This window comes from Phyllostomus hastatus, unplaced genomic scaffold (assembly GCF_019186645.2).
Source record: "Phyllostomus hastatus isolate PE091 unplaced genomic scaffold, TTU_PhHast_1.1 phas_contig_173, whole genome shotgun sequence".
Classification (NCBI taxonomy): Eukaryota; Metazoa; Chordata; class Mammalia; order Chiroptera; family Phyllostomidae; genus Phyllostomus; species Phyllostomus hastatus.
In genome coordinates, this window is record NW_025333668.1 from 1,397,473 (window position 1) to 1,537,940 (window position 140,468).

General features: G+C 37.9%; 1 protein-coding gene and 1 non-coding gene across 3 annotated transcripts; both read left to right on the top strand.

Annotated features, from left to right (window-relative positions):
• Positions 1-31,369: 31,369 nt before the first annotated feature.
• On the top strand, positions 31,370-31,476 carry LOC123815480. The gene has a single exon (XR_006785122.1). It is a non-coding gene; the product is annotated as a U6 spliceosomal RNA (small nuclear RNA).
• Positions 31,477-57,824: 26,348 nt separating this feature from the next.
• Positions 57,825-109,806, top strand: ATF7IP2 (activating transcription factor 7 interacting protein 2). Of its 2 annotated transcripts, XM_045833747.1 has the most exons (11): positions 57,825-58,653; positions 59,828-59,952; positions 63,858-63,992; positions 64,986-65,084; positions 71,341-71,501; positions 73,771-73,773; positions 96,607-96,677; positions 99,002-99,057; positions 99,509-99,578; positions 108,175-108,260; positions 109,429-109,806. In XM_045833747.1, the coding sequence occupies exons 1-11, from the start codon at positions 57,825-57,827 to the stop codon at positions 109,804-109,806; spliced, it is 2,013 nt and encodes a 670-aa protein (XP_045689703.1). The 2 variants fall into 2 exon arrangements, 1 of the variants encoding a protein (XP_045689703.1); XR_006785121.1 differs by lacking the exon at positions 99,509-99,578 and having other exon boundaries at positions 109,429-109,482.
• Positions 109,807-140,468: the final 30,662 nt, after the last annotated feature.

Genomic DNA, 140,468 nt, shown 5'->3' on the forward strand with positions numbered 1-140,468 from the left:
CCATATTTTGCCATGTATAAACATGTTCCCATGTATAATGTGCACCCACATTTTTGAGCACATTATACATGGGATTGATTATTGTACCCATTATTATACTGATGGTATATAATCATTATACCAATGTATAATGCACATCCTTAGTTTTTCCCAAAAATTTTGGGCAAAAAAGTATGCATTATATACATGACAAGATATGGGTATTCACTTTTCATCACTTTTCACAATTTGCTTTAAAAACAGAATGTTTTTGTTACATGTAAGTAGAGAATCACATAGGGAAATATGGTCTGGAAGGTTTTTTTCACTTAACTTATGTGGACCCCAAACATCAAAGCAATTAACATAACCAAGCTCATGCAAGTGATTTTCATCATTTGATTTGGATATTTTGAGTATGTTGGCTATCTGCTGCATGATGTAACATTGACTGGTCTCAATTAATGTCTTGATTTGATCACTATCAACTTCAAGTAGTCTGACTGTGAAGCATTATCCAGCAAGAAATCTCCAGCACAAAACTTCACAAACCACTTTTGACACATTCAATCAGTCACAGCATCTTCTTCACACACTGTACAAATCTTTTCTTTCATTTCTGTTGCATTTTTACCTCTCTTGAAATAATAAAGCATAATATGCCAAAAATGTTGCTTACTTTCTTCCATCTTCAATATTAAAATGGCTACACAAAAATTCACCAATTTTGATGTTTTTTTTAAATGCCTGCTGATATGACACAACACAGTCTAACAAAATAGTTTTGTATGAAGTTCAAGATAACTAAGCACTACTAGAGCCATCTTATGGAAAAACTAAATAATTGTTTTGGCCAACCCAATATAAATACACTGGCACAGAACTCTTTGCATTTGCTTCTCTTCTTTCCTCCCCCAAACCGGGGCACAAACACCATGTGTACTCAAAGAAGTTGTTTGTCTATTCTGAAACTAACAATTTCTTATAAATTTAAATAAAAAGATATTTACAAAATGTGTTATTTTGCTACCTCTACTTTGAGTATGTTATCAGGTACTTCAGAATATCTAAAAAGAATACATATTTCCAAAAAGTACTCAGCATTGTCAACTATATATAGTGAAGAATAAAATGCATATATGAAACAATGGTTTTAATATGAAAATTTATTCTAAATATGACCAGTCTGGCATAGAAACTTCTTTTCTTCTCCCCAGCGACCTTCCACTCCATGTTCTTTAACCCACAGAACATACATAGACAAGTGTCCAACTGGTGTTGTTTCTAGAGATAATTTAAAAATTCCATATCAAAAGTCATTTCTAGAATGAGTTTTCCATGATTCTATCTTTTCTATATCTTTTCCATAATTTTTTTCAAATGTTCATTTACAAGTCATGCAATTTTCTAACTCTACTTTATCACAAGTGGGCAACATTTTCAAAAAGTCTTAGATGTAGCAGATGTTTTCTTTTAAAAGGTTCTTGCAAATGGAGAGCAGCTCTTCCATATTATATTCACAGGCCTTCTAAAACATGACCACAAAATCTTCCCCAGGGGTTGTAGGCACTTCCTATTGACCCACTGCAATATGATCATTATTCTGCCATTTCTAGCTTCCAGAGTTCCAGGGACCTGTCTTGCCTGAGGGATGCCAACAGTTCCAAAAATCGTTGTCTCAGGATTCTTTTCATTTTGGGGCCCTGAAGGTCCCTCTCCATTTGTCTAGATGAAGGGTTGCTCCATTTTATTGAGACGCAGTGGTCACCCCAGGTCCTAGATTCACACATCTCCATGACCTAATGCTATGGTGACCAACTTCACAACCTGCCTGCTCCACCCTCAGTGACCCTCCTGTGGCCCCATTGTTCTCATGTCACCATGCTCTCTGCCCAAACAGGCTCTATCCTCCATGACCTGGCAGGGGTTTCACTGTAGCCCAACCCAGACTGGATGACCTGTGGGGCCCAGTCTGGGGCTCACAGAGGTGACCATGCCCATCAGGTTTTGGGGGTGGAAAGTTTGCTGCTACCTCAGGGCCTGGGCCAGGTGGTGGGCTGTAGCCATCTAAGGCCCTGTGGCCTGGCTGCAGGATCATTAGGGTAGCTAAGCAAAGGACACACTTTTTACTGCTCTGTCTGCCAGAAACCAGTAACATTTGTTTTCTTTTTTTAATTGCAGCAAACTGATCCTCAAACAGGATCAGTTTAAGTTGTTAACACTAAATAACCTTGCGTTACTACCTCTCATTTTGCAGTTACTCCGAATCCACAAGATCTTAGTCATTGCACTAGGTAGGTTAAAGGAAACAATATTTTACAATTGCTAATTTAAATACTACTTAATTTAAGTTTTAATCTATTTAATCTGGTCTTTCTTGGGAATCTCTTTTCCCCATGAAATTAAAATTATTAATTTTAACCATCAATCCTGATGTTTTAAAAAGAGTAGAAGGATACGTCCTGGCAATGGGAGGTGCCATGTTTGTACTTCAGGACCATTCCCCAACTTCTGTTCACCAGACCCTCTCTGAGTCGAGGTTTCTCTCTCTCTCTCTCTCTCTCTCTCTCTCTCTCTCTCTCTCTCTCGACTCTGGAGTTCCAGTTAGTTTAAGTGAGTCTCTTGGACAGGAGTATAAATATGGAAGCTTCGAAGTAGTCATCCTCTGCCTGCTATAAGGATGGGAAAGCAGAGAAAATTGGACTATAGAGAAGAGCACAGATAGAAAATAATCCTGATGGCTTTTCAATTCCAAATTCCCTTATGTCACCAAAGCCTGGCTGTATTTTTTCCTCTCTTTAAAAATTTTTTTCATTTATGGATTTTAGGGAGAGAGGGAAAGATCGATTTATTTTTTCACATATTTATGCATTCATTGGTTGATTTCTGTATTTGCCCCAACTGGGGATTGAACCTGCAATCTTGGTGTCCCAGGACAACACTCTAAACAACTGAGCTACCTGGCCAGGGCTACTTTTTCTCTCTTAATAAATACCTTTCCCTTTTCTATGAACTAATTTGGGTTGTTTTCTGTTCCTTGCAAAACATCCTAATTGATAAATGTCTATCCTTTCTTCCTGAAACAACTTCCCTTTCATAGCAACTTCCCCATCATCCCATCATTTGGCAATTACTGGCAAAATTCAATACACAGATACCATTTAATTAAGCATTTTTTTCAGTCCTAGGTCTTTAATTTATAGAACTATGGGAACAATATTAAGAAGATATCCATTACAACAATGTTTATAATAGAAAAAAGGAAGGGACATCATCCCATGTCCTTCAGTTAAACTTGTTGTCCAGTAATAATTTTTGTACATCAACCCAATGTAATATAGTGCAGTTTTTAAGAAGAATGAGCTAGCTCTATGCTGGTGGGAAGAGCTTCAAGACATGTCATGTTCTGATTGATAAACAGTATAGTAGGATGAGCCCATTCATGAGACAATTAAAACTCTAACTTTGTATGTGTATATGTGTAGGTGATGTGTACATGTGTGTAAATATGAAAAAGTCTAAAATCATTCCAGAAAGGTTAGACTGGAGATGTGGTAAGTTTAGTTGTGAAGAGGGGATTTCAACTTTTACTGTATAAAATATACTTCTATATGGTTTGTGTTTCATAAAGATGCATACAGAAAATAATTATTATGCATACATAATAATAATTATGTTTTTAAAAATCAAAATCTTAATGGATTTGTGGTGGGCTTAAAATATGTCCACAAATTCTAGAATATTCTTCCATTTAAGAGGCAAAATTTAATTCTCCTCCTCAAGAATATGGGGTGTTTTCTGCTCAGACCTGGAATCAATTATTTCTCTAAGAAACCAGAGCTTCTGAAAAACAATACATAGACTGAACACTGAGGGAATCTATGGCTATTAGATTGGTCATCGTTTCTTGCTTTTTTTCAGTGGAAAAAATTAGAAATATATATTTTTGTTATAAAAAAACCAGATTATGAATTCACAATGAACAAAAAAGAATGTTTGGTTAAAAGTGTTCTCATGATAGAGATGAAGATGCAGATTCATATTCTTCTCTCTCTAATTACCTTTATAAAACTCAACTGTTAAGGACACACTATGAAATAGTTTTTTCTTGTGATAATGAATTTTTTAGTTGGAATGACAGAAACAATTATCCCCTTTTTCTAATATAGCTACTTGTCTCTGAATCATTCAAATTAAATTGGCCCAGTTCTTTCATAACTGAAATTAGTGTCTTTTTTGGTCTAGCTACATATTTTTAAAATATTTTTGAGGCAGAGTAGGGGAGGAAAACTTTTTCCTTCTAGGTTCTTTGGCTGGCCTGATAATTAAATTGACATCAGACAGATTAAAAGGAGAAAAGCAAATTTAATTTCATATGTATGGGAGCACACAAAGACATGAGAGACTCCTGAACAGTCAGGCGATAGAGTTTATATGCCATCCTGAGTTAAAATGTGGGACTTCAAAGGGGAGAAAGACAATTTATAGGAAGACAGGAAGAGCAAATGTTTGGTATAAGTTTACCATGCCATGCAGACATTCTGATTTAAAAATTTATGTCATAATAATAGCTCTCTTCCTGGTATAGGCCCCCTCTATAATTATTCTTAGGCAGTTAAGGAGGAAGTAAAAAGCTCTTCTTTAGTCTTTGGGCCTTGATTGTCTTCAGCTCAAAATAATCCCCCAGCTGAAGTGGTATATTCTGGGGTGGCCTGCTCTGAAGCCCATCAATATACACATGATAAAAACATAATACATGTCAGTGTGTTAATTAGTCATGGATTGGAAGACTCAGTATTGTTAGGATATCAGTTCTCACAATATTTATCTATATAGTCAATACAATCAAATAAAAATCACTACTTTTTAAAATATAAAGTGGCAAGTGAATTCTTTATATGAAAATGAGAAGGACCTAGAATAGGCAAAATAATTTTTAAAAAGAAGAAGATTTTAAATCCTCTGATTTATACACTATAAATTTCAGGCCTACTATAAATCCCAAGTAAGTGGAACTATGGGATAGTGGCATGAGGATAAATACATAAATCAACACAAACAAATAGGGAGTCCAGAAATAGATCCATATGTATACATTGTCAACTGCTTTTTGATAAAGATGTTAAAAGTAGTTCAAAGAGGGAAAGTAATTCTTTTCAACAAATGTTACTAAAACAAGAAGAGAAACAGTATGAACAAAAAAATGAATCTTGATCCAAACTTCACATCATCTATAAAAATTAACTCAAAATTAACCTGGATCTAAATATAAAAGCTATAGTTATAAAACTCCTAAAGGGAAACAAAGAAGTGAATTTTTGCAACCCTGGTTGCCAGAGTTCAGCATACTATGGACTGTGGATTAAATCTGACCTGTTTTTGCAAATAAAATTGTATTGGGACACAGTCATGCTCATTCAATTATATATTGCCATAGCTGCTTTCACACTACAATAGCTGATTTGAGTAGTTGTAACAGACATCACCATCTGGCCTACAAAACATAAAATATTTACTTGCTGGTCCTTACTGAAAACTTTCACAGGCCCTTGAAGTTAAAAATATACTCATAATATGACCTATCAATTCCACTCCCAGGTGGAAAAGAAACATATGTTCCCTTGAAAGACTTGTATACAGATGTTTAGAGCAATTTTTTCATAACAAACAAGACTGGAAACAACCTAAAATGCCCATCAGCAGGTGAATGGATAAACAAAGTATGGTTCATCTGCACAATAAAATGCCAATCCCCATTAAAATTAGAAAAAAAAAAAGAAATACCCTACTAAACATACAGCAACATGGATGAATCTCAAAATATTATATTGAATAAGATATGAAAGAGTAAACACTGTATAATTTCATTTATATGAAATACTAGAATGGGTACAACTAATGTAATTTGATTGAAAGCAGATCAGGAGGTCCTTGGGGCAGGACACCAGGGGGTGACTGCAAAGGGCACAGGAAATTTTGAGGGGCGATCTTGTCTATGGTGTTGTTTACATTTCTCAGAACCCATTGTACCTTTAAAATGTTCACATTTTGCCCTGGTCAGGTAGCTCAGCTGGTTGAAGTGTCATCCACAGGCAAAAAAGAAGGTTGTGGGTTTGATCTTCAGTCAAGGTACACACCTAGGTTGAGGGTTCAGTCCCCAGTTGGGCCTTATACAGGAGGCAACTGATTGACATCTGTCTCTCACATCGATGTTTCTCTCTCTCTCCCCACCAACCTCTCTCTCTAAAATCAATTTCAAAAACACATAGTTGGGTAAGGATTTAAAAACAAATGATGTGCATATTTCATTTAATTTTTACATCCATGCAGTTAATTTTAAAAGTAAAAAAAAAAGATTTGGAATGAATCAAACTTGAACTATTACAATGAAAACAAATATAAAAGCAAAGTCTCACTTTAGTACAAACTTTGAAATAATCTATGCAGAAATGGACCTTAGGTCTGAAGTATATTTCTGATATAAGTGCCTTGGAGACTAACTTTGGATCTCTTTAAGTAAATGGTCAGAAGTGTGCTGAGTTGGTTTGTGCTGGTTACCAACTGATAAGCATAAAGAAATGTAAATGTTTTGGGTTGTACTGTATTGATTTTCCATCAACATATTGGAAACCAGTGAGTTATAACAGCACATGGTAAACACTAAGGCTTATAACCTAAGTCTTCTCTCTAGGGAGAGGACATAAATTTATAAAGACTCTCAAATCAGGAAGGAGAGAAGCATCTGTAGCATGGCAGAATCCTCACTCTAGCTGAGTCTTCTGATCAATAGCCATGCAACCACCGAGGAAGTCCAGGGAGCCAGAATTTGGTACCTTTACCTGTTTACATAGTTATCACCCTATGGATGTTCCCATTAAGTTGGCCATCAAAGACACCTTATATTCTGTAACCACATCACTATTCCTAACTGTGATACCCACATCTTGTGAATCCTCAATAAACTAAACCTTTGATAAGAATGGAATAATTTCAGAGTTGGCAGGGTGAGTTTATTCTAAATGTACACAAGCTGTTTTCATTTTAGTTGCTACACAGATCATCTTTTATCAAGATTAGACTTGAAATACGTATGCTTTATAGCCTGAAGATTTGGCTGGAAAATATTAAGGAAGACAATCTCATGTTTCCTAACAGCTTTCATCAGCTTCTATTTCCTCACAATTCTGGATAGTGTAAAGTCCAAGATCAAGGCGCTGGCAGATTTGGTGTCTGGTAAAGGCCTGGTATCTGGTTAATAGATGGCTATCTTCTTGCTGTGTCCTTACATGGCAGAAAAAGTGAGAGAGATCTCTCTGGGGATTAGTTTATAAATACCCTTTTTTCATATTGAGGATGTTCCTTCCATTCCTATAGTATTTAATGGTTTTGAAGATGAGAGGGTGATGGATTTTGTCAAAAGCCTTTTCTATATCAAGGTAATGATGTAGTTGTTTGTTTTTTTCTTCACTCCTTTAAATGTGATGTATTATAGTCATTGATTTTCTTATGTTGAACCATATGTGCATTCCTGAGATAAATGCCAATTGATTATGGTGTATATGCCTTTCATATGCTGCTAGATTTGGTTTGCTTTCATTTTGTTGAGGATTTTTGCACTTATATTAATAAGGAAAATTGGCCTGTAGTTTTCTTTTCTTGTCATATTTTTATCTGACTTTAGTATCAGAGTAATTCTGGCTTAGAATGAGTTAGGACATATTCCAATAAACTCATAAGAAATCAATACAGCACAACCCAAAACATTTACATTTCTTTACGCTTATCAGTTGGTGATCAGCACAAACCAACTCAGCACATTCTTAACCATTTACTTAAAGGGATCAAGGGTTAGTCTTCAAGGCACTAATATAATTTTCTATTCTTTGAATAGTTTAAGAAGAATAGGTGGTACTTCTTTAAATAACTGGTAGACTTCAACATTGAAGCTATCTGGCCCTAGTCTTTTCTCTGTTGAGTAGTTTTTGATTACTGATTTTTTTTAACATCTTATACTTATAGGCTTGTTCAAATTTTCTATTTCTTCTTGAGTTAGTTTTGGTAGTTTGTGGGCTTCTATTAAGTTGTCTATTTCATCTAGGTTACCTAATTTGTTGGCATACAATTTTTCATAGTGTCCTCTAATAATCCTTTTTATTTCTGTAAGAGCAATAGTAACATCACCACACTCTTTCTTGATTTTAGTAATGTCAATCTTTACTTTTCCCTTGGCCATTCTAGCCAAAGATTTGTCAATATTGTTGATCCTTCCAAATAACTACTTTTTTTGTTTTGTTGATTTTCTGTTCTCTATTTCATCAATCTCTCTTCAATTTTTATTATTTTCTTCCTTCTTTTGGCTTTTGGTTTGGTTCAGGAACTTCTCTAGTTCCTTAACATATAAATTTTGGTTATTTATTTGAGATCTTTCTTGTCTTTTAAGTAGGCATTTACATTACAGACTTCCCTTGGAGTGCTGTTTTTGTTGCATCCCATAGTTTTGATATATTGTTTTCATTTTCATCTGTCTCAAAGTATTTTTGCATTTTCCTTGTGCTTTCTTCTTTGGCCCACTGACTTGTCCAGAACATGTTGTTTAACTTTCACATATGTGGAATTTTCCAGTTTTGTTTCTATTATTGATTTCTAATTTTATTCCATTGTGGCCAGAGTAGATACTTTATGTGATTTCAATCTCTCAAAATGTTCTGAAACTTGTATTGTAGCCTAATATATGGTCTATCACAAAGAATTGTTCCATATACACTTGAGAAAAATGCTTGTTTATGATGTTTTGGTATGGAATGTCCTGTATACATCTATTAGGACTGCTTTATTTTTACTGTTGTTCAGGTTCTTCCTTATTGATCTTCTCTTTAGTTGTTCTCTCTATTGTTGAAGATGGGGTATTAAAGTCTCTGATGATTGTTGTAGAATTGTCTGTTTCTCCCCTTAATACTGTCCATTTTTTTCTTTGTATATTTTTTAGCCCTGTTGTTAGGTGTGAGCATGTCACTGAACAGTGATTGGAGACTTGCTGCCTGTGCCACCCTCTAGGCAAAATTTCAGAGGCTAAGATTTGGTGATAAGGGAAAGAAGTCTTTATTCAAAAGCTTCACAATTTTTTAATAACAGCTTTCCACATGTATTAGTCAATTAAGCTTATCATTAAGGCTAAACTCTTTAGTTATAGCTTTAATCACTTAGAATTCTAACAACTGAGTTCTATCATTCCCCCTGTTAGTTTTAATTATCCTATTTCTAAAACAATATAAGATACAAAAGCTACACAATTTTGGAAGAATGGCAGGCTTCTGCCTCAGAGCTCCTCCCCTCTAGAACACCCAAAGAATAACCAGGCCAGCCCACCCCTAGTCTGTACCTGAAGTTTCTTCCCATCCAAAATACCATCCATTGGAAAATGCAGGCAGCTGCAGCATGATCATCCAGGCATCCTCAAGGAAGAGAGCTGAAGAGAGACAGAGAGAGCCAGAGAGCCAGCCTCTACCATCTTTTTATTCCATCCAGTTCAGAGCATTCAGCTTCTCAGCCAATCCTGTCTTAGACTGCTTACATTACCTTTGGCAACCTCCTTCCATGGCCACTCCTTATTCCTCCCCAGTGATCTGACCAGATCTCTCTGTACAATTACACCTTCTTAATGAATTGAACCTTTTATCAATATACAATGCCCTTCTTTGACTTTTGCAACTTTTTTTGACTAAAAATCTATTTTGCCTGATGTCTATTTTTATCTGTTTATTTTCAACCTATTTGTGTTTATAGCACATGGGGGTATCATTTTTTAAATCTATTCTGTCATTCTGTCTCCACTTTTAGTAGCAGAGTTTAATCCATTCACAGTTAAAGTAGTTACTAATGAGATAGGCCTTATTTTTGTTATTTTGCTATTTTTCTCTTTTTATCCCTTATTCCTCAATTTTCCATTACTTCTTTTGTGTTTATGTGATTTTTTAAATATACACCATTTTTTATTCTTTTTCATGTCCTTTTCTGTGAAAAGTTTAAGTTATTAGTGGTTACCCTCGGGGATTATAATTAGACTCTTAAACTTACAACACTCTATTTTGTATTAATGCCATCTTAACTTCAATAGTATACTGAAACTTCTCTTATATAGCTCCTTCCCTCTCCCTGCATGCTGTTGGTATCATAAATTTCATGTTTACACACTGCCTTTACTTAAAGTCAACTGATTTGTAACTGTTAATCACATATACAAAACCTTTACAGAAGCATCTAGAAGAGTATATGACCAAACAACTGGGCATTATAGACTTGCCAAATTGATTCATAAAGTTTAACCAGCACAGAATTCCAACCAAGGTGGAGGCATAGGTAGAAACCCTTTGCTTCCTCGCACAACTAAAAGGAGGATAACAACCAATCTAAAATCAATAAATAACCAGAAGTGCCAGAAAATCAAGCTGCTTGGAACTCCAACAACCAAGGAATTAAAGAAACAGTCAACTAGAACAACCACACTGGTAAGATGGCGGACAGAGAGAACCCATGACAAGGTGGTGGACCACACAGGCAGGGCTGACTGAACAGGAAACTGAGACTCAGAGCTGACTGTGGACTACGGTGGTTGCTGAGGTGGGAGAAACTCCCAGTCTTACATGAGAGTTCATTGGAAAGTGGGCTAGAACCAAGCAGGCAAGCTTCATTGTTCTCTCTCTGGCCCCTCCCCCACAGCGCAGCAAGGAGGGTTGCTCTGCCCTGGTGAATACCTAAGCCACCCCCTTACAGCTTAACAGGTGCCCCAAGAGAAAGAAATTGGGCCCAAATGAAAGAACAGAGCAAAACTTCAGAAAAAGAGCTAAGCAATGAGGAGACAGCCAACCTATCTGATAGAGAATTTAAACCCTGGTAATCAAAATGCTCACAGAACCAATTGAGCCTGGTTGAAAAATGAAAGATCAACTGAAAAATACACAAAATGAAATAAAGCAAAATATTCAGGGAACCAACAGTGACAGGAAGAAAACCAGGACTCAAATCAATGATTTGGAACAAAAGGAAGAAATAAGCATCCAAACAGACAGAATGAAGAAACAAGAATTCAAAAAAAAAAATGAAGAGAGACTTAGGAACCTCTGGCACAACTTGAAGCATTCCAATATCCAAATTATAGGGGTGCCAGAAGAACAACAGCAAAAAAATTGAAAACTTATTTAAACAAATAATGAAGGAAAACTTCCCCAATCTGGCAAAGGAAATAGACTTCCAGGAAGCCCAGAAAGCTCAGAGAGTCTCAAAGAAGTTGGACCCAAAGAGCAATGCACCAAGACACACCATAATTACATTACTTAAGATGAAAGATGAGAGAATCTTAAAAGCAGTGAGAGAAAAGAAGAGAGTTACCTACAAAGGAGTATCTACAAGACTATCAGCTGATTTCTCAAAAGAAACCTTGCAGTCAAGAAGGGGCTGGAAAGAAGTATTTGAAGTCATGAAAGGCAAGGACCTACATCCAAGATGACTCTATCCAGCAAAGCTATCATTTAGAATGAAAGGGCAGGTAAAGTGCTTTCCAGATAAGGTCAAGTTAAAGGAGTTCATCATCACCAAGCCCTTATTATATGAAATATTAAAGGGACTTATCTAAGAAAAAGAAGATAAAAATATGAACAGTAAAATGACAACAAACTCACAACTGTCAACAAATGAACCTAAAAAAGAAGAAAAACAATGAAAACAAAAACTAAGCAAACAGCCAGAACAGGAACAGAATCAGAGAAATGGACATCACATGGAGTGATTTCAGTGGGGGGCAGGGGGAGGGAGGAACAGGGAGGAAGAGGTTCAGGGAAGAAGAAGCATAATTGGTAGGCATAAACTAGACAGGGAGAGATCAAAAATGGTATAGGAAGCCCTGGCTGGCATAGCTCAGTGGATTGAGCGTGGGCTGGGAACCAAAGTGTCCCAGGTTCGATTCCTATGCCCCCCACTGAAATCACTCCATGTGATGTCCATTTCTCTGATTCTGTTCCTGTTCTGGCTGTTTGCTTAGAATGTACCCAGCTAGGGTACATTCCTGGGTTGCAGGCCATAACCCCCAGCAACCGCACATTGATGTTTCTTTCTTTCTTTCTCTCTCTCTCTCTCTCTCTCTCTCTCTCCCCCTCCCTTCCCTCCCTAAAAATAAATAAATAAAATCTTAAAAAAAAACCACTGTAAAAAATGGTATAGGAAACAGAGAACTCAAAGAACTTATATGTACAACCCATGAACATGAACTGAGGGGGGATGCTGGAAGATTGGGAGCTGCAGGGGGGAAGGGAGATAAAAGGGGAAAATTTGGAAAACCATAATAGCATAATCAATAAAATATACTTAAAAAAATTTAACCAGCACAATAATCATACCCCCCAAAATTCTTCAAGATAATACTTTTATTCTATAATTTAATCTGCATGCATAATCAACAATTATGTTGTTGTCTGTAATTATCCCTTAAATAAAATTTAGTTGTCCTATTTTGATGTATGCTAGTGGAAATGATATAATAAGTGATATGATGAAGAACTCTTTCTGAATGAATCCACTGACTTTCATTTTATGAATTTTTATTGAGCACCTATTTTACATCGGATAATGGAAATGGGAATATATAATAATAATAATGAGAGGGTGGCAATGATTATTTTATTAAAATAGTACTTATAAACTTTTATAAAACACTTATTTTGAATCAGGGACACTTTATTTCACATAATATATAAAAGAAAAGTCACTGCTCTCAAGATGTTCATAATCAGTGGGAAGAGACATGAGAAAAAAAACACGTGGTATAATATAATAAGCATTATGTTATGGGTAAAGGTGAAACCACTTGACTTAAAGTGTGAATAAACATTACCAGGTAAAAAAAGGAAAAAAGGCTTTTCCACATAGTTGGAAAAACAAATGCAAATTCCAAAATTTTGATGTAATTTCAATAATAATATAGCCTCTGGAGAAGTTGGAGATGGGGGAACTACAAGGGAGAGTGGTAAGCCAGGCAGGGGTAAGTTTTCCAGAAAGTTATCAAAAAAATGTTTTTGTTCTCTACATTTGCTATATTTCCAAATTTCTCATATGGCTTCTGAAAAAGATTCAGTAACAAATGGTATAAAATAAACATATTATATTGAATTCTTATGTGTAATACAGGAGGTTGAGCCTGGAGATCTCGACTGCTCATTCAGATAAGCTAAGAAAACCACAAGGAAGACCTGATGCAGCAGACAGTCTTTATCACACACATTACAGGGAGCATCAATGGTGGCAGATTGGCAAAACAGGACCACATCTCCTCCAGTCTGAGGTTCCTTACTAGGAGTCCCAGACAAAGGTGGCATGAATCCAAGTTACACAAACTTACATGTGGCCCGAAGCTATATCACATCAGTGTGTATGTGCAGAAGGAAAGAGTCAAGAAGCAGTCACCACACAAGAAATGGATCCCCAGGGGAGACAAGGAGGGAGCCACATTTCATTTCCAGGACAATACACGTTCTTTCTGGCCAGTGGCCAACTGGCCAGCCTTCTGGCATGGGTGGTAGAGGGGCCATGTCCAGCATTAACCCCACATTGTGTTATAAAATACTCTGTGGCTGCTAAAATTTCCCAATTAACAGTGACATTTCTTTTTTTTTAATTATTTCATTGTTGTTCAAATGTGTATGTTTTCAAGGTACAAATGTTAATGATAGGTTAGGGTAAGGCAGCATAAAATGGCTTTTTGGTAATCATATGAATAGCTCTATAGAAAAAAACAGTAACAAACATTTATTGACCACTTACTGTGTGTTACATAGTCTATAAAGCACTTTACATAGATTTTACCCCTGTAATTTAATCCACACAATAATTCTAAGAGATTGCTTTTTACTATATGTTATGCCAAACTAATTTTGAAAAAGTCACTAAATGTTCTGCTACCTGCTCTGTCAGCATATTTTCTAGTAAATGATTGGGCTCCTAGACAACCCCTGCAGAAACCACTACAGGAAGCCAAAAAGGAAACTGGCTCAAACTGGTTAAGGCAGCCATTATGAACTTAAGGTGGCTGAGAGTTCATTATAATAGTAAAATCCTTGCCTCTGGGAGCAATGTGGACATTATTTGCTGAACATTTGACACATGAAGAAGCATGACCTGCTTCTGTACCTGCACCAACCCAACACCACTCCTTACATACTATACAGGCTATGGCAAAAATTTCCATCATGAATATGTATTAATTTGACAGGATAAGAGCACAGAGGCATCCCAGTTTGGGAGATCCATGGCTTTGGAAATTATTACTCATGGGCTACTTACTTTGTGTGGTGTAGACCCTGAGAAAGAAGATACCTACCAAAAAGGGCTCTTGGTGGCTAACTGGCCTCAAATTTAAAAAGAGATCCTAGCAGCCATTTATAAACAGGGGTCTCTCACCCAAGCTGTGCTTCAGGGAGAAGTGTGCACTAGGCCGCCTAGTCCTGCACTGAACTGCCTTCCTGCACTGTGTTCCTGTCATCTGAGCCAGCCCTTTTAAAGGATTTCCTGAAATTGTATTTCAACCAATAGAACTGAGGCTTTCTCCATCAAATTGGAGCTATGCAGCTATATCCCCCATCCGCATCTTCACCAACTGATCAGAGTAACTCTACTCTGACTGTGAGGGTGTGGAGTCCTCATTTGCATGAAGACAGACCAATCAGGGACTAAGGGCAGGGACTTCTCTCTATATACAAGGCAGTTTCCCCCTGGTTTGTAGAGTGTGCTTTTCCACTGAAGGATACCTGACTGGAACTGAAAAACCCAAAGGTGTCTTGCAAGAGCAGAGCAGTCTAGCATGCTGTGCTGCTTTTTCTTAAGATTTTACTTATTTATTTGAGAAACATTGATTGGTTGCCTCTTACACACCCCCAACCAGGAACCTGGCCCACAACCCAGGCATGTGTCCTGACCAGGAATCAAACCAGTGACATTTTGGTTCCCAGGCCAGCACTCAATCCCCTGAGCCACACCAGCCAGGGCTGTGCTGCTTCTTAATTGAGTTGTAACACGATTGAGTTGTTCTGCAGCGGTGTTGTATTACAATTGAGCTATTTGCACTGAATAAAGTTTCCTTCTTGACTGCACCCAAAATTGAAAATTCCTATTGATGTTGGAATGGCACCAATGATCTCTCTTGACAGTAGTAACTACCTTTGGTGTGCTCTCCAATTCTTTTTTTTTAAGTTTTTATTTTATTTACTTTTAGAGAGAGAGGAAGGGCAGGAGAAAGAGATGAAGAAAAACATTGAAAGGTTGCCTCTCACATGCCCCCAAACTGAGACTGGACCTGCAACCCAGGCATATGCCCTGAACTGGGAATTGAACCAGCAACCCTTCACTTTGCTGGACAACACTCAACCAACTGTGCCATGCCTGTGAGGGCTATAGTCTCCCATTCTTGACTCAACAAGAAGCTAACCCATTCTAGGTTTGATAACATGTATCACTCATTATTGGTAATTTTACTTTACAAATCGGGGAACTGAAGCATGGGCATCTATCACTTAGGGTGCAATCATGAAGAATAGAAACGACTCCTGATATTTCAAGCATTAATATTTAGTACAAAGAATTAGGTGCCTAAAAGTCTTTGGAAGGACTGGAGCAACTATTGCATTACTTTTCATTTGTACCACTGCTTCTGTGCTCCAGAGAATAAGAAATTGCTGTTGCTGCTGCTACTACTGCCACTCAGAGGCCATAAAAGTTCAGAAAACTGCTGATGATTATCACAGCTGTCTTAGATTACTGAGGCAGAGACTAGTAGGAAAGCAAGTCAAAACTCAAGCAAAAAATCCCACAAAACAATAATTTATGTCTTTCTTCCATTTTCCAAATCTTCTAATAGACATCCCATTTGGCAAAATGTAAATGAATCCAGAACACTGGCCATAAGGGACTCTCGGAAATGTAGTTCCCCGGATTCCAGCACTGCCTTAGGGAGAGCTAAGAGTATGAGAAGAATGCTTGTATTAGTTTTCTATTGTTGCAGTAAACACTTATCAACAAAATGACTTAAAACAACACCCACTATTATCTGACAGTAATTCTATTAATCAGAAGCCCAGTGGACTCAGCTGGGGATTCTGTTTAGGGTGTCACAAAGCTGGAGTCAAGGTGTCAGCCAGCAAAAACACTTGGTAAGAATATGCTTCCAGGCTTGCTCAGGTTGTGAGCTGAATTCATTTCATTAATGTGGTTTCTGTGTGGGTACTTCTGTCCTTAAGCCAGTACCCATGGTCTGAGTCCTTCTCATGCTTCAAATCTCTATGAAGTTCCTTTCTGCTGCATCTGTATGACTTAAATTTTACCTTTAGGGGTTCATGTGATTACATTGAATTCACCTAGAAAATCTGGACTAAGCCCTCTATCTTAAAGTCAGCTAGTTAGTGACCTTAATTACATCTGCCAAGTCTTTTTGCCATGTAATGCAACATAGCAGTAAGAGGAATACCAGGGGACAAATCACGGGAGTCAAAATTCTGCCTAGCACAATCCTCATTTGAAGAAAGCAATAAACAAGAAATATTCCAACATAAGAAACTAGATTTGCTCAAGATCATTCATGTTACTTATCTTCATCAACTTTAATAATAATAGTGTCTACCATAAGCCTGAAAACGTGTACGTAAGATGTTATCTATGTTAGACATGTATTTCTTTAAGAAAAATCAAATAGCAAATTGACTTTGTGGTACTTCATGTAGTGTGTTTCAAAATTAGTTTAAATGAAGTGCTCAGTGCAATGCTAAGAACGCAATAAATCCCATATTGTTGTTATTCCCATTTTCAAGATAAGGCACTGTGCCTCTCAGGGGTGACCTAATTTGCTTAAGACCACATGACTCAGTGACCTAGCATGGCTTCCATAAATACTGTTCAACTTCAAATGTGAGAATAAATTTAAAATATTGCATGCAATGAACTCGGTTAACACAATGCCCAGTAAATTTTAACTATTACTGTTATTAATGACACAAGATATCCTATTATCCTAAATAGACATGAGATTTCTAAAAGCTACTTACTATTGAATTAATTTAGTTCAAACTCCTAGCTCCAATTTACAGTTGACCCTTGCACAACTCAGGGGTTGGGGCACCTACCTCCTGTGCAGTAGAAAATTCTAATATGACTATAATTAGCCCTCAGCACATGTGGCTTATCAACAAGGGAGTTTACCCTTGAACAATTCCAGTTTGAACCTTGTGGGTCAACTGAACTGTAGTCAATTGAAAACCCCTGTTGCTCAAGGGTCAAATTGTAATAGGGAATAAAAACTTTATACTACTCTAAAATGGAAGACTTACCATAAAATGGAATTAAAATAAGATGTACTAACAAATTGATAAAAAGAACTCACACACTGACAGTTTCTTTGTAAGCATACTGCAAATGCCAGCAGAGTTCCAATCCCTGCCTGTACAAGAAATGGCCCTGACCACAGCTCCAGGTGACGCAGGTTGCCCAACTGCAGGAATTTGGCTGACACTGACCAGTTCCAGGATGCTGACGTTAAAGATTCATGTCCAGACCACCAAGGACACTGCCCGCACGTCCACAGCTTCTCCTCCTGATTTCTTTGTTCTCCTTGTTCCTCTCCCTTCTTATAAAAACCCCTGCCTGCACTGAGATGTTAAGATGGGCTTTGAGATGAGAGTCCCTCATCTTCCAGATGACCAGCACCTAAATAAAACCACTTTCCTTTACATTGGCACCTGCCTCTCCGGTATTCGCTTTCAAAGTAGCACGTAGCAGGACCTTGGTTTGTGTTATAAAACGTACTTGCCTCCTACATCCTCCCACAACACCTCTTTCTCAGCAACCCTATGTATCCCCTTCAAATATATTCAAGATTGTTATTTTCCTAAACGAACAAAAAAAATTGTGTGATGATTGGCATTGTCTTACATTTTCTCCAATTTCCTCAGTGTTTGATATGAGACACCTAGATTCTCACATTCTGGAAAGTTCTATTGAACAAGCCTGAAACTCTAAGAATGAAAAAGGCAAGTATCTTCCTCCATTTACGAAAATTGTATTGAGCTTGCAGACCCCCAGACCATATTTTGGCAACCCACTGGGTTAGAGTATGTTATTCTCTTCATGATCAAGACTTCTAGATTGCCTGGTACCATCTCATTTTTTTCTGTAGCCAGTAATTACTAGTAGAGTGCCAGTAGCTCTACCTTCCAGGATGATAAGGGCTTTTGACGGTTATAATTCCTGCACCTACTTGAAGCGCAATAATCACCAAGAGAGCGATGAACCTGGCAGCAGGGCAGGTCTCACAAAATCTGATGCGGCCTAGAGCGGCAGGTCTCTGGGGCAACTGAGGAAACTGAAGAAAACACAACTAGGCCAGGACCACTCGACTGAGTCTCAAAGTTTAATAAGTTGTCTAAAAACTCTTTAATCAACATAAGTGATATTTAAAGGCAATACTTTAAAAATTAGAAAATTCGAATTGGTAAGCTTCAGACTGCTGGCAGTTTTGTAAATAAAATTTTACGAATGATTTTCGGAAAATTTTACAAATCGTTGCTCAAATCACTCAAAGGGCTAGCTCTGGCACTAGGTCGCGTGACTGGGCAGTTAGGACCGAAGACTGACGGGAAAAATCCTCAGGTACCAGAACTCCTCTAGCCCCTCAGCCAACTTTCACCTCGCAGTAGTCCTTCTCTCTACCCACTCCACCCGGTCGTCTCTGATTGGCTAGACTGTCGCAAGTTCTTGTTGCCATTGGCCTGGAGACCATAGGGGTGGAGTCAGAGAGACTTACCTCTGCCCAGCCCCCTTGGGAGCGTTACTGAGCACGGCGTTGGAACTTGGGAACAGTTGTGAGGAGGCGGCTGGCGGGGTGTGGCACCGCTGTAGGTACGTTGGGGGCGGACGCGAGCCCTGGGGGTGCAGCGTTTGGACGACTCAGCTGTTTCTCCGAGGCCGGGAGCATCTCTGAGGCCCGGCCGAGGACCCCCTCGGCGGCGCGCCGCGCCAGCTGAGGTAGTTTGTGGCGGGGCTGGCTGAGGCGTCTGTGGAGGTGCTGGGGCTCGGAGCTGGTCGGGAAGACGCCCGCGAAGGGCGAAAGGATGCTTCTACTTGGCTTTTCGGGAGAGTTGCGGGTTACATGGTAGTGGTTTGTGGCTCTGGTGTGTGTAGCGGTCCGTCGTGGCAGTGGGGGCTGTGTAGGGACATCGACCTAGGGTTTTTTTTTTTACTCGCCGAGTCAGTAAAGCTTTGGGCTGCAACGGCTTATGCCGCACTACACCGGACTACTTTTTCGCGCTAATGGATGAAATGTAGTCCCCAGCCCCAGTTTTTGTAATCGCTTACCCAGTTTACTTGAGGTGCTTTACTCAGTCGGGTGAATAATCTGGTGCCGGAACAATTGGCTGGACTTCACCAGGTGGCAAGGAGGCGTTCCTTGATATATGCTGTTAAGAACCAGGCACTAACATATCAGGAGTAATATAAAATTATGAGCAATATGCCAAAATGCCTTTGTTAATGAAGGAACTTGGAGCACAACCATGTAATCTGCACCTGTTCATTCGCCCAGTGTAGGGATGCTATAATTTAATGATGAAAGCTGAGTACAAGGATGGTCTTTATCCTAGAAGTTCATATTTGTAAATTAGGGGGAATATCAGAGACTATTTACTTACCGTCCCTTTCCCACCTACTTTCCCCAATTTTGGCAAGTTCAAGAATGTGTCCAGTACAAAGGAAACTATTCTTTTGCTTTGTTGAAAATCTTGCTATGCATGGAAAACTGACTTCCACTTTTCTATGTTAGTATGTTGAGGATGAAGTTTCTAATGTAAGCTTGCACAGCTGGCTTGTTTTAGAATAAGCTAGTTTTTTGTTACTGTTGTTTGGTTGGGTTTCTTTTTTGTGGGGTGTGGGGAGCTTATACACAACAAATCTCTCGTAGTTCTTGGAGGCTGGCAAGTCCAAGATAAGGCGCCAGCAGATTGGGTGCCTGGCGAGAGCCTGTGTTCTAGTTCCTGACAAGCTAGTTTTCACTGCTGAAAACTTAGATGTGATCAAGATGTAGAAAAAGATCATTGTACTGAATGATTCATTGGAAGATTTACATCATACTCACTTAAACAGACTGATTTTTCTGTATTGGGATTTAATACTCTTTTCATTATGATTCTGTCATGTATTCACTTGTAGCCAATAAATGACCTGCAATGTAACTATTTGCAAAACAAAAAGGGGAAGGACATTCAAAATAGATAATTTATATCACAGGAAAGCTATTGAAATGCAAACATTAAGCATCTGAATGAAGGACTGATTACACTGAATTCAGCTTTTTGTGATTAATGCCACCTTAGTTTATCCTTCATTTTTTACAAATGCTGAATCAGACCCTTATCAAATTAATGTACTTAACACTTAGTCTTACCTTATTGACTGCTGTACTAAACCTCAACCTTCAATTCCATTGTACTTCCCTGCTATTTAATATGTTTAATTCTGGTATAAAAATATTGCACCATCCCTGCACCTTTGCCTGTTCATATCAGGTAGTTCTCTTACAGTGGGTGTGTACAGACGTATTTCATTTGATGTAAACAAATTTTAAGTAATATGTTTTATAGTTGTTAAAAATAAATTGTGTACCTTTAAATGCACAAGAGTATTAGTTCTCATTAAATTGAGATTATATTGGGTTGGCCAAAATTCTGTTATGTTTTCTCTGTACAATGGCTGTAGTAGTGCTTAGTTGTCTTTAACTTCATTTGGAACAATTTTATTAGGTTGTATTGTTACAGCTGGCATATCAGTGTATATTTTTTAAAAAATCAAAATTGGTGAATTTTTGTACAACCATTTTCATATTGAAGATGGAAGCAAATATGCAACTTTTAATGTATTTATTATTTCAAGAAAGGTAAAAATGAAACTGAAATGCAAAGAAAAGATTTGTGCAGTGTATGGAGGTGGTGCTGTTGACTGATCAACTGTATCAAAAGTGGTTGGTTAATTTTCTTGGTACTATTGACATTTCGGCCAAATAATTCTTTGCTGTGGGGCTGTCTTACACATTGGAAGATGTTTAGTAGCACACCTAGACTCTATCCACTAGAAGCCAATAACAGGAGAAAGCTGACATACTCAAAATATCCAAATCAATAAAGTTATTAGTGAAAATGAAAAATGTGTCTTTATTTTATGGAAAAAAATGTAATAGACTTTTGACTAACCCAAAATTAAATATAAAATACAAAACCCATGCCCTGGCTGGTGTGGCTCAGTTGGTTGGAGCATCATCCTGAAGCTCCAAGGGTCACAGGTTTGATTCCCGGACAATGCACATGCCCAGGTTGCAGGCTGCCAACAGTCTCACTCTTCCCCTCTCTCTAAAATTGGTGAAAAAAAATGTCCTCAGGTGAGGAGAAAAAAAATACAAAGGGCCATGTTCTTCTAATTCTCTCACATTCTTACATCATTTAAATCATTCTGTTCTCTTTTTTAAAGATTTATTTATTTATTTACTTATTTATTTGAGAGAGGTGGAAGGAGGGAGAAAGAGAGAGGAATATCAATGTGTGATTGCCTTTTGTGTACCCCCGACTGGGAACCTGGCCCACAACCCAGGCATGTGCCCTAACTGGGAATCAAACTGGCGACCCTTTGGTTCATAGGCCAGCACTCAATCCACTGAGCCACACCAACCAGGGCTGTTCTTGAGGCTTTATTAAACTTTAACCTCTACCTTTAAAAATGCATCCCTATAGACTCAGGCAACTTATCCCTCTTTAGCTTTACCAATTTAAGTAGGACAGAAAGACTGTAGTCAGGCAATAGCTAGGAGTAATAACCAGCATTCTCTAGGTAGGGCAGATCATTGCATATATTGAATTTTTGAACTCCTTTTGAATTTTTGAAATTTTTTGAAATTTGAATTTTTTAAATTTGTAAGGATTATGGGATGCTTATATACAGATCTTTTTAAACTTAATCATTAATTATGAGGTATGTCCAGAAAAAGTCCAGCCATTGTTAATATGACAACAGTTTGTGCAACATCAATGTAACCTGGCAGCCAAGGACAGTGCCCTGGAATGTGTATGCATGAACAATGACAACTTCATTGTACTAGTTGATGGGGGCAGTAGATGCCATTGAGGGAGCATGTGTACTGTGTGGCCATTACAGTCAAAATAACTAAGCAAGTAGAGCAACAAATCTGCATCAAATTTTGTTACGCTTGAACATGCCTCCATGGAAACTATTTGGATGATTCAGAAGCCTTCTGGGGATGATGCAGTGAGTGTAGCACAAATAAAAGTGTGGCTTAGATGCTTCAAAGATGGTCAAGAATCTGTCAAAAGTGATCCACATTCTGGAAGGTCTGCAACAAGCAAAACACCTGAGAATATTGAAAGTGTACAGGCTGCAATCAACAAAGATTGGCAACTGAAAGTGTGATAACTAGAAACTGGTCTGGGGATTCCAAAAACTATTGTGTCCTAGATTTTGATGCAGTTCTTTGCATGAAACATGTCATGGCAAAGTTTGTCCTGTGGCTTCTGCTACCAGAGCAGAAGGAATATCGTGCAGCAGTTGCTAATGATCCTGGAAGAATTGTGTGAGGCCTACTTTGAAGGGGACTGAGGCATCATTGGCCAATGCACAACACTTCTTGTATCTTGTATCTTCTTCGATAAATGTCTCTCTTTTTCATATTATAGGGCTGCATACTTTCTGGATAGACTTCATATATGTATCTACTAAATGTGGTACCATAAGTATACCCTTGAGTTTCTACTGTGTATAGTGCAGCTGATATCAAATAGCTTATGGGATGGCTACAGCAAAAAGTTGTTGAGGCCTTTTTTTGGTTCTCTTTAATAAGGAAAGAATAAACCTTGGATGGCTTTCCAGAGGTTCATTTTTTATGTTGAGTCTTCATTTAAGCAACATTCAATAAAACTATATGAAGGACATTTCACTTAGTATATAAAAATAAGCACATCTCTTTTTGTATGTATACTTGTGATGGGAAATTCAGATAAGGGAGTAGTTCTCTTGAAGGAAGCCTTTCTTGAAGAAGTGATCTTTAAACCTGATGTTGAAGGTTGGGGGAAAATGGGCAGATGTTGATATATGGCAGTTCTGATGAATTTGAAAAGTGAAGAACAGATTTATAGGAAATTAGGAGATAAATTTTGATAGCTTCAAGAAAAACAAAATATCTTTTTAGGAAAGATAATGCAATCATGATAATTTGGTTATATAGAGAATTTTTGCCAATAACAACTTAAGTATTGATTTAACTACACAAATGTGGAAAGGAGTACAGGGTGTAGAAAAAAGCTAAATCCTCAACTCTGTAGGAACTTGATAATGACTAAAATGTGTAACTCAAGAAATATAAGTATGAACGTTAGTTAAAACAACAAGTTATTTTAATTATTTACATGTGATTGCAACTAGGCATTAAGGAATGCTGGCACGCAACTACTTTATTTCATTAGGAGCATTTTATACTGCTTTATTTTATGCTGTTACATTGATAAAAAATTTTAAAGACAATAGTCCACTGGTTTATAGACCACTGTAAGGATAAGATTGTGTTCATTATGAGATTGTCTCCTGGCTCATATTGGTCAAGTTTTGTCACTTTCTTGACCACTATATACCCTTTAAGGTAAACCTTTTCTCTCAATACCTTATCTGATTTGTACTTGTGTTATGAGATTTGAGTGTTCAGATCATGGGTTCAAATACTGGCTCTCAGCTGTTTCCTTGAAGATATTAATATAACCTACCTTAGGCTCAAGATTTATTTTGTGAAGTTTTTACTTTTTAGAAAAAATAATGGTAAAAAATAAATGGGTTCAGTGGATTTTTAAAAAAATCTAATAAGAATTGCCCTTTATTGTGTTTATAATTAGAGATACAGACATCTCATAATGAGGAAAACCCATGCACCACCAATCATGTATCAATAATAAGAAAAATCTTAAAAGGTCTTTTATTCTCCAAAAAGTACTTATTCCATTTTGCTGACATGGCAATTTTGCAATTCAGTGGGTCATCTTGCAAGAGGAGCTGGGTCATCCATGACTCCTTATTGCTCCTGTCACACCCTGGCAGTATGTTCTTACTGATATGCCAGAAGACCTGGGATTCTCACTGGCAGTACATAAAGGGTTTAAATTTGTAGCACGCAGCATTGTCCCTAGGCAAATCTGTTTTTCCAATCCTTAAAAGCCTTGAAATTTGACATTGAGTTGGGCTCCCTGTGGATGACAATCCTTTCAGGCATCCATTTCCAGAATAGGGAGGTTTCATCTATACTGAATATTTGCTGTGGCAAGTGATTTTCCTTCATGATCAGCTTATCTAAAATTTCCAAAAATTTTTCAGCTGCTTTCACATCAGCACTTACAAACTCAGTACTCATTTCCACATTATGTAATGAATAATGATTCTTGAATTGTTTAAACCACACAAAGATAGCAGTAAATTCAGCATCGTAGATAGGTCCAGCCTTTTCTTGCAACATTGCAGACTTTTTGCTTTAGCCATGATTGTTGTGGTGCTAAGAGTGATATACTTCTGTGTCTCATCTAGTGATAGGTCACTAGAAGTTTCTCCATGCCTTATATAGGCCCTTCTGAAATTTTTGTTTCATTGCCTTCAATGAAGCAGATCCTTTAACAGCTTCCATCACTGTTCTTATTGTTAAAGATCGTATCTTTGGTGGAATGGGACATACCCAAAAGGCAAGCAATAACCATGACCAATTTTCCACCTTCTTAGTCCTTACTTTAAATTTTGTTTCCAGACCAGACACAGGATTTTGTATGCTTTTAGGGATGAACGAAACAACAAAAGATTAAATGAAGCACAAGAGAAATAATGCAATGAAGAGATGCAGTAACCACTAGATATATGAGGTTGCTGCCAGTGTACCACACCATACTATTTTATATCAACCTTTTTTTGAAAAAAGTAGAAAGATTAAACTCTAAAATAATGTTTAAAAATATAGTATAGTAAATACAAACACTGCTAACATAGTCATTTAGTAGCATTATCAAGTACTATATGCTGTACATAATTGTATGTGTTATACTTTTATATGACTGGCAGCACAGAAGGGTTGTTTACAGCAGCATCACCACAGACACATGAGTAATGTCTTGGGCTATGATGTTATGACAACTACATTGTTGTTAAGTGATAGAAATTTTTTAGCTCCATTATAATCTTATGAGACCAGAATCATATTTGCAGTCTGCTATCCGCAATGTCATTACGCAGAGTATGACTGTATATGATCATATAAATATACAAGGTCTGTCCTGAAAAAGTCCAACCATTGTTAATATAATGAGAACAGTTTGTGCCATAGCAATGTAACCTGGCAGCCAATGAGAGTGAACTGGAATGTACATGCATGAACAATGATAACTGTACTAATCACTGAGAGTGGTAGACACCATTGAGTGAGCCTGTGTACTATGTGGCCATCACCTTCCAAATGACTGAATAAGTATAGCCACAGGTCTGCATCAGATTTTTTGTTAAGCTTGTACATTCCTCCATGGGAACTATTTTGGTGATTCAGAAAGCCACAGCTATGGGCAACTGATGATTGGCAGCTTCATCACGACAATGTGTCCACTCAGGCATCAGATCTCCTGCAGAGTTTTTTTGTGAAGCATCAGATCACCCTGGTGACTCAGCCCCTGCTATAGCCCAGATTTGGTGCCCTGAGACTTCTGGCCTTTCCCAGGACTAAAATCACCTTTGAAAGGGAAGAGATTTCAGACCATCAGTGAGATTCAGGAAAACACAGTGGGGCAACTGATGGCGACTGGGAGAACTATGTGAGGTCCCAAAGTGCCTACTTTGAAAGGGACTAAGACATCATTTTCCTATGTACATTGTCTTAATCTTGTATCTTCTTCAATAAATGTCTCTATATTTCGTCTTGTGTAGCTGGGTGCCTTTTGGACAGACCTTATATGTGAAAAGGCATTTGATAAAATTAAAAACAGATTCATGATAAAATCTTAGCTAGGAGTAGAAGAGAAATTTATTAATTCAATAAAGAGGGTTTTTAAAAAAAATTTTAGAGAGAGGGAAGGAAGGGAGAAAGAGAGGAAGATAAACATCAACGTGAGAGAGAAACATCATTTGGCTGCCTTCTAAACACACCCTGACTGAGGATCAAACCTGCAACCCAGGCATGTACCCCAATCAGGAATTGAGCCAGCCACCTTTTGGTTTGTGAGACAACACCCAACCAACTGAGCCACACCAGCTGTGACAAGAGTGTCTATTTTAAAAGTATAGCAAAAATCATATTTAGTGGTAAAGCAGTGGAACCCCACACCCTATCCAAGATTGTTAGTGAGAGAAGGATTTCCACTAACAGCATACCTATGTATATTGACTGGAGGTTCTAACCAATGCAATAAGACAAGAAAAAGAAATGAGGATTAGTGAGAGAAAAAATCATGGCATCTGCATAGAAAGGTCAAAAGAATCTGTATTTGACTTAATAAGTGAATTTAATGAAGTGGTTTAGATGTGATCAATAAAAAAGCACTGACTATATATCTGTATAATAGGCAAAAAAGCCCTAAATTTTAAAATGACAGAACTTACAAAGCATTTAAAGAAACTAATACATAAGGCAAGAACGGAATAGTGGTGCAAAATACATGAGACATAAAACAAAGACTGAAACGCCAACAATTACAACTGTGTCAATATGAATGTCAAATGTGAGTGGAAAACAATTTAGTCACATAGCAAACATTGTCAGGCTAGAAGTAAAAAAACCTCCAAATATATGCTGTCTACAGGAGCTGTACATTAGCTTGAAAGTTATAAATATGTTGAAAGTAAGAGGATTGAAAAAGATACAGAATGAAAATAACAACCATAAGAAAACTAGGATGGCTCTACTGATTTCAGGCAAAATAAGCAAAACAAAAATATTCCAACAGGTAAAGAGGGAGATTTTATAATAAAAGGGTCAGTTCCTTGGTAAGTTATAACAATTACAAACATAGTTTCACCTAACGACAGTACCAATATATATGAAGCAAAATGTATTGACAAGAATTGAAGGGAGAACTACACATGTCAATAGTTGGAGACTTCAATACAGCTTTGCTCATGTACAAAAAATTTTATATTCTTACGTTTAAACTTAAGTCACCTTTAAAGTACTCACCATTTGATGCTATACAACTATCAAGACATTTTTCCACTGTTCAGAAGAATTTTGAACTTGCCAATTTTTATACCTTTTAGTGCTACTGCCTTTTTTGTTGTTGTTTGTTTGTTTGTTTGTTTCACCTTTTCCACATCATCAAAACTTTTCCCTTTGAGGACTTTTTGCATTTGGAGGGAAAAAAATCACTCGGGTCAAGATTGGATGAATATAATGAGGGGGAGCATAAGAGTCATGCTGATTTTGGTAAAAAAACTGCTGAACACTCATCGTGGTCTGGGCAGGTGTGTTCATAAATCACCAATCATGAAATGGACAAATGCATTGAAAGAATGTTTAAAAAAATCACTGAACCCAAACACAGCCTCTCACAATGCCAGCTCATACACTGATCCAGATGGGTTACTATGTAGTAGCAGGGTAAGCCTGTACTACAAGCTCTCCAGAAGATAATTCTGGGTTTTGGGGGGTCCCCCCTTGTAGATAGCAAACTAGGCAAAAGATCACTAAGAAAAGACTTGAGTAACACTATTAACTACATAGACCTAAGAAAACAAACAGCACAGTACAACATTTTTATCAAATGTACTTAGAACACTCTGTAATACAGACCTTATGCTAAGCCATAAAACAAACCAACAAATCTAAAAGGATTGAAGTCATAACAAAGTACATTCTCTGGCTACAATGGAGTGAAATTAGAATTCAATACCAGGATAAAGTGGAGAAACTCACAACTATGTGGAAATTAGCACAATCTTAAATAACCAGTCATTCAAAGAAGAAATCCAAAGGGAAGTTACAGAATACTTTGAGATGAATGAAAATAGGGCGTAACAAAATTTCACGGTGCATTAAATAGTTTTTAGAAGGAAATTGTAGTCATCAGTCCTACATTTAAAAATATCTCAAATCAGTAATCAAGCCTTTAACCTTATACAAAAAGAAGAATAAACTAAACCAAAGTCAGAATGAAGGAAATAATAAAGATTAGAGTGGAAATTAATAAAATCAAGAAAGAAAAAATAGTCAAACTAAAATGTTTTTTTAAAAAGGTAAACAAAATTGAGAAAGAAACCTCTACTTAGACTGATCATTAAAAACGCTTGTATTAGTCAAATCAGGAATGAAAGAGGGAGCATTACTACTGACCTTCGAGAAGTTAAAAAGATTGTGAGAGAATACTGTAGAATAACTGTAGAACAATTCACTTGTATAATAAGTTAAATAGAGGAGATAGACAAATCCCTAAAGACCCAAATGTAGAAAAGTGAACGAGAAACAGAAAATCTGAACAGTCCCATAACAAGTAGAGAGACTGGATTAGAACACAAAGAAAAGCCCCATGTCAGATGACTTTATTGCCGAATGCTACCATACATTTAAAAGTATCAGCTCCACAAATTTGCCCGAGAAAATGAAGAATAGGAAGGAACACTTTTCTAATCATTGTGAGGCCAGTATTATTGTGATAAAATCAGGCAATGACATAACAAGAAAGAAAACTAGAGAATAATACCTCATCAAAGCAGATAAAAAATCATCAACAAAATATTAGCAAATCCAATCCAGCAACATAAAGAATTATACATTGTGATCAAGTGGGATTGATCCCAGGAATGTAAGGTTGGTTTTACATCCAAAAATACTTCACTATAATGGACCATATCAATACAACAGAGAACAAGGCCATATGGTCATGTTAGTAGATGGTGAAAAAGCATTTTCTGTTAAAATTCAGTGTTTCTTCATAATAAAAACATTCAAGAAAGCAGGTACAATTTGGAAATTTATTAAGCTGATAAAGGGCATTTGTAAAAATTTCACAGCTAATACCATACATAATAGTTCAAGACTGAAAATTTTCCCCTAAACCAAGAATAAGACAAGGACTTATTGTCTTATTGAACTACTCTTCCCATTTAAATTCTGCATTAAAAAATACATTTATTTCAAGCATTTCAAATAGAAAGCACCAAGATTGGAAAGGGAAAAATAAGACTATTGACAGATAAAATTATTTTGTATGTAGAAAATCCTAAGGAATCTACAAAAAAAAACCCTATTTACAGATTAGAAACAAGGTCAATAATACTGCAGGACACAAGATCAATATTCAGCATCCTACTGTATTTTCATATAGTTGTGATGAACAGACCAAAAATGAAATTAAGTTTTATTTATAAAATCATCAGAAAGCTCAAAATTTAAATTCTAAAAACTACAAAATATTATTAAAAGAAAGTAAATATCTCAATAAATGGAAAGACATCCCATATTCATGAATCAGAATGCTTGGTTCAATTAAGGTAGCAGTGCTCCTTAAATTGATCTACAGATTCAGCACAATCCCTTTCAAAGTTCCATCTGGCTTTTTTGAAGAAATTGTTAATCTGATCTTAAAATTTACATCGATATTCAAGAAACTCAGAATAGCAAAACAATCCTCAAAAAGAACAAAGCTGGAGAGTTTATACATCCTGAATTAAAAACTTACCAGAAAATTATAGTAATCAAGAATGTGGTACTGTAACCAGGCAGCATGGGGTCTGGTTGCTTATTGCCATGTATATGCATAACATGAAGATTTGTGCAGAGGGGAAATGATTTTTATTAATAGGGTTTTTAATTTGAGGGACCTGGGAATATTTCTGCTTCATGTCAACTGAGCTGACCTTTTTTGCAAAGCACAGGAAAAAAGTTACCCCCAGGAAGATTAATGTCCAAATCCATGTTTAGAAGTTTCCCATTAATTATTTGTAGTCTAAGGTTGTTATTTAAATGGGACTACATTTCTTTAGCTTTAGGCCCTCTCTCTTTCTGGTGTCAGAGTTGCCATTGCTTCACAGCAGTTCTTTCTCTCTCAGGGTCTGGGGTGTGCTGCCATATCACTTCCATGGTCGTGTAGGAGGAGCTTCATTTGTGAGGAACTTCTCAGCTAATGCCTTTGTGTGCTGTTTTTAGGACAAGAGAGTTGAAGCCATCTCTGACCCATGTGCCAGGCTGCAGTGGGTCATAGTGTTCTGAGGTCTGGAGCCCGGTGAGGCACATGTCCCAGCATAGGGCCTACCTCTAGGGGTTGGCTTTCAACCACGCAGGGTCTAAGACCCAAGCAGTCCCTGCCATCTGCCACTCCCACCCATGGGAGGCAATACAAGAAAGAACCCAAGAAACCAAAAGGCCAAGAGACCAAGAGAGTGAGCTTCTGTCCATCTGTTGTTTAAAAGCCCTCTCCCAGAATCCCATGTGCTCCAGAAGCCAATGGGAGTGTCTAGCTTTTTAACTGAGGGCCAGTATTGGCCATGTTTGCCTTTGCCTCTTCTGTCCATCATGTTCTATAAGGAGGCAAAGTCTCCAGTCATGAATGCTTTGTACAAGCTCCCTTCTGCAGTCACAAGCTTCCCTGCTGCCTTGGGCAATGTCTCTCCTTTGGTGGCTCCTCCCTTTACAGGGAGGGCAAGCCGCTTTCAATTTTCAACCCCACCTTGGTGTTTTCTTCCTGTTCCCTGCCCTCCAGCAATTTGGCCTGACCACTCTGTAACAGTACTGGTGTAAGAACAGATCTGTGTATCAGTGGGATGAAATTGAGAGTGCAGAAATAAACCTTCACATTTATAGTGGTTTTTAACAAGGCTTCCAAAAACAATTCAGTGGGAGGGAAGGAATGTCCTTTTTAAATGGTGCTGGGAAAATTGTATGTCCACATGCAAAAGAGTACCATCAAGAAATCAAAAAGACACCCACCAAATGGGATTAAAAATGTACAAACCATATCAGATTAGGGATTTAAATTCCGAATATACTCAAACCTTGGCTCAAACATCTCAGTTCTGGAACAATTCAATTTTCAACCAAGTTGTTATGGAAAAAAAGTCTTGGTTGTCCAACAAAACTTCAGTTTTTGATTCTCCACCCAGCACTCCTTTGATGGTGAAACTTGTGTGACCAGGCACACATCTCTCAGGTGACAAAGGAGATTAGATTTTTGAATAAATTGCTTCTCCAACAATTTTTTTAGAAAACTTAAGTTTGAAAACTGAGGTTCCACTGTATATATATATATTTTTAAAACCCGTATAAGGCAATTAAACCCCCCCCCCCAATTTTAAACTGGGCAAATGAGTGCTAACTTCAACAGTACATATACTAATATTGGAACGATATAGAGAAGATTAACATGGCCCCTACACAAGGATGTCACACAAATTCATGAAGTGCTCCATATTTAAATAAGTGAGTAAATAAGTAAATAAAGTGGGCAAATGATTTGTGTAGATGTTTGTCCAAAGAAGATATACAAGTGGCCAATAAGCACATGTAAAGATACCCAACGTTGTTAGCCATGAGTTACATGCAAATCAAAGTGACAATAAAGTACCACATCACTTGCACCAAGATGGCGATACTAAAGAAGATAATGAGTGTTGATGAAGAGGTGTTAAAAATGGATTCCTTATACACTCCTGGTGTGAGTGTAAATTGGTCCAGACTCTTTAGAAAACAATCTGACTGTTCCTCCAAAGGTTAAATATTGGGTTACCATATGACTCAGCAATTCCACACTTAAGCATATATTCAAGGGAAATAAAAACAGGTCCACTCAAAAATATATACATCAATGTTAATAGTAGCATTATTAATAGTAGCTGTATTTGGTTTTATAGCAGAGTGTATTATAAATACCCAAAGTTGTTTTTGAGAGTAAATATAATGTAAAAGTAAGCTAAAATCTGGGGTACAAAATTCTAAATTCAATGAAAAAAACACACTAAAAGGGGTAATGATGAGAGGAAGGAAATTTTTTTTAGATAAGGAATACTCAAAGAATATTTTCATTCTGATCTCAATGGTTAATGAAATGTTGGCTGAAGAATGCTTTTAGAAAATCTTTAAATATAATGGAATCCATGGGATTGTAAAGCATATGTAGACCTTATAAAATAAAAGGATGTTTTAATATTAAAGTAATATGAAATAACATAAGTAACAAAAAATAAAGCAAAAAGCAACAAGTTGTAAAAGTCAGAGGGCATAAAACCAAATGTAAATTAAAGCTTTAATATGCCATTTACAATAAATGTAATTGGTTTGAATTCCATTAAAAGACAGATTCCTTAAGTTGTTTTCAAGAAGTTTTAAAAGAGATATCTAAAACTAAATTTTGGGATGGATAGTAATATATTCAGCAGGAGTTATATCATCAAACAAAATACAATGAAAAGGACAAATTAGATTATATTTTAATATTAACAGGATACTATCAATTATATATCTGAGGGAAAATGAAATTAGATTCCTTTCAATATATGGTAAAATCAATTTAGATGAATTAAGTACTTGAATTATAAATGGCAAATCTTTAAAATTTGAGAAAACACAGATGGCTTATCTTTCCAAATTTGTGTTACAGGACAGTACTATGATTTAATACAATTTCTGTGAAATATGGTTTATTTGGCAGCAGAGGGTTCAAGCTGATTGAAGAGGAGTTCTAATGATGCCAAGGATCCCACAATAGACTAAGTTGTTGCTTTTTTTTCTCCTAGTAATTACATTTTATTCAGTCTCTCTCCAACATGTAAACTATCCCTTCACCTTTTAGGCAGTTACCAATAAGACACCAGAGCCTTTTACTGGTAGTTTTACTTGTTTTCCCCAAATATTTTAATATAGAGGTTTTCCAGGTGAAGTACCTCTCCTCAGTATGCTTTTATCAACTAGCAAGTCGCAAACTGTTCTGACCAATTATCTCATACTGTTTATAACCTTTAGGAATAATTCACTTGGAGCAAGTATTCCTATTACAGGCATCCCTCATTTTGTTGTGCTTTGCTTTGTTGTGAAGGTTTGTGGAAACTCTCCATCAAAGAACTCTATCAGCACCATTTTCCAACAACATTTGCTTACTTTGTGTCTATCATATTTTGGTAGTTCTCATCATACTTCAAACTTTTTCATTATTATATTTTTTATAGTGATCTGTGACCTTTGATGTTGCTATTGTAATTGTTTTGGGGCACCATGAACTGCAGCCATGTAAGATGGAAAACTTTATTGATAAATGTATGTCCTTACAGTGAGTATTTACAATCCATTCCACCTTCTTCTGACATTGCTTCTCTAAATACTAACTCTGGCTGATATGTAGTTTGTAGATAAACAGCATGTTCCTAGCAACTAACTTAAAAAGATACAGACTCTGACCTTCAGTCGTCCTAGCTCTGGAAGATGAGCTGACCTTCAACCATAAAACCAGGATGACGAAAACCAGACCATTGCTTGACCAATTTTGAGATCCTTATCAGAGTGGACTGTGCTAGTCAGCACGTGGAGAAGTTTTCAACCCCTCCCTTCAGTCTCTTTGTTCTGCTCCCCCGCCCCTTCTAAAAACCTCTGTTGGCACCGAGATGTTGGAATGGGCTTTGAGACATGAATCCCCCCAGATTCTCAGATTGCTTGCATCTGAAAAACCACTTTCCTCTTCACCAGCACCTGTGTCATGAATTTGGCTTTCATTCTGGCGGGCAGTTGGACCTGTGTTCAGTTACATTGTGATTTCTCCACTGACTAGCCCTTCTCTTGTCTCTCTCCCTGTGTTCAGTCTTCCCTATTTTCTGAGACACAACAATACTGAAATTAGGCCAGTTAATAACACTGCAATGGCCTCAAAGTGCTCTAGTGAAAGAAAAGTTGTGTGGCTCTCACTTTAAATCAAAACCTAGAAATGATTAAGCTTAGTGAAGAAGGCATATCAAAAGCCAAGATATGCTGAAAGCCAGGTCTCTTGCTTGAAGGAAATTAAATGCTACTCCAGTGAACACATGAATGATAAGAAAGCAAAACAGCATTATTGGTGATACAGAGAAAGTTTTAGTAGTCTGCATAGAAGATTGACAACATTCCCTCAAGCCAAAGAGAAATTTAGAGCAAGACTCTAACTCTCTTCAATTCTCGGAAAGCTGAGAGGTAAGGAGGCTGTGGAAGAAAAGCTTGAAGCTACCAGAGGTTGGTTTTGAAATATAAGGAAAGAAGCCATCTCCATAACATAAAAGTATAAGGTGGAACAGCAGGTACTGATGTTGAAGGTACAGCAAGCTATCCAGAAGATCTAGCTATGATAATTAATGAAAGTTAGTACACTAAACAACAGATTTTCAGTATAGATGTAACCATGTTATATTGGAAAAAGATGCCATCTGAGACTATAGCTAGAGAAAAGTCAATGCCTGGATTTCAAGGCTTCAAAGGACAGGCTTATTCTTTTGTTAGGAGCTAATGCTGCTTGTGAATTTGAAGTTGAAGGCAGTGCTTACTTGCCATTTTGAAAATCCTAAGCATTATGCTAAATATAGCTTGCCTGTGCTTTATATGTGGAACAACAAAGCCTGGATGACAACATATCTGATTACAACACGGTTTACTAAATATTTTAAACCCACTGTTGAGACCCACTTGGAAAAAAAAGATTCCTTTGAAAACATTTCTGCTTATTGATAATGCACTAGGTTAGCCAAGAGCTCTGATAGACATGTTCAGCAAGATTAATGTTGTTTTCATGTGGCCAATACAGTATTCATTCTTTAGCCCACGGATTAAGAATAATTTAGGCTTTCAGGCCTTATTATTTAAGAAATACCTTTCATAAAACTATAACTGCCATAGGTAATGATTCCTGTAATGGATCTAGACAAAGTAAATTGAAAACCTTCTGGGAAGTATTTACCATTTAGGATGCCATTATGAACATTTATAATTAATGGGAAGAAATCAAATTATAAACATTAACAGGAGTTTGGAAGTGTTTATTCTAACCCTCATGGATGACTTTGAGGGGCTCAAGACTTCAGTTGAAGAAGTAACTGTAGATATGGTGGAAATAGAAGGGAACTAGGATTAGAAATGGAGCCTGAACATATGACTGGATTGCTATAATCTCATGATTAAACCTTAATGGATGAAGCGTTGTTTCTTTTAGATTAGCAAAAAAGTGGTTTCTTGAGATGGAATCTATTCCTTATAACTATACTGTGAAGATTGTTGAAGTCACAATAAAGGATTTAGAATAATACATGAACTTAGTTAATAAAGCAGCAGTGGGTTATCCTCCCTCTCCCTTTTCTGTTTCACTTTGTCTTGTTCTAAAATCAAACATACCTTCAGGTGAGGATTTTTTTTTTAATGTATGCATTTCACCCTGGCCAAGTGGTCCATTTGCTTGGAGAAGCATCCCATACACTAAAAGGTTGTGGGCTTGATTCCCAGTTGGGGTTCATACAGGAGGCAACTGGTCAATGTTTTTCTCTCACATCCATGTTTTTTCTTCTCTCCCCCTTCCTCTCTCTAAAATCAATAAAGATATCCTTGACTGAGGATTTTTAAAAAATGAGGAACAAAGTCAAACCACATAACCAAAGAAGGTACTTTTAACTCATATAACAAAGGATTGACCAAGGCTAGTTAAATACAATATATTAAGTCCTATAAAAACTAATTGAGAAGAGACCACCCAATAGAAAAAATGAGCAAGATACAATGAGGAATTTTGCAGACAAGGAAACCTGTATAGCCAGTAAATTTTAAAAGATGGTGGTAATTAGGGAAATTCAAATTATGACAGTGAGATAAACATCTATATCCAAGTAGATTGGTAAAAATTAACTCTGACAATACTAAGGACTAAGGAGAATGTAGCTAGGATAGTGGTCTCTCTTATGCATTGTCAATAGGTGTGTAAATTGGTACAACTGTTTTGGCAAATAATTTGGCTATCTTGAAAATTTGAATACTTGTATACCTTTTTGCTACCCAACAAATCCACTCAAGAAATGCTTACAATCAGGAACAAGACTAGTATGCCTATTCTCAGCACTGTTATTCACTATAGTAATGAATGTCCTAGCCAGAGTAATCAGGCAAGAAAAATAACAGGCATCCATCCTGGAAGTGAAGAAGAAAAAATATTGGTTGGTGATATGATTCTATTTATAGAAAACCTACAGACTCCACTAAAAGACTTAGAAATAGTAAACAGATAAGTTAAAGTTTCAGGAGACAAAGTCAATGTACAAAACTCCATTATTTTCCTAACAAACAATGGAATATCAGAAAGTGAAATGAAGAAAAATCCCATTTATAATTTCAACAAAAAGGATAAAATGCCTAGAAATAAACTCAACAAATAGGTGAAACCCTATACTCTGAATACTATATGACATTATTGAAAGAAATTAAAGATACAAAGAAATGGAAAGATATTCATGGATTAAAGAATTTACATTGCTAAATGGTCATACTACCTAAAACAATATACAGATTTAATACACTTCCCATCAAAATCCCAATGGAATTTTCCACAGAAATAAAACAAAAAATCTCCAAATTTCAATGAAATGACAAAGATCTGAAATAATCAAAGCAATTCTGAGGAAAAAGAACAAAGCCAGAAATACCACATCCCCAACTTCAAACCATGTTACAAAGCTACAGTAATCAAAACACTGTGGTATTGGCAAAAAACACACCAGTGGAACAGAATTTAGAGCCCCATACATGGGCAACTAATTTTCAACAAAGGAGCCAAAAACACAATGGAGAGAAAATAGTCTTTTTGATAAATGGTGTTGGGAAATCTGGAAAACCACATGCAAAAGAATGAAATGAGACTGGTGTCTGATACCATGCAAAAAATAACTCAAAATGGACTAAAGACTTGGATATAAGGCATGAAACAATAAAATACTTGGAAGAAAACACAGGCACTAAACTTACAGAGTTTGGTCTCATAGGGGTTTTTGTGAACTTGACCCCAACAGCAAAGGAAATAAAAGAAAAAGTAATTGAATGGGACTTCATCAAACTAAAAAGCTTCTACACAAAATAAGAAACCAATAACAGAAGAAAAAGTCATAATGGGAGAAGATATTTACAAATGATAACTCTAACAAGGGGCAAATATCCAAAATATATAAAGAATACATATAGCACAACAAAAATACAAACAGTCTGATTAAAAAATAGAGACCTTGAATAGACATTTTTCCAAAGAAGACATACAGATAGGCAACAGGTATGTAAGAAGATGTTCGACATCAGTAGTTGTAAGGGAATTGCAAATCAAAACCAGTTGAGATACCACTACACACCTGTTAGAATGGCTATTATCAATAAGACAGGAAATAACAAGCATTGGAGATATGGAGAAGAGGGAACCCTTATACACCACTGGTGTGAATTTAAATTGGTGTAGCCACTATGGAAAATAGTTGGAGATTCCTCAAAAAATTAACAATAGAGCCACCATATGACCTAGTAATCCCTTTTCGGAGTATATGCCCCCAAAATTTGAAAACACTTGTATCTTAGAGATATAAGTAGCCTTATGTTCATCTCAGCATTATTCACAATAGCCAAGAGAGGGAAACAACCTAAGTGTCCTTTGACAGATGATTGGATTACAAATATGCAACGAAATATTACTCAGCCACAGAAAAGATGAAATAGTGTCATTTGTAACAATGTTACAGAACAAACAAGGGAGGCCTGGGACGATATACTATTACTGAAAGAAGCCCCCTGGTCCGTCATGTCCGCTGCCAGAGGAAAGACGTCTCTCAATGCCAGAGATTCATGAAAAGGAAAGGAAATGTTTATTTAATGCTATACAAACTTAAAGTAGTGACCTAATGTCTTTATCAAAAATCCTAAAGTCCCTTAAAACACCCACAAACAGACACAGTCCTTCCTTCCTTCCCCCTTTGCCCAGTCCAGAGTACCGTATCTCAGGAAAGGAAATAGAAGTCCATGGCTCAGGCAGTCTTCTGGTTCTTAGTACTCGATCTCAACTGGGAGACCTCCCTGGGTTCCCGGCACCCTCAGCTGCGTCGCCAGGATCTCTGCTAAAACCAGGCGGCGGTTCCCCCTTCCAAAGCTGCGGGGGTCCCCACTCTGGCAAAGGCACGTGGTCCTCTCTCCCCGGGGGCCAAGGGAGTCCCAATTCTGCCAAGGCCACGTGGTTCTCTCCTTCAGGGCTGTGGGATTCTTAACTCTGCTAAAGCTGCATGGTTCTCTCTCAATGGCTGTGATCTTCTCTGCACTTCCACAGCTGCATGGTTCTCCCCTTGCACAATGGCTGCAAGGCCGGGGGGTGGGGGGGGCGCCACTCTGCCAAAGCCGAGTGGCGGTTCTCTGCTAAAGCCGCATGGTGAGTCTCTCAGGGCTGCTGCATCTCCGTTTAAATCCCCATGCCAATCTTCCTCTGCAGCCCCATTTCCGACTCCTCCCACACTCGGCCTCACATGCCAGAACTCATATCCTTCCAGCTTTACTGGGCTGCCATCATGAGTCTGGGCAGGTGTGGCCCCAAGTCCTGGAGCCAATCATCTCCAAGCTCCCACGCAGGCGCTATAACTTGGGGCAGGGCGGGGGCGGGGGCGGGGACGGGGGGGCCGCTGCGGAACAGTGATCTGCCCCCCCAGTTACGTCTTGGTGGGGAAGTTACTTCCATTCCCTTGGCTCTGAGCGGGGCCACAGCTATTTAACATATCTAAGCGACCAGCCAAAGGCTATAGATATGTTAAATGACCACGCCAGAGGTTAGCTGCAAGGCTGTTGCTATGAGAAACAGCTCTCAAAGGCCCTGCTCCATTTGTCCCTTCCCCCAACCCATACCCTGGGTGGGGGGCGGGGCGCGGTTTAGGACATCCTAAAATCTGGACACCTTGAGTTCTGGACCCCATTTCAAATGCCCATTTGGGGTCCCCCCTCTTGGCTGCACCCTGTAACAACAACATAGGCGGCTCTTGAGAGTAAAACCTTGCTTATCAAACACCTCCCATCTTGAACAATTCAGCTCTCAACCTGATAACCCATTTCATGCTGATACAGTGGAACCTTGGTTCTCAAACTTAATTTGTTTGATTTATAATTGAAGAGGTAGAAAAAGAGGAAGGGGAGGTTATTCCTATTTCATTAATCAAGGGAATTGCTTGGGAAATGGGAGAAATGCAAAGCCTTATTGAGAAATATCACCTTGACAAAGAAGCGACAAACCATGTGATTATTTGTTCAATGACAGTGCAGTTTCACTTCAGACAAGTGTTAAAAAAAAACAGACAAAAACAAATATCATTGGACAGGATGGTAGTGAGACAGAGGCCCAATGATCCTGAAGCAAATTCTAAAGGAGCAAAGAGACAGAGAAATAATCCCAAAACAGCTCCCTGATGTTTTTTATGGATGGGACTCCCTTTCCAAACAATAACATTCCCTCTTCTCCATATTCACTTAACAGTAGCACTCAAAATCAAAGGAAAGTTCTAGTGTGTACACAAATTTCTATTTCTCTACTGTATATTTCATTTACTTTTTGTTAAATTTTACATTTCATTTTTTAAAGTGTGTTCATTAAGCAATATATTGAACAGGTACTGTGTATAAGAAAGTTTAAAGCAGGGAACAGATTTATTCAATTTACATTATTTCTAATAAAAATAAAGATTGGGTTTTCAAACAAAAGTCTTCTCACAAACAGCACTCCAGAATGAATTAAAGTTGAGAACTGAGGTTCCACTGTCTTACTATACCATGAAAGTAAAAGAATTTTTACTATACACAATGAAGTGAATGAATTCTGTATGAGTGACAAAACAAGTATTGAAAAACTATAGTTTGCCAAAAAACAAGTTAAGCTGTGTATAGTTTACCTGGCATTTATAGTTAAACTCTAATTTATAAACAGCAATGAAACTAAACTCAATTTAAAAATACAATTATGATGGTGAACAGAGGGGTTGGGGGCATGGAGTGGGGAAATAGGCATATAAGGGGGGACCCAAGAAAGCCCGGAATTTATTTGTAAAAAATAGTGTTTATTCTTACATGTTTAAACTTCAGTCACCTTCAAAGTACTTGCAATTTGATGCAATACACCCATCGAGACTTTTTTCCACTGCTTAAAACAGTTTTTGAACTTGTTTTTGTTGCATTTTAGTGTTTCTGCCATTTTTTGTTTCACCTCTTCCACATTAGCAAAACGTTTCCACTTGATGACCTTTTTCTTTTGGGGAAACAAAAGTCTCTCAGATGAGATTGGGTGAATAGGGAGGGTAGGGCACAGAAGTCATGTCATTTCTGGTCAAAAACTGCTGAATACTCAGGGTGGTGTGGGCAGGTGCACTCATAAATCACCCATCATGAAATAGGCAACTGTGTTGTCTTCAAAAATAATGAACCGAACTTGAACACAGCTTCTCTCAACAATGTCAGCTGGTATACCAATCCCGATGGGTTCCTAGAACACTGACCTAGCAGCCCAAGCCTGTAACAGAAGGGCCCCGCCCCCCAGGAGATATTTCTGGGATTTTGGGGGACCTCATAAACGCAAATTACTGGTAGTATTTGATTAAATGGTAGGTTGTTCAAAAATAGTATTTTCTTTAAGATATACTTTGATTAATGGATTTTGCATGCTTTTATATGCATCAAATGTAAAGGCATATTTACCTCAATGTTTTAGGATTTTTCAGTAGTTTGGGTTTTTTCCCAAAAGCCCTGAGAAGGACCATAGCAATGTGTTCATATGGTTAGTTGTTTCTGTAAGATTTTTAAAAGTAAGATATTTTAACTATAGTTAATTTAAGACTACTTTCTCTTCATCTTGGTTTTTCTCCACTTGTCTCTTGGCAGCACAGTGGCTTCAGGCATTTTTTGATTGGAGATCTACTTAGTACAGGTTTAATAGGATACATTCATGGTCATAGTCATAGGTAATATTTGCCTGTTAGCCTGATTGTGATAGGAATGTAGTCTACACTGTGTGGCACCTTAAATATGTGAGTGGTGAAGAAGTCAAGGATTGATGTTAATGTCACCAGAAAATAGGAGGGAAATCCAATTATCTGATATTTAAAATTAAAGGATTTAGTTCCCATAGATTTCCAGTGAAAAGAGAATTTTCCTCTTATTAGAAATATATTCAATAAGAAATTCACCATATTTGTTTTCTTTTTGTTAGGAATTCTGCCCTTAAAATAATTTTTATGCTTATAGGGCACAGAGCTGTAGCATTACAAACAAGAAGTATGTCCTTACATGAAGCAGATTTTTTTATACATCATGATTATCAATTTTAAAAAATTAACCATACTAGAGGAAAGACTTAGTTTATTCATTTTTCCCTGTGGCAAATACTACAAAAGTTGTATTCATGAAGAGGCCATCAAATATGCAGTCATATAATAAAAAAATAGAATTCTGTATTGGATTGTGTGATGTTTATGTATACGTGACATTTTTAAATTTTGAATTTGTTGTGATTTCTTGTTCCAAAATAGTCACCTCAAACATTCAGGTCTCAAAATCCTGAAAGCGTTCCCAATCAAATGATATATTAAATAAAAAGAACATAGTAAACAAAAGCTTGAAGTAACAAAGTATATAATGATAAATGAAAAATATTTATGTAGTTTTGATTGTATTATTTGTGTCTTAAAAGATCCTAGATACCATCTTTGACTTTGAGTTTAATAAGTGTTTTACTGTGTTAGGTAACTGGTCTGTCATGTTTCATTATACTTCTTTTTGTTTTGTTTATGTAATTCCTTTGATTGCCTTGTAATTTGGCAGTATAAGTTTGTTCATTTTTATTTTTCAGTTATAGTGGAACAATATTATACTTGTGTCAGGTATACAACATAGTGATTAAACAGTTACATAACTTAAAGTGATCACCTGATAAGTCCAGTACCCATCTGACTTTATATAGTGTTTAATAACACTATATAAACACTTTAATAACACTATATAAACACTATATTAAACACTTCCAGTACCCATCTGACTTTACACACCCATCTGACACAGTGTTTCCTGTGCCTCTTTCTATAACTGGCAATATATACTTTTTAATACTTTTACCTTTTTTACCTAACTTCCCAAGGCCTACCATCTGCCAACCATCAATTTGTTCTTTGTATCTATGAGTTTGTTGCTGTTTTGTTTATTCATATATTTTTTTTAGATTTCCATATGTGAGTGAACTTATACAGTATTTATTTTTTACTTATTTCACTTAGCAAAGTACCCTCTAGGTTCATCCATGTTGTCAGATATGGGAAGACTTTTTTGTTGTTGTTGTTGAGTAATATTCTATTATATACATGTAGCACATCTTTATCCATTTGTCTGTCAGTGGGCACCTAGGTTGATTCCATATCTTGGCTGTTATAAACAATGCTTCAGTGAAAATAGGGGTTGCATATATGTTTTAGAATTAGTCTTCTCAAATTAATGAAGTTGAGCATTTTTCATGTCTTTTGACAATATGTATGTCCTTGTTGGAAAAAACTCTTATTTAGGCGCTCTGCCAAAATTTTAATCAGTGTGTTTGATTTTTTTTTTTTTTGGTGTTAGGTTGATTGAATTCAGTATATATTTTGGGTATTAGCCCCTTATTTAATATATCATGGGCAGATATCTTATATTTAGTAGGTTGTCTTTTAATTTTGTTGATAGGTTCATTCACTGTGTAACACCTCTTTGATGTAGTCCTGTTGGTTTATCTTTTCTTTTGTTTATCTTGTCCAAGGAGACATACTCAAAAACATATTACTAAGAGCAATGTCAAAGAGTTTTTTTGCCTATGTTTCTTCTAGGAGTCTTATGTATTTATGCCTTACATTTAAGTTTTTAATCTATTTTGTGTTTATTCTTTGTATATGGTATACAAAGGTGATTCAGTTTCATTCTTTTGTATGTGTCCAGTTTTTCTAACATTATTTATTGAAGAAACTGTCTTTACCCCATTGTGATATATATTTTACCTCCTTTGTCATAGACTGATTGGTCATAGAAGTATGGGTTTATTTCTGAACTCTATTTTGTTGCATTGATCTCTGATTTTATGCTAGTACCATGCTGTTTTGATGACTGTAGTCTTACAGTGGTAGTATGATACCTCCAACTTTGTTCTTTCTAAAGATTACTTTGACTATTCAAGGTCTTTTGTGGTTTCTTACAGACATTAGGATTATATATTCTAGTTCTGTGAAAAAGGGCCGTGGGAATTTTGATAGGGATTACAATGACCCTGTAGATTTCTTTGGGTAATATGGCCATTTTAACTTTGCTAATTCTTCCTAGCTATGAGCATGGCATATCCTTGTATTTATTATTGTCTTTAGTTTTTTCCCTTCAATGTCTTTAACAGTTTTTGAAGTACAGTTCTTTACCTCCTTGGTTAAATATATACTTAGGTATTTTATTCTTTTTGATGCAGTTGTAAATGGAATTACTTTTCTTAATTTTTGTTTCTGATGGTTCTTTATTGGTATACAAAAGTGCAAATGATTTCTGAGTATTAATTTTGTGTCTTTCTACTTTACTGAATTCAGTTATTTTTTGGGTGGAGTCTTTAGGGTTCTAGCTATATAGTATCATGGTAATCTACACATTACAGTTTATTTTTCTTTCCAATTTGGATGCCTTTTCTCATCTGATTGCTGTGACAAGAAATTCCAAGACCATGTTAAAAGTGATAAAAGTGGACATCTTTTGTGGTTTCTGATAAAGAAAAAGCTTTTAGCTTTTCACTGTTGAGTATGATGTTTGCTGTGGTTTGCTGTGTATGGCCTTTATTATATTGGGTTATATTTCCTCTTTGCTGAAAGCTTTTATCATAAATGAATGCTGGACTTTGTCAAATGCTTTTTCTACATCTGTTGATATGATCATATGATTTCTATCCTTCATTTTGCTTATTACATTACATTACATTAGTTGATTTGTAGACATTGAATCAGCTTTGCATCCCAGAAATAAATCCCACTTGATCATGATGTATGATCTTGTTAATGTATGTGTTGCTGAATTCAGTTTGCTAATATTCTGTATAGGATTTTTGCATCTATCTTCATGAGGGATATTAGCCTGTAATTTTTTTTGTAATATCATTGTCTGGTTTTGGAATCAGGGAAATGCTTGCATCATAAAATAAGCTTGAGAGCCTTTCCCTCCTCTTCAGGTTTTTTGAAATAGTTTGAGAAGGATAGGTGTTAATTCTTTGAATGTTTGGTAAAATTCACCTATGAAGCCATTAGGGTCAGCAGTTTTGTTTGTGGGGGATTTTTTGATTGCTGATTTAGTTTCTTTAATAGTTATGGATTTCAGATTTTCTCTTGATTCAGTTCTTAGAAGATTTTATTTTTCTAGGAATTTACTCATTTCTTTCATTTTTTAAATTTTTGTTGGCATATAATTGGTCATAGTATTTTCTTATAATCCTTTGTATTTTTGTAGTGGCAGTCATCACCTCCTTCTTGTTTCTGATTTTATTTATTAGGTCCTCTTTTTTTCTTGATGAATCTGGTTAAAGATTATATATTTTGTTTACTTTTCAGAGAATCAGCTCTTGGTATTGAACTTTTGTTGTTTTCTTACACCTTACTTGGTTAGTTTTCACTCTCATCTATTTTATTTCCTTCCTTTCTAATTCCTGTAGATGTAAGGTTAGGTTGTTTATTTGATATTTTTATTGTTTTTTGAGGTAGGCCTGTACTATTATGAATTTTGCTCTAGTACCTCTTTTGCTGTTTCCCATAGATTTCTGGGTTGTTGTATTTTTATTGTCATTTGTCTCAAGGATCTTTTGATTTTTTTCTTGATCTTGTTATTAACTCATTTATTGCTTAGCATCAAATTATTTAGCCTCCATGTGTTTGTGTGTTTTTGTTTTTTTCATGTAATTGATTTCTAGTTTCATAACATTGTGGTCAGAGGAGATGCTTGATACAATTTTAGCCTTAAATTTATCAAAACTCTCGTTTTGTGGCCTCATGTGGTTTATCCTAGAAAATTGTTTGCGTACACTTGAAAACAATGTATATTCTGCTGCTTTGTGATGAGTGGCCCTAATAACATCAATTAAGTCCTTTTGGTCTGATGTGTCATTTAAAGCTACTGTTTCCTTGCTGAGTTTTCTGTCTGCATCATCTATCCATTGATGGTAATCTCATTTAAAAAAATATTTTTATTTATTTTTAGAGAGAAGGGAAAGGAGGGAGAAAGGGGGAGAGGCATGTGCAAGAAAAACATCGATCAGTTGCCTTTCACACACGCCCAGCTGGGGACCTGGCCCACAAATCTAGGCATGTGCCCTGACTGGGAATTGAATCTGCAACCTCACAATTCACAGGCTGGCACTCAGCCCACTGAACCATACCAGCCAGGGCGGCAATCTCTTTTTATACCTGTCAGTATTTGCTTTATTTACTTAGGTGCTCGTGTGTTAGATGCATAGATGTTTGAGAGTTATGTCCTGTTCTTGAATTGATCCCTTTCTCATTATGAAATGCCCTTATTTGACTCTTATTACAACCATTCTTTTAATAGTGTATCTCATCGAAGTATGCCACCCAATTTTTTTGGTTGTTCGTTTTTTCATTTGCACAAAGTACCATTTTTTACCCCTTTATTTTCAGTCTGTGTGTCTTTTGATCTAAAGTGGGCCTCTTGTGGATAGCATATGTATGGGTCTTGTGTTTTTATCCATATAGCCACTGTGTGTTTCTTAATTGGAGCATTTAGTCCATTTACATTTGAAGTAATTATTTATAGGTCTGTATTTATTGCCGTTTTTATTAATTGCCTCTAAATGTTTTTATACCTCTCAGTTTCTTTGTTCATTCTCTTGTATGTTGATGACGTTAAGGGTACTGCATTTGGATTCTTCTCTCTTTATTACTTGTACGTCCCTTGTAGATTTTTGGTTTGTGGCTACCATATAGTTTGTATATAACAAGCTGTTAATAGCCATTTATTTTAAGCTGCTTGTCACTTAAGTTTGAACACATTCTAAAATCACTATAATTTTTACTCACCCCTTCCCTTTGTATGTTTTAGTCATTTTTTTACTTCTTTTGTACATGTCTTTGTGTATAGACCTTAATTTATTGTAATTTTCATGAACCTCCTACTTTTTTTGCCTTTTAAACTTTGTATTAGCTTTATAGTTGGGTGATCCACTGCATTTACTACATGTTTGTCAGTGAGAACTCTTTCTTTGCTATATTTTGACATTCATACTTTTGATCTTTCCTTATTTATTTAAAGAAATCCCTTTAACATTTCTTGTAATACTTGTTTATTGGTGATGAACTTCTTTAGCTTATTCTTGTCTGGGCAACTTTATTCTTCATTTCTAAATGATAGTTTTATTGGGTAGAGTTATATTGTTGGTAGGTCTTTGTTTTTATCACTGTTAATATTCTGTGCTATTCCCTTATTGCCTACATAGTTTCTTTTGAAAAATTAGCTGACTATATTATGGTAGCTCCACTGTATATAACTAATTTATTTACTTTTTGCTACTTTTACAATTATGATTTTGTACTCTTTTATTTTTTTTAAATATATTTTATTGACTATGCTATTACAGGTCTCCCAGTTTTTTCTCCCTTTGTCCTCTTCCACTGGGTACCCTCCTGTTCCCTCCAGCAATCTAGCAATCTGCTCCAGCAGTCCACCCCTTATATCCATGGGCATGCATATAAGTTCCTTGGCTACTCCATTTCCTATACTGTTTTTAACATTTCCCCGTCTATTCTGTGCCTACCAATTTGTACTTCATAATCCCTGCAGCTTTTACCCAAAACTCACCCTTCCCACTCCCAACTGATGAACTTCCAAAATAGCTCCCAACTGATGAACTTCCAAAATAGCTCTATATCAGTTATTCTGTTTCTGTTATGGTTTGCTTAGTTTGGTTTTTTAGATTCAACTGTTGATAGTTGTGAACTTATTACCATTTTAATGTTCATAGTTTTTACCTTCTTTTTCTTAAATAAGTCCCTTTAACATTATATATAATAATGGCTTGGTGATAATGAACTCCTTGAGTTTTACCTTGTCTGGAAAGCACTGTATTTGCCCTTAAATTGTAAATGATAGCTTTCCTGGGTAGACTAATTTAGGATACAGGTCCTTGCTTTTCATCACTTTTAATACTTGCCAGTCCATCCTAGCCTGCAAAGTTTCTTTTGGGAAATCAGCTAACAGTCTTACGAGGTCTCCCTATAGGTAATTATCTGGTTTTCTCTAGCTGTTTTTAAGATTCTCTCTTTATCTTGAATCTTTGACATTTTAATTATGATGTGTCTTGGAGTGGGCCTCTTTGCATCCATCATAATTGAGAGACTCTGTGCTTCCTGGACATGTATGTCTATTTCCTTCAGCAAATTGGGGGAGTCTGCTTTCATTGTTTTTTTCATGTAAGTGTTCAGTTTCTTGCTTTCTCTTCTCCTGACACCCCTATGATGATTTGAGTGTTGGTATGTTTGAAGTTGTCCCAGAGGCTCCTTAGCCTATCCTTGGGTGTTTTTTTCTTGGATTCTCTTTCTTCTTGCTATTCCAATTAAAACTTTTTTTTCTTCCTTATGTTCCAAGTCATTGATTTGATTCTTGGCTTCATCCACTCCACTGTTGGTTCCCTATAAGTTTTTTTTTTATCTTGTTTAGTGTAACCTTCATTTCTGCCTTGTTCCTTTTTATGTTGTTGAGGCCCTCACTAAGTTCCTTGAGTATCCTAATAACCAGTGTTTTGAACTCTGCATCAGATAGATTGCTCATCTCCATTTTGTTCAGTTCTTTTTCTGCATTTTTGTTCTGTTCTTTCATTTGGGCCATATTTTTCTGTCTTCTCATTTTTGTAACCTTCCTGTGTTTGTCTCTATATATTAGCTAGAGCTGCTTTGACTCCCTGTCTTAGTAGCTTGGACTAATGTAAAACAGTGCACTGGTAAGTGAGATGGGCCAGAGCTATAAGTAACCATCAGGACATGGCAACCCTTGTAACCCAGGTGGATGGAATCTCCAGAATGGCATCACTGCACGCGGTGGCTCTATTTGGGGCAGGGTTTAGAAAGGGGACAGTGCCATTGCCTGGCCTTTGGAGTTTGGTCTGGGAGGATGCTATCCACTGGTGCTCTCCCTGAGGCCAGAGACTTCAGTTTTTTCCTGTATACTGCTGATAGGCTTCCAGCTGCTGTCCTGGTGCTGAGCCCAGAAGAAGTGAGTCTGCATAAGTCTTAAGTTCCTTGCAGGCCCTTTAAGAGGAGACTCCTTAGAATCCCTCAGTTTCTTTCGTCACCACAATGCCCACTGGTTTTTATAGCCAGAAGTTGTGGGAACTTATCTTCCTGGCACTGGTTCCCAGGGCTGGGTGTTCTGGTGTGAGACTGGGATCCCTCACTCCCTAGGTGTACCTCCTGATTTTTAACCACCACACATGGGTGTGGGACTGCCAGTTCTGGGGCTCCAGGTCTTGACATCTCTGCCTCTTCTACCTGTATGGATGAATGTGGCTTCTTTAATACCTTGGATGTCAGACTTCCATACAGCTCGATTTTCTGACGATTCTGGGTGATACTTGTTTTGTAGTCTGGTTGTAATTTTCACTGTGGGAGCACAAGGAAGCAAGCCGTGTTTACCTGTGCCTCCATCGTGATGGAAGTCTCTGAATATTTCTTGCAAATCCCTTCTAGCCTGCAAAATTTCTTTTAAGAAATCACCTGACAGCCTTATGGGAATTCCCCTCTAGGTAACTAACTGCTTTTCTCTTGATGCTTTTAAGATTCTCTTTTTAATCTTTAGCATTTTAATTATGATATATCTTGGAGTGGGCCTCCTTGCATCCATCTTGTTTGGGACTCTGTGCTTCCTGGACTTGCATGTCTAATTCCTCCACCAAATCAGGGAAGTTTTCTTTCATTATTTTTTCAAATAGATGCCCAATTTCTTGCTCTTTCTCTTCTTCTGGGACCTCTGTGTTGTGAGTTGGAATGCTTGAAGTTGTCCAAGAGTCTGCTTACCCTGTCCTCGTTGTTTAGATTCTTTCTTCTTCTTGTTCTGTATGGTTGCTTTTTGCTTCCTTATGTTCCAAATCATTGATATGATTCTCAGCTTCACCAACTCTACTGTTATTTCCCTGTAAATGGTTCTTTATTTTAATTAGTGTATCCTTTGTTTCTGACTGGATTTATTTTAAAGATTTTATTTATTTTCAGGGAAGGGGAAAGATAGAGAAAAATCAATATGTGAGAAAAACATCAATTGCTTGCCTCCCACAGGCCCCCAACTTGGGACCTGGCCTACAACCCAGCCATGTGCCTTCAATAGTGGATTCAAACCAATGACCTTTTGATTCCCAGGCCAGTGCTCAATCCACTGAGCCACAACAACCAGGGCTGACTGGATGTTTTTTGGGCTCTTGAGGTCCTTGCTATGTTTCTTCCACGTCCTTATAGCCAAGTGTTTAGAACTCTGCATCTGATAGATTAGTTGTGTCCATTTTGTTTATTTGGGTTTGTTTGTTTATTGTTACTCAGTTATAGTTGTCCCACCATTTTCCCCTTTGCTCACCCCAACCCCATCCCCAGCTCCACTCATCAGTTTTTCCTCATCATTTGTGCATGTGAGCCCTCTATTCATGTTCATTTGCTTGCCCCTTTTACTTCTTTCCACCATTATCACTCTCCCCTGTCTCCTTGGGTCACTGTCAGTTTGTTCTTTATTTCCAAGTCTCTGGCTCTGTTTTGCTCATCTGCTTGTTTTGTTGGTTAGGTTCCACTTATAGTTGAGATCATATGCTATTTGTCTTTCACCACTTTATTTCACTTAGCACAATATTCTCCAGTTCCATCCATGCTGTCACGAAAGGTAGGAGTTTCTTCTTTCTGCTGTTCAGTATTCCGTTGTATAAATGCACCAGTTTTTTGATCCACTCATTTATTGATCAACACTTAGGCTGTTTTCAGCACTTGGCTATTGTAAATAATGCTGCTATGAGCATAGGGGTGCATAGGTTCTTTTGAATTAGTGTTTCAGGATTCTTAGGGTATAATCCCAACAGTGGTATCTCTGGGTCAAAAGGCAGTTCCATCTGTAGTTTTCTGAGGAAATTCCTTACTGTTTTCCAAAGTGGCTCTCCAGTCTGCATTTCTACCAACAGTGTACTAGGGTTCCCTTTTCTCCATACCTCATCAGCACTTGTTATTTGTTGATTTATTAATGATGGCCATTCTAACCAGTGTGAAGTGGTATCTCATTGTGGTTTTAATTTGCATCTTTCTAATGGCTAGTGATGTTGAGCATATTTTCATTTGTCTCTGGGCTCTCTGTATGTCTTCCATAGAGAACTGTGTGCTCGGGCCCCTTGCCCATTTTTTAATTAGATTGTTATCATCCTGGAGTGGAGTTGTGTGCATTCTTTATATATTTTGGAGATCAAACCTTTGTTCAAAGTGTCATTGGCAAATATGTTTTCCCATATTATTGGTTCCCTTTCCATTCTGTTGATGTTTTACTTAGCTGTGCAGAAGCGTTTTAGTGATATAGCCCCATGTATTTATTCTTTTTCTTACATCCCTTGCCCTAGGGGATGATGTATCGGTGAAAAAATTGCTGCATAGGATATCTGAAATTTTCCTGCCTATGTTTTCCTCTACGATTTTTGTTGTGTCATGCCATATATTTAACTCTTTTAACCATGTTGAGTTTATTTTGGTGTATAGTGTAAGTTGGTGATTTAGTTTCATTTTTTGACATGTATTTGTCCAGATCTCCCAACACTGTTTATTGAAGAGGCTATTTTTACTGCATATTGTTCCTGCCCCCTTTGTCAAACATTAACTGACCATATTGACATGAATTTATTACTGGGCTCTCTATACTGTTCCAGTGGTCTACATATCTGTTCTATGCTAGTACCAGACTGTTTTGATTACAGTAGCCTTGTAATATACTTTGATATCAGATATTGTGATTCCTCATACCTTGTTATTCTTTCTCAAAATTGTTGAGGCTAGTGGCCTATAGTTTTTTTTTCTTTGTTATGTCTTTATCTGGTTTTAGAATTAGGATAATACTGGCCTCATGAAAAGAAATTGGGAACCTTCCCTCTTCGTGAATTTTTTGGAATAGTTTGAGAAGAATTGGGGTTAGCTCTTCTCTAAATGTTTGGTAAAATTCTCCTGTGAATTGTCCAGCCCAGGACTCTGTGTGCTGGGAATTTTTTGATTACTGCTTCAATTTCACTAGCTGATACTGGTCTATTCAAACTTTCTGCTTCTTCTTGACTCAGTTTTGGAGGATTATGTTTCTAGAAACTTGGCTGTTTCACCCAGATTGTCAAATTTCTTGGCATATATTTGTTCAGAGTAATTTCTTACAATCCTTCATATTTCTATGGTATTAGTTGTAATTTTGCCTATTTTGTTTCTGATTTTATTTATTTGGGTCATCTCTTTTTTTCTTTATGAGTCTCATTAAAGGCTTGTTGATTTTGCTTATCTTTTCAAAGAACCAGTTCCTGGATTTATTGATCCTTTGTATTGTTTTTTAGTCACTATGTCATTTAATTTTGCTCTGATCTTGATTATTCCCTTCTTTGTACTCATTCTGTGTTTTGTTTGTTGTTGTTCCTCTAGATTTCTTAGATGTAGGGTTAGGTTGTTTACTTGAAATGTTTCTTTTTTTTTTTTTTAGGTAGGCCTGTATTACTATGAACCCTCTCAAGACTACCTTTGCTTGTCCCATAAGTTTGGGGCTGTTGTGTGTTCATTTTTATTTGTTTCCAGAAACTATTTAATTTCCTCCTTGATCTCATTGTTTACCCTTTCATTGTTTAATAACATGTTACTCAGTCTCCATGGATTTGACTATTGTTGAGTTTTTCCCTTGAGATTGATTTCTAGTTTCAAGCCATTGTGATCACAAAAAAATGCTTGATATGATTTCAATTTTCTCAAAATTTTTGAAGCCTGTCTTTTGTCCTATCATGTGATCTATCTTTGAAAATGTTCCTTGTGCATTTGAAAAGAATGTGTATTTTGCTTCTTTGGAGTGAAAAGTCCTGTTAAGCCCATTTGGTCTAGGGTATCATTCAGTGCCACAATGGCCTTGTTGATTCTTTATTTGGAAGATCTGTCCATTGTTGTGACAGTGTGGTGTTAAAATCTTCTACTATAAGTGTGTTGCTATCTATATCTTTTTTGAAGTTTTCCAAGATTTTCCTTATATAGTTGGTTGCTCATATGTTTGGTATTACCCGTTTACAATGTTTATAGCTTCCTGATGGATGCTTCCCTTTAGAATTATGAAATGGACTTCTGTGTCTCTTTTCATGGCCTTTGTTTTGAAATCTATTTTATCTGATATCTACCTTGGGTTTTTTCCCCCTGTTCATTTGCTTGGAATATTTTTTCTCAGCCTTCACTTTCAGTCTGTATAGGTCTTTTGTTCTGAGGTAGGTCTCTTATAGACAGCATATATGCAGGTGATGCTTTCTTATCCATTCAGCTACCCTGTGTCTTTTGATTGGAGTATTTAATTCATTTACATTTAATGTTACTACCGAAAGGTACTTATTCACTACAATTTTTCATATTGTATCTGTGTTCCCCTCTCTCACACTATACCTTCATCTTAAAGCAGTCCCTTTAGCATGTCTTGCAGTGCTGGTTTGGAGGTGTATTCTTTTAACCATCTCTTATTTGGAAAACTCTTATTTCTCCTTCTGTTTTGAACAACAGCCTTGCTCGGTAGAGTAAATAGTCTTGATTGCAGGCCTTTGTTTTTCATTACTTGGAATATTTCTTGCCATTCCTTTCTGACTTGTAGTTTTTGTGTTGAGAAATCAGCTGATAACCTTATCAGAGCTCCCTTGTATGTTACTGTCTGTTTCTCTCTTGCAGCTTTTAAGATCCTCTCTTTGTCTTTAAAATTTAGCATTTTAATTATGATGTGTCTTGGAGTGGGCCTCTTTGGGTTCCTTAAGTGGAACCCTCTGTACTTCCTGAATTTGCATCGCTTTTCCCCTCTCCAGGTAGGGGAAGTTTTCTGTCGTCATGTTTTCAAACAGGTTTTCTGTCACTTGCTCCTTTTCTTCTCCTTCTGGTATTCCTATGAGGTGAATGTTGTTTTCGTTTCATGTTGTCCTAGAGTTCCTTTAAGCTGTCCTCATACTTCTTGAGTCTTTTTTTCATGCTGTTGCTCTACCTGGGTATTTCTTCCTACCTTGTCTTTCAGCTTACTAATTCGGTCCTCTGCTTCATCCATCCTGCTTGTAATTCCTCTAGTGTATTTTCTATTTCATATATTGTATTCTTCATTTCTTCATGGTTTTTGTTTACAGTTTCTATTTCCTTTTTCATGCTGTTGTAGTTCCCACTCAGTTTTTTGTAATTGTCACTGAGTTCTTTGAATATCCTTATGGGCATTTTTTTGAAGTCTATGTCTAATAGATTGCTTGCTTCAATTTTATTTATGTCTTTTACTGGGGATTATTCCATTCCTTTCCATTGCAGTTTCTTTCTTTGTCTCCCCATCTTAGGGGATTGTTTTTGTTTGTTTCTGTATCTCAGGGTGCTCTGTTTTGTCTGCCTGTTTTTATGGGGTGGACTTACATGGTAGGAGTTCTGTTGGACTCAGCAGTCTCTTTGATCTCCTTATCTAAATACTCTAGGTTGCACTTTTGTTTATGTGGGCTCTCTTGTTATACTTGGGTTTAATTGTTGGTGGCTTCTTTGTTTGTGGGTTCTCCCTTCCAGTGGGCTTACTGTTGTACAGGTATTAGTTAACAAAGCAGTATTACCAGACAACCAATCCTATGTCAGCGAAAAGAACCCTCCTACCACATCAGCAATGTCAACCACAATTGAGCAGAGATTGATAAAGGTGAAGAGAGATTACAGATGTTACAAGCTATGAAAAATTGAATATGAGATGACTAAAAGAGGGGAAAATATTGAGTGGTAAGAGGAAGGAAAATTGATAAGAATAGGTATAGAACCAAGGTGAAGAAAGTTGGAGAACAAAATTTAAAACATAAGTAAAACACAAAAGGATGATAGGAGCAATGGGTTAGGAAAAGGGAAGATTATACTCTGAGGTTTGAAGTAAAATTGAAAAGTTATTATACCAACGGAATCAAAATTGCAGAAAAAACCACAAGATGGTCAATAGCAACAGCTGCTTAATGAAGTTTAATAGAGGTGGAGTAGGAATAAGAATATTGTGCAAAAACAAAAAGTGAATATGAGATGTGTACTGTAAAGAAAAGTGATTTTGAGAGGATGGGGGAAGCAAACTAGTAAGAGTAAGGAATAAAACCCAGATTGAGAGAGGGGGGGAAAATGAAATAAAATTCTTCCCTCAACTGATCAGGGGCAGGGGAAGGCAGAATGGTGTAAGAGGGAGAGTAATCTGTAGGATTTCAAGTACAAAGAAGTACTGAACAAATAGGAGTTCTGTTGTAGAAGTACAGCAATAACCATGGTATTTCATTCAACTAGCCACTGTTTATAAAAGGTGGAAAAGAAATAAGACTCTTATAAGGGGGGGAAGAATATGAGCTGACTTTAGAAGGAAGAGCGCTTATGGGAGGTTAGATGGAAGAGAAATAGTGAGTGTAAGGGATAGCAACATAGCATTTAATGAGAGAAGATAAAGTTTATCACAACTGTAATAAAGCTCATGAAGATGGCAAAATGGACTAAGACCAGGGAAGGATGCTGTGTGTTATTTGGAATAACGATAATATGATTAAAAAATATATAATATGAATGAAAGGAATAAAAAGTAAAAGACCCAAGAGTAGTGAGTTATTTGGAATATGAGGGAAGTGAAAGAAGAAAAAGTAAAATCAATATGAAAGGGGAAAAACAAAAATAAAAAGGAAAAGAAGAGAAATTTTTAAAAATGCAAGATATTCTTATGAAGAGCAAGGTGAAATTTGTCTCAGCTGTTGGTGTTCACCTTGTGACTTCTTTCTGGGTCTGTCTCTGGTTTTCTCTCAGCTCCAGTTCTTACTATCTTACTCTTGCAAAAAAAAAAAATAAAGGGAAGAAAAGAACCCCCCCCGCCCCGAGCTGGTTAAGCCTTCCCAGCCAGTTTTGCAGATCTGCCCGGCTCCTGCAGGCATTGGGGGTTTGGGCTATTTTCCCTCTCGGGTGGTTTGGCAAGGATGGGGGTACTCAGTCTGGGCTACAACAATTACAGATACCCAGTTTCCAGCCCATGCCCCCATAGCACTGTTTGGCCCACACTCTCTACCCAGTTGTGCCATGCTGGTGCTGATAAACCACCTCACTTTGCACCCCATTGATCAATCTGTGAGGAGCACTGAATGGGAGCAAATCTTGCCCACAATCCTCCTCCTTTGTTGACCTAGCAGCTGCGAGTGCAAGATCCCTGCCCAGTGCACCTCAGTTCCCCTTTGGAAAAAAGTCTTTGTTGTCGCTGATGTTGCTCTGTGCCACTGCCTGGCTTTTCACACTTTCCAACTCGCTGACAAGTCCAGAGTCTATCTCAGTCTCAGCCAGTCACAGCTCACCTTTTCCCCCAGCTCCAGGTGCTACCAGGATCTGGCACCATCCAACCTGTGACCTCTGCTCCAGTTTGGATATAGTCAGCAGTGGGTGTACTTGCTGTCCTTTTGTTACTCGCTCTCCCCCACAGCGACTTTACCCGTTTAAATATCTCCTGGTATGATTCTGGGAATTCACTGCCCTGGGAGGGGAGGGAGCTGCTACACTGCTATCACTGACCTGGCTCTCCTCCAAGGTTTCTGGTGCCCTGCCAAGCACTTTTATCTTCCCTTCCATGCTAAATGATAGCTTTGGTAGATAGAGTGATCTTGGATATAGGTTCTTGCCTTTCATGACTTCAAGTACTTCTTTCCAGCCCCTTCTTGCCTATAAGTTTTCTTTTGAGAAATCAGCTGATAGTCTTATGGGCACTCCTTTGTAGGTAATTGTCTCCTTTCCTCTTGCTGCTTTTAAAATTCCTTATCTTTAATCTTGGGTAATTTAATGATGAAGTGCCTTGGTGTGTTCCTCTTTGGATCCAACTTCTTTGGGACTCTCTGAGTGTCCTGGACTTCCTGGAAGTCTATTTTGTTTGCCAGATTGGGGGAATTCTTTATTATTTTTTCAAATAAGTTTTCAATTTCTTGCTCTTCCTCTTTTCCTTTGGGCACCCCTATGATTTGGATGTTGGAACATTTAAAGTTGTCCCAGAAATTCCTCAGCCTCTTCTCATTTTTTTGAATTCATGTTCCTTCATTCTGTTCCAGTTGTTCTTCCTTTTGTTCTAAATCATTAAGAGTCCCGGTTTCCTTCCCTTCACTGTTGGTTTCTTTTATATTTTCTTTTATTTCCTTTGTGTAGCCTTTATTTCTTCCTTCATTTTGCAACTGAGCTCAATCAATTCTGTGAGTGTCCTGATTACCAGTGTTTTGAACTCTGTATCTAATAGGTTGGCTATGTCCTTGCTGCTTAGTTGTTTTTCTGGAGTTTTCATCTGTTCTTTCACTTAGGTGGTATTTCTTTGTCTCTGCACACTTGTTATGTTGTAAGGAGGCAGAGCCTTAGATATTCATCAGGGCAGGGCAACCCTCATTGCTGCATTGTAGTGCTGTCTGTCAGGGAGGCATCAGAGTGGGAACAATGCTGCTGGCTCGCTCTGCTCTAGCCCCACTTTCCAACAAACTCTCTTGTGAGACTGGGATTTCTTCAGCCTTCACAACCCCCACAGTATTTTACAGCTAGGGGTTTTGAGTCTTCAGTTTCCCAATCAGCCAGCCCCACGTAGCCCATGTGGCCCACTGTCTTGTTGGTGGTCCTCTCCTCCCTGCTGCTGTCTCTACCCCTTCTACCAGTCTGGATGAATGTTTCTTTAACTCCTTGGTTGTTGGAGTTCCATGCAGTTTGAATTTCTGTCAGTTGTGGTTGTTTATTTTTTTAAGATTTTATTTATTTACTTTTAGAGAGAGGGAAGGGGAAGGAGAAAGAGAGAGAAAGAGAGGGAGAGAAACATCAATGTGTGGTTGCCTCTTGCGTATCCCCTACTGCTGGGGTCATGGCCTACAAGCTAGGCGTGTGCCCTGGCTAGGAATCAAACCAGCAACCCTTTGGTTCACAGGCCCATGCTCAGTCCACTGAGCTACACCTGCCAGGGCTGTTTATTGTTTTTAAGTTGGTTATCCTTCTTTTGGTTGTGCAAGGAAGCTAAGTGTTTCTATTGATGCCTCCATCTTGTCTGGAAATCTGTCTTGTTTTTATGTCAGTATGCTGTTGTTTTGATTACTATAGCCTTATAGTATAGTTTGATATTAGATAGCATGATTCCTCCAACTTTGTTTTTTCTCAAGATTGCTGTTGGCATTCAGGGTCTTTTATAGTTCCATATAAATTTTAGGTATATTTGTTCTATTTCTATGAAATATGTCATTGGTATTTTGATAGAAATTGCACTGAATCTATAGATCTCTTTGGGTAGTATGGACATTTTCATGATGTCAATTCTTCCTATCCATGAACGTGGTATATGCTTCCACTTACTTGTATCATCTTTGATTCCTTTCTTTGGTGTCCTATAATTTTCCAAGTATAGGTCCTGGTTAAATTTATTCTTACATGTTTTATTTTATTTGAAGTCAACATTGTTTTAATATTATAAATAAATGTTAGCTTTAGTCTTCTGAAGAAATGCATTTAAATATGCTATCTTAAATTCTAGGATATGAAAGATGGCAAGTCCAGATAGAAGTAAACGGAAGATATTAAAAGCAAAAAAAACAATGCCTGCCAGTTGCCGGAAGCAAATAGAGATCCTCAATAAGTCAAAGAATGTTGAAGCACTGAAAACAGCAGCAATTGGAAATAATGTGTCAAGTGATAATCAGAATTCAAGTATTGGTGTCATAAATAACAAGTGTAGACATTCTGAAAATGACGCTCCTTCTTTGGACTCTACCAAAAATTCAATATGCTCGCAAAAAAGTAATATAGTTTCTCAGAATGTAATAAAACCACTAGAATTTGGTTTGGAAACAAGATTGCAGTACATTGAAGAACAAGTTGTATGCCTTTACCAAAAGCCAAGTAAACCAATAGAATCTCCCAGGAAACTGTCTACACAAGATGCAAAAGATTCACAAAACACTTCTGAAAACCATTTTGAATATCAGGCAAATGTAACAAGATCCTTTTTTGAACAACACAAAGTGGATTGTAATCTGAAATCCACTAGTGATCCACGCAGTGTATTGAGTGGTATAGTTCAAATGCCAGAGTCTACAGTAATCAATTCCTTGGATGATAAGAGAATTGATAAGATGGTTTCCCAATTAGAAACACATTATAAAAGGCAAAATAACATTTTGACTTTAAGTTCAGACACCCGTTTTGTCCCTGTTGATAAAACACATATGGTGGTGAATTCAATCATTTCTAGTAACTGTATTGCTGACAGTTTGAAAGGTGAAGAATCCTGTAGAGCCTGTCATTCCAGCATTTCAGATTGTGAAAATACAGACTCAACATGGCTGTCATCACTTGACACAGATAGGAGTAACAGTAAGTGTATGCTTGTACACCTTTTGTGCAAATCAAAATAATCACTCTTTGGGGGGATTTTATAGTCTCAGATGTAGAAACAGTGCATTCAAGGTGGGGGAAAAGTAGGTTTATAGTTTTTTGCATGGAAAATGATAACAATAATCAATAAATAATTGTACAAGAGTAAACTGTTTTGCATACTCACAACTGTAAATGTACTTTTTCTCCACCTTATATAGGAAAAAAAGTAGACAATGACAATAATTATTTGAGTATCTTGTTTCTGAACCATTCTTGGTGGGGTGGGGAAATGGTATCTTTTAGGTCCAAAGGGAGGTAAATTATGTCAAAGAAGAAATCAGTCACTTTTCCATGAGAGTGCAAAAAAATCAAAAGGTAGTTCATGGCATTTGTTTGGTTTATTTCATCTACATCCTTTTTTATTCTGAAGTTTTATTTATTAGATTAATAGGTGAATTGAAAGAAACTGTGGGTTTTTTAATTGTTGGTGAACCCATAGTATTTTTCATAGAATTGACCTGTAAATCATATGCCAAGTTTGACCTGATACATGGTAAGAATATATACACATGTACATGGATGTGTGTGTAGAGTGAAACACATCAAATAATTAACCAGTGAAGCTTTAGGGTTATGAAATCATTAAAATGCCTAAAGTATATTTCATTAGAAATAGGTGTTTTTGTAGTTTAATGAAGTATGAAAAAAACTGATTTTATAGGATAAATCTTGTGTTTTTGTCTAGGCTACAGAATGATCATTGAACAAGATGAATTTAAAATTGCTTAAAGATAGGATCACCTGTTAAAAATATGTAGGACTACCTAAGTAACTGTTTATAAAGATATTGTGACCACTTAAGTAACTATAAATATATAGAGGATTAAATGATACAGCTTATTCAGTTTTTGTCAGTATTAAATAGATGATACGTGTGTATTAAATAAGGTTGGAGGGAAAGTGTATTTGAGACCAGAACCCTACCTAGGATATTCATTAAAAAAAAAAAAAAGATTGTCGCAATTTTTTATACAATTGCATTTTCTAAAAACTGCTGCCATGATCACATGTTAGTTTTTTAATTTGCTTAGAGGGTTCCTAAATTAGACAATGTCCCTGTTTCCTTCATTAGAAGGAATATTTTTATCTCTGATCTCTCCATCTCCCCAAGGCCATAATCAAAAGAAGAGGATGTTTTCAGAAAACAAAGAAAATGTTAAGCGCATGAAAACTTCAGAGCAAATTAATGAAAATATTTGTGTAGCTCTGGAAAAGCAAACAGCATTGGTGGAACAGGTAAAATATTGGTACTTAAATATTTGGGTCAGAAATTTTTACGTTTGATTAGTTAAAACAGGTAAAATTTAATTAATCCCCATAATGACTTAGTACAGATGACTTTCACTTGATGCAAAACTGGTATATTAAAACTGAATTAGCAGATAGAGTTATTAGGGGAAGATAATTATTTACATTTCCAAAATATTGCTAGTTTCCTGAGAGTGATCCAAGGCAGAGTAACCAAGGTAGAGTTCTCTGGTAGAAGGAGAAGGGGCTTAAATCTCTTTGTGAGTCAGATACTGCATGACCTTGAGCTTTGCTGAAAAATCTGTTTTGTACTGGTAATGGGGTTCTTTGGTCTGCATCTATAGCTGTTTGTAGACATTATCACAATTGATCACTATTTCCTAGACTCAGACAACCTAAAAGTTCATTGCAAAGTCCTGTTACATTCAGGTTTCCTTGCCCTAATTTCCAAGTTTACACAGATATGCTATTATTAGCTGACATTTTGCTTTATAGTATCATTAAATGCATGTTTTGCTTTTCATCTTTGCTCCATATCATCTCATTGTATTACAATTTCTATACATGTCTTACCAACTCTGAGTTTAAGTGTAATGAGATTCAATTTTAGTAGGTCCTGTTTTGATCATCATTTTTTCCTATTTTACTGTGCATATTTACCACTAGAATGCCACAACTAAAAGTCATTAAGTAGTAAATTAATGCCTTGACAGTTGTAATGGAACAAAAAAAAGTCTCAATTCAAACTATCCTGCTTAACTGCATAAGAAACAAAAGCACTACTGTTTTTTTAAAAAAACAGACCATTAAAATTATATAGTTACGTATTATAAAAATATATATTCACATAATACCTGGAAGTCTTTTGAAAGACTCATGCAGAACCAGCTTAACAGATGAGTTAACAGTTTTCCCTTTATACTTCTTACTCTCTTCCATGAAGACCAAAAGAGACACTAATAAAAAATATGTAAATATTCTGTTGTTTGCGAGGAACAAGTAGCATAATAATGCTAAGCGCTGGATGTAGTTTAAGCAGAAGGTTGGCAATTATCGCTGTGGCTTATTTCCAGTGATTGGTGACTGAATTCAGAAATATGGACACATAATTACAAAGTAATCCTTGGAAGTGTTCGTTTCAGTGGCATGGAAAAATTAGAATTTTCATTCATTATTATCTGCCTCACAAAGTAGTTGGTCAAAGTTGGCACAGAAAATAATCCTTCCCAGTGATGTTTAAGGAATGTAATTTATCTTCCCACTCTACCTCCATCCATCCCCTACCTGGAAGTTTCTTGCACAATCTCCAGAGACAACTTGAGTTTTAGCTAATTCCTATCTTTTTATCTATCTCTGAATTACTAGGCTAGCTTACCCTCATTTAATGTTCTGATTCCTGTCCAAACAGTAAACTTTCTAAACTGCATCTAAATTAAATAAACTACATGGTTTTTTCTTGATTGAATCCCAGTGGAATAGGGTCTCCCATTCTGACATTGTTCTTCCCTGCTGAGAGAGTCCTGCAGCTGGTGACTCTTCCTTTGAGATTTCTTAAGGATCTTTGCCTAGTTGGTTCTGATTAAATTACTGAAGTAGAGGGGGTTTTATTCTAATACACAGGTTCGTTACTCTACCCACCATCTTAGAAAGTTGAGGCATATAGGGGATATAAAATTGCCAGTCTTACTCCATTCTTTAGGCTCCTTTGTCTTCTCCAAATTGGACCTAGGACTTCCATCTGATTTTATGATTTGGACACATTACTATTGGCAGAAGACATTCAGGAGGTATCTGGTGGAGGTTATTGTGTCTGCCTTCTGTATACAGAACAACACCACTAAATGAGAACAAATGTCAACCTAACCAAGGATAATTACCCCTTGGTGGTATTTAATCCAAAATAAGTTTTCAGAGTCTGCCTCCCTCTGAATTACTAGGAGTACGTGTTTAAATTGTGGTTTCTTGGGCTCACTCAAGAAATAGTTGAAGACTATTGCTTTAGGCTGCTCTTTTCTCAAACTCAACTGATAAGAATCACTAGTAATACTTGTTAATTATATAACTTTTCAGTCCCCTTTCTAGGAAATTCTGTTTGGTGAATCCAGGAAAGGGACTAGGAATTTGTGATTATAGCAAGTAACCCTGTGGTTCTTCCTCACCAGGGAAGTTTCACAAACACTGTGTGGCTTTTGCTTGTTATCAAAACATTATTCCCATATTCAAAACAGATCTTTCTCCAAGGTTCATCTGTGTATGAACTTCACATATTGACCCCAGCTAGTAAAGTTGCAAGCATGCAATAATCCATGAAAACCACACATGGGTGACAGATAATGGCTGTCAGTGAAAATAGTATGTGTTTTAAGCATTTATTTACATAACACATATTTTAAGCACTTATTAATTTAATTAAGTATTTAAGAGTTGTAAAAATAATGACCATCATGTCTAATGTTGAGAAACTGTTGAAGAAATGTTAATAAAGCATTACAGAAGAAATCAAGTAGAAATAGGGTTGAAGAGCAAGAACAGTTGAAAATGAGGAGGAAAATCCTTGGGAATAATCAAAATTGCTGAATATGTGACTTAATTATCCAGGTGATACTAGTATATAAGAGTTTAAGGTAGAAACTTTGTGTTTCAATTTTGAGCACCAAGAAGCAAATACTATAATTTTTGGACCATTAAAAGCACTTAAGTTTTAGAGGAGGAAAATAGGAAAAAAAATGTTTGAAGCAAAAAATGTGGTAAAATATTTAATAACATAAATAACATAATATTTCACCAATGTAAATATAAACAGAACTCAACAGCAGCATTAACAACAATTATTCCTCCCAAATTTGGGGGCGGGTGTGTCTTATAGTATGAAAAATAAGGTAATAGGATAAAGTTGTAAATATAACTATTAAACACTTTAAATGTATTATGACAGGTTTTATCATTATGATAGACTACCTTCTCTGGTACAAAAGTTGCTTAAAAATCATACACATTGACCAAGTAACTATAGTAGATATTTCTGAATATATCTCTAATCAGAGCTGTTCATATCATTGGGCACTGAGATTAAATATGCTTCTTGAAAATAAGCCAGTCTGTTTGCTAAAAAACAGCCAGATAATGAAATGCATCAGTATTTCATGTTATAGCTATCATAATCTCTTTGAATAACATGCATTATGCCGGATAACATAACACCACATAATTGTCCCTACAATTTTAACAATAAGTCACCCCCTATAAAACTATATTTATAAGGATTATCTTGTATATTTAGTTCCTTTAATGTCAATTCAGTGTTTTTTATCTTTTGGAGCTCTTCCACATGTTGTCTATAATGTTCTTATAAAAATCCTATGAGCATCTCTCGTTCAATATTGTATCACCTACCCATTTGTGAACAAGGAAAATGAAGCTCACAGATGTTGTGACTTCCCAAAGGTCGTCTAACTGTTAATGGCAGGGTCAAAGGTCAGACTTCATAATTTGTTAGATCTCTAGTAGAGACCAATTAACCATTTTCATTGGGCTCTATTTTTCAGATAAGCGGAGTTCCTTTCAATGAAATAGTAGGTTTAATGACCATAGTCATTAAAAAATATAAATGGGATACAGGCTTTTATTGCCCTTTAATATGTATTGTGGAATTCAACTGAAACTATAGGAAACTAAAATAAGCTCTAGGAGAATAAATTTATTGGTGTGTTTTACTGAATTTGATACTCAAGTTTTATAAAACTTACTGGTGTAATAATATAAATATAAATATATATAAGTATATTGGTTACAGAAAATCCAGAAGAGAGCAAAGCTATTTTTAAGCAGTAGAGAATAAAATTGCTTTTAAATTTGAAACATGGGGTGTTTTGGTTTTTATTTTAAAATTCTAGGTCAGACATTTGATTCAACAGGAGATCTGTAGTATAAATTACAAACTATTTGATAACAAACTGAGAGAATTGACCGAACGCATTGGGAAGATACAGTGCAGGAATAAACATGAAGCAATAGCTGATGAACTCATCGTAAGTTTCTAATTTCATTTGATTTCACTTGAGTCCTTTTAAAAAGTAGAATTTGGTGATATTTTATACGTTAGGAAAGGAAAACAATAAGGCAGACCCAAATATCCCTGGCCACAGGCCTGGTGCACCAGATTTCTATAGGTAAAGAATTGATATTATGCCAGCAATATTGGCCCTTGACAAACGTTTTAGAAATGTTAGCTATTCTATATCAACTGACAGGCTTAATACATAGACATTTTCTTTTAATTCAAAATATATTCTGTATTAGAGTTTATACAAGCAGTTTCAAGGGCTGGTGTGTGTGTGTGTGTGTGTGTGTGTGTGTGTGTTTTAGGATTACTTGCTGATTGGTGTTTCTACCAACATTAATTTTATTATGGACCAATTAGAAGATTGGTGTTTTTATTTTCCATTCTAGAGTGTCATACTAGCATCAAACATGATTTTTTTCATTGAGTTAACATTGGTTTATAACATTAAAGTTGCAGATGTACATTATAATTCAGTATCTGTATACATTGCAGTGCACTTACCACCAAAAGTCTAGTTTCCATCCATCTCCATACTGTGACCCCTTTTACCCATTTCACTCTCCTCCAACCCACCCTTCCCCTCTTGTAACCACCAATCTGTTGCTCATAGCTAAGAGTTTTTGTTTTGTTTTTTTTTGGTTTTTGTCTGTGTGAAATTAATACAATTTTGGTTTTTTTCTGTCTGACATATTTCACTTAGCCATGACACTCTGAAGGTTCATCCATGTTGTCACAAATAACAATATTTTATTTTTTTAATGCTGCATACTATTCCATTGTACATAAACCACATCTTGATCCATTCATCAGTAGGATTTAAATCTTTGGCTTATATAACAATTTCTGGTTTATTTGAGTGTATGCTTAAGTCTCTCAAAACTGCTTTGGAAAATAGTTTTCTCTCCATCTCTATATTTCTAGTACTCTGGTTACATATTTACTTGTTTTTCTCTTCTAGGCAAGAGTAGCAAAACTTCAAAAGTGTATTAAAAAGATATTGTTATCTCAAAGGAATTGTTTGGATCCAAACATGTTACCCAGTAATACAGACTGTAAGGTTGGTATAAACACATAGGACTTTTACTAACTTCTTTAGCCCACATTATAGTTGTTGGATTATATGTTTCCGAACTCAGAGGGATTAAAAGATAATAAATTGATACTTAGAATGTTCCTGTAACTTTATCTCTGGTGAAGATACCCTGAGGTAACCAAAAGTAAATGCCACACGTATTACTTTAATAAAGTAAGTAGAGAGGGGATTTCTGATTGCCTAGATTATCCACCTTCCCACCATTTTAGCATGCTGAGACATACACAGCGAAGTTGAAGTAATTTTACAGTGAACCCTTGTATACTAAGCACCTAAATTCTACCTTTCCTATTTTAATATATTTATTTTTCTCATCTGTCAATCTGGTCATTGGTTAAGCCATCTTTATATATGATACATTAGGTACAAATATATTTTGTATCAAAATACACTTTGCAATGTACACATAAAACATGTTAACATAGATGTCATTAAGTAGAATTTAGTGTCTGTTTATATTTTTACATAAAATTCAAATGTAATCTTCAGTGTACATTCACTGGATTTCTTTTTTCTTGTAGTGTCTTTATTTATTTTGGTATCATATTTATGCTATCCTCAATAAATGAATTGGGAAATATTCCTTCCCCTGTTTTTTGAAAGTGTATAAGATTTTTATTACTTCCTTAAATATTTGATAGTATCCACCTCTGAGCTTTCTTTATAGGAAAACTTTCTCTTCAAAATTCAGTTAATAGGTGTAAGGCAATTCAGATTTTTAAATTTCATTTTGCATCAGTTTTCTAAGCTACTTTTTGGAAGGAATTTGTTCATTTTATCTAAGTTGTTGAGTATTGTAGCATAAAACTATTGATAAAATTAAATTCCCTTGTCTCATTAATATTTGTAGGTGTGTAGTGATATACACTCTTTCATTTCTGATACTTATAAGCTGTTTTTTCCTTAATCAGTCTTACTAGGAATTTTAAAATCTTATTAACTCTCTATCACTTGTATCTTTTCTATTTTTTATTAGATTCTCTCTCTTACATTGGATGTAATTTTTTCTTTTTCCAGCTTCTTAAGAAAGAGCATTAATTTTTACCCTTTTTTACTGGAAAATATTTAAAGCTATAAATTTCCTTCTAAGCACTGCTTTTTCTTGTATCTTCTCAACATCTCAGTACAGAAGATGATGTATTTGATAAATTGTATTTTTGTTTTATATCAGTGCAAAGTAATTTCTGATTTCCCTAGGGGTATTGTTCTTTGACTCATGTTCTTTGACTATTTAGAAGTGTGTGTTTAATTTCCAAACATCTGATGCTTCTCTAGGTATGTTGTTTTTACTGATATTCAATTTCATTTTGGTCTGAGCACATACTGTGCAAAATTTCAAACTTGAAAGTTAACTGACACTTATTCTTGTAGTCCCAGGTATAGTTTCCTTTGGTGAATGTTTCATGTATTCTTGAAAAGAATGTTAGGTGTAATGTTCTGTAAATGTCACTTTTGAGTTAATTGTGCCAAGGTAATTGAGAGTGGTGAATAATGGCCATGAAAAGATGCCCATGACCTAGTCCTCAGAATGTGTGACTATCGTACTTTACATGGTAAAAGGACCATATAGATTGGGAGATTACTCTGAGGGTTTGGTACTCCTAAAAGTACTTATAAACAGGAGTCAAGAAGGTCACAACAGAAGAAAGAGATGGGACCATGGAAGCAGAAGTTGGAATGGTTGCATTGAAAATGGAGGAAGGGACTGTGTGCCAAAGAATGCTGGCAGCTTCTAGAACCTGAGAAAAGGAAACAGATTCTTCCCTGAAGTCTCCAGAAAGGATGCAACCCTGCAAACAACTTGATCTTATCTTAGTGAAACTGATTGCAAATATCCAGCCTCCAGAACTATGATGGAATACATTTCTGTTTTAAACTACCCAGTGTGTGGTAATTTGTTACAGTGGCCTGAGGAAACTAATACAGAATGTGGTACCAGGGCATGTGGGGTGCTGCTGTAACAAATAGCTAAAAATGTGGAAGTGGAATGGGGTGATGGGTAGAAGCTGGAAGAATATTGAGGAGCATGATTTTTTAAAATCCTGGATTTCCTTGAGCAGACTCATAGTAGAAATGTAGATGTTAAACACTGTAAGTGAGGGCTCAGAAACGAAATGAGGAGCACCTTAGAGAAGACCTATATAGTCAAAGAGAGTATCTAAATCTTCATAAAAAGACTTGGTAAAATATGAACATTTAAAATCACAGTTGGTGAGGACTCAAAAGGAAATGGGGAAAGGGGATTCTTGCCACATAGTGGCAGGAAACTTAGCTGAATTGTGTCCTACAGTGATATGGAAACAGGACTTGTAAGTGATGAACTTGATTTTTATTAGGCTAACAGATTTTTGAGCAATGTATGGAAGGTTTGGCTTGGTTTCTTGCTGCTTATAGTAAAATCTGAGAGGGAAGAGGTAAATGGAAGGAGGAACTGTAGCCAAAAGGATCCAGGGGGACTTGATTTGGAAAATTCTGAGCTTATACAGATTGCAGAAGATCCTAAAACATTATCTGGAGAGAATGCCAGTGGTGTATCAGGACAAGCTTTTGCCCAGTGCCTTAGAAAAATCAAAAGCTCAGAGCATTCAGTTACACAGAGAGCTCTTTGAAGAGATTAGGCGTTGGACTGTCTTTCAGCACACAGTTACCCTGTTTAGATTGAGAGTATACATCCTGGACTCTTTATGTGAGTCATAGTTCAATGGCAGTTTACTTTTCTAAATTTTTGCAGTGCTATCATGGTTGACTTTATTCTGTTGGCTCCACTGGCTCTCCTGTATAATCCCTGCAAGTCCTGCCTGGGTTTCCTGGTGATGCTGGGTGGGAAGTTTAGGAAATGTTGGCCTATGGTTGCTGCCACTATAGTAGATTAGGCCTGCAGCTGCCCCAGATGTGGAGCAGGGACACTGCTGATGCCTCAGTAGTCCATGCCCACTGTTGTTCCAGGTATGGGATGATGGCCCTACTGACATTGCAATGGATTTGGCCCACTGCTCTTCCAGGTGTGGAGTTCTGGGGATTGGTTCCTGGCTATCTTTTGATAACATTGCTACTGCAGCCAGTTAGAGCCCATGCTACCACATGTGTCAGGTAGGAACCCAGGTAACACTGTTGCTACAGTGAATCTGGCTGCTGATTCTGCAGGTGTGCAGTGGGGGTCTAGCCAACACTGCTCTGGGTTTCAGGAGTAGGACAGGTCCCTGGCCTTTCTGGCATACATTGCAGGATATATAGATAATAAAAAGAAAACTCAGGTAATTCTGTGGTGTTACTGCTTAATCTTGAGGTCCCCAGGCAGTCTACCCTTTTGTTTCCACTTTTCAGAGGCATTTTATGATTACCCATTGAATTATTTATAAGACATTTAGTTGTGCTTTGAAGGGAGGAGTAGGGTAAAGCGAGTCTGTGCCATGTTGTCCTGGAATTAATAGAATACCAGTGCTTTTTGAAGTTACTTTCCATTGTCTAAACCTATTTCTACATATAAAATCTGTACATGTAATACAGTGTTTCAGAATTCTGCCCTGTGTATCAGCATTTTTGTTCATGTTACCCATCAGAAAAGCCCATGAGTTGGACAATCAATTGATCCTTTTGTATTGATTAATATGTACATATTTTAAATACTGCAAGTTCTCAAACAAAGCATAGGCTAAAGGTTTCAGCTCCAAGTTTTAAACAAAACTCATTGACTAGAAGAGCAAGTTGAAATTTTCTTTATGTATGGTCTTCACTCATTATTGAAAATGAACAAAATTAAAAAGTTTCTTTGTTAAATTTTAATGTTTATTAGTTCTTAAAACTTAGTTTAATAGGAATAAAATGTGTCTAAATACTTAGGTCAGTGGTTTTCAACCTTTTTCACCTCATGGCACACATAAACTAGTGATTCTGCGACACATCAAAAAATACAATTCTTACCTGGCAAAAAAATAGTTATAATTTTGATTCATTCACACCAGACACCGATTGCTGTGTGGACTGTTGTCCTTTTTTTGTTTGTCAACCTGAAGGAAAAGAGGTCAGTGCCCCTGATTAGTCAGTTACTGCATCTTTTTTCCCTTTATTTTCTAATGTTTTAAGTATATTTTATTGATTATGCTATTACAGTTGTCCCATTCTTTTTCTCCACATAATTCTCCTCCACCCTGTACCCCCATTCCTTCCAGCATTCTCCCCCTTTTAGTTCATGTCCATGGGTCATACATATAAGTTCTTTGGCTTTTCTATTTTTAATCTCCCCCCATCTGTTTTATACCTATCATTTATGCTTCTTATTCCCTATACCTTCCCCCCATTCTTCCTCTTGCCCCAGCTTGCTGATATCCCCCATGTGATCTCCATTTCTGTGATTCTGTTCCTGTTCTAGTTATTTGCTGTTTGTTTTTGTTTTTTTAGGTTTAGTTGTTGGTAGTTGTGAGTTTGTTACCATTTTACTGTACATAGTTTTTATCTTCTTTTTCTTAGGTAAGTCCATTTAACATTTCATATAATAACAGATTGGTGATGATGAACTGCCTTAACTTGACCTTACCTGGGAAGCATTTTATCTGCCTTTCCATTCTAAACAATAGCATTGCTGGAGAGAGTAATCTTGGATGTAGGTCCTTGACTTTCATGACTTGGAATACTTCTTTCCAGTCCCTTCTTGCCTGCAAGGTTTCTTTTGAGAAATCAGCTGATAGTGTTATGGGAACTTCTTTGTAGGTAACTCTTTTCTTGCTGCTTCTGGGATTCTCTCCTTCATTTTAATCTTGGGTAATGTAATTATGATGTGTTTTTCTTAGTGTTTCTTCTTATATCCAACTTCTTTGGGACTCTCTGAGTGTCCTGGACTTGCATGTCTATTTCCTTCACCAGATTGGGGAAGTTCTCCTTCAGCATTTTTTCAAGTAAGTTTTCATTTCTTGCTCTTCCTCTTTTCCTTCTGGCACCCCTATGATTTGGATGTTGGAACATTTAAAGTTGTCCCAGAGGTTCCTAAGCCTCTCCTCATTTTTTTAAATCCTTCTTTCTTCTGTCATGGTTGAATGTTTATTTCTTCCTTTTGTTCCAAATCATTGATTTGAATCCCAGTTTCTTCCCTTCACTGTTGGTTCCCAGTATATTTTTCTTTATTTCACTTTGTATAGCCTTCACTTCTCCTTTATTTTTTAGTCATAGTCAATCATTTCTGTGGTTACTAGTGTTGTGAACTCTGCATCTGATAGGTTGGCTATCTCTGTGGGTCACTTAGTTCTTTTTCTGCAGTTTTGATCTGTTCTTTCTTTTGGGCCATACTTCTTTGTCTCTTCAATTTGTTGATGCACCTGTTACATTGTAAGGGGCAGAGCCTTAGGTATTCACCAAGGCAGGACAACCCACTTCGCTGCATTATGGCACAGTATGTGGGTGAGGGTTCAGAGAGGAAACAATGCCACTTGCTTAGCTCTCACCCTGTTTTCAAGAGATTGGCAGTTTCTCCCACTGCCACAACTTGCACAGATTTTTACAGCCAGAGGTTCTGAGGCTTTATTTTGTCCAAGTTGGAACCCTGGGTTGCTCAGACTGCCTCGCTCCCCAGTTGTTTTTCCTAGTTTATCTGCATGCAAATGTGGGACTGCCCAGTCTGCCAGTGGCAACCTTGCCATGCATCCTCTCCACCCTGGCCCTGTCTCTGTCCCTCCTATCAGTCTGGATGAATGTTTCTTCTTTAACTCCCTGGTTGTCAGACTTCCATATAGTTCAATTTTCTGGCAATTCTGGTTGTTTTTTGTTTTACATTGGTTGTTTCCTTCTTTTGGTTGTGCGAGAAGCTAAGCATATCTACCTACTCCTCCATCTTTGCTGGAACTCTTAATGTTTCATTGTTTGTACTATTACAGTTGTCACATTCTTTTCCCCTTTGCCCCCCTCCACTCATATTGCATCTTTTAAATTTTCTTGTGGCACACTGGTTGAAAATCACTGACCTAGGTGTTTCTTTTTTCTTTCTTTCATTCAAGCTGGGAAGTTAATTTGTACTACCATTATTTTTATTTCTCTGAAGTATTTTTTAAAAGCAGTCATGGTCATTGAAATACATATAGTTTAACATATTTTTGCCATCTGTATGCAAGACTATTTTAAGAACATTTTCTAAGTTAAAGTTTAGAAACTTTTTTCCTATCATTAATTTTGTGTGGAAAAAACAAAATTAGTAACCCTTTCCTCAAATGCTTTTACCTCACCCAATTAACAGGTTGCAAATTCAGAGACTTTAAATTTGGATAAGAACCCAGAGTCCATTAATAGTTCAGATGAAAGAAAGACTTCTTTGAACTCTGCACCTTCTAACCCTTCTGAAAAAGCAAGTGAAAAGATTGATTTGTCACAGGATCATGATGAGGCTGTTTCTGAAAGGTAAGCATTTCCACAAAAATGCATAAACTTATTTATCTAAATATTTGCTTATAAACACATACCCTTTTGTCAGTTAAGTATAAAATAGCTTAAAGCTTCATATTTATATGAACACTGTTATATTATGAAGGACTAGAGTTGGTTCTTCAAAGCTTTTATTTTTGTTTTCACAGTACTAAATAAAATTTTGAATTGGTTAGGTGTCAGGTTTTTATTGTGATGCTTTCCACCTTTGGTATGGTGACTGGAGTGATCAACTGGAGCACTCCCCTAGTTTCCAGTTCTGCACATGGAAAAGTCAAGGCTGCATGAAACAGTGATTTGAAAAAATTACACAAAGGAGTAAGATTAGGGAAAAAGTGCCTAAGTAGTATCATAACTTCAAATTACAGGGAACGAACGGGGTAAAGTATTTGCATTATTGAGTCACAAAGCAGCTGAGACACTTTATCTCTGATGTAGTTTAAAAGATTTTGGGCTTATAGGGAAGAAGTAGTTTAGTTTAACAAAGAAACATGACTGGTAGCCCTGGCCTGGATTAATTTTCAAGAAGGTGAGGGTGCACTTTAATAAATTATTTTCTCTTCGCTATCGATTTTTAACAGTTTGAAGTTTTATAGTATTATTATTTACTTACTCTTAAAATTTACTTCTTAAAATATCCTGTGGTATTGTTTTTATATGTTAATTTATACTTCAGCTTTTAAAAAGAAGAATATATATAACCAAATTAAGTGAATTAAATGATGGTCATTGTTTGAGGAATATACCCTTTTCTCTGAATAACTATGCTTACTCAAGAATGAATAAAACAAAGGAGAAGTTGTTTTAGTCTATACCAGGGGTGTCCAACCCTTGGCCTCAGGCCACATGTGGCCCAGGATGGCTATGGATGTGGCCCAAACACAATCATAAATTTACGTAAAACATTTTGAGTTTTTCTAGTAATTACATGTTGCAATGCCACGTAAAATAAATGGACATACACTCTCACTATTTGTATGCATGAGTGGCTTCAGTCTCATGCCAGTGTTCGGCTTCCACTGTATTATCTTCTAAGCTCAGACAGAATTGACATCATCAGATGTTACACATGTACTCATGGTGACTTAGCAAGGCAGCAATTATCAGTAATATTTCAACCTCCTATTGCAATATCAGGCATATAATGTTATTTAGAAGTCAGGTAAGCATTCATATTTGATTATAAAAGGTACTTCCATACCTTGGTGTCATCTCACACATCACCTGCCACACTTTCGAAGCAGCCCTCTATTTCACCCTGCATCGGCAGCTGAGAGGGCTGCGGAAGGGCCCAAACTTTGCTTTTTATTTTCCTGTCAATTAATTTTCTGATGCAAACACCAGCCTGCAGTGTCCGCATCATTGTGGATGAAATGAGACATTCATACAGACTACTGAGTCCGGTGGAGGAAAAGGGACAGCATGGCTTTTCTCTCAAGGGGAGCAAAAAGCCCCTGCCTCTGCCATGACAGGCCTTTATTGGGTTTCTCCGCCCATTACATGATGGCCCTCATTTACTATGCACAGGTTCACTTTAGATGGTTACCTTTTACAGAAAACAAAGGAGCCAATGCTGCTAATCACATCACAGAAGAGGGATATTTGCAAATGAAAAGGCAAAAGTAGTTGAACTGGGTACACTCATCCTTGGAAGGTTTAGCATGGTTTTTAGGAAGTTGCTTTGCAGTAAATGTCCTCAATTCAGGGAAAGTTTTAGCAAAAAGCAAGACTCATAGCAGCCTATGTACTTTGCAGGCCTGATTCCCCACAGGAGAACCTATCTGTGGGCGTGGGTCCTGTGCATCTCTGAGTGGGAGCTGGGCCCATGCCATGCAGAATGGTCTACTACAATTTTCATAATAAAAGTAAATAAAGTCCCTTATCTATTATTTTTTAAATACCAGCCTAACATCTACAATGTTGCAAAAGAAAAAATAACCCCAAAACGAAAAATTACAAATGACTAGTTTTTTGTTGAGGCTAATAGTAAGACACTATGCTTAATTTGTGGGGAATTTGGTGCAAGTTTTCGAAGACTATAATTGGAAAAGGCATTATATGCAAAAACATGCTGCCAAATTCAATGCATATGAAGATTTGTGTTGTAAGGACAAAATGGTGGAACTGAAGAAAGTCTGTCTTAACAAAAATTTCTTAAGTTACAACTCAGGTGGATTCCATTGTGAACCTAATTATGTGGTAGTATATTTAATAGCAAAAAAAAATCAAAACCACTTAGTGATAGTAAGTTTATTAAGCAATGTATAGAAAGTGTGGCAGATATAATTTGCCCTCAAAAAAAAGGGTGGATATGTCTAAAATCAGTTTGTCTAACCAGATTATAGCCAGGCAAATTTGAAGAAATTAGAAAATCTATTGAAAGAACTTTGGAGAGTAAAGCTGCTAATTTTAAATTTTATGCTTTGGTGATAGATGATAGCACTGTTGCTATAGCTACGACTTAACCTACCATTCTTATTAGAGGTATTGATGATGACTATAATGTCACTGAAGAAATGGCTTCTTTAATGCCATTAAAAGATACAGCTAAATCAAGAGATTTATATGAAGCAGTAAAAAATATGTTAAAGTGATTTTCTTTGTCCATTGTCCACATATCTGATAGAGTTACTGATGGTGGCCTAGCCATGGTAGGTAAAAGAAAGGGACTTGTAAAATTAATAGGAGACAATGCAATTGCCACCAAAACTCACATTCGATGAAGTATCATTACATAGAACATCAAGACAATTTATGCACAAAAGTTTTAAAAATGGATAATGTCATGCAAATCATCATCAAGACTGAATTTCATAAGAGCCAAAGGATTGAATCATCACCACTTCAGGAATTCCATAGAAGTATTGATGCTGACTATGGGAACATCATTTACTTTTCAGAAGTATGATGGCTAAGTTGAGGCCAGATGTTGAAAAGATTTTATGATTTGCGACATGTCATCAAGTCGTTTATGGTATCAAAAAACAAATTGTTCCTGAACTTGACGATGAAAACTGGCTTACAGATTTAGCATTTTTAGTGGATTTAACTGCTCATTTAAATGAGTTAAACATGTATTTTCAAGGTGAAAACCTTATCAGTACCATGTTTCAAACCATAACAATGTTCCAAATGAATCTGAAATTATGGCAAACAATTTTATGTATTTTGCTGGCTAACCTAACCATTGGCTAAACACAGTCCTGTGAACAGCAAAAAATGCAGCCTTGCTTTTTGATTTGATACAAAATTTGAAAACAGACTTCAAGATTTCTGGGAAAATAATATTTTGCTATATTTGTGATTCCATTTTCAGTCAACAAAAATATGTTACCTGCCAATTTTCTAATGGAATGCACAGAGCTGCAACCTGACATGCAGCATAAAAATTTGATTGTGTCTCTTTACTGGACTTTTATAGGTCCTGTCTTCCCAGAGACAGATATCCCTTGCTTCACAATCATGCCTTATTCATGTCATTGCTATTTGGCAGCACCTACATTTGCAAGCAACTATTTTCAAGAATGAAAGACATTAAGAGTAAAATTGGAACCAAAATATCTGATACCTTGAGAACTCACTGAGAACTGCAAGTACTTCTGACAAACCAGATATTGATGCACTAGTTTCTCAAATTCAGTGTCAAACATCCCAGTAGTTTTATGTTGCCCTTTTACTTTTATAATAAAGTTTTTTTAAATCAGTGATATTACTTAGATATGTATATTTTCTATATTAGTGATCACAAACTTGGGACCTGCTTGACAATTTTAAAAGATTATCAAAAGGACCGCTGCATAATTAGGGTTATTATGTAAGCACCTTTTTGCTTATCTGTGGTGGCATATACCACGAAAATTATGCATGGACCTTTTTTTTGCTCATCAGTTTTTGTTAGTGTTTTTATTTAATGTGTGGGCCAAGACAACTTTTCTTCCAGTGTGGCCCAGAGACACCAAAAGATTGGGCATCCCTGATCTATACCATTTGCAGTAGATTCTTGATGTTTGGGAATATACATGAAGTTTTGACTCTTTGGGGAAAAAAACTTAATATTTTGTGATATTGAGGCCCATATTTTAGTTTTAGTCCACGAAGCTGCTATAAAGAAGGCATTTATTTTTTTGGTGAAGACGAGTCACATTTCCTTGAGTCTTTATTGTTTCCAGTTGTTGATGCCTATGCTAAAACTCAAAGAGACAAAAATGAAAAATACTGATGACAGAAGTGAAAAAGTGAAGATAACACCATTAAAATTGCATCTACTGACTAATACATCAAATTTATCAATGGCTTATATCTATGATATGAACCATCCCCCTTGGCTCCACCAAAGTGAATAAAGAATGTACAATTTATGAAACTGTTTCAGGCAACACTCTCAGCCCATGGTGAGTGTGAGAATAGGTGTCACAAGTATGTAACTTGACTCTGACGAAGAGTTCAATGGTGAGTTTTATAAAATAGGGAAGAAACATTAGCAGTCTTAAACAAACTGTAGCAGGTCCTTGAATAATGTCATTTTGTGTAACCTTGTTTTCTTCTAATGTCAATGAGATGCTGTGAGAATTTAATTCTTGTTTATATCAATTGGCCTATGGTAAAATTGATTTTCTGATAGTTTCTTCCCTTAAAATCACAGTACCTATTGACAGTGTTACATGAGGACTTACCATATTCCAAAGAATAAAAAAAGAGGGAATGTTCTTCAATTCATTTTATGAAATCAGATCATGAAATCTAGTATAAGTGTGATACAGCAATATGAAAATTTTTAAATTTTACAGAAATGAAAATTACAGTTCACTTTCAGTCCACTTTTATGCATGAAATAAATGCAGGTGTCTTAAATAAAATACTAGTGAAACAAAATCAGCAGTCCACAAAAGCCGAGCTTGTCCAAGAAATGCTGCAAGATTGGTTCAACCAACAAAAAATAATTTGCCAGGAGAATAATCATCAGCTTACAATAAAATGAAAGATAAACACCATGCCCTGGTTGGTGTGGCACAGTAGAATGAGCACCAGCCTGTAAACCAAAAGGTCACAGGTTCAATTCCCAGTCAGGGCACATGCCTGGGTTATGGGTCCTGAGAACCACATGTGTAAGAGACAACCAATAGATGTTTCTTTTCTTCTCCTTCTTTCTCCCTTCCCCAGTCTCTATAAATAAATAATTAAAGGATGGAAGAAAGGAAGGGAGGGAGGGAGGAAGGGAGGGAAGGAAGGAAGGAAGGAAGAAAGGAAGAAAGAAAGAAAGAAAGGAAGAAAGAATGAAGGAAGAGAAGGGAAGGGAGGGGAAAGAAAAGAAAAGAAAAAGGAAAGGAAAAGAAAAAAGAAAAGAAAAGAAAAGAAAGGAAAAATCTTTAAAAAAAAAACACAAAACAACCACTGCCCTGGCTGGCGTAGCTCAGTGGATTGAGCGCAGGCTGTGAACCAAAGTGTCGCAGGTTCGATTCCCAGTCAGGGCACATGCCTGGGTTGCAGGCCACAGCCCCCAGCAACCGCACATGGATGTTTCTCTTTCTCTCTCTTTCTCCCTGCCCCCTTCCCTCTCTAAAAATAAATAAATAAAATCTTTAAAAAAAACAAACAAACAACCACCTACAGCTCCTCGGCGGGCAATTCCTGACTCTGGTGGTCCCTATAGGTCTCTGCTCCAGCTCTGGTCTGGCTCAGCAGCCCAGCACAGATGCCGCTGGCCCATTATTTGGGCCATGGCCAACATGGAACAAATGGTACAGTCTGGTGGATGAAATCAAGTGCTTTGAGCAGAATCCACGTTGTGGCTATGAAGTTACTTGAGCTTCTGAGGAGCTCCTGAGGCAGCACTACATTGACCTGAAAGACCACCCATTCTATCTCAGACTGGTGAAGTACATGAACTCAGGACCTGTGGTAGTGATGGTCAGGGGCTGAATGTGATGAAGGGGAGAATGATGCTTGGGGGGACCAATCCAGCAGATTTTAAGCCAGACATCATTTGCAGAGACTTTTGCATTCAAGTAGGCAGGAATGTCATTCACAGCAGTGAGTGAGTAAAAAGTACCTATGGTTTAAGCCCAAGAACTGGTTGACTACAGGTCTTGTGCTTTTGACTGGATCTGTATGAATAAGATGTAGACAAAGCATTAGTCCCCTTTGGCTCCACTTGGATGTGTCCTTGGACACAGCTCTTCATTCCATTGACTTAGAAGCAATAGGATTGATCTTTTCTAAAGCATAAAGCCTTTGGAAACTAGAGGAGTGGGGGATGACACCATCTACAAAAACCCTAAAACAAATCTGATGTTGAAATATTGGAAATATTCCTTTAGGATATAAAAAGGAAAAAGGATGCTTACTCTTACCACTTTAACATTACACTATTATACTGTATATCTTGCCTAATGCAAAAAGAAAAAAATGACAGAAAACCAAAATAAAAGGATTCAAAAAGAAAGAAGAATTAATATTTCTACTATTCTTAAGTGATTGGGAATCTGCACATTGGGATCTACCTAATATTTTTTAAAGGCCATAGTGTTCCATTATGTGAATGTCAAACCCTCTATTTTAGGCACTTAAATTGTTTCCATTCTTTTTGTTTAAGATTTTATTTATTTATTTTTAGAGAAAGGGGAAGGGAAGGAGAAAGAGAGGGAGAGAAACATCAATGTGTGGATGCCTCTCACATTCCCCTTACTAGGGACCTGGCCTGCAACCCAGGCATGTGTGCTGACTGGGAATTGAACCAGCAACCCTTTGGTTCGCAGGCCAGCTCTCAGTACACTGAGCCACACCAGCCAGGGCTACTTTTGTTTAATTTATAGAGAACCATTTCAGTCAGTTTTTCAGTGTATAGTTTTATGGAACTTGACAAGCTGATTTGATTTTTAAGTGTATATGTAAATGTAATAGTTTAAAAGGCCAAGATATTCTTTAAGTAGAGAAAGAAAATGGAAGGAATTTGCCATCAGAGGTCAAAACATTTAAAAAACGCAGTAATTAGGATAATGTTATATTGGCAAGTATGGGATAATGTGATATTGCCAAGTAGAGAAGTGTAGCAGAGCCCAGAAACCTATACATGTATGTATTTGTGATATGTTGTGATATGTGATGGAGACTGTTTGGCAGATCATTTAGGAAATAATTGACTTTCAGTAATTACTTTTCAGTAATTGACTTTTCAGTTGTTAATTTGCTATTCATTTTGGGTGAAATATGACAGAAATTGGATCCCAGTGCCGGGCTATACATAAAAATCAGTCTCATGGATTAAAGAATTCTCTAAAGGGAAATTCTGAAGCTTTTAGATGGTAATATAAAATACTGTCATGAACTTCAGATAAGGAAAGATTTCTTAAGACAAAAATACCCTTGCAATAAAAGAAAAAAATGATCAGTTTTACCACATTAAAATTAGAAACTTCTTTTCTCAAAAGGCACAATAAAGATAGTGAGAAGACAGGCCATCAAGTGGGAGAAGATAATCACAGCACACATAACCTGTAGTGGACTAGTCCCAGAATGTTTATAAAGAACTTCAAATATCAATGAGTAAAACCAGATAATACAAAAGAAAAATGGGCAAAAGACTTGTCCATCTGCTTCACAAAAGAGGAAGTCAAATGGCCAATAAATATATGAAAAGGTGCTCATCTTCATTAGTAATCAGGGAAATGCAAATTAAAACCACAGCAAGATTACTATTTGATAACAGGTAAGGAAAAGTAAAACATCCTAAAATAAAACCTTACCAGGTATTGGTGTGGTTTGGAAATAAAAGGATTTGGTTTTATTGAATATTTTGTTGTTGGGTGAGTAAATTGGTATAGTATTTTAGAAAAAAATAAGGTTTTGTCTAGAAATTTTGAAGATCTGAATATCCTTTTACCTAGTAGCCTCATCCCTTGATATATACCCCAGCTAGAGATAAGTACACATGTGCAATAAGATATATGTATAGGAATGTTTATTCGGAGCATTTTCCATAAAGCCAAATATTGGAAGGAAAAAATGTCCATCTACAATTGAAAAGAAAAATTGCAGCAGGTCCATATAGTGGGGTTCTGTATGTTAATGAAAGTGGAAGTACAGTCACATACAATATGAGTAACTCCCACAAGGCATTGAAAAGCAGACATGAAAGAATAGTATGATTCCATTCCAATGAAGTTCAAAAATAGCCAGGAAAAAAGGGAAAAATATATCTATATATAACTTAGGAATTCAGAGAGAAAACAAGAAAATTAATACTAAAAATGCTAATTTTAGAGAAGATTTATGATATAGGATAAGGAACACAAATTTCTGAACTGCCGATAATTTAAAATGCGTGGTGGCTATGTGAGTGCTAGTTTTATTATTAGGCTGAACATGTATTTTTAATTCAATTAGAAAATAATTATCTATAAACTAGAAATTTTAAATCATGTGTGTTTTATATAATCTTACTGATGTATGTGAGTTCATAACTATAGTCTTACTACTTGTTTTCTATTTGTCCCATCTATTTTTATGGTCCTTTGTCCTTATATACGTCTGTCTGTCTATTTTAGAATTCTTGTGGATCTTCTTTTTCCTTTCCCCATTATCTTGTTAAGTAAACATCTTTCATTGTTCCTTTAGAAGTTATCTTGGCCCTGGCTGGTGTAGCTCAGTGGATTGAGTGCAGGCTGCGAATCAAAGCATTGCAGGTTTGATTCCCAGTCAGGGCACATGCCCGGGTTGTGGGCCAGGTCCCCAGTGGGGGCCACATGAAAGGCAACCACACATTGATGTTTCTCTCTCTTTCTCCTTTCCTTCCCCTCTCTAAAAATAAATAAATAAAATCTTTTAAAAAAAGAAGTTATCTTAAAGATTATGGTATGGATTCTTGGTTCTAATATTAGAGTATAATATTAATTTTTGCTTTTACCATTTTGTAGGCAGTGTTTGGCCTTAGAACATTTTAACTCTATTTACTCTCCCACATCTTTTGTATTTTCATGCACTTTAATTTTACATTATTTTAAACCTCACAAAATAATATCACTTTTTTGTAAACTCATTAGTCACTTAGAGTTACCCAAATATTTACCATTTCCATTATTTTTCATTTCTTCCTGTATTTTCATCTTTCCATCTGGGATAATTTTGCTTCTACCTGAAGAACTCCATTCGTTATTTCTTTATTTAGGTCTTCTCAGGTTAAGTTCTGTCGGTTATTTGTCTGGAAATACCTTCATTTTGTCTTCATTTTTACAGGATATTTTAACATGAGTATTGAATTGTAGATTGACAGTTACTGTTTTTCAGCACTTTCAGTGTCAGTATGTTGTCTTCTGACTTCTATACTTTCTTTCAAAAGTTAGACATCAGTTTTCTGTTGCTTCTGTGAGGATCGTGTCTGTATTTCTCTAGCTCCTTTTAAGATCTTCTTCTTATCTTTGCTTTTCATTAGTATGATGCTAGTTAGGGACTGTTTTGTTTTGCTTTTTAATTTACCCTGCTTTGGGCTCATAGCCCTTGATTCTGTGGCTTGACATCTTTCATTGTCTTTGGAAAATTGTTAGCCATTATCTCTTTAGATACTGCTTCTGCACCATTCTATCTTTTCTCCCCTCTTAATATTCTAATTACATGCTTCTCTGTACACTCCACCTTTTCTGTTCTCCATGTTGTGATCGGGGTATTTTCTACTGCCTCTTTTCCAGTTTGTTAATCCTCTCTTTAGCTAGATCCAAGTGGCTGTTAAGCCCATGTATTGAGTTCCATTGGATTCCTTTTTATAGATTCAAGTTCTCTAGTGAAATTCTTCCTTTTGTCATTCCTATGTTAAACATTTTATCACTTATTTTCTGATCCATTGCTCAGGACTTTGGGTTACTTTGAGCTCTATTTCTATTTGCAGTTTTTCACCTTGGTCCTATTTCTTAATTGTACCTGCTTTTTAAAAAAAAATTTGAATCTTGGACATTGTGTATTAAAAATTGTAGAGGCCCTAAATGATGTTACCTTCCAGCACAGTGGGTTCACCCTATATTCTGGCAGGCAGCAAGGGATACAGCCTCTCTTGATGGTTTTAAAACATGCCTACATATACTTTAATATGCCTTCCTTTAAAAAAGTGTAGCCTAATTCTCTTTCTTGGGCTATGCTTAGTGACAGCAGATAGAATATAATAAAAGTGACAGTATGTAATTAGATCATAAAAGACATCATAGCTTCCTTGCTTTCTCTTGGATTGGTTGCTCTGGGGCAAGGTGATTGCCATGATAGCATGGCAAAAACAGGATAGTTGAGAACATTGAGCAAGCTATGCAGAGTTCCACATGGTGAAGCACCCTGCCAACAGCCATGTGAGTAAGCCATTTTGGAGGCAGAACTTCCAGCCCCAGTCATGCCTTCACATGAGTATAGCCCCTGCCAAGTCATTATCCTGACTGCAACCCACGAAAGATCCTTAGTCAAAACCCTCCAACTATACTGCTTCCTACTTTACTCACAGAAAACTTGAAACAATAAATGTTTATTTCTTTAAGCCATTATGTTTTGGGATAAGCTATTGTATAGCGGTAGATAAATCATACATTTCAATCTACTAGGGATTTGAGCAGAACTGAGGCTGATTTGCAATCTTTATAAGATTCAGTCTATTCTGATTTTTTTCCCCAGTTTCTATGATGTCACCCTTCAAAAGTTCCACCAAGATGCCTGGGGGTTTCTTATGGCTCCCCTTCTCTATTGCTGGTCTTGTACTCCAATGTTTATCTCCCCAGTACATTTCACTGTAATTTCAGCCACTTTATGCTTGGCTTCTTAGTATTCCTGAATGGCTTGACAAATGCCTTAAGAGGAACAAATACTACTGGCAAGTGTCTAATCTACATCTTGATACCTTCATCTTCCCTGGGATCTTAGTTCCTTAGGTCTTGGCTTCCACCACAGCTTTCTGATCTCTTCAAACAGATATTTTAATTTTTTCTTAAAAATTTTAATAGAGCTTTTCAAATTTTTCAAGTGGGTGGGGCTACATTGTAGCAATTCTACATAGCAATTTATGTTATTTTGGGAAATATTTAAGAAATAAAGGAAGATTTTTTTACAAAAAAAAGAAACTTTGTTTGCATATCATAAATCTAGAGAAAGCCAGGTTTAATTGTTTTGTCTGATAGCCCAAGTATTGAAGGAATTAATGTCATTACTAACTTTGTATATATAATAATGATTGGATTTAGAAATTCAGGCATTTTTCTTTTTAGAATGTGAAAGGCATAACAGCTGAGCTGAAGAATCTCATAGAAGAGAAAGCTAATGGACCAGAACACTTATTTGATAAAGAAGGAACGTGCTTAAATAGGAAGAAACTATTTTTATGTGCTGTCATTTCCAAAGATCAAAGTAAGCATCAAGGTCTAAGGCACCCAAGAACAGACCACTTCACCAGTGCTGATTGATTGAAACATTAATATTGTCTAAAAAATAAGTCCTGCATTGAATTTCTCATGAAGAAATGTTTACAAAGATACAGAGGAGAAAAAAGTAGTTACCAGCCACAGTATTTTAAGAGATTTTCTATTTTTCAGGTGTTCTTTCCTATTTATTCTTTAATAGCATTTATTTAGTCCTAATAATAAACTTATCCCTCTTTTGCAGATGAGGAAACCAAGGCATATTTCTAGCTAGTAAATAAAAGAGCCAGAAATGTAGATGCAGGCAATTTTGTCTCTAGAACCCATGTTCTTAATCTTCTATATTATTATAATAGCTGGAGAATTCTAATTACTAATTTTAAACACAGAAACTTTTCTCCAAGGTAAAATACAAATAGAAAACATGTTAAGTGCATCCAGATGACCATGAAAATCATTAGTGCCCTTAATTTTCCTCCCAGACATGGTTCATTTTAAAAAGAGCTATTATTGGAACCAGTCAGTAGAACAGTTTCATGAAAGTTATATATTTTTAAATGCTCATGGAATTCTGAATAGATTCCAGATCTATAGATAGAGTCTTCAGAATAAAAATTAACAGCTTTATTCACACACAATTATTTTTTTATTTTTTATTTCTTGATTTGAAGGGGAGAAAGACATTGATTTGTTGCTCTACTTATTTATGCATTCATTGGTTGCTTCTTGTATGTACCCTGACCAGAGATCAAACCGGCAACGTTGGCATATTGGGACAACACTCTAATTGACTAGCTACCTGGCCAGGGGACACACAGTTATTGTCAAAGTTAATTAACATGGAATACCTACTGGGAATTACACAAACAGCAAGTGTATAGCATGGTGAATTTTGACAAATCCAAGTAACATGTGAACTATCACTCTGATTAAAAACAATAGCACTGGTATCCAGTCTGGTTTATACCACACTCGCAGTCACCAATCCCACACCTACCATACCAACCTAAGTAACCACCATTCTAACTTCTAACACCATTAGTTGTTTATGTTTGCTCTTCACCTTCATATGAATGGAATCATACTACATGAACTCTGCTATCTTGCCTTTTTTGCCCAACATTCTATGTTGTGAAATTCATCCAAGCCATTGCTCAACAACAATAATTTGTTCATTATCACTGCTATATAATGTCCATAATATGAACTCACCACAATTTACTCATTTACAACTTTTGATAGGAATCTGGATTTGTTGATGGGGGAAATTATGAATAGCCCTGCTATGAACATTCTTTGACATGTCTTTTGGTGAATATACTTACATACTGCATTTCTCTTGGACAACTGCCCAGAAGTGGAATTGGTAGACCTATAGGCTATGTGTATTTTCAGATTTTATAGATGCTACCTAACGCTTTACCAAAGAAGTCGTACCACATTATGCTCTCAATTAAAGAATATAAGGTTTCTGTTACTTCATATTTTTGCCAACGGTTGGTATTATCTGCCTATTTTCATTTTAGCCACACTGGTATGTTTATTAGCCATTGGATATTTTCTTTTATAAAGTTCCTCTGAGACTTGCACTTTTTTTGAGATGCCTTTCTTTTCACATTTTTATCAGGTACATTAACTGTAAATATCTTTTTCCCAACCCAAATCTTCCCACTTCTGTGTCTTTATGTAAATTCACTCTTCTTAATTTCAGTGTACTCTTTTTCATAGATTCTACTTTTCTGATGAATGTTCCATTTGTTTTAACTATGTTCTCTACCTTTCCTCAGTATTCTTAAAACCATAAATCATAGTTTAATTCCATTGTATTATAACTTCAGTATATGGACCATTTATGCATCTGTTTCTATTGGTGTTCTGTCGGTTTCTGGTCATTTGATTTTTTCTGTTGCCATACTTGATAATTTCTGAAAAATTGGTGGGATAAGATTTTTCTCTTTTCTGGCAAATAAACTAGGGCTTCATCATGTAATCTACTCAGGGAACTATAAATTGGTGCTTGTTTTCATTTTGATAATAATTTTCCTATTTCTTGTACATTCTGATTCCTCTTTTTTTTTTCATTTTCTTTTTATTTTATTGTTGTTCAAGTACATTTGTCTGCCTTTCCCCCCAACCCCAGCCATCCTTACCTCCCTACCCAGATGCCACCCTCGGTTTGTTTTGTCTATGCATCCTTTATAGTTGTTCCTAAAAACCCTTCATCCTTTTACCCGCTTATGCCTTCACACCTCCCCTATGGTTACTGTCTGTTTGTTCATAATTTCTTTGTCTCTGGTTAAATTTTGCTTCCTTGTTTGTTTTGTTGATTAGGTTCCACTTATAGGTGAGATAATATGGTATTTGTCTTTCACTGCCTGACTTATTTCACTTAGCATAATAATGCTCTCCAGTTCCATCTATGCTGTTACAAAGGGTAGGAGCTCCTTCTTTCTTTCTGCTGTATAGAATTCCATTGTGTAAATGTACCATAGTATTTTGATCCATTCATTTACTGATGGGCACTTATGTTGCTTCCAACACTTGGCTATTGTAAATTGTGCTGCTATGAACATTGGGGTGCATAGGTGCTTATGAATTGGTGTTTCAGGATTCTCAGGATATAATCCTAACAGTGGAATTGCTGGGTCAAAAAGCAGTTCTATTTTTAGTTTTCTGTATGGAATTTCAGTAGTGGCTGCACCAGTCTGCAATCCCACCAAAAATGCACTAGGGTTCCCTTTACTCCACATCCTCTCCAACACTTGTTGTTTGTTGATTTGTTTATGATGGCCATTCTTACCGGTGTGAAGAGGTATCTCATTGTGGTTTTAATTTGCATCTCTCTGATGGCTAGTAAAGCTGAGCATCTTTTCATATGTCTCTGGACCCTTTGTGTGTCCTCCTTGAAGAAGTGTCTGTTCAAGTCCTTTGCCCATTTTTTAATTCATTTTTTTTTGTCTTCCTAGATGGAGTCATGTGAGTTCTTTACATATTTTGGAGATCAAACCCTTGTCTGAAGTATCATTGGCAAATATGTTTTCCCATATGGTTGGTTCTCTTTTCATTTTAATACTGCTTTCTTTAGCCGTGCAGAAGCTTTTTAATTTGATGAGATCCCATTTGTTTATTCTCTCTTTTATGCCCCTTGCTCTGGGGGACATTTCGGTGAAAATATTGCTGAGTGGAATATCTGAGATTTTCCTGCCTATGTTCTCCTGAAGGACTTTTATGGTGTCATGACTTAAATATTTAAGTCTTTTATCCACCTTGAACCTATTTTTGTGTATGGTGTAAGTTGATGATTGAGTTACATTTTTTTGCATATAGCTGTCCAGATCTCCCAACACCATTTGTTGAAGAGGCTATTTTACTCCATTTTAGGTTGCTGCCCCTTTTGTCGAAAACTAATTGATCATAGAGACTTGGGTTTATTTCTGGGCTTTCTGTTCTATTCTGTTGGTCTATGTGTCTGTTCTTATGCCAGTACCAGGCTGTTTTGGTTATAGTGGCCTTGGAATACAGTTTGATATCAGGTATTGTGATACCTCCTACTTTGTTGTTGTTTCTCAAAATTGTTGTAGCTATTTGGGGTCATTTATGGTTCCATATAAATTTTTGAACTGTTCTATATCTGTGAAGGATGCCATTGGTACTTTAGTGGGGATCGCATTGAATCTATAAATTGCTTTGGGTAGTATGGACATTTTGATGATGTTAATTCTTCTAATCCATGAACACAGTATATGCTTCCATTTGTTTGTATCTTCCTTAATTTCTTTCTTTAGTGTTGTGCAGTTTTCTGAGTACAGGTCTTTTACCTCCTTGGTTAGGTTTATTCCCAGGTATTTTATTTTTCTTGTTGCTATAGCAAATGGGATGTTTTTCCTGATTTCTGTTTCTGATATTCATTGTTGGTATACAAAACTGTCTTTGATTGCTGAATATTGACTTTGTAGCCTGCTGTTTTGAAAAATTTATTTATTAGGTCGAGTAGTTTTTTGGTGGAGTCTATAGGATTTTCTATGTATATTATCCTGTCATGTGCGAACAATGACAGTTATGTTTCCTCCTTTCTAACTTGGATGCCTTTTATTTCTTTTTCTTGTCTGATTGCTGTGGCTAGAACTTCCAATACTATGTTGAATAGGAGTGGTGAAAGTGGACAACCTTGTCTTGATCCTGATCTTGGTGGGAAAGCTTTTCATTTTTGCCCATTGAGTATGATGTTGGCGGTAGGTGTCTTGTGTGTGGTCTTTATTATGTTGAGGAATGCTCCCTCTATTCCCACTTTGCTGAGCATTTCTATCATAAATGGGTGCTGTACCTTATCAAATGCTTTTCCACATCTATTGATATGATCATGTGGTTTTTGTCTTTGCTTTTGTTTATGTGATGTATTACATTTATTGATTTGCAAATATTGTACCATCCTAGCATCCCTGGGATGAATCCTACTTGATCATGGTGTATGATCTTCTTAATGTATTGCTGGATGCAGTTTGCCAATATTTTGTTGAGGATTTTAGCGTCTATGTTCATCAGTGATATTGACCTGTAGTTTTCTTTCTCTGTTGTGTCTTTATCTGGTTTTGGGATCAGGATGATGCTGGCTTCATAAAAAGAGTTTGGGAGTCTTCTGTGTTGGATTTTTTGGAATAGCTACTCCAAAATGTTTTGGACTAATTAGCTATTCCTTAAATGTTTTGTAAAATTCTCCAGTGAAATCATCCATTCCAGGGCTTTTGTGTGCCAGGAGTTTTTTGATTACTGCCTCAATTTTGTCAGCTGCTATTGGTCTGCTCAGGACTTCTGCTTCTTCTTCATTCAGTTTTCGGAGATTATATTTCCTAGAAATTTGTCCATTTCACCTGGGTTTTCACATTTATTGGCATATAGTTCTTCATAGTAATTTCTTACAACCCTTTGTATTTCTGTGGTATCAGTTGTAATCACTCTTCTTTCATTTCTGATTTTATTTGGGCCCTCTTTTTTTTTCTTGATGAGTCTGCTTAAAGACTTGTTGATTTTGTTTATCTTTTCAAAGAACCAACTCCTGGATTTATTGGTCCTTAGAATCATTCCTTTAGTCTCTATATTGTTTAATTCTGCTCTGATCTTGGCTATTTCCTTTCTCCTACTTGCTCTGGGCTGTCTTTGTTGTTGTTCCTTCAGTCCTTGTAGATGTAGGGTTAGGTTCTTTATTTGAAATGTTTCTATCTTTTTTAACTAGACCTGTATCACTATGAACTTCCCTCTCAGGACTGCCTTTACTGTGTCCCATAAGTTTTGGACTGTTTGAGTTCATTTTCATGTGTTTCCAGAAACTTTTTGATTTCTTCCTTGATCCTATTCTTAACCCATTCATTGTCTAATAGCATGCTATTCAATATCCATGAATTTGAATGTTTTTGATTTTTTTCCTTGAGAGTGGTTTCTAGTTTCAGTCCCTTGTGGTCATGAGAAAATGCTTGATATGATTGCAGTGTTCTTGAGTTTGTTGAGGCTTGTTTTGTGTCCTATCATGTGGTCTATCTTTGAAAAAGTTCCATGTGCATTTGAAAAGAATGTGTATTTTGCTTCTTTGGGATGAAGGGCTCTATATGTATCAGTTAAGTCCATTTGATCTAGGACCTTGTTCAATGCCACAGTATCTTTGTTGATATTTTGTTAGAAAGATGTATCCATTTTTTGACAGTGGGGTGTTAAAATCCCCCACTATAATTGTGTTGCTGTCAATATTTATCTTGAAGTCCTCCAAGATTTTCCTTATGTATTTGGATGCTCCTATGTTGGTTGCATATGTGTTTATAATGTTTTTGTCTTCTTGATGGATTCTTCCCTTGAGTATTATGAAGTGTCCTTCTGGGTCTCTATTTATGGCCCTTGTTTTTAAGTCTGTTTTGTCTGATATGAGTATTGCTACCGTAGCTTTTTTTTTCCTGTTCATTTCCTTGGAATATTTTTTTCTAACCCTTCACTATCAGTCTGAAAGTCTTTTGTTCTTAGGTGGTTCTCTTGTAGGGAGCATATGTGTGTGTCATGTGTTCTTATTCATTCAGCTATTCTGTGTCTTTTGATTAGAGCATTTAATCCATTAACATTTAAGGATATTATTGATAGGTATTTGTTCATTCTGCCCCCCCCTTGGTACCTGTGTTCCTCTCTCTTTCACTTTTTCCTTTCTCTTCTTGTAGTATTCCCTGTAGCATATCTTATAGTGCTTGTTTGGTGGAGATGTATTCTTTCAGCCTCCTTTTGTTTGGGAAACTCCTTATTTCACCTTCCATTTTAATTGAGAGTCTTGCTGGGTAGAGTAATCTTGGTTGCAGGCCTTTGTTTTTCATTACTTGGAATATCTCTTGCCATTCTCTCCTGGACTGGAGTGTTTCTGTTGAAAAATCAGCTGCTAGCCTTATCAGAGCTCCTTTGTATGTTCTTGTTTCTCTATTGCTGCTTTTAAGATTCTCTCTTCATCTTTAATATTTGGCATTTTAATTATGATATGTCTTGGAGTAGACTTCTTTGGGTTCATCTTGATTGGGACTCTCTGTGCTTCCTGAACTTGCATGCTTTTTTTCCTCTCCGGGTTCTGAAAATTTTCTGTCATTATTTTTTCAAATGAGGTTTCTATCCCTTATTCCTTTTCTTCTCCTTCTGGTATCCCTCTTATTTCAATGTTGTTGCATTTCCTGTCATTATGGAGTTCCCATAAGCTATCTTCATATTTTTTAAGTCTTTTTTCTTACAGCTACTCTACCTGGGTGTTTCTTTCCACATTGTCTCCCAGCTCACTGATTTGGTCCTCTGCATCATCCAGCCTGTTTGTAATTCCTCCTGGTGTGTTTTTTATTTCCCAAAATGTATTTTTCATTTCTTCTTGGTTTTTGTTTATGGTTTCCATTTACTTTTTCATATTGTTGTAGTTCTCACTCAGTGCCTGGTAGTTGTCTGTGAGCTCCTTGAGCATCCTTATAACCATTCTTTTGAATTCTAGATCTGATAGTTTGCTTACCTCCATTTCATTTAGCTCTTTTAGTGGGGAGTCTTCCATTCCTTTTGACTGCAGGTTCTTTTTTTTGTCTCCCTGTTTTAGGTGACTCTTTTTGTTTGTTTCTGTGCTTCCTGGTGTTCTGCTTTGCTAGCTGTCTTTGTAGGGTGAACTTCTATTGTAGGAGTTCTGTGGGATTCAGGGGTATGGTCTCTCTGATCTCCTTGTATGGATGCTCTAGGGTTGCCCTTTCCTCTGTTTGTGTGGGCTCCTTTGTTGTATTTGGGCTTTTACCTTTTGGTGGTTCCTTTGTTGGTGGGTTCTCTCCTCCAGAAGGTATACTGATATTCATGGCTCCCACATATTCTTTCATGTGATCAGTGGCAGGGGATAGGCAAAATGTATTAAGACAGTTGGAGAGTATTCTATAGTATTTAAGTTCTAAGAAGTAGAGAAGAGATAGGAGATCCTTTGGATAAATATAGCATTAACCATGATATTTCACCCAACTAGCCACTTTTTATAATAGGTGAAAGAGAGAAAGACTGTTGTTAGAGGGAAGGAGGATTGTGAGCTCAATCCAGAAAACAGATTACTTGTGCAAGGTTAGATGGTGTGATATAGTGAGAGTAAAGAATGGAAAGTAGGTGTAGTGTGTGAGAGAATAGACTTTAACCACAACAATGATGAAGCTCAGGAGAATAAGGTAATGGGTTAAGATCAGCAGGTATGCCATGTAGTGTTTACAACTGTATGGAACAACAATTATTTACAGTAGTATTGGAACAGCAATAATATGACAAGAAATACATGATTTGGAGAACAAGAATAGAAAGTACACGATCAAGAATAGTGTGTTATTGGAACATGAGTGAGGTGAAAGAAGGAAAATTAAAATACACTATGAAAGAGAGAACAAGGAAAACCAATCAAACAATGCAATTAAACAGAAAGAAAAAGGAAGAAAAGTAAACAGAAAGAAGAGAAATTAAAAAAAATGGTAATAAGAGAAGTAAAAATAATAAAATAATAATAATTCAAATAAACAATAAAATGCCAATTCTATGGGGTGGCAAAGTGAAATTTGTCTAGTTTCTCAGTTTTTGGGATTAGCCTGTGCTCCCTCCTTGCATCTGTCTGTGATCCTTTCACAAGTCCAGGTTTTATTGTCTCACTTGGGGGAAGAAAGAAAATGAGACAGAGAGAGAGAGGAAAGATAAAACTAAGCCTCCTGCTGACTTAACCCATTGAGGGAGTTTAGCTGGTCTTCCTGGATGCCACAGGAAGGGGGGGTGGGCTTTGTTTTTCTCCCTTCCTGTGGTTTTGTGAGTATGGGGGCCAGGTGTGGGCCACAATATTCACATTGCCCAGGTCCTTTGTGAGGTGCTGTGTCCCCACTGCCCATCTGTGTCAGGTGTGCACCTTTAACCCACGAGTTGCACCAGGGTCCATGTAGTGTGCTTCCTTCTTGCTTTCAGTGAGCCCACTGTGGCAGGAGCCCGCCGCTGGAAAATCAGCCAATCACCCTCAGAGCAAGTGGTGTGAGCCAGCTGGTGGGCAGGAGTTTATTACAAAGCAGCTGCGGTCCTCTTTTTTTTTATTTTTGAGTAAAAGCCTCCTGTTTAAGCTCACCATTCTTAACAAGCATTGCCGGGCTTTTCATACAGCCCCACTTTCTACCCAGACTGGAGACTATCCATGTCAGTGTCCACCATGGCCCAGTTCTTCTCCCTTCTCCAGCTATCACCCATTTCCCCAATTTCTCTGGTAATGACCTAGCCAGCATCCACAGTCCCAGCAGGTGTACACAGCCTCTGTGTTTCCCACTTCATCTCAATTCCTCCCAGCTACTTTAAGCATCCAGGTCCCTCTTAGTGCTGGGCTGCCCTCCCTTCTCTGGTAGGGGAGGGAACTGGTGATCTAACTCTCCTCCAAGTATCCTGCAGCAGATGCCAGGTGGGTGGCCTAGTTCCCTGGGCAGATCCCAGAGACCTTAGCGTCCCAACACAATCCCGTCACCATCTGTTTTTTCAATGTCCTCTACAACTTTTGGCCTGCAAACTTCATATAAGCTGGGATTCCACTGGCTGTTCACTCTATTCCTCAGAAGATCGGCTAGGTGTTCCAGCTGGGCACAGGGAGAACTGGGCTCCGCTCCACCTACCTTGCTGCTATCTTCCATCTCCCATTCTGGTTCTTAAGACATAGCCCTCCATGGATTCTGGGAAAATATGAAATTATAAGAGGCTGGAGAAAGAACCATTGAAAAGAAGGTGGCCAAACATTTCTTGGCAGTTTTACAGAGGTCAGGTATTTTGCTTTCCCATTGGCTGTGATGTCCCATGTAATGTCATGGAACAGCAGGTAGAGTCTTTAAACAGGTATAGCTATAATGGGGCTAAATTAGTCCTGGACTAAATACAACAGTGGACTTGCCCAAGGAATCGCACAAATTCTGAATAATTCATCTGCATGCCAAAACAAAGTCCAACACTCTTTGAAGGGATGAAACATCATCTAACACTGTAAATATTACAGTGCCAGGCATCTAATAAAAAAACAGATATGCAAAGTAGCAAATAACCCATAACAAGAAGAAAATGGAAATGATTAAAACAAATGTGGGAATTTAGCAGACAACAACATAAAGCAGCTATCGTCAGTATGTTCTTTGTGTTCATCAATATAGTGGAAAATCTTAACATGATGAAAGAAATAGGAGGTATGCAGGGGAAAAGACCTACATTGAACTTCAGAGATGAAAAAGACAATAAAGTGAAAAGTACATTGGATAAGACCAACAACATAATAACTGATTTTTTTTAAAATCAGTGAAATAGCAATAGAAACTATTCAAACAAAAGCATGAGGAGAGAAAGACTACCCAAAAAATGACCACAGCATCAGAGAACTATGAAACACTATCAAACAGTCATATATATATATATATTCCATATTTTTATATATATATATTCCATATATATATTCCATATATATGTGTGTATATATATATAAAATTGGAGTATCACTAGGCAGGGGGCGATTGGATCAGAAAAATATAATGTCTTAAAATTTTTCCAAATTTGGTGAAAATTCTAAATCCATAAATATAAAAAGAAATTAACAAATTTAAGCAGAAAAAGTGTAAAGAAAAACCACATCATAATCATATTGCTGAAAGTCAGTAGTAACAGAAAATCTTAAAAGCAGCCAGAGAGAAAAGACACATTACGTAGAAAGGATTAAAAAAAAATAAGAACATCAGAAAACCTCAACTGCAAACTATGTAAACTAGAAGATATCTCTAAAGCATTGAAAGAAAACTGTTCAAATTTTTACATGTGGTGAAAATATATTTGTTCCTCTATAGACATGTAGAGGAACAAAGGATTTTTCACACTAAAAAGAAAGTGAAAAGAATACATCACCAGCAGACTTGCACTATAAGAAGTGTTAAAGAAGCTATAGCTGGTGTGGCTCAGTGAATGAGCATCAGCTTCCAAACCAAAAGGTCCTAGTTCAATTCCTGGTTAGGGCAACAGTTGAGGGTGGGGGAGGGGGCATGCAAGAGGCAACCAATTGATGTTTCTCATCTCTCACATCAATGTTTCTCTTGTCACTTTCTCCCTTCTTTCCATTCTAAAAATAAATAAAATTTTAAAAAATATATTTTAAATGAAATGTTAAAGGGAGTTCTTCAGGCAGAAGGAAAATTATACCAAATGGAAATTTAGATCTATACAGGTAAAGTAATGAAAGTGCTGGAAATTAAATGTTTGTGGATGAATATAAAATTTTCTGTTTATATATAGATGTGTATGTGTGTATTATACTACCTCTATAATATGTAGTGTTTGTATGTATTGTACTGTTTCTCTGGTATTTCTATGTACAGGCAATAAGCAGTTGGAATTTCATATTTAAAATTGGTACCATTAGCAATATAATATAAAAGAATTATATACATAGGGATAAAGTTGCCAAAATATCTGTAAGACCTAACTTCAAAACTACAAAGTAGGCTTCAGATTTCCGGTCCAGCATGTAAGGAGTCATAACTATTCAAACAACAATTAAAAAGCTGAACGAACTGAAAATATCACCAACTCTTCTTAGCTCCATCAGAGAAGTAGGGTCACAGAGCAAACTACTGACCCAAAAGTTGGAGAGACAAACAGGGGGATCAGAAACTGAGAATCACAACCTACTGGAATTGAAACAGAAACCTACAAGCAGAAATGTCCATGAGAACCAGTGTGGAGATATAAAAATCTAAAACTCTGGGGATGGGGAGACAGTTATGGGGGACACCCACAGTTTTGTGAGTTTTACCTCCAGAAGCTCTGCCAGGGCCTCACAGTGAATATTGGAAGGAAATCTCATGTTTCCAGTAGGAGGAAGGTAAAAGGAACCTTCTGAAATACACCAGCAGAGCTGTCTCTTAACAAGGCTGCCCTTGGGAGACACTCTTGTCAGAACTTAACCCACCTAAGGGAAAGGAGATACCCAACTCCTGCTCCCTGTAGCTTTCCACATGGAGGAAGGAAAATACCCAACTCTAAGCCCCTGTAGCCAAACTGTCGGACTTAAGAGGGGGCTGGGAAGGAAGGGTACTGAGAAGTACTAGTGAAGTTCACATTCCAGGGACATAGACTAACTAGAAGACTGAGACCTAATTATAGGACTAATAGAATGCTTCTCTTCCACCCCCACCTTACCACTACATTACCAAAGGTCTGTTTCTAAAGTAGTATAATGTTATGCATGAAAGTGGACTTGAATTAGTTGTATATGTGGATCACAAATTCTAAGCAATCACCAGCAAAAGAAGTATAATTGATATGTTAAAAAAGGAAAGTGGAATCATACAAAACTTTATTCATAAAATTTTATTCATAATTGCCAAAACTTAGAAGAAACCAAGATGTCCTTAAGTAGGTGAATTGATATATAACCTGTGGTACGTTCAGACAATGGAATATTAACACTGCTTAAAAAAAGAAAGAAAAATGAGCTATCAAGCTTTGAAAAGACATGGAGGAAACAAATGTATATTACGAAGTGAAAGAAGACAATTTTAAAAGGTTATATGCTGTATAATTCCAGCATAAAACCCTCTAGAAAAGACAAAAGTAACAGACAATACAAAGATCAATTGTTTCCAGTAATGCCTTTACTAGAGAGAAATGAATAGGCAGATCATGGGATTCTTTAGGGCAGAGAAACTATCCCATATGGTACCATAATGGTGGTTGCATGTCATTATACATTTGTCAGAACCCATAGCATGCACATTAAGAGTGAACCTTCCTGTAAACTATGGACTTTGGGTGATAATGTGTCAGTGTAGATTCATCTGTTGTAACAAGCGTACCATTTTGGTACAGGATTTTGATACTTGGGGTGGTGGAAAGAGAGTAGGGAACAGGGTATAGGGAACTTGCTGTACTTTCCACCAGATTTATAAACCTAAAACTGCTCTAAAGTATTACTTCTTTTAAAGTACAAAATTTTGCTGAGAGAAGGTAAAGATCCTAAATGTACAGAGATATGCCATATTCACAAATTAAAATTAAGTATTAATGTCACGTTTCCTGCATTGTTCTGTACATTTAATGCAATCTCAGTCAAAATCCTGGCAGCATTTTTTATAGAAACTAACAATCTGATTGAAAACTTAAGTGAAATGGAAAAGACCTAGAAAATGAAAACAGTGTTATGAAAGAAAAACAAAATTGGAAGATATAAACTACTTGAGTTTTAAGACTTACTTTCAAGCTATAGTAATTAAGACAACATAAGAATAGACATATAAATCAATGGACAGCTTAGAAAGTATACATATAGCTCACTGGTTTTCAAGAAAGATGCCAAAGTAATTTAATAATGAAAAGGTAGTCTTTCCAACAAATGTTGAATTAATTAACCAGAGGGGAAAAGTGAAACTCAACTCTTAACCTCACACCATGTACAAAAATAGCTTGAAATGAATTACAGATTTAAGTACAAAAACTAAAAACTAAAAACATCTGTAAGGAAGTGGTATGGAAAATTCATCTAGCAATTTTATGGGCTTAATGAAATTTGTGTCAAGTTCTTCTTAACAAAAAATACTGATTTAAATGTCAGCTCATAGAATTGGTATCAGCATCAAATGGAAACAGAAGATTAGTCTTCTGACTCAGGATATTCTGTAACTATAAGCATCATTTACCATCAATGCCTCAGTTTAGTAAATTGTGGTAAATATTGCTACCATAGTGATAAAATGTAGTTGCAGAATTAATTTTTAATAGCTTTGTTACAGTCCTATATCTGTAAGTCAGAGTATCTTAATAAGTTTTTATTCACTTAAATGTTGGTTCATTTTCATGAAGGCAAGTATATGTGCTACAGTGACTTTATACTTTCAACACTATGTATATTGTCTACTTATAGATGATGTATTTGGACTCATTGTAAGTGGATTTCTACAGAGTTTTCAAGATCCATTATTATTGGATGTCCATGAACTTTTGGTCATATAATTAATTGGTAATACATGGGTTTCTTGGGTATTTGGTTTTATCACTCCCATACCCCCACACACGATTATGAGATTATGATGATCAGTTGTAAAAGGTTATGTTAAAAGAATTGTAACCATTGATTGTATGTTTAAGCCTAATAATGTATGTTTAGTTCATTTTCATTTTTAATTTTTTTGTCATTTTAGTAATGATGATGTTATGTTGATTTCTGTGGAAAGCCCTAGTTTGACAACACCAGTTACATCAAATCTAACAGGTATCTTAAATTGATTAAAATAGAGTCTATCAAATTAGAGAGCTTCAAATCAGCATTTGTTTAGATAATTGAATATTATCTTTCAATAAAATAAAATTTCTCTCAAAAATATTTTAAGTTATATTTGATTTATATTACTTAAGTAAATAAGTGACCTCTTAATATAATTGGGGTTTCTTTTTAAACTTGTATTTATCAATTTATGGCCTTTTCTTTCTGTACTGTTTGTTTAATGGCTTTGTAAGTTATAAAACTATTTACCTTTTTTTTTAAACTATTTTTTTAAGTTTTTATTTATTTATTTATTTATTTTAGAGAGAGAGAGAGAAGAGAGGGAGATAGAGAGAGATAGAGAGAGAGAAACATCAATGTGTGGTTGCTGGGGGTTATGGCCTGCAACCCAGGAATGTACCCTGGCTGGGAATCGAACCTGCGACACTTCGGTTCGCAGCCCGCGTTCAATCCACTGAGCTACACCAGCCAGGGCAAAACTACTTACCTTTTATATACATTATTTTTACTTGTTTGCTCTAGCCTGTGTTGGTGGTTTGTTTTTTGTCTTGACTATTAAAGTTATCTTATAGTCTACCTAAGGTTTGCAGTTTGGCCATTCCTCAGTATCTTTAATTACTTTTTTAATTTTGGGTGTTTTTATAATACTGTTGTTGCTCTTTACAGTTACACTTATTGTTACACCTATGTAAAAAATCTTTAACCTTAAATTTCCAGTAAGTTTCCTCTCAAAATAACTTTTTATTTTTTATTTATTTTATTGTTTTTCAAATACAGTTGTCTCCATTTTCCCCCATCCCCTCCCCCACACCCTACCCACCCCCATCTCCCACTCCCCACCCTCAGTCCTACCTCCCTTTGGCTGTGTCCATGGGTCCTTTATACATGTTCCTTGATGACCTTTCCCCTTCTTTCCCTCATTATCCCCCTCCCCACTCCCCTCTGGTTACCGTCAGTCTATTCTTTATTTCAGTGTCTGTTTATATTTTGCTAGCTTGTTTGTTTTGTTAATCCGGTTCCACTTATAGGTGAGATCATATGGTATTTGTCTTTCACCACCTGGCTTATTTCACTTAGCATACTACTCTCCAGCTCCATCCATGACATATCACTTCACACCAGTCATAATGGCCATCATAACCAAATCAACAAACAAGTGCTAGAGAGGTTGTGGAGAAAGGGGAACCCTAGTGCACTGTTGGTGGGAATGCACACTGCTGCAGCCAATGTGGGAAACAGTATGGAATTTCCTGAAAAAACTAAAAATGGATCTGCCTTTTGACCCGGCAATTCCACTGCTGGAATTACACCCTAAGAATCCTGAAATACCAATTCAAAAGAACCTGTGCACCCCAATGTTCATAGCAGCACAATTTACGATAGCCAAATGTTGGAAGCAACCTAAGTGCCCATCAGTAAATGAATGTATCAAAAATTATGGTACATTTACACAACGGAATACTATGCAGCAGAAAGAAAGAAGGCGCTCCTACTCATCAAAAACTCTTGTTGGCCCATAATTTCTCATTCAAAGTTCTCCATTTTCTTTTCATTTTTTTGTGATATATTAGAGTATTTGCATCTTAATTTCAGAAATTTTTGCCTGTGCTTATATAGCTACTTAATTGTCCCTTTGGTATGGGCAGTTAAGATTATGAATAAAGCCGTGGCTTGTGTGGCTTAGTTGGTTGAGTGTTATCCCACAAACGGAAAGGCTGTGGATTCCATTTCCAATTAGGGTACATGCCCAGGTTGTGGGTTCAATAGCTGGTTGGGGCACATGGAAGAGGCAACTGATTGATGTTTCTCTCTCACATCAGTATTTCTTTCCCTCTCTTTTTCTGTTTCTTCCCCTCTCTTTGGAATCAATAAAAGAAAAATAATTTTTAAAGATTGTGAATAAAATAGCTTAAGGAACAGTAAACATTTATCTGAGGCTTTCTTAGTGGTTCTATGAAGAATGCTTAGCCATCTCAGATAGCCTAATCCAAAGATATTGAATAGAAAATATGTACATTTCCAAGTTTATTTCTCAAATCCTATTTATTAGGATTTGACTCTTTTCAAGAGTTACTAATACAGTTGTAAAGTTACAGAAGGATAACATCTTTTGAAGCAAAATTGGATTTTTTTTTGTACTTGCTCATCAGTCTTCAGAATAAAGTCAATTGAGTTACATTTTATGATTGTATAATAAATTGATAATTAGCACTCCATTATTGTGTTTCGGTATTCATATATAATGAAGTCCATAAATATTTAATATTTTAATGAACTTGTCAAATGATCACATTTTAATAATTTTCTTTCAGGTTCTGGAAAAGTTACATCAGGAAATTCTAATAATTTACCTAATGCTGATACTGAAGTTATTATGGTAGGTAATACATACTGTCCTTGAAATGTTGTTTATTTGAATATGTTAGTTCTAGGAACTTTAGTTTGCTGCATGTTGGATGGTTTAGCTTTGTTATTCATTCTTTGAGAGATTTGTTCTCTGAGATATTTATGTCTGACTAGTTGGTATAACCAGGTTCCAGTCTAGCTTAAACATTTAAAAAGCAAACAGCTAATGATAAACATATTTTAAAGTCATGCATACCAAATTAATTTATTTGGATTCTGCCTAGTCATATTCTCAGAAACTATACAGTATTTCATGAGTTTCTTTGTCACAGGAGAGTTAAGTTAAACCATAAAAACTTAAAAAATGTTCAGTCTCTAGCTTCTGTATAGTAGTTTAAAATGATGAATTTTATTTTTTAAAACCATTTTTATTATTGAGGCAAAAATCTAATTTTTTTAATCTAACTTTTCAGGCTATAGAGAAAAAGAAATTTGGTTCTGTGATTGATCTGACAAAAGAAGGCCTATCAAACTGCAACACAGGTAAAGGGTTTGTCTTTTAAAGAGGGAAGAATAACAACTCAAAATGTGTTTGGCTTGTTTGTTAAGTTTGTTTTTGTGTGCGTGTCTTTTATAGCTCTATGCAATTTAGTCACATGTATAGACTCATTTATTTGTCAGCACAATCAAATTACACAACTGTGCTCTCACTATAGGATTCCCTCATGCTTACCATTTTATAGGCACACCTATTTTCTGCCCTCAGTCCCTTAACCAGGACGACCATGAATCTGTTTTCACCTTTATAATTATGTTATTTGATGATTTGATATAAATGTGATGATATAGTGTGTATCCTTCTGAGATTGGCTTCTTTCACTTAGCATAATTCCCTGTGAGGGTCATTTAAGTTGTTGGGTGTATTAGTAGTGTTATTTTCTGTTGCTGAGTAGTATTCCATGATATGCATGTACAACTGTTTATGCATCATAGTTTATCCATTCGCTCATTGAAAGATATCTAGGTTGTTTAAGGCTATTATGAATATCTTTTTTTTTTTTTTACCTATGACACACAAGTTTATTTCCTTAATCATAACAATGGCAGTTGTGAGACTACGCTACAGCATGTAAATAAATCCAACAAAAGGCACTGGAGAAAAAAGGAGAGACTTTATTCAAATAACAGTTTGCAAACCTGGAAAACAAGGCCTTGATTACAAACAAAGTGTGCTCTCCTGAGATAAAGAAGAGGCCATTTTTTTTTTTTGTGGAAAATTTCCAATCCATAGTTCCCATTTTAATCTGCTTCATGTAAATGAGGTTTCCAAATTTACAATTTAGATTGTTCGGTATACCTTTTGGGTTTTTTTTTGTTTGCATCTTTTGTATTTTATTGTTGTTCAAGTACAGTTATCTGCCTTTTCCTCCCACCCCAGGCACCCCTGTGGGGATAGTATATATTTAAATAAGGGTAGATTTTGTACAGTTCTGATTGGTTGGGGCAGGCCATAGACTATTGGTTGGATGGTAACTTGGCAATAACTGAACAAAGAACTTCTCGGCAGTGACTGACTCAGGCAGCAGCGTAAACACACAGGGGAAACCAAGAGTTCAGCTTGTGGTTCTTGGAGGGCCCTGTCAGTAAACATCTAGATTTTTAATTTTGAAGTTAGGACCACTTTATTGTAGGGAGGGAATCTGAGTCCCTCTCAGTAGATGAATTCCTTCTTGGGGTTCACAGGCATATCATGGAAGTGTAGAGGGAGTGACAGCAGTGCCTATTTCTCAGATTTAAACAAGAAGAAATAAAGTACAGACTTTGGAGGCTGGTAATCAATTACACAGTTTCATCTCTTTACAACAATACTTGAATGTTTATGGTACTTTTTCATGAAATGTTTGAATTCTACTTATTAGCATGAGTAAATTATGTAATTTTTTTAAAATGGAAGTTAATATAGGGAGTATACGGTTCAGTTCCTTTTCTTTTTTCAACTGTGAATCCAACAAAAGTTGGAACCATTAGAATCTCCAGGCATCTCATGATAGATTTTAAAACCCTTCAATTTCTGGTTTAAAAATGAAGATTTAAAAAATGAATTGGAGAATCTTCTTGTCAAGATGGCTGCATAGGTGAACACAGCTCACCTCCTCACATAACCACATTGAAATTACAACTAAAACAACCATCAGAAATTGAGTTGAGCCCTGGCTGGTGTAGCTCAGTGGATTGAGCACCAGACTGTGAAGCCAAAAGTTGCTGGTTCAAATCCCAGTCAGGGCACATGCCTAGGTTACAGGCCAGGCCAGGTCCCCAGTAGGGGGCACATGAGGGACAAGCACACATTGATGTTTCCCTCCCTCTCTTTCTCTCCCCCTTCCCTTCTCTCTAAAAATAAATAAATAAAATCTGAAAAAAAAATTTAAAACGGGAAATTTTTCAGATTTTATTTTATTGTTTATTTTTAATAAATAAATTTTTATTATTTCATAAATGTTGAACAGAAGTCTGACAATTATGGAATTAAACCACATCCATCAAGGGGTAGAGATGTAGAACAGGCTGGTCCCACATTCATGTGTGGTGGATAAAAATTCAGGAGGAATATCTCAGGATTGAGGAGTCCCAGCCCTACAGCAGGCCACCCAGCCCAGGGTTCCAGTGCCAGGAAGATAAGTCCCCATAATTTTTCACTGCAAAAACCAGCAGGGATTGAGTCAGTGGAAGAAACTTCTGCTGGAGTCCCAAGCAGTTCCCCTTGAAGAATCCACAAATGAACTTACTCAAACTCACTCCCTTTGAGCTCCAGCACCTCCATAGCAGCTTGAAAGGCACCAGTGGCATACAGGGAGGAAGTGAAGCATCTGGTTTAAAAGTGGGAGTGAGGAGACAGCTCTCTCCTGGACAAATGTGGGCAGATACACTGTCCCTTTTCTGAGCCCTCCGCCAACAAAGCTACAGAGCCAACAGGCAGGTCTTGTATCTGAGACTCCATCAACCTGGCTAACACTATTTGCCCCACCCTGGAGATCCCCTGAGATTCCATCCCACAAAACTTATGGGCCTACCCAAACTGTTAACCGTGACTTTTCTGTATGAATGGCTGGTTTTGGCTCATGCTTCACATCTTCCTAAATGCTCTCAGACAAGCAACAGCCAGCCTCAGTAACACCCCAATGTCCATACCACTTGCTAAGAGGCCACAGGCCTGGCACTAGCAACAGCCAGCCTGGATTCACAGCTTGGCTTCACCTGGGAATCTCCAAGCCCATCACAAGTAGCAGCCATCCCAGATTGCTGTATAGCTCATGCAGGGTGGCTCCAGGCAGAAAACAGATTGCGGCTGACCTTGGCCTGTACCACCTGGATAACCTCAGGGCCAGCACACCCAGTGGACAGCTACAGACTACATCAGAGTACCACTACCCTGCCCACACATAGGTGATTATCCATGGAGTATAGAGGTTGGTGGTCAGTGGTCATAGCCAATCCTTGGAGCTGACTAGCCTGGGTAAATCCCTTCCATTGATCTGTCAAGAGCAGTCAAGGCTCAACTACAAGAGGTGGGTGTACTCAGCCCACACAAAGGGCACACTTCAAGTACTCAGCTTGGGTGATAGGAGAGGTTGTGCCACTGCACCCTACAGGACACCTACTATGCTAAGCCATTCTACCAAGACACAGAGTCATAGGAGCTATACTGAATACGTAGAAAAACACAGAGGGAGGCTGCCCAAATGAAGAGACAAAGAAACATGGCCCAAATGAAAGAAAGATCAAAACTCCAGAAAAAGAGCCAAACAAAATGCAGACAAACAATCTATCAGATGCAGAGTTCAAAACACTGTTTATAAGGATGCTCGAGGAACTTAGTGAGGACCTCAACAGCATAAAAAAAAGATCCAATCAGAAACAAAGGATTCACTAATTGAAATAATGAACAATTTACAGTGAAACACAGTAGAGTGAGTGAAGCCAAAAATCAAAGCCTTGATTTAGAACATAAGGAACAAAAAAACAACAACAACCATGCAGAACAACAAGAAGAAAAAAGAACCCCCTAAAATGAGGATAGTATAAACAACCTCTGGGACAACTTTTAAGAGGTCCAACATTCCCATCATAGGGGTTGTAGAAGGAGAAGAGAAAGAGCAAGAGAGATTGGAAATCTATTTGAAAAAGTAGTAAAAGAAAACTTGCTTAAAATGTTGAAGGAAGTAGACATGCAAGTAAAAAGATGGATGCAAAGAGACCCACTCCAAGACAATTGTAATTAAATTACCAAAGGTTAAAGGTAAAGAGAGAATCTTAAAAGCAGAGAAAAGGAGAGAAAAACAGTTAGTTACATACAGTGGAATTCCCATTAGACTGTCAGCTGATATCTCAAAAGAAACTTTATAGGCTAGAAAGGATTGGCAAGAAATACTCCAAGTCATGAAAAGCAGGGTCCTACAGTCGAGATTGCTGTATCTCAAAAAAAGTACCATTTAGAATTAAGGCAGATAAAGAGCTCACCAGACAAGAAAAAACTAAAGGGTTCATCATCACCAAACCATTATTATATGAAATGTTAAAGGGACTTATTTAAGAAAAAGATCAAAACTATGAACAATAAAAGTGGGAAAAATTACAAATCTGTGAACAATTAAATCTAAAAAACAAACTAAGCAAACAACAGGAACTGACACAGAATCATGGATATGAAGAACAGATGGGAGGTGGGGTGTGGGAGAATGGGTGAAGAGGTGAGGGGATTAAGAAGTATGAATAGGTAGTTACAGAATAGCCATGGGGATGTAAAGTACAGTGTAGGAAATAGAGTAGCTAAAGAACTTATATGCATGACCCATAGACATGAACAGTGGTGTGGGCAGTGCTGGATTGGAGGGGGGCAAAAGGGGAAACATTGGAAACACTGTAATAGCATAATCAATAAATTATAATTAAAAAGGAAAATGAATTGGAGTCCATTATGAGGTTATCAGTTGCTTTTTAAAAATTATATTCTGTTGATTATGCTATTACAGTTATCCTGGTTTTTCCCCCATTGTACCCCCCACTCCCTCAGGCAATTATCCCCCCACCATTGTTCATGTCCATGGGTCATGCATATAAGTTCTGTGGCTACTCCATTTCCTATACTGTATTTCACATCCCCGTGGCTATTCTGTAACTACCTATTTATACTTAATCCCCTTAACTCTTAATCCATTCTGCCCCTCTCCACTCCCATCTGGCAACCTTCCAGTAACTAAGTTCTTTTCTTTTGCTTCTAAGAGTCTCTTGCTGTCTTTAACCTTTGGCAATTTAATTATGATGTGTCCTGGAGTGGACCTCTTTGCATCCATCATAATTGAGATTCTCAGCACTTCCTGGATTTGCATGTCTATTTCTTTCACCAAATTAGGGAAGTTGTCTTTCACTATTTTTTTAGATCGATTTCCAATCTCTAGCTCTTTCTCTTCTCCTTCTGGCACCCTATTGGGGTGAATGTTGGATCTCTTATAGTTGTCCCAGAGGCTGTTTATACTATCCTCATTTGGGGGGGATTCTGTTTTCTTCTTGTTCTCCATGGTTGTTTTTTTGTTGCTTATGTTCCAAATAATTGATTTGATACTCAGCTACTATTGTTTCCATGTAAATTGCTCATTATTTCAATGAGTGTATCCTTCATTTCTTTTATTTAAAAGATTTTATTTATTTCTTTTTAGAGGGGAAGGGAGAGAGAAAGACAGGGAGAGAAACATTAATGTGTGGTTGCCTCTCACATGCCCCATACCGACTGGGGACCTGGCCTGCAACCCAGGCATGTGCCCTGACTGGGAATCAAACCAGCGACCCTTTTGTTTGTAGGCCAGCACTCAAAACACTGAGCCACACCAGCTAGGGCACAATTAATATATTGTTTGTTTCTGACTTGTTCTTTTTGATGGGTCTTTGTCTCCTCAGTTGGCAGCCTCCCTGTGTTTGTTTCTGTGTATTAGATAGAGCTGCTTTGCCTCCATATCTTAGTAATGTGGCCTAATGTAGTAGGTGTCCTGGTAAGGTCCAGTGGCACAGCCTCCCCTATCACCAGAGTTGGGTACTCAGAGTGTACCCTTTTTGTGGGCTGAGTACACCCTCTTGTAGTTGAGCCTCAATTGCTGTTGGCAGATCAATAGAAGGGATTTACCCAGGCAATTCAGCTACAAGGACTGGCTGTAACCACTGACCACCTCCCTCTACCCTCCATGGAGGATCAGCTGTTCAGGGGCAGGGTACTGGTACTCCAACATAGTCTGTAGCTGTCCACTGGGTGCGCAGGCTCTGGGGGTTCCCGAGTTGTGCAGCCCATGGTCAGCCCCAACCTGTGTTTTGCCCAGTGCACCCTGTAAAGTAATTTGGGATGGCTGCTTTTTGTGCTGAGCTTGGAGATTCCCAGGTGAAGCCAAGCTGTAAATCTAGGCTGGGTGCCTTTAAGGTTTACTGAAACCAGTGTTGCTTGTTTGATAAGATTTAGGAGCCAAGACCAGCTATTCCTATGGAAAAGCAACTTGGGTGCACCCATAAGTTGGGTAGGGTAGAGCTTCTGTGGATCTCCAAGGTGGGTCACCCAGTGTTAGCCAGGGTGACGGAGTCTCAGATATGTATGGCACTAGCCTACCAGCTCTGTGCGGGGAGGGCTCAGCAAAGGGACAGTGACCTTTATGCCAAACACTTTAGCCTTTCCCAGTCTACTACTGGTGCCCTTCAAGCTGCCACCTTGGTAATGGAGCTCAGAGGGAACAAGTCTAAGTAGGTGAGTCCATTTGCGGGTTCCCCAGGAGGAACTGCTTAGGGTTCCAGCAGCCTCCTCCATCGACAGTCCCACTGGTTTTCTCAGCCAGAAGTTGTGGGTACTTATCTTCCTGGCATTAGAATCCTGGGCTTGGGGGCCTGGTGTGAGTCTGGGACTCCTCGCTCCCAAGATATCCCTCCTGAATGTTTATCCATGTGGGTGTGGGGCTAGCCCATTCTGCATCCATGCTCCTCCCACCAGTCTGAATGGATGTTATTTCTTCAGTTCCATAGTTGTTGGACTTTCATTCAACTCAATTTCTGACATTCCTGATTGATGGTTATTCTATATTTTAGTTGTAATATTGATATGGTGGTGCAAAGAGGGAGCTGTGTCTGCCTGTGTCACCAGGTTGACCAGAATCAGTTACTTTTTAATTATTACTCAATTGTTTCTAAACTACATGGTATAGGATCTGAGATAGAGTAAAATAAAAAGTAAGAATGCAGATTAATTTGCTTAATAAAGTAAGTCATCCCTTTTATTTGGGGACTTCAGTTTGGAAAGATAAATCATGCTAATTCATGATGCTAACTCATGGAGTTGTGAGTCTATCTTACAGAGTGTCCAGTTCTGATTAAGAGTCACATCACACTTGAACCATTTCCCATGTTCCCAGTCTTGATGAATATTTTCAGCAACTCACCCAGTTTCCCAAGCCAGAAGTGAAGGAGTCACTTTTGACTCTTAAAACTGCCTCATTCCACTATCTAGTCAGTTTTCAAGCCTATTGGTTCTGTCTCCTTATTTCAGAATTTTAGCACCTTTAGCCTCCTATATTGCCATAACTTATGAACTAATATTTTTGCCCTAACTTACTGTTTTTAATGAATCTTCCAAGCTGCCACTAAAATATTATTTCTTATATATGTCTAGTTAATGTTTTTATCTTTAGTATAAACATCTAAACTCCTAATAATAAAATATACAAATCATTAATGACTCAGACCCTGAAAACTTCTCTAGCTTTATTTCTACAAACTGTTGATAGAAGGAATGTTATGGAAAGTCATATTTGTTAGACTTTTTTGTATGAAACTGTACACTTGAAATTTTAAGTTATTTGTGTCAGCTCTTTTGTGACGTTTAACCTACAGATTATGATTTCAAAAATCTAGTTCTAATTAATTAAAGCAGTTTAAAAAGGCTGTACAGACTCTTATAATTATAGTCACTACCTCTTCCAAAAAGATTTTTTAACACCAGTAAATAATGTGGTTAATAAATTAAATTTGAATCACAATGTGGACTCTTAATTATCCTTGTCTGTCAAAAGAAAAATACAAATAAAATATTTCATTTGGAGAGATTCATAAAGAATATTAAACAGTTATATCCCTGCAGTCACAATTGATCTAAAATGGTTTTATTGCTTATTAGAAATGTTCAAATTTTTGAAATGGTTAGAAATTAGCATTCTATCCAGCCCTACACCTCTCCAACATGAAGCCCCTTTACTTACCATCCCCATATATACTCTCCCTAGTTGTTTTCAAACCATTCTTAAAAAAAATATTTTATTAATTAATTAATTTATTTACTTTTAGAGAGAGGGGAAGGGAGGGAGAAAGAGGGAAACATCAATGTGTGGTTGACTCTCGCACAGCCCCTACTGGGGACCTGTCCTATGATCCAGGCATGAGCCCTGACTGGGAATCGAACTGGAGACCCTTTGGTTTGCAGGCTCGCACTCAATCCATAGAACCACACCAACTAGGGCTCAGACCATTCTTGCACCTACTAAACTCTCTTTCTCTTCCTCAAACACACATTTTCCCCCTTTTCTTTCTTCCTCTCACCATCTCTCTTCCACTGTCCCTTCTGTCCTCTTTCTTCCCCTGTCCACAATTTCCATCAATCTAATTCCCTCAAGACTAACATACACCTCAACAGCAGAGAGTCCTTCAACCCCAGCCTGCATGATTTTTAGCTTAAATTCCCAGGACTGTGTGTGTCACATATTTAAACAGGACTGTAAATAGCTCTGTGTTTGCAGATATCCTTATTGGCCTACAGAGCAGAATCCACCTCTAAGACCACTGAGCAGAGAGAGCCCTCTCCCATGTGTAACTTTTCCTGGTTCCAAGTTACACAATGACTTAAGTGTTTACCTTAAGTAGGGAATTGATCACATTAAAGGAAAATTCTCTATATTTGCTAACTCTGTATCTTGAACTTCTATCAAAAGTTTATCTTCACAGCTTTATAATTTTAGTTCACATTTAATTAGCACACACAGTATAAACTATTCTTTGCTAAAAGGCTAAGGGATTGATTATTGCAGATAAATTGAACTTCTTGAACCTTATTTCTTTACAGAAAATCCAGTATCCATACTGGAGTCATCTATGAAATCTGTTTCAATCTCAAAAGAGACAACCCCAGTGACACAAAATGCAGCCCAGGTACTGATAGGAAATGCCCTGTAAGGATTAGTCATTCTAAATTGAGTGGAAATGGAAGTGCCCTTTTTACTCATGAAGAAATACTTGGGTTACATTTTAGCTTAAAAAGCACTTTAATGTGTTTTTGAAATTGCTATTGTGAGTCTACTTAAACAATTAAAAAAACTTAATTGAATTTTCCAGAAGCTACAGAAATTAAAATAAATACAATTTTTTACTCAACAAATTGGAAAAGATTTTGAGTAGTAACAGCCATTTTGATGAAATGGAGGGAAATGGGCGTTCACTTTTCATGTAAATTAGCACAGTTTTGGGGAACACAGTTTAGAAATGAGATAGAAGATAGAATATTATCCAGAATGTCTGGGCCCTAACCCATTATGGATTAGTGATATTCCAGAATGTAGAAATTAGGCTGCTTAACTCCAAAAGAAGCCTAAGCTTGAAAAGACAGGGTTCTGCCTTACATATTCTTGAAACATCCCTTTGTTCTTATTGGGTTGGCTATAAAGTCCTTTTAGTTTTTTCTATAAAAGACAAGACACATTTTTCATCTTCACCAAACACTTTATCGATGTGGATATTTTAAGTATATCGACTATCTCCTGCATGGTATAATGTTGATTGCTTTCAAGTAATGTCTTGATTTGATCATTGTCATCTTTAACTGGTCTACCCAACCGTGGAGCACCGTCCAGTGAGAAATCTCTAACATGAAACTTTGCAAACCACTTGTGACACGTTTGATCAGTCACAGCACTTTCTCCATACACTGCACAAATCTTTTTTTGTATTTCAGTTGCATTTTTCCCTTTATTGAAGTAATAAAGCATAATATGCCAAAAATGTTGTGTATTTTCTTCCATCCTCAATATTAAAATGGCTACACAAAAATTCACCAGTTTTGATAATGTTTTATTTTTAATGTATACTGATATGACAGCTGTCACAATACAATCTAACAAAACTGTTTCAAACAAAGTTAAAGATAACTAAGCGCTACTTAGAGCCATCTTACAGAAAAAACTAAACAAGCTTTTTAGCCAACCCAGTATGATTTTGATAAATGGATTGAGGAAACAATATATTGTAGAACTGCAGTTGACTACTTTAAAATAATTAGAGCCCACCAATTCAGCTCACTAAACTTTTTATAAATCTGTTTTAGGTTCTTGAGTCTTTTGAGCATCTGCCACCTCTCCCAGCACCACCACCCCTACTGCCTGAACTGATAGAAAAAATTCAAGACACACTGCCTCCCCAGAAGCCTGAGCTCAAAGTGAAACGGGTGCTGAGACCCAAGGGCATTGCCCTGACTTGGAACATCACCAAAATCAATCCCAAGTGTGCTCCAGTGGAAAGCTACCACCTTTTCCTGTGCCATGAGAACCCTACTAATAAGTTGATTTGGAAGAAAATTGGAGAAATTAAAGCTTTACCACTCCCAATGGCCTGTACTTTATCACAATTTTTAGCTTCCAACAAATATTATTTTCTGTCCAATCAAAAGACATTTTTGGACGATATGGATCATTTTGTGATATAAAATCCATCCCTGGGTTTTCTGAAACTCTTACCTAAAAGAACAAACTTCATTAATTATATATTATACTGCATTTTGTTTTGTTTTATATTTGTTTGTTTACAATATTATTCTGACACTATTCGCTATCTTACAGGGCCAATTAAGATTGTGAACCCTTTGTATAGGGACAGTCATCTTCCCTATGTTATGGTGGTCTCTATTGTCATGAATTTTTTACTCAATAAGTACTTCCCCTGGATATATTCCAAAACATGCACTATCTTGGATCCATGTTGGTGAGCTGTACTGTGTACAATACTTTTGATCACTGTGGAGCTGCTGCTATCAGAAGCCTTAGAATACAAGCAGCCACCTTCTTTTCTATTAACAGTCAACTTTTGGTGATCTGCTTGTTGTCAGTATAAGTTCAGGAAAAATCAGCTCTTCACTGAGGACAGATCATCCCTGGGGTTCGTCTCCAAGATTTTATGGAAATAAACGTCTTCCTGTTCTGTTGAAATTCTAAGGGCTATTTGTGCCCATACCTCCTCTTTTGTTGTTGTTATGTCAATCATTTGGAGAAAAGCTTGGAAGTTTTCCCTAAATCCATTTCTATTCTTATATATAAAATAAAATTAGTTAAGCATTGTGTCCTTTGTACATAAAACACACATTCTCTTTCATAAAAAGCATTATCTAACCTGTTATTTCAGTTGAGGAAAATGGAATTATCTGCCTTAGATTTAAGGCTTTAATTTGCTAATTCCCTAATGCTACCCCTCACTCATTTTCTGGCTGCTATTATTAGTTGAAGGAAGAACATAACACTAAATGACTTCAATAGATGTGTACTGTGCATACCCCTACCTGAAGGAGCACTAAGGTGAAGCTGTGGCTAGCACAGGCAGCCCAACGAACTCAACAAGTGAACAAACTTGATAAGTATAGTAAGTCAGGGCCCAATTGGACAAATCTGGGATGCTGAAAAAACAAAACTTAGTGTGAAAGATAGTCTATTCAAAAAAGGTACTCTCTCATTTACATGGTGAAAGTATAGGCCTCAGAGGTGCTGAGCTTTTTTTTTAAATGAACAGGAACTAGTTTTCCTTGGCATTTTATAAATGCCTTAACATCTTCAGTCATAAATAAAGCTGTTACTTTTCAATCTCTGTGCCCTTTCCTTCTAAAATATTACAACTGAAAGAGCCAGATTCTGAACTGAGTTTGATGAGATGATCTGCCCTCTGTGAGGTCCCATTTTGGGCTCAGAGCAGTGATGCACAGGACAAGGGCTTCACTTGGGGGAGGATTGTACCCTTGGGTTGATGTAAACTGACATTCACTCACTGAGCCAAAAAACTTAATACCATAAACAAGAATTTGGTGCACTTCACCAAAGTGAAGCTACGTCCCCAACCAGCAAATCTGCAGTGTTGATAGACACAGTCTTCAGCAAAAGAGCTTTCATAGTAATAGGACGAGGGAGGAAAGCTGACAGCAAGTATCTTAGGACTGGTAGCTCAAAAGGCAATGTTTCTTGACTTTTGGAAGGGCCAGATTCTCCACTTACCTATTAGTGACACCAAAAGAGAGAGAGCCTAAGGACAAGATCCAGTACACAGTACAGAGAGCAACCACCACCCCACCCTGTGAAACACTATGTACTTTTGGTGGGAAATCTTTATGCCTCCTTTAAGCAACAGGACTGAACTCTGATGAGCTAAATTGAAAAACGGCTATGGGGTAGTGTATGGAATCACCAGGGAACTGAGAGACTTGGGCTTGGAGAACAGAAAAAAAAATACTTTGCAACAAATCCATAAAGTTTCAAACCTGGGATAGTTTATGCACTTCATATTCTACCAAGTAATATGTTAAGACATTTGTTGATTTTAAAGATGGAGAAAAAGACCCAATGAGCTTAGATGGCTTGCAAAAATCACAGACCCAGCCCATTCAAACCCAGCACCATGGTCCTGTGTTCCTGCTATAAACCACACTATACTTACTGCCTCATGGAGACTGAACAAGTAAACTGGAAGAATTCACCACTGTCATTGCTGCTATGTGGCTCAGGATGCAAACAACATGCATCTGATTGGCTTCCCCCAGGCAGACATGGGAACTGCAAAGTGAACAAGAAAGCCAACATCTGGCATTTTTGGTCAATGAGGGGTGCACTGTGCTGCCCTTGACACTCAAGGCAGGTGTGGTAGCTTTGTATTGTGTCCATTGGCACTAAGCTGAAACTACCTTTCCCAAGATGTCCTTCCCTGGCTAGCTAAAGATTAGTATCAGCAATGTGACATTGCATGAAATTCAGAAGCAGAAGTGAAATAACAGTTGTGTGTTACGTTCTGAAGGTGGGTACAGGACATCAGAACACAACAGCTGGGTGTAGTTGAACTGCTGCACCATGGACCTCCAGATCCTGCAGCTTCAACAAGAGCCTCCTTCCACCTGTCTAAGTGCAGGGCACATATGTGGGTTGCTATGTGTTTTTCCTACAGTCCTGTGATTCCCATGGCTTCAAGGGTGAATGTCATGATATACAGAAGCACTTCGAATTTGTGTGTACTTGCTGTTACCACATCCATTCTTCTTCACCACTGCCACCTACCTGACCTCTAGTGATTCCAGGCTCAATACTAGATTCAGGGAACAGGTTGCATAGTCATTTGCTGTCACATTAGGCCAAGTATAGCCGTATAATAAATTCCTTGTTCTGTAGCTTCGATGGCTCCATCACTGAGACTGTGTGGTGTGCTCACTCTGGAGATTTGAGTAGGGCCCTAGCTTGTCCAACTGACCCACCAAAGTAACATGTTTCATACATTGTTCTCACAGAGTATTAATATAGGGGAGGGGCATGAGAACTAAACAAATAGACCAAAGTAAAGTCATGTTAGAGCCTGCTACATGCCACCAGGTATAGAACTTGGTTAATCAAATCAAATCACAAGGAACTTACAAAATTCTTGTAAAGATTACTATCAGTAGCTTGTTCATACCATAAATGTTTACTAATACCACAAAATAAAACGGACCACAAAATGTACCTTTTAAAATTTAAAGTTGCCGTGGTTGGTGTGGCTCAGTTGGAGCATTGTCCTGTAAACAAAAGGTTGAAGTTTCGATCCCCAGTCAGGGCATGTACCCAGGTTGTGAGTCCAGTCCCCAGTCCTGGTATGTACTGGAGGCAACCAATAGATGTTTCTCTTACATTAATGTTTCCCTCCCTCTCTAAAAATAATGAAAAAAAAATGACCTCAGGTCAGGATAAAAATAAAAGTTAAGCCCAACATTTTTTCCCACTCTATTTCTCCATACCAGTAATTTTTAATAGAAACTACAAACAGATACAAGCTCAATCTCTAGAAAAGTTGGGGGTGGGGTCTCTCCTCTCTCTTTACTGGCGAGGCAAGACCACGACTCTGTGGAGTAGCTTTTCTTGCTTGTCCACTTTGCTCAATAAATTTGCTACCTCACGTCACTCCAAGGTTCATTTTTGTTGTCATTTACTTTTTTAGAAATGATGTTTAGAAAGAGAGGAAGGGGGAGAGAGAGAAACATCAATTTGTTGTTCCACTTATTTATACATTCATTGGTTGCTTCTTGTATGTGCCCTGACTGAGATCACACCTGCAATCATGGCGTATCGGGATGATGCTCTAACCAACTCAGTTACCCAGCCAGGGCCATGGCTTGTTCTTGAATTCTTTCTTGCATGGAGCCAACCACCTTCTTAGCTTGGGGCTCGAGTCCCTAACAGGGACTCAATCCTCTGTAATCAGTATGAACTTCACAAACAGTGTCTGAAAGCCACTTCCAACACTTATTAACTGTGATTTGGGCAACCCATTTCATCTCTCTGTGCCTCCTTTTGTTGACTCCTACATTTTCTAATAGCCTCCCTCCTTCCCCTTCTCTTTCTTAACTGGTTCTACTGCGTGAGACCAAGAACCCTGATAGAGATAGGACTATGGTAGACAGTCAGACAGTCATGAGCAGAGCAGGACAATAGGGCAGATACCTTGCAACAGATACCTAGCAATGGGCAGAACTAGGAGAGCAAGTATTAGAAATAAGTATCATTAAGACCTCACTCCTGAGGCACCCTTTCCTCCCCTAGATTGTCTGCAGTCATGCAGGGTAGGTCTTCCCCCTGACCTTTTCTCCCCTGGCATGTACCTAATCATGTGGTAGATTCCCCCTGCTTGGAGAAAAACAAGGGAGCTGGAGAAAAGTCCCATCTGACTTCCAGACAGGGGCAAGAGATGACAAGACAGGTGCCAATAGTTCTGCTGAAAGAAGAAAGCAATTAATCCTTTTCAAGGGATTAAAAGGAGCCCCCTGGTGCTGACCAATCAGTGGAGACCATGATCCTGAAAGAAAACACCTGGAAAGCTGATGATTATTCTGTTAATATTCTTCCCTGGGACCACCCCTAAAAATCCCCACCTTTAAAAGCCCTTAGGATGGGGGACCCAGCACAGCACTCTCTATGAAGCATGCCCACACCTTTTCCCACCTTCTTCCCCCAGGGGCATTTTTCTTGCCTCTCTCTTTCTCCTAAGTTCCAACAGCCCTTCTTTTGCATCTGTGACTTGTTCCACAAGCCCACACACCTCAGCTGGTTTACTTCATGGCTCACTTCTTCAACCTCTGTGACTTTCTAAATAACCTTTCTCTTATAGTTTGAGTCTTGGTTCTAAATTCTTACTTAGCCAGAACTCAGTCAAGTACCAAGGTTGCTGAACCGAATTTCAAATGCTGGTAACATTCTGGTGCTGTTTTGCCAGCAATAGGGTCATCATAAGGAATTAATAAGATAACATATTGGGACAAAGCAAGCCCTTATTAGTAAATGATAGTGTATGTGGCTAGATATTAATCAGAGAAGGAAGCAAAGAGAATAAGACATTAAGAAACCTAATCTACTAGGCAGCCACAGCTCCACACACTCAGGACATCCTCCACCCTCCAGACCTAATCCCCCAGGTGAGCAGGAATACCATCTTTACCCATCATTAGTGGGAAGGAATAAAGACAGCAGGGGAAATTTCTCTGCTGGGTGCATGCCTGTAGAAGTCAAGATGGCACAGCACAGAAGGAGGTGCTTCAACTATAAAGCATGCACAGTAGGAACCAAAATGGTGACTGTAAAGACCTGTCAGTCTAGCATGAGAAAAGGATTGGATTGGATAAGGGACACAGAACCCCAGAAGATCTAAGAAATGAATTAGTGAGTGGGAGGATCCAGTGCCAGCCCGCAAAACCTTGGGAAGTTGGTTGGTTAGTTTGAAGGAGAGCCTGGCCCTCCCAAACCCAAGATAACATAATACTAGTTTAACAGATAATCTGTGTGTGTGTGTGTGTGTGTGTGTGTGTGTGTGTGTGTCTTTCACCCCTCTCTCCATCTTTCCCTCCCATACCCAAGATAATATAATCTCAGTTTAACAAAGAATTTGTGTGTGTGTGCGTGCGTGTGTGTGTGTCTCTCCCCCACTCTCTCTCCCTTTCTCCCTCCCTCCCCACTCTGTGTGTGTGTGCATCACTTGGTAACACATGCTGGCCATCTGCTTCTGCATTTTCTCTCCATAGAGATGGTGAGATGTCCACCTCCCAGGACACAGAGCCATGTGGTCCTAGCAGCCACCTGGAGCCTGTGGTAGACCATGCAGGCCTTGGTACACAGCCAGGCAGTGCATAGCTGGGAACACAGCTGACCACATGGTGCCAAAGACAGAGACATGGACCGAACCAATGGCACAAAGTATCTGGACACTGGCCCTATTTCTGAGCCTGCTGAGAACAAGACTGAACTTTTTTCACAGAGGGACAAATGGAGATGAGACATTGGGAACCTGAGGGCAGCCTTCTATTTTGACCCAAATAAATTTTACCACTAGTCCACATCCTCCCATACATGGATCTCCCAGAACACTTTTCTTGCAGCTGCATAAAAGAATGCAATTTCCCTTAGCAACATCAGGCAGAAAATAATAATAATAATAATAAAACTTTGCTAAGGGATGGGGAATTAGAAATACCATGTTTCCTGGGCAGCTGGTAATTTACTGGAGCAAGAGGGCTAGTAGAAGATGGCATGTCACTCAGGGAAGGCCATGGACACAGAAGAAAATTATTTTAAAAATCACATGTGAACACATTCCCACTATGAAGATAGAGCCAGAGGTTGGAGTGATGCAGCCACAAGCCAAAGAACATGGTAGCGACTGGAAGCTGGGAGAGATAAGAAAAGATCCTCCTCCCATAGAACCTTTGGAGGGAACACAGCCTTGCTGATATCTTGAGGCCTGATTTCTAGCCTCTGGAACTGTAAGAAAGTACATTTCTGTTGTTTTAAGCCACCAAGTTTGTGAAAATTTGTTACAGTAGCCCTAGGAGAACAAATACAGCCACTGGAGACAACCATCTGTTCAAAACAAAGACACTGGGTCCTTACCCATTATGATATGGAGGTCATTCCTCCTAAGTGCTCCTTGACACATTGGCTAGGAGATGGCTTTACCTATTATGGGGGCCAAAAACAATGAGTACTTTTTCTTCCACCTCCTAAGTTCTTCTAGCTGGGCCAAAAATCAAATTAACAGAGACAGTGTAACAGAAGAAAAATCAAGGTTTTAATACATGCAATGAAGAAGTCACAGGGCATGAAAATTCCAAACACAGGCAGTGTTGAGTATATAAGAAATTTCTGGACAAAGGAGAAAGGAGGAGAATGGGTTATTAGATATTAGAAATGAAAATGGGTGCTTTACAGGTAGTTGAGGAAGAGCACAGCATACACAGCAGGAAAATCCTTGCTAGGCAACTCAGAAACAATGAGACGCAGGGAGTATCATTCTAACAGGTGCCTGCCTGAAGCACTCATTTACAATACTTACCATAATTCAAATTAGGCTAAGGCTGATGGGGAACTCAAATGTTGGAAAAGTTTTAATAGCTATTTCAAGTAATAGCTATTAAGCTTTGTAATCAATGTATGTAAAAAGCTATTATTTCAGGAACTGAAGATATGACTCATTTTCACTCAGGAGGCCATAAGCAGTTCCACCATTGTGCCTCAGGAGCACTGCAAGACATCAAGATGGTGCCTGAGCCATTGTGCTCCAGGGTGAGATGTCCCCCTCCCAGGACACAGATAAAGACCACCACTCAGGGCACAGCCAAAAGAATGCTGCAGCTCTTTATCTGATTAACTTTTCCACTGAATTCCAAACCCCTTACCTATATTTTCCTTCTCCTTATAGGAAAGGTTGGTTTAAAGTGGAATTTAAGAGGTTAAAGATGGTGGCGAGGTAGATGGGAGCCAAGCCCACTTCCCCCTTCACTCAGCTGGAAAACCTAGCTGATCTTCTGAGGAACAGAATGAACAGTCAATGGAATCCCAGCTTATATAAGGTTTGGAGGCCAAAACTGTAGAGGACATTGACAAAACAGATGGTAAGGAGATTGCACTGGGGCAGTTATGTTCCTAGGACCTGCACAGGGGAACCAAGGCTGCTGTGGCCCCTGGCCCAGCACCTGTCACAGGATCCTTAGAGGAGAGCCAGATCAGCAGCTCCCTCCCCTACCAAAGTACAGAGGGCACTGTGGCACCAGGAAAGACCTGGATGCTTGAAGTCACTGGGGGTGATAAAGATGAAATGGGAGACACACAGAGGTGGTGTTCACCCACTGGGACTGTGGATGCCAGCTAGGCCATTACCAGAGAAACTGGGGAGCCTGGTGAAACTTGGAGAAGGGAGAAGAGTTGGCCTATGTCAGACCCTGACCTGGATAGTCTCCGGTCTGTTTAGAAAGTTGGACTGTGTGAAAAGCCAGGCACTTGTTAAGAATGGGCGGCTTAAATAAGAGGCTTTTACTCAAAAAAAAGGCTCTCAGCCTCTAAGGAACTCTTGTGGAGCAGCTGGTTCCCACCACAGCTGGCTTGTGAAGAGGAAGGAGGAAGCACACCGCACAGACCATTCAAAGGAGGACACCGGGGCTCAGGGGATAGGCAGTCCCCAGAGAGACTCAATTTAGTGCAGGAGCTGAACAGCCCTGAAGAAACTTCCAGAGTGCACAGCACCCAGGCCAGCAAAGAGGGAGAAGGTGGTGTGTGAGTTGCCCCTAATTAGTGCACCAAATGGGCAGCACAACTGGTGGATTAAAGGTGCCAGCCTGGTGCAGATGGACAGTGGAGGCCTGGCAGTGCATGGAGGACCTGGGCTGGAGGCTGGGCACCTGTGAATATTGCAGCCCAGACCTGGCCCCCATACTCAAAAAACCATAGGAATGGAGAAAAGCGAAGCCCAGCCCCCTCTGCCTGCATCATCCAAGAAGACCAGCAGAACTCTCTTAGCAGGTTTAAAGTCATCAGGAGGCATTTTTTTTATTTTCTTCTTTCCTCCTTTTTTTCTTTCTTCTCCTTTTTTTCTCAAGTGAGACAACAAAACCTGAAGTGTGAAAGGTCCACAGACAGATCTGAAGAGGAAGCACAAGGCTAAACCCAACAATTGAAAAACTGAGACAAAGTTCACTTTGCTATCTTATAGAACTTCCATGTTATTGTTTATTTGTATTATTATTTTTCACTATTTTTACTTTTTATTTTATTAGTATTTTTTTATTTCTCTTCTTTCTGTTTAGTTTTCTTTGTTTTCTTTGTTTGTTTAATTGCACTGTTTGACTGGTTTTCCTTGTTCTCTCTTCCACAGCGTATTTTAATTTTCCTTCTTTCACTTCACTTGTATTCCAATAACACACTACTCTTGATCGTGTACTTTCTATTCTTGTAATTCAAATCATATATTTCTTGTCATATTATTGTTGTTCTAGTACTGTTGTGAATAATTTTTGTTCCATATAATTGTAAACACTACACAGCACCTCCACCAATCTTAGCCCATTTCATATCTTCCTGAGCTTTATTACTGCTGTGGTTAATTCTATTCTCTTGCACACTATTTCTGCTTACTATCCTTAACTCTCACTATATTTCATCATCTAATTTCACACAAATGCTCTGTTTTCTGGATTGAGCTCACAATCCTCCTCCCCTCTAATAAGAGTCTTTCTCTCTTTCACCTTTTATAAAAAAGCTGCTAATTGGGTGAAATATCATGGTTAATGCTATATTTATCCAAAGGATCTCCTATCTCTTCTCTACTTTTGGAACTTTAAATCCCATAGAATACTCTACCACTGTCTTAATCCATTTTGCCTACCTGCTGCCACTAATCACATACAAGAACAGGTGGGAGCTGTGACTATCAGTATACCTTCTGGAGGAGAGAACCCACCAACAAAGGAACCACCAAAAGGTAAAAGCCCAAATACAACAAAGGAGCCCACACAAACAGAGGAAAGGGCAACCCTAGAGCATCCATACAAGGAGATCAGAGACACCATACCCCTGAATCCCACAGAATTCCTACAATAGAAGTTCACCCTACAAAGACAGCTAGCAAAGCAGAACACCAGGAAGCACAGAAACAAACAAAAAGAGTCACCTAAAATGGGGAGACAAAAAAAGAACCTGCAGTCAAAAGGAATGGAAGACTCCCCACTAAAAGAGCTAAATGAAATGGAGGTAAGCAAACTATCAGATCTAGAATTCAAAAGAATGGTTATAAGGATGCTCAAGGAGCTCACAGACAACTACCAGGCACTGAGTGAGAACTACGACAATATGAAAAAGTAAATGGAAACCATAAACAAAAACCAAGAAGAAGTGAAAAATACAATTTTGGAAATAAAAATCACATTAGAAGGAATTACAAACAGGCTGGATGAAGCAGAGGACCAAATTAGTGAGCTGGAGACAAGGTGGAAAGAAACACCCAGGTAGAGTAGCTGCAAGAAAAAAGACTTAAAAAATATGAAGATAGCTTATGGGAACTCCAGAATAACAGGAAATGCAACAATATTGAAATAAGAGGGATACCAGAAGGAGAAGAAAAGGAATAAGGGATAGAAACCTCATTTGAAAAAATAATGACAGAAAATTTTCAGAACCTGGAGAGGGAAAAAAGTATGCAAAGTCAGGAGGCACGGACAGTCCCAATCAAGATGAACCCAAAGAAGTCTACTCCAAGACATATCATAATTAAAATGCCAAGTATTAAAGATAAAGAGAGAATCTTAAAAGCAACAATAGAGAAACAAGAACATACAAAGGGGCTCTAATAAGGCTAGCAGCTGATTTCTCAACAGAAACACTCCAGTCCAGGAGAGAATGGCAAGAGATATTCCAAGTAATGAAAAACAAAGGCCTGCAACCAAGATTACTCTACCAATTACTCTTTACTTTTCGATTTAACCGAGAGCCTCACTGAGGTTAAATTGGAAAGGGAAATAAGGAGTTTCACAGACAAAAGAAGGCTGAAAGAATACATCTCCACCAAACAAGCACTACAAGATAATGCTAATGGGACTACTATAAGAAGAGGAAGGAAAAGGGTGAGAGAGGAACACGAGTACAAAAGGGAAAAATAAATAAATACCTACCAATAACCTTACATGTTAATGGATTAAATGCTCCAATCAAAAGTCATAGAGTAGCTGAATGGATAAGAAAACATGACCCACACATATGCTGCCTACAAGAGACCCACCTCAGAACAAAAGATTTACCATACTGAAAATGAAGGGTTGGAAAAAAACATTCCAAGCAAATGGACAGGAAAAAAAACACCTGGGGTAGCAATGCTCATATCAAACAAAATAGACTTCAAAACAAGGGCCATAAAATGAGACCTAGAAGGACACTTCATAATACTCAAGGGAAGAATCCATCAAGAAGATAAAAACATTATAAACACATGTGCACCCAACATAGGAGCACCCAAATACATAAGGAAAATCTTGGAGGACTTCAAGAAAAATATTGACAGCAACACAATTATAGTGGGGGATTTTAACACCCACTGTCAAAAATGGATAAGTCTTCCAAACAAAATATCAACAAAGATATTGTGGCATTGAACAAGGTCCTAGATCAAATGGTCTTAACTGATATATATACATAGAAATTTTCATCCCAATGAAACAAAATATGCATTCTTTTCAAATGCACAAGGAACTTTTTCAAAGATAGACCACATGATAGCACACAAAACAAGCCTCAACAATTCAAGAACACTGAAATCATATCAAGCATTTTCTCTGACCACAAGGGGCTGAAACTAGAAACCACTCTCAAGGAAAAAACTCAAAAACATTCAAATTCATGGATATTGAATAGCATGCTATTAGACAATGAATGGGTTAAGAATAGGATCAAGGAAGAAATCAAAAAGTTTCTGGAAACACATGAAAATGGACTCAAAACAGTCCAAAACTTATGGGACACAGCAAAGGCAGTCCTGAGAGGGAAGTTCATAGTGATACAGGTCTAGTTAAAAAAGATAGAAACATTTCAAATAAAGAAGCTAACCCTACATCTACAAGGACTGAAGGAACAACAACAAAGACAGCCCAGAGCAAGTAGGAGAAAGGAAATAACCAAGATCAGAGCAGAATTAAACAACATAGAGACTAAAGGAATAATTCTAAGGATCAATAAATCCAGGAGTTGGTTCTTTGAAAAGATAAACAAAATCAACAAGTCTTTAAGCAGACTCATCAAGAGAAAAAAAAGAGGGCCTAAATAAAATCAGAAATGAAAGAAGAGTGATTACAACTGATACCACAGAAATACAAAGGATTATAAGAAATTACTATAAAGAACTATATGCCAATAAATTTGAAAACCCAGGTGAAATGGACAAATTTCTAGAAAAATATAATCTCCCAAAACTGAATGAAGAAGAAGCAGAAGTCTTGAGCAGACCAATAGCAGCTGACAAAATTGAGGCAGTAGGCAAAAAACTCCTGGCACACAAAAGCCCTGGAATGGATGATTTCACTGGAGAATTTTACAAAACATTTAAGGAATAGCTAACTAGTCCAAAACATTTTGGAGTAGCTATTCCAAAAAATCCAAGACAGAAGACTCCCAAACTCTTTTTATGAAGCCAGCATCAGCCTGGTCCCAAAACCAGATAAAGACACAACAGAGAAAGAAAACTACAGGTCACTATCACTGATGAACATAGATGCTAAAATCCTCAACAAAATATTGGCAAACTGCACCCAGCAGTACATTAAGAAGATCATACAGCATGATCAAGTAGGATTCATCCCAGGGATGCTAGGATGGTACAATATTCGCAAATCAATAAATGTAATACATCACATAAACAAAAGCAAAGACAAAAATCACATGATCATATCAATACATGTGGAAAAAGCATTTGATAAGGTACAGCACCCATTTATGATAGAAATGCTCAGCAAAGTGGGAATAGAGGGAGCATTCCTCAACATAATAAAGACCACATAGAAGACACCTACAGCCAACATCATACTCAATGGGCAAAAATGAAAAGCTTTCCCACTAAGATCAGGATCAAGACAAGGTTGTCCACTTTCACCACTCCTATTCAACATAGTATTGGAAGTTCTAGCCACAGCAATCAGGCAAGAAAAAGAAATAAAAGGCATCCAAGTTAGAAAGGAGGAAACATAACTGTCATTGTTCACAGATGACAGGATAATATACATAGAAAATCCTATAGACTCCACCAAAAAACTACTCGACCTAATAAATAAATTTTTCAAATCAGCAGGATACAAAGTCAATATTCAGCAATCAAAGACAGTTTTGTATACCAACAATGAATATCAGAAACAGAAATCAGGAAAAACATCCCATTTGCTATAGCAACAAGAAAAATAAAATACCTGGGAATAAACCTAACCAAGGAGGTAAAAGACCTGTTCTCAGAAAACTGCACAACACTAAAGAAAAAAATTAAGGAAGATACAAACAAATGGAAGCATATACCGTGTTCATGGGTTAGAAGAATTAACATCATCAAAATGTCCATACTACCCAAAGCAATTTATAGATTCAATGTGATCCCCACTACAGTATCAATGGCATACTTCACAGATATAGAACACTTCAAAAATTTATATGGAACCATAAATGACCCCAAATAGCCTCAACAATTTTGAGAAACAACAACAAAGTAGGAGGTATCACAATACCTGATATCAAACTGTATTCGAAGGCCACTATAACCAAAACAGCCTGGTACTGGCATAAGAACAGACACATAGACCAACAGAATAGAACAGAGAACCCAGAAATAAACCCAAGTCTCTATGGTCAATTAATTTTCGACAAAAGGGGCAGCAACCTAAAATGGAGTAAAAATAGCCTCTTCAACAAATGGTGTTGGGAGATGTGGACAGCTATATGCCAAAAAATGTAACTCGATCATCAACTCACACCATACACAAAAATAGGTTCAAGGTGGATAAAAGACTTAAATATAAGTCATGACACCATAAAAGTCCTTCAGGAGAACATAGGCAGGGAAATCTCAGATATTCCACTCAGCAATATTTTCACTGAAATGTCCCCCAGAGCAAGGGGCATAAAGGAGAGAATAAACACATGGGATCTCATCAAATTAAAAAGCTTCTGCACAGCTAACAAAAACAGCATTAAAATGAAAGGGAACCAACCATATGGGAAAATGTATTTGTCAATGATACTTCAGACAAGGGTTTGATCTCCAAAATATATAAGGAATTCACATGACTCCACTCCAAGAAGACAAACAATCTGCTTAAAAAATGGGCACAGGTCCTGAACAGACACTTCTCTAAGGAGGACATACAGAGGGCCCAGAAATATATGAAAGGATGCTCAGCATCACTAGCCATCAGAGAGATGCAAATTAAAATCACAATGAGATACTACTTTAGACCAGTCAGAATGGCCATCAGAAGAAATCAACAAACAAGTGTTCAAGAGGATGTGGAGAAAAGGGAACCCTAATGCAGTGTTGGTGGGATTGCAAAGTGGTACAGCCACTGTGGAAAACAGTATGGAATTTCCTCAGAAAACTAAAAATGGAATTGCCTTTTGATCCAGCAATTCCACTGCTGGGATTATACCCTAAGAACCCTGAAACACCAATGCAGAAGAACCTATACACCCTAATGTTCATAGCAGCACAATTTACAATAGCCAAGTGCTGGAAGCAACCTAATTGCTCATCAGTAAATGAATGGATCAAAAATCTCTGGTACATTTACACAATGGAATACTACACAGCAGGAAAAAGAAGGACCTCCTACCTTTTGGAATGGCTTAGATCAATCTGGAGAGCATTATGCTAAGAGAAATAAGCCAAGGGGTGAAAGAGAAATACCTTATGATCTCACCTATAAGTGGAACCTAATCAACAAAACAAACAGGCAAGCAAAATATAACCAGAGACATTGAAATGAAGAACAAACTGATAGTAACCAGAGGGTAGGTGGGAGGGCATAATGGGGGGAAAAGGGATTAGGATTTTCAGGAACATTTACAAAGGACACATGGACAAAACTAAAGGAGGGGTAGGATCAAGGGTCGGGAATGAGGATGGCTGGGGTGTGGGGAATGTTGAGGGGAAAGTGGAGACAATTGTACTTGAACAACAATAAAAATGACTTTTGAAATATAATGTTTACAAGAATATGATTTAAAGGGTTATAAAGCTATATGTACCAAAATATTTATAAAACTATAATTGGTAGTAATAATGATAATAAGAATAAAGATAATGTAGTATTTGTAACATGGAGAATCAAAGAAAACATTTTCTGGCATTATTCTGCAACTCATCCAGTACACCTTAGCCCTGTTAAATTTTAATTATTATGGTTATACTGTACTTACATAAGAGAAGGTCTTTCCTTGTTGACTCAAAATATTATAGGATAATAGGCCATTATGTCAACAACTTACTCTCAAATGATTCTGCGTAAAAAAGTTTCTTGTATTATTTTTTAGACATTCTCTTAAGTTTGAGATTATTTCAAAATAAAAAGTAATTTAAAAATCTTTTTTAAAAATAGAATTTAAGATGGTCTGTTAGGGTACAAACCCACCATCTTCTAAGATCACCAGCCTTCTGAGTAAAGTGCCCATAAAGATTTAATCCCTGTCTTCTACTTATTGGGTCTGGTAGGTGACAAGCAGCACGAACACCAGCTTTTCCAGTTTCATATTCTGGTGATTCCTCTAGGACACACTTTGGGACTCTCGGGTAAGTCTGGGTATTTCATGGGAGTCCTGTTGGCTGCCGGGACTGGGGGGCCCTGGTGTGTGGATTTGGAGACTCCCTAGCAGCTGCCAAGTGATTTCAGTTGGGGACTCTCCTCCGAGGACTCTCAGCACTTCCTGTCATCTTCACACTTGATCGATCATCATGCTTTCTGCTTCAGGTTACAATCCCAAGTCATGACTTATATTGTCAGGAATTAAGGTGTCTTTTGGTTTACAGAGCTCTGTCTGGTAGAAAGATGTCTTCTTACTTAATTAAAGTGCCTTCTGGTTTTTGTGACATTTAGATCTCTGTCTGGTAGAATGTGGGGGAAAGCCTTCATTCCAGGAAACAGCCCTTTGGTGAAAGTTTTAGCTCATTGGTTAACCTATGCTTATAAACCTATGACTAAAAAGAAAGTGCTCTTATTATAATATTGTTTGGCTTATGTATTGTATAATCTAGACTCAGGAGAGTGCTGCTCGCTGAATGGGTCTTTAAACTATTGTATTGTACTGTAACTAGAGTTGTTTTGTCAAAGTGGGGGGAAGTGAGACAAAAATGTCTTACCTAGAAACTTTTCATGAGGTCACATAACCAGGATTCAGTATTAAAAGGAAATACATTAATGGTCCAGGGAAAAGGGAATTTGCCTGTGAAAGACAGCAGAAGCTCAGAGGAGGGGCCCAGGAAGATTTTGATATTATGACTGTTGCAAGCATGGTCAGGGTTCCTCCAGCCCCTCCAGCCCCAGGGGATCTTCCTTCTTACTCAGCTGAGGGAACTGGGGAAAGTGAGCCTGAACTGGTATCGCCATTGCAAACCCATCAGGAGACCAAATTTGGTGGAGAAAAAGCCCCTACCAGGGCAGGGCAATACCCTTTGTGGAAACCTCCAGTGGGAATAGGACCAAAGGGCCAGCCCGCTGGATATTATTGGGCACATACTCCATTTTCTACATCAAAACTGTTAAACTGGAAAAACTCTAAAAACAGCAGAGCATATCCTTTTAGAATGAATGAAGGAATGCACCCAGGCTTTTGAGTCCCTGAAGGCACGCATGGCTTCTACACCAGCCTTGGAGCTTCCAAACCTGCTAAAGCCCTCTCAGTTATAGTTCATGAAAGGCAGGGCATTGCCCCAGGTGTCCTCCCCCAAATGGTTAGTGACATTTTACAACCCATCGCTTACTTGCCAAGGAAACTAAACTAGATCACACTGTCCTGGGGTGGCCAGCCTCTTGAAAGCTGCAGCAGCTCTTATAGGAAGCTGAGAAGTTTTCCTTGGGACAGCCTATCACTATTTATGCACCCCAGAAAGTGTTGAGCCTCCTGGAGTGAAACAGAAATTTGTGGCTCACTGCTGGAAGAAGGGGCAGGTATCAAGCCATCCTTCTCAGCATTCCCAACATCTCCCTCAAAACTGTAAGTAAGTTAAATCCTGCCTCTCTCCACCCAGAGCCTGACTCAGCTGTGCTAATCATGACTGTGCTGAGATAATTGATGAAGTGTATTCTAGCAGAATTGAGTTACAGGACCATCCTCTAGAAAAGGCAGACTATTCTATATGCAGATGGAAGCAGTTATATAGACAAAGGAAACAGAAAGGCTGGGTATGCCATTGTGATTCTGGATGGAAGGATAGAGGTCAAGGCCTTGCTACTGGGAACCTCTGCTCAGAAAGCTGAACTGATTGCACTGACAAGGGCACTGGAATTGTCACATGAAAAGAGTGAATGTGTACACTGACTCAAGGTATGCTTTCCTAATTTTGCATTCACATGGTTCCATCTGGAAGGAAAAAGAACTGTTAACCTCCAATAAAAAGGAGAATAAGTATGTGAAAGAAATTTTAGAATTATTAGAGGCTGTTCAGATACCTTTACAGGTGGCAATTGCACACTGCTCAGGGCATCAGAAAGAAGACACTGAAATGGCTAGAGGAAATAACCTGGCTGATCGAGCAGTGAAAGAGGCTGATAAAGGAACATTTATAATGCCTTTGGTACCTGTTCTAGACTTGTCACAATTTGACCCTGAATATTCAACTGCCGACTTAGAGAAAGCTAAGTAAGGGCTGGGGTTTTGATGAAGAAGATCCTGATAGTGGATGGAGAAAGAATAAGAAAGGAGTTATACTGCTTCCTGAACATTTAGCAGAGCCAGTCATGAGCCATTTGCATGAGGACACACACTATGGAAGAGACTCATTAACCACCTATGTCAAACTGTGGCTCACAGGTCCTGGAATTGCTAAAGTCATACAGAAAATAATTACTAGATGTGTCCTGTTCCAGAAGAACAATCCCAAGACAGATCCCCATCAAAAGAAAGAAGGGAAACAATACCAAGGACAGCGCCCATTTAAAGCCTGGCGAATAGACTTTACCCAGATGCCAAGGGTCCAAGGGTGGAAATATTTGCTAGTCTTTGTTGACACATTTTCAGGATGGGTAGAAGCCTAATCCTACCATGATGGAGAAATCCTCAAGGTAGTGAAAGACTTACTGAAAGAAATAATTCCTCACTTTGGCCTAACCAGCTGCATCCAGAGTGACAATGGACCTGCTTTTGTTTCAGAAATTGCACAGAAAGTTAGTAAATTTTTAGGAATCAAGTGGAGACTCCACACAGCATGGTGAGACCTCAGGCTTCTGGGAAGGTAGAGAAGATGAATCAGACCTTGAAGAAGAAAAATATAGCCAAGCTGTGTCAAGAAGCTCATCCCTTTTGGGATCAAACTCTGCCTGTTGTCCTGCTCAGGAGGAGGGTGGCTTCTCAAAGTAGGATTCAACTGAGTCCTTATGAAATTGTGTATGGGTGACCATTTCAGGCTATGATTGCAGGGGGAGACATGTATATAGATCAAGAAGTGAAGGTACAGAAAATGGACAACATTTAAGACAGATATGAGCTGTGATTAATGACCTTGCTTGTATTACAGACCTCTCCCCTACAGGTTCACTACATTCCTTTGAACCTGCAGATAAGGTGCTACTACAGCCTTGGACTACAGCATCTCCAGAAAGCCAACTAGAAGAAAAGTGGACTGACCCTTGGGACATACTCCTCACCATCCCCACCGTGATAAAGTTGGCAGAAATAAAACCTTGGACTCATCACACCTGAGTAAAGAAAGCACTAGAGAAACAATGGACTGCTGAACCTCAAGAAAACCTAAAAATCATCTTTCAAAAACAATGACTTATATTCTTGTCATTACTTTTTGTTTAAATCCTATGTTATAGAGAACTTGTTCCTTTCAAATGACATAAAGAATATTTGGATATATTTAAGGAAAATGTTCTGAACATCACTGAATTTTATCTTGCAGTAGAAACTTATGTTGAACAAACTTTCACTACATGTCTTATAGGTGTTTTTACTCCCCTGGAAAGCCTTTGAAATTATACTTCATTTAAGCATATCAATAAGAAAGTAACCTACTCTGATATTTATATTTGGAGACCAGTGTTAATTCTAAAGGACACAGAAATGTTTTCCTTAAAATGTCACTAATGTAGCCCTAGCTGGAGAGTGCAACTTTCATCACTTGTGCTAAAAAAAAATGTTTTGTGCTTTATCATAGCTTGTTGTTGCATACACTGTGCCCCTTATGTAGGTCTCCAATTAAATGTATTCCTAAGCCCTCTACCAGGTGGTCTAATGCTAAAATACGTGCTCAACAACAAAATGAGTACTTCCACATGAAACTGATCTCATAGAAAGAAAACAGTTTAAACTAACAGTGGGGGAATGATGGGGAACTCAAATGTTAGAAAAATTTTTGTTTCAGGTAATAGCTATTAAGCTTAATAATCGATGTATGTGAACAGTTATCGTTTCAGGACCTGAAGGCATGACCCACCTTGACTCCAGGAGACCATAAGCAGTTCCACCATTGTGCCTCAGGAGCACTGCAAGACATCGAGATGGTACCTGAGCCATTGTGCTCCAGGGTGAGATGTCCCCCTCCCAGGACACAGATAAAGACCACCACCCAGGGCACAGATGAAAGAATGCTGCAGCTTTTCATCTGATCAAGCTTTTCCTCTGAATTCCAATCCCCTAACCTACACTTTTCTTCTCTTTATTAAAAGGGTCAGTTTAAAATGGAATTTAAGGCAGTCTGTTAGGGTACATAACCCACCATCTTCTCAGATCACCAGCCATCTGAATAAAGTGCCCATAAAGATTCAATCCCTGCCTCTGCTTACTGGATCTGGTAGGTGACAGGCAGCATGAACACTTGCTTTTCTGGTTTCAAGGCAACATCCTGAGATTTCCTTTCTGAAGAAGACTTCTCTGTTTGACTCTCTTAGGCAGAAAAGCAGGGAGGGTTGAAGGTTCTTTCTAAGTCTTGCTTATTAACAAACAGTTTAAAATCAATATCCCAAAATGGTAGCTTCAAGGCAGCAAAACTGATTCCCATCACCAATAAGGAAGATGCAAAGGCCCCCTTAGTCACCTTAAGGGGTCTTCCCTCAGGAAGTTGTGCTAAACATGAGATCATATTGAGGCCTTATCTTAAACTGGTTGATAGCAGCTGAAGTGACAAAAGCTCAGAGATAGACTAACACTTTTAATTTCCCACTGCTACAAATCCAAAGGAGGGAGAGAATGAAACTTGCGGGGGGGAGCCCTATAATGTAGACAAATCCACAGTTTCTACCTTTCAGTCTCATGAGAGTGTCACGTGCTTGGGGGTGGGTGTGTGTGGCAGATGCAGCTACTTGGTTTTTCACCGATGTTCATAGGGGATCAGAATATGCCACCCCAAAATGTGCTACTTTGGCATTAGGATTATGTTGCACTGAAGGCAATTGAAAAACAAAAGACACAGGAAGAGCTCTCCATTCTCCCCATCTCTGCCTAAAATCAATGCATAAAACTGATATAAATTTGTACAGGTGACTTAAATTTCTATTTGTAAAAGTGTATCCCTCTCTTGTGCCAGGAGGACCTGAGGTGACATAGAGATGAGTCTGCATAACAAACCCTACTAAACAACCTTTATTTACTATGCATTTCCTAGTGCCCGTCCCACAATGCACTACCTCCAGGACCCCCAAATCTCCTCCCTTTCTCTTGTCACTTTTTCATAATTTATCACCTTTTGTTTAAGCCCTCAAGTCCTACCCCTTCTATGGGGGTTCACTTATTTCTCTTAAACCCCTGTGCTCATAAAAATAATAAAAATTTGTATTCCTTTTCTCCTGTGAATCTGTCTTTTGTAAAATTCACAGGCTCCATTCATTCACAGAACCTAAGAGGGAAAAGTTTTTCCTCCCCGTCAATGGAAACTGAGTGGTGCAACTATGTGGAGGTGAATAGCCCTACCTGCTGGAATTAAATCATTCCAACTCATAGGCATTACAACAGATGGTAGGAGATTTTAACAGATCTAGCTATTTAGATTGTGAAAAGAACAAAAATTAGTTAAAATTCAAACTCTCACTGAGGCAAGTTAGTAAGAAACTAGGAAAATTCCGACACATGGAATGAGGAAATGGCTGATCAGCTGAGCAATTAACAGCCAGCTAATACATCACAAGACTCTATTCTCCCTCACCAAATACACCTAAGAACAGATGGTTTACATCACTTTGGTGAGGGAGACTTACAACCCCTCACCTTTTCCCTATCAAGGAGACAGATTTGAGCTTTCTCCCTGTCTCCTAATTTGGCTGCCTACCAAGATAAACTCTTTCCTTGTTGCATACTCAGTGCTTTAGGGATTGGTCTTACTGCACATCAGGCATAGGAACTTGGGTTCAGTTATATCACTGGTCAACAAGAGAGACCATTCTATATAGACAATGAAATATTAATTCATATGAAATCGAACCCAGGTGCAGCTGCCTGCCATAATGAAAGCTGAGCTCATGAGACAGGTGCTGGTGAGAAGGAAAGTGGTTTATTCAAGTGCTAACATCTGGAGAAGATGGGGGATTCCTGTCCTCAAAAACCCATCTGAACATCTCTAGTCAAGTCATGATTCTTATAGGGAGTTGGTGGGAATTCGGCGGCGGGGGGGGACTTCCCAGGGGGAGTGCTTATGTGCAGTTTCTCTTGAGAGAGGCAAGGGGGAGTAAGGGGAGGGGACCGAAAGGGAGTTGGCAGTTCCTGTTCAGGTTCATTCCCCTCTTTCCAATGTTATCTGTAGTTTTACTGCTGGTATTAGCATTTGTCCCCTTCCCTGCACACCTGTGGTTTATTGCCAGTGTCAGTGTTTCTCACAATGCAATAAGAACTTGGCCAGAGGTGAAAGCACAGAGTTGATTATATATTTTGATTTATTACAGAATATATAATTTTGAATGCCATCTGGGAGATACTAAATCATGGTTACAACTTAACATTTTAGTGCAGGCAGAGACTTTTATTAGGAGGGGGAGAGGGAAAGCAGAACAAAGATCACAGGGAGGGTTGTGGACAGGTAGGCGGTGTCCTTGCTCGTGTCCATATGGATCTTTATGGTCAGTGTCCTTGGGGTGGTCATCTGGTTTTTTCAGCTTAGCAGGATTCAGAGGTCAGGGTGTCTCTTAGGTTTACATGGGAAATGAACCTATTGATTTTAGTAAAGTATACTTAGGAATTTTTAACATGTAAACTCTAGTTTTGAGACAAAAATTAGGTTAGAGTAATAAGCTAAGTTTAATGTTTACTAAGATTAATATGGGTAGCTTTACATAAGTATAGTGTATTCATTCCCAGTTACACATATATTAGGATAGTTTTCTCAAATTTCTTTGAAAGGAATAATTTCCCATAATTTTAAAATTTGGATTGAAGGTTTAGGGGACAGACGAACTATTTATCAGTGCCAGTGAAGTAAGAGGAAGCCATCTTTGAAGCTTATCCCGGGTTTAAACACCCAACTGCACCCACGTGGAGCAGACAAACAGCCCAGCTGAGCCTTACCCAGATTCTTGCCCTGCAAAACTGCGAGCAAGATAAAAAGTTATTTAAACCTCTAAGTTTGGGGCTTATATATAGGCAGCAACAGCACCTGAGCCACTACTAGACTGATGTTTATGTTGAAAAGTTTGGACTTCTAGCCAAGATGGAGGCATAGGTAGATACACTGTGTCTCTTCACACAACCAAAAGAAGGACAACAACAATTTAAAAACAAAAAACAACCAGAACTGACAGAAAATCGAGCAGTCTGAAAGCCTGACAACTAAGGGGTTAAAGAAAAAACATTCACCCAGACTGGCAGGAGGGGTGGAGACAGGCAGCTGGGGTGGAGAGAACTTGCAGCAAAGAAGGGGCAGTTCCACATTTGCCTGCAGATAAATTGGGAGGAACAACTGGGAGGAACCCAGTGTTCCAGAGCAGAGAGGTAAAGCCTTAAAACCTCTGACTAAAAAAAAAAACCTGTGGTGGTTAAGGCAACAGGAGAACCTGCCAGACTCACAGGAGAGTTCATTGGAGAGACCCATAGGGTCCTAGAACCTATACAAACCCACCGACCTGGGAGTCAGCATCAGAAGGGCCCAGTTTGCTTGTGGGAAGTGAGGGAAGTGACTGAAAGCCAGTGGAGAGCCGAGCAAGCAGCATTGTTCCCTCTCGGACTTCTCTCCCCACATATAGTATCACAATGCAGCAATGTGGATTGCCCTGCCCCGGTGAATACCTAGGACTCCACCCTTTACTATGAAACAGGTGTCCTGAGAGAAAAAATATGGTCCAAATGAAAGAACAGATAAAAGATCCAGAAAAAATACAACTAAGCAATGAAGAGATGGTCAACCTATCAGATGCAGAGTTCAAAACACTGGTAATCAGGATGCTCACAGAACCTGTTGAGTATGGTCGCAAAACAGAGAAAAAAGTGAAGGCTATGAGAAATGAAATAAAGGAAAATATACAGGGAACCAACAGTGATGGGAAGGAAACCAGGACTCAATTCAATGGTTTGGAGCTGAAGGAAGAAATAAACATTCAACAAGAACAGAATGAAGAGACAAGAATTAAAAAAAAAAGTTTAGGAACATCTGGGACTACTTTAAATGTTCCAATATCAGAATCATAGGGGTACCAGAGGGAGAAGAGGAAGAGTAAGAAATTGAAAACTTATTTGAAAAAATAATGAAAGAAAATGTCCCCAATCTGGTGATGAAAATAGATATCCAAGTCCAGGAAGCTCAGAGAATCCCAATAAACTGGACCCAAAGAGGAACGCACCAAGACACATCATAATTACATTAGCCAAGATGAAAGATGAATCTTAAAAGCAGCAAGACAAAAGGAGATAGTTACCTACAAAGGAGTGCCCATGAGACTATCAGTTGATTTCTCAAAAGAAATCTTGCAGGCAAGAAGGGGATGGAAAGAAGTATTCCAAGTCATGAAAGGCAAGGACCTACATCCAAGATTACTCTATACAGAAAAGCTATCATTTAGAATGGAAGGGCAGATAAAGTGCTTTCCAGATAAGATCAAGTTAAAAGAGTTCATCATCACCAAGCCCTTATTATATGAAATGTTAACGGGACTTATCTAAGAAAAAGAAGATCAAAAATATGAACAATAAAATTACAAGAAACTCACAACTATCAACAACCAAATCTAAAAAAAAAAACAAAAAACAAAAACAAAAACAAACTAAGCAAACAAGTAGAACAGGAACAGAATCACAGAAATGAAGATAACATGGAGGGTTATCAGTGGGGAAGGGGAAGGGGGAATGGGGGAAAGAATATAGTGTTGGGAACCACCCTGACTGGTATCAGAAGCTGAAACCCCCACGTAGGCTAAGGCTAAGGGAACGCCCTTGGAACTGTAAGCCAGCAAGGAGACAAAAGCTTATCTCCCTGGCAGGAATGCTGCTTCTGCTGCTTTATTCATAACTGAACCCCAAAAAGCTTGGTCAGTTAGCCAAAGACGGGTAAGATTCCCCACGGGGGGAACGACCTAAGACAGGCACGATCACTTTGGGAGGCCCCCCCAAAGAGGACTTGGGGGGCTGCAGCAAAAGGGGGTGATGGACCCTCGCTCCTCGGCTTTGACATAGCCTGAGTTCTCATCGTCTGGGAGAAAACCTCCTTGTCTCCCAGTTGCCTTAGTTCCCTTGCTCCACCTAAGCCTGAAACAATGACAGGGTGGCGCAGCTCTGTACTGAGAAGTGCGGATTCCCCGGGGTGATCAGGCCTAAGAAAGAACATGTAAATTACTGTGAAACCTTCTTTGTTTAGAATGCTCTCAGTTGAATGAGAAGGGTCTTAGGAGGAAGTTAATTTGTTCCTCAGTCTTACAGCTCTTTGACCCCCAACTCAATAGACCGGCAGAGTTCTTTGTTTTCTATGGTTCCTTACTTCCCCCTAATGAGTACTGTACTTTACCTGAATTATTATGCAGAATGAGCCTAATAACAGCAGGTATGGACGGTAAATCAGCGCGCTCCCCACAAGGGGGGGGGTGGCCATTTCGTCCCTACTTCCCCACAGAAACTAGTCTGTCTCTGTGCATGTGTGTTTTCTCTCGCGTGTTTTCGTCGAGCCATCCACAGCGTTCCATGGTCACTGCTGGCCGGTGACCCACGTGCAACAATACAGAGAATAAGAAGCATAAATAGCAGGTACAAAATAGACAGGGGAGGTTAAGAAAAGTGTAGAAAATGGAGAAGCCAAAGAACTTATTTGTACAACCCATGGACATGAACTAAGTGGGGGCTGGAATGCTGATGGTAGGGGCGTGCTAGGTGGAGGGGAATAAAGGGGGGAAATTGGATGACTGTAGTAGCATAATCAATAAAATACATTTTTTTAAAAAAAAAAGAAGTTTGGTCATTATCTTGGGAGTAATGGAGAGCCATTGAAACTTTTAATATAGATGGAAGACAAGACCAGACTGGAGGTTTGAGATCACTCTGGTTGCTTTGTAGAAAACAGACTGGTGAATGGATCCTGGGTAATGGGGGAGAGTGGTACCAGTTACAAGTCTATTGCAATGGTTAGAGCAAGATGACAGTGGCTGGGACTGGGTAGTGGAGATGATACCCAGGGACAGGGAAGAATAAATAACTTCCAGGGAACCTTCAATGCATATACCAGGCCCAGACCCCAGGGTCCAGTAATTCTGTCCCAAGGCCACTAAGGGGAGCAGAATAAATGCACACACCCTTCTTCTCCAGGATAAATAACATGGCAGAAGAAAATGTAGACTGACCATAAAAGGAATCACTGGAATCATTTGTCTTCTTTAGGAATATCTGATTTAAAGAAGGAGAAAAACTCATTTTACCTGACCAAACCAAATTATTTTCATGTATAATCAAGATTTTAATTGAATGTAGAAATGTATACAGTCCAGGTCAATAGCCAAATGCTGATGGGTTTAGAATATGTACATTTTAACCTCCCACACTCAGTGCCACAGCTTCATCCCTAAAAGACCCGAACAAATGATTTGGGCAATGGCCACCAGGTGGCAGTCATGCCTCTTCTTCACATGGAAATTGAAACTAAACCTGCTTTTTGTCCTTTTTGGTGTTGAAGTCAATTGATTTTTACAGTACTATTAAATCACATGTTGCAAATATGGTGCCAGTGTAGACAGCCTTTCACTAATATTTAGGTACGACATGGTTCTTTCCTCCCAGACCTCCACACTGGTTCTCAGTTGATTTTGATTCTCTCCTTGATTCACTTCACAAGTTGTAACTGGAATTGCCTTAGAAGTCAGTTGGCTTTTCTAAATTTAAGAGTCAGAAACTCTTTCCAGACTGTTCCCAATTTCAGAGCATCAGTTTTACCTACAAACAAAAGCCCTTGCAGGTGGATTTATTTTATCATTAGGTAATCATTCCCTCCTCACTTCATTCGCCCACCCTTTCAGCACATTGGAATGGAATGATGTAGACAAAGGCAATTAGTTTTGGCTGGAATCCAATGCAAGTGGGAGGACTCAAAACTCAGTGAGACTATGGAAGCAACTTACTCCATGTTATCTGTGATGAAATGTAGAGCTTTTCTGATGAGCTAAATTGATCGTGGCATAATGAATAACATAGAAATGACTCACGTCACTCTCCCCACCTCAGCTCTTCCCCTATCCCTTTGACAAATAAACACAGGCTGAAGCTTTCCAAAACATTGTAGCACTATGCAGACATAAAGAAAGAACCTTAGCCCTGGCTGGCATAGCTCAGTGGATTGAGCGCGGGCTGCAAACCAAAGTGTCGCAGCTTCGATTCCCAGTCAGGGTACATGCCTGGGTTGCAGGCCATGACCCCCAGCAACTACACATTGATGTTTCTCTCTCTCTCTCTATCTCCCTCACTTCCCTCTCTAAAAATAAATAAATAAAATCTTTAAAAAAAAAACAACAAAGAACCTTTAGGGTAGTTGAATGGACCAAAACTAAAACTGCTGGGGAATTTATGGGAGGGGCTTAGGGTGGCCACAAGAATTTTGGCACAGACTAGAAAAGGCTCAGAAAGGGATGAAGAGGCAATCAAAGGCACAAGGGCTGATGGAGACTTGATAAGATGCAGCTGCTCAAGCGTTCCCATCCTCACTGCCTAGGAGAGAGGCTGGGAGAGAAGCACACACTTGCCAAACAGAATCTGGGGTTTTGTTACCAAAGCAAGGGGACTGAATATTAGACTGCCAAAGAAAGCAGTAAACATCCACGTCCATGTGATTAATAGGTATTTTGAACACCTGTGGACCATGTGTAGGAGAAATTTGTCAAAATTTATCATTTTTGCAGAATTAATTGAAGTTAGGTCATTGCATTTTCAAACCACTTCTGAGGTCCACTCTGAGGCTATGATACCCAGTGAGAGAAAGACGAGAACCAGCAGAGGGGAAAGTTCAAGTGGGTTGGGCCATCACTACCTCAAAACTCGGGTACCCTGGCGTGGCCTGCAGCGTTAAGCACCCCATGAAATATTCCCAATTTACATCCACTGACATCCTTCAGTCCAAATTCCTGGAGAGCTTGTGAAAATGGCAGATTCCTGGGCCCCACCCCTGGAGGGTCCCACTCAATGAGTCTGGGATGTGGTCCAGAAATCTGTATTCTCAGCACACTCCCCAGGGAATTCCAAGGTAGCAAATCCAGGATCCATGGACCGCCCTTTAGAAAACTCCTTTTCTCCCACCAGCAAATTACAAGACTTTTCCCACATACCAATGAGACAGAAATCTAGGCTAAATTTGGAACCAACGGAGCTACAGGCAAAATCTGGCAAGTTGATACATTTTGCCCCACTTTGCCCACTGGCTCCACTTCCTTTGCCAGAAAACAAGCCAAGCAAGACTGAGACTGCAACTTGAGGCTGAGTCATCCTGCCTTTAATTGGTACTCTGGTTACTGCGTCCACTCACCCAGAAGCTGGGAGGCTGGAGTAGGCAGGCCATACCTTCTAACCAGCGGAGGCAACTCCGGGAGTCTCCACGTCTTCAGCTGATGCTAAAGGGAGTAGACCACTGCTTGGACTCCCTGCAGCCTGCCTCTCCCATCTATCCCTTGGGAAACCTCAGGCAGCTGCTCCAGAAGCTGGTTCCACCCTTTCCTGCTCTCCCTATGCTTCTCTTCCCAGAAGCCCATCTTCAGGTGAGCTCAGCCACCACTACTTCCTCCAGGAAGCCCCTTCTGATTTAGTCCCACTGTTTATGACCTCTGCCCCCTCTGGAGCCTTCAGCACTTACTTCCCCAAATCACCCATTTGACCCTGTCATATTTTTTAAATTAGAATGGTAAAAAATAAAATGCATAACATAAAATCTCCCCTCCTAACAAAGTTAGTGTTGTTAACTCTTGGCACAATGTTGTATAGAAGTTCTCTAGGACTTTCTTGTATAACTGAAACGTTGTACCCATTGAACTCCTCATTGTGCCTCCTCCAGCCCCTGGCAGCCACCATCTCCTTTATGCTGCTATGCCTTTGACTACTCTAGGTACCTCTTATAAGTGGGATCAAGAGGTGAAAACAATCTAAATGTTCATTGACAGAATGGCTGAAGAAAATGTGGTATGCATAAGCAATGGAATATTATTCGGGCATAAAAAGGAAACCCTGTCATGTGCTACAACAGGGACAAGCCTGGAAGACATCATGCTAAGTGAAATAAGCCAGACATAAGGTTAAATACTGCACAATTCTGACTATCATTTGATTGCCAGTCATTTGATCTGAGTCATAACATAGAGGAGAGACAGGTTCTCTGCCCAGGCTGCATGTTAGTGTCACCTGGAGAATTTGAACAACTTCCACACCTGGGCTGTTCCCCAGACCAATTAAAGGGCAACCTCTGTGAGATCCAGGCTTCAGAAGCTTCCCAAGCCGTTCTATAATAGCCCGAACACAGGTCAGGCTATGAAAGCCAGCACTCAAGAGGCAGGTGCTGATGTACAGCAGAGTGGTTTACTCAGATGCCGGCCATCTGGAAGATGGGGGACTTGCCCATCTCCTGGGGAAATGGGGTCTCCTGTCTCAAAGACCATCTCCCTATCTCAGTGGAGGCAGAGGTTTTTATAAGGTGGGGAGGGGAACAGAACAAAGAGCTCAAGGGAGGGGCTTGCAAAGTTCCCTTTGTACAGCTGAGCAGAGCCCTTTCTGACAAGGTAAGAGATGGTCTGGTGTGCCTCATCCTGCTTTAGTCGTCCCAGCTTCACTTTGTAACATCCAGCAAACACGAGAACAAATATCGGAGACTTTCAGGGTATCAAAGATGTTACTTTATTGGCCTAGTTTAACCTGCGCAGGGGCGAACTCTGAAAGTGTCCAGCGACACAGTGCCCACAAGGAGCTGCAAACGAGAGCTGCGCAGAGCGCTAACAACTACGTCCTTATATAGGGGCGGGCAAGCAAGCGTTATACAGAAGCAGACATGGCAGTTAGCAATTCGCTTACAAAGACCGCGCGCGGGGATTTCAAACCAAGCATTCTTGTACAAGGTGGGAAGGCAGGATGTTTGTTCAGTAACCTAGTAATCTCCTGGCTCTAGCTAGCTAGGTTCCTATTTTCTCATGGTCTAAGTTTTTCCCTACTCCCTACACACTTCATCCCAGCTTTTCACTGTTGAAGGTCAGCAAATCTCCCAGAGCTGCGACGTCTGAAGGTCAGGGTCTGTATCTTTTGAAGTTAGTTCCTAGGATTCTTATACAAACATGCTGTTCATCCACAAGCTACATATTAGAGTCAGCACTTACAGGAACAATGTCAAAAGAATGGTGGGGTGGGTTACAATTCCCCGTTACAATTTTCCACTGTTACAGTTCTAGCATGTAGTGAGGTTGAGAACCCAAGATTTGGAGTCAGAAAATCTAATTTCAAGCCCTGCATCTTCCACATACTTGGTAGGTGGCTTTGGCCCAGTGACTTGACAACAATAAGGGATTAGTCACCCTCAATGAGCACTGACTGTATGCCTCTTGCCATTTTTGCCATGATTATTCTCATTTTCCAGGAAGCAGAGGCCCAGAGACATCAAGCAATTTGCCCAAAATCACACAGCAGGGAACTGCTGGGACCGGATTTGAATGTAGGCAGCCAGCTCAGCAGGGTCAATGTCTCCTCACCATCTGGATATCACAGCTTATTCTGAGAAGGTCTGAGGGGCTCTCAGGGTCCCCCTTATCAAAACAAAAAGCTTTTCTGTAAGATGACAAAGAGGAAAAGCAAGCTCCAGGAAAACACAAACCCAAACACAGCTAAGAGGACAGAGGTGTGGTGGTGGTCTTATGTTTTGTTTTTTAATCGATTCTTTTCTTTTTTATTTTTTAAGAGAGAGAGGGAGGGAGAGAGAGAGAAACATCAATTTGTTTTTCCGCTTATGTATGCATTCACCAGTTGAATCTCATGTTTACCCTGACTGGAAACTGAACCCTCACCCTTGGCGTATCGGGACAACACCCCAACCACGTAAGCTACACTCCCCGTCATCAACTCAAGGTGCGACCAGGAATGTGAATGCTCTTCTGGCTGGGCTCTCGTTTCTCCATCAGCACGCTTCCTCACTGCCATTCCTTTCTGCACAAGGTGGTGGCATGTCACAGCAGTTTAACTTCCCTCCTGATTAAAAAACAAAAAATTTTATATGTTTAAGGTAACCTGTGCCAGGGTCACATTGTCGCAGGTGGGCACAGGTAACCAGGTTCTTGGTGATCGGGACAAAGAATTGAACGAACACACAGAGTGTATAGCAGAGAACATGGGAGCAGGCCAACTCCAAGCAGAGATTGACCTCATGGGCTGGAGGGACTCTGTTCTTATAGGGTGGATCCTTCCTGGCTAGTTTTGGCAGGCTTTTATTGTGCATGTGCAAGCAGTTGTATTACTTTAAAGCTACTGCCCATGTGGTCTTCCATGATTTTCCCTGATTGGCCACCAGGAAAGGGGGCGCACAATGTTACTGAATGGACTCCCCCTTTGGGGTTTGGTTTTAGGACTAGGACCCACTAGGTCCTAGGTTCGCCTTGCTCCTAATTTGCCTTGCCCGCCGCCAGGTAATTACAGCTCTCCATGTTAGAGACTGGTGAAAAGGAAAGGAATTATTTATTCAGAAGTT

Coding starts and splice junctions, on each gene's coding strand:
- ATF7IP2 (XM_045833747.1), top strand. CDS start 57,825: ATGGCAAGTCCAGATAGAAGTAAACGGAAGATATTAAAAGCAAAAAAA. Junction 58,654..59,827: donor TGACACAGATAGGAGTAACA/GTAAGTGTATGC, acceptor CATCTCCCCAAG/GCCATAATCAAAAGAAGAGG. Junction 59,953..63,857: donor AAACAGCATTGGTGGAACAG/GTAAAATATTGG, acceptor TTAAAATTCTAG/GTCAGACATTTGATTCAACA.